At 36.3% G+C, this 139,639-nt stretch overlaps 13 protein-coding genes, 2 long non-coding RNA genes and 1 pseudogene across 23 annotated transcripts; 7 read left to right on the top strand and 9 right to left on the bottom strand.

The window, feature by feature from the left end:
* Window positions 1–1,681: 1,681 nt before the first annotated feature.
* LOC130732664 (transcription repressor OFP12-like) lies at window positions 1,682–3,399 on the bottom strand. Its single transcript, XM_057584671.1, has one exon. It carries the CDS (start codon window positions 3,291–3,293, stop codon window positions 2,526–2,528), a length of 768 nt encoding a protein of 255 aa, XP_057440654.1. The 5' UTR covers window positions 3,294–3,399; the 3' UTR covers window positions 1,682–2,525.
* A 7,362-nt stretch (window positions 3,400–10,761) lies between these two features.
* LOC130730610 (replication protein A 70 kDa DNA-binding subunit D-like) lies at window positions 10,762–18,521 on the top strand. 6 transcript variants are annotated; one of them, XM_057582664.1, is made up of 18 exons: window positions 10,762–10,989; window positions 11,104–11,158; window positions 11,729–11,821; window positions 12,471–12,635; window positions 12,707–12,753; window positions 12,859–12,897; window positions 13,932–13,995; window positions 15,777–15,919; window positions 16,004–16,271; window positions 16,359–16,443; window positions 16,544–16,668; window positions 16,766–16,856; window positions 16,975–17,113; window positions 17,213–17,370; window positions 17,460–17,580; window positions 17,662–17,832; window positions 17,902–17,970; window positions 18,064–18,521. In XM_057582664.1, exons 7-18 carry the CDS (start codon window positions 13,968–13,970, stop codon window positions 18,226–18,228), a joined length of 1,563 nt encoding a protein of 520 aa, XP_057438647.1. In that variant the 5' UTR covers window positions 10,762–10,989; window positions 11,104–11,158; window positions 11,729–11,821; window positions 12,471–12,635; window positions 12,707–12,753; window positions 12,859–12,897; window positions 13,932–13,967; the 3' UTR covers window positions 18,229–18,521. The 6 variants fall into 6 exon arrangements, with proteins under 6 accessions (XP_057438647.1, XP_057438649.1, XP_057438648.1 ...); XM_057582666.1 differs by having other exon boundaries at window positions 12,368–12,635; window positions 12,864–12,897; XM_057582665.1 differs by having other exon boundaries at window positions 12,368–12,635; window positions 12,859–12,894.
* A 953-nt stretch (window positions 18,522–19,474) lies between these two features.
* LOC130730611 (uncharacterized) lies at window positions 19,475–26,702 on the top strand (annotated as a pseudogene).
* Window positions 26,703–31,280: 4,578 nt separating this feature from the next.
* LOC130730609 (uncharacterized) lies at window positions 31,281–33,761 on the top strand. Its single transcript, XR_009016392.1, has 3 exons — window positions 31,281–31,496; window positions 31,637–33,392; window positions 33,481–33,761. It is a non-coding gene; the product is annotated as an uncharacterized LOC130730609 (long non-coding RNA).
* Window positions 33,762–47,386: 13,625 nt separating this feature from the next.
* LOC130730608 (protein MARD1) lies at window positions 47,387–49,693 on the bottom strand. Its single transcript, XM_057582661.1, has 3 exons — window positions 49,147–49,693; window positions 48,123–48,914; window positions 47,387–47,931 (listed from the first exon to the last, which is right to left on the bottom strand). The coding sequence occupies exons 2-3, from the start codon at window positions 48,896–48,898 to the stop codon at window positions 47,835–47,837; spliced, it is 873 nt and encodes a 290-aa protein (XP_057438644.1). The 5' UTR covers window positions 48,899–48,914; window positions 49,147–49,693; the 3' UTR covers window positions 47,387–47,834.
* An 8,698-nt stretch (window positions 49,694–58,391) lies between these two features.
* Window positions 58,392–61,123, bottom strand: LOC130730607 (uncharacterized). Its single transcript, XM_057582660.1, has 10 exons — window positions 60,942–61,123; window positions 60,667–60,852; window positions 60,426–60,591; window positions 60,270–60,326; window positions 60,104–60,174; window positions 59,758–59,836; window positions 59,589–59,648; window positions 59,257–59,360; window positions 59,107–59,167; window positions 58,392–58,892 (listed from the first exon to the last, which is right to left on the bottom strand). The coding sequence occupies exons 1-10, from the start codon at window positions 61,067–61,069 to the stop codon at window positions 58,521–58,523; spliced, it is 1,284 nt and encodes a 427-aa protein (XP_057438643.1). The 5' UTR covers window positions 61,070–61,123; the 3' UTR covers window positions 58,392–58,520.
* A 1,336-nt stretch (window positions 61,124–62,459) lies between these two features.
* On the bottom strand, window positions 62,460–66,300 carry LOC130730606 (F-box/kelch-repeat protein SKIP30). Its single transcript, XM_057582659.1, has 2 exons — window positions 66,049–66,300; window positions 62,460–64,064 (listed from the first exon to the last, which is right to left on the bottom strand). Exon 2 carries the CDS (start codon window positions 63,990–63,992, stop codon window positions 62,955–62,957), a length of 1,038 nt encoding a protein of 345 aa, XP_057438642.1. The 5' UTR covers window positions 63,993–64,064; window positions 66,049–66,300; the 3' UTR covers window positions 62,460–62,954.
* Window positions 66,301–70,308: 4,008 nt separating this feature from the next.
* Window positions 70,309–71,657, bottom strand: LOC130730605 (non-specific lipid transfer protein GPI-anchored 5-like). The gene is made up of 3 exons (XM_057582658.1): window positions 71,143–71,657; window positions 70,973–71,038; window positions 70,309–70,527 (listed from the first exon to the last, which is right to left on the bottom strand). The coding sequence occupies exons 1-3, from the start codon at window positions 71,495–71,497 to the stop codon at window positions 70,376–70,378; spliced, it is 573 nt and encodes a 190-aa protein (XP_057438641.1). The 5' UTR covers window positions 71,498–71,657; the 3' UTR covers window positions 70,309–70,375.
* Window positions 71,658–73,756: 2,099 nt separating this feature from the next.
* On the top strand, window positions 73,757–75,508 carry LOC130732663 (non-specific lipid transfer protein GPI-anchored 16-like). The gene is made up of 4 exons (XM_057584670.1): window positions 73,757–74,151; window positions 74,284–74,310; window positions 74,409–74,480; window positions 75,009–75,508. The coding sequence occupies exons 1-4, from the start codon at window positions 73,803–73,805 to the stop codon at window positions 75,233–75,235; spliced, it is 675 nt and encodes a 224-aa protein (XP_057440653.1). The 5' UTR covers window positions 73,757–73,802; the 3' UTR covers window positions 75,236–75,508.
* A 636-nt stretch (window positions 75,509–76,144) lies between these two features.
* Window positions 76,145–79,847, top strand: LOC130730604 (pentatricopeptide repeat-containing protein At1g03100, mitochondrial). The gene is made up of 3 exons (XM_057582657.1): window positions 76,145–76,298; window positions 76,419–76,496; window positions 77,197–79,847. Exon 3 carries the CDS (start codon window positions 77,251–77,253, stop codon window positions 79,579–79,581), a length of 2,331 nt encoding a protein of 776 aa, XP_057438640.1. The 5' UTR covers window positions 76,145–76,298; window positions 76,419–76,496; window positions 77,197–77,250; the 3' UTR covers window positions 79,582–79,847.
* A 6,094-nt stretch (window positions 79,848–85,941) lies between these two features.
* On the bottom strand, window positions 85,942–91,080 carry LOC130730603 (selenocysteine methyltransferase). The gene is made up of 7 exons (XM_057582656.1): window positions 90,811–91,080; window positions 90,621–90,677; window positions 90,300–90,538; window positions 89,829–89,958; window positions 88,625–88,828; window positions 88,056–88,127; window positions 85,942–86,534 (listed from the first exon to the last, which is right to left on the bottom strand). The coding sequence occupies exons 1-7, from the start codon at window positions 90,967–90,969 to the stop codon at window positions 86,370–86,372; spliced, it is 1,026 nt and encodes a 341-aa protein (XP_057438639.1). The 5' UTR covers window positions 90,970–91,080; the 3' UTR covers window positions 85,942–86,369.
* Window positions 91,081–95,501: 4,421 nt separating this feature from the next.
* LOC130732662 (bifunctional protein FolD 4, chloroplastic-like) lies at window positions 95,502–98,033 on the top strand. Its single transcript, XM_057584668.1, has 5 exons — window positions 95,502–95,938; window positions 96,471–96,799; window positions 96,936–97,178; window positions 97,280–97,447; window positions 97,569–98,033. The coding sequence occupies exons 1-5, from the start codon at window positions 95,827–95,829 to the stop codon at window positions 97,737–97,739; spliced, it is 1,023 nt and encodes a 340-aa protein (XP_057440651.1). The 5' UTR covers window positions 95,502–95,826; the 3' UTR covers window positions 97,740–98,033.
* Window positions 98,034–100,378: 2,345 nt separating this feature from the next.
* On the bottom strand, window positions 100,379–103,322 carry LOC130730602 (uncharacterized). Of its 4 annotated transcripts, XR_009016389.1 has the most exons (6): window positions 103,177–103,322; window positions 102,822–102,975; window positions 102,681–102,748; window positions 101,831–102,052; window positions 101,215–101,328; window positions 100,379–100,672 (listed from the first exon to the last, which is right to left on the bottom strand). It is a non-coding gene; the product is annotated as an uncharacterized LOC130730602 (long non-coding RNA). The 4 variants fall into 4 exon arrangements; XR_009016388.1 differs by lacking the exon at window positions 103,177–103,322 and having other exon boundaries at window positions 100,379–100,675; window positions 102,822–103,147; XR_009016390.1 differs by lacking the exon at window positions 103,177–103,322 and having other exon boundaries at window positions 102,827–103,145.
* Window positions 103,323–115,828: 12,506 nt separating this feature from the next.
* Window positions 115,829–123,094, top strand: LOC130730600 (protein NETWORKED 1D). The gene is made up of 6 exons (XM_057582654.1): window positions 115,829–115,975; window positions 116,100–116,342; window positions 116,546–116,610; window positions 116,733–116,913; window positions 117,053–121,278; window positions 121,625–123,094. Exons 4-6 carry the CDS (start codon window positions 116,811–116,813, stop codon window positions 122,792–122,794), a joined length of 5,499 nt encoding a protein of 1,832 aa, XP_057438637.1. The 5' UTR covers window positions 115,829–115,975; window positions 116,100–116,342; window positions 116,546–116,610; window positions 116,733–116,810; the 3' UTR covers window positions 122,795–123,094.
* A 203-nt stretch (window positions 123,095–123,297) lies between these two features.
* On the bottom strand, window positions 123,298–125,846 carry LOC130730601 (protein ANTAGONIST OF LIKE HETEROCHROMATIN PROTEIN 1). Its single transcript, XM_057582655.1, has 2 exons — window positions 125,592–125,846; window positions 123,298–124,471 (listed from the first exon to the last, which is right to left on the bottom strand). Exons 1-2 carry the CDS (start codon window positions 125,740–125,742, stop codon window positions 123,438–123,440), a joined length of 1,185 nt encoding a protein of 394 aa, XP_057438638.1. The 5' UTR covers window positions 125,743–125,846; the 3' UTR covers window positions 123,298–123,437.
* A 918-nt stretch (window positions 125,847–126,764) lies between these two features.
* LOC130730599 (sulfate transporter 3.1-like) lies at window positions 126,765–134,006 on the bottom strand. The gene is made up of 12 exons (XM_057582652.1): window positions 133,489–134,006; window positions 132,658–132,865; window positions 131,969–132,140; window positions 131,443–131,508; window positions 131,118–131,231; window positions 130,196–130,312; window positions 128,700–128,826; window positions 128,311–128,597; window positions 127,652–127,842; window positions 127,473–127,558; window positions 127,310–127,386; window positions 126,765–127,212 (listed from the first exon to the last, which is right to left on the bottom strand). Exons 1-12 carry the CDS (start codon window positions 133,823–133,825, stop codon window positions 127,024–127,026), a joined length of 1,971 nt encoding a protein of 656 aa, XP_057438635.1. The 5' UTR covers window positions 133,826–134,006; the 3' UTR covers window positions 126,765–127,023.
* Between the last annotated feature and the right edge of the window lie 5,633 nt (window positions 134,007–139,639).

Raw genomic sequence — 139,639 nt, 5'->3', positions numbered from 1 at the left:
TTAATATTTAAAAATTCAAGGCCTATTCACCTACATTTTTTTAATATTAATTACACACTAAATAAAATAAGTTAACATTAGTTATAGAATTCCATGAGACATGGTAAAAACAAATTTATTTGTTGAATATTTTAATTAGTATTAATATTAATCTATAATAATTAAAGGTAGGAGTTTTAACATTAAATTTGATATGAATGCCAAAATAAACATAGGAATAACCTTTCACTTTCACCAAACTTTGTTTGTAAGATCATAGTTAATATTAGTTACACACCAAATAAATATCAATTATAGCTTTACACACGTAATTTTGTTTTTTGGAAGTCCAAATATATTCATATTTAAAAAAGTGTGAAGAGACAAGGCTCGGAAAGACAGAGGGGATAACAAAAAAAAAAAAACTGTAACCATCCACAAGACTACACAATCGCTTAATCACCCTAAAAAAGAAAATAAAAAAAAAAACCACCCTATATGAAAGAAAGAACCCAAGGAAGCAAAGCGGAAGACCTAGAACCAAAACCAAGAGCGACACATACACTCAGGGTGTCACATACACTAAGACACACATAATTAGTTTTAATTTATATTATAATTAATTAAATAAAAATTAATATTAATATTAATCTTAAAAGTTGAAGAGGTGATTTTAATATTAAATATGATATCGTTTCAAAAATAACCTTCTCACTATCACTTTCCATTGAAATTCTATTTGACAGTTTCAATCCTCTTATTAATGGCATGCTATATCCTTCTTCTATTTACTCAAAAATATAAAAAAAAAAAAAAAGTGTTTATCATGATTTGGTTCATATGAGTTAGGAAATTCCATAGGGCACACAAAGTTAGTTTTAGGTTATTGAATTATTAGTTAAATAATAATTAATTTTAATATTAATTCATAAAAGATAAAGATGGTGGTGGGCTTAATATTATATCAAATGCAGAAGATATCCTTCTCATTATCCCTTTTCCCTACAACTATATAAGTAATAAAGTAAATAATTTTTAATTCTATTAAAACTTTAATTATTTACCTCGAATTTTCTGCAAATGAGTTTATTATTTTTTAGCTCATTATTATTTAGTTAATATAATTTAGAGAATTCCATATGACACAATTAATATGTTTTGATCTAGAGAATTATTAATTAGTTATTAATTAATATTAATATTAATACATAAAATTTAAAGGTGGTGGTTTTAATACTAAATATGACATCACTCCAAAAAGTAAATTTTCCACTAGCCATCCCTACAACTATATAAATTATAGTAACACCGCTCATTCAAAATGTGCACGTCATATAGCGTGAGATGACGTATTTGCATTGAATTAAGACTCAAACTCAGCTACATATACACCGGAGATTAGATGTTGATGTTTTAGCTTAGAATGTCTAAATGTGCTATAATTTTCTCTTTAATTTTGTCATGATTTCCTCTTGATTCAATCCTACTTTTTATACTGGACAACTTCCTTGGTCTACAAATTGGTTTTTTATTTCATGTTTTTTTTTGCACGGTAATTTTTTTTTTCAAATTTATGATTTCTTCTATCTGGATTTAATTTTATGATTTTAATTCTTAAAATTTATTTTGATAAAAGTAACAAAAATAACAAATATTTTGAGAAATTATAGGCTATAAAAAGCGAATATTATCTTATGCTAAATATTACAGAAGGGCTCATTCATTTGCAGACATAAGAAAAGTATATGAAGTTACATATGACACATTCAAGAACGTGTGCTATATAATGAGTTTACTAAACGATGATAAATATTACATTGATGAAGTAATAGAAGCTTTGAATTGCAGTACTGCAAACAATCTTAGAAGACTTTTTGCTACTTTACTCTTATCATATCAATTTTTAAGGGCATAATTTGTTTGGAAAGAAACTTGAGAGTATTTAAGTGGTGGTATTTTACATAAACAAAGACTTATTATGCAACGTAGTGGTGAGTACATTTTTAATCAAAGCTCATACAAAAATAAGTAAGTACAAAATCCATAAAAAATAAAATTATATTGCTTCTACAAAATAAAAACAATACATTCATCACTTGAAAAGATACAAATTTATGTTTGATGTCTAAAATTAATTTTATTCTTTTAATTCATAATAAATTTTATTTTAATAAACATAAAAATAACACAAATTTAGAAAGAAAAAAATATACACGATAAACAAAAATGAATAACCCCGTGCATCGCACGGGTAAAAATACTAGTATTCTATATAAGTGCTCATTTTTTTTCCCCTAAACAATTGTCTATATGGCATTTCATAATACGCAACTTTGTCTCGATACTGACAGTTCCTACAAACAAATTAATTAAGACTCACTTTAATTTGTCCAAATTAGTGGGTATAGTAAGAACATATTTTACCATTAGAATTGCATGCCATTTGTTTAATTAATCAACAATTTACTCGTAATTAATGAGACAATTATTAACTAGCAGTCTGGCACCCACATCTACAATTTATCAAGTTGCACATACATACCTATCTAAGATTTCTTACACCCACCGCCACCACCGCTTAGATTGAAATTTGGCGGCGGCGGCGGCGGCGGAGAAGAAGAAGGAGAAGAGAATGACATGACAGTGACGAGAAGATCAGAAAAAGCACGAAGAATGAACTTGTGAGTGCTCTTCTGGTTGAGCGCAAGATAGCAGAGAAGAAGCTCGTGCAACGCTTCCCAGCTGGACTCCTCCTCCGTCAACAACAGCTCCGGACGCGCCTCCACCATCTCCTGCATGGACCTCAGGAAGTCCGCGTAAGGGTCCGGCGAGTAGGTTGGCACCGCCACGCTCCCGTCCAGAATCTGCCTGGATTTGTTGCTGTTACAGCGGCTGGCGGCGGTGGAGTTGGTGTTGGCGCGTTCGATGATGGAGTTGGAGCGGCCGGGGGAGGAGAAGAAGAAGCGTTGGGAGGCGAAGGCGGTGGCGAAGTCGGCTGGTTTGGATTCGGGCTCCGGTTCGATTTGGTTGGAGGAGGAAGAGGAGGAGGTGTGGTGGTGGTGGTGGTAGAAAGTGGTGTTGAAGTTGTTGATCATGATTGATGAGGTTGCATTGGTGGTTGGTGATGGACGGTTGTGATGTTGTTGTTGTTGAGGAAGGGAAGAAGAAGAAGAAGAAGAAGAAGTTATAGGATGAGTTTGGGGTTGTGTGAAAGTTGAGGAGGAGAAACATAGGTTGAGGCGTCTGAGATTATGATAGTTGCTTCTTCTTTTTCTTGTTACATCTGATTCTGATTCCTGCATTGTGGTTGGCATGGTGGTGAAATGAAGGAAGGTAGCTCTTGGGGTTGATTTTGATTGTTGTTGTTGTGTGTGTATATATAATAGTGGAGGTTGTGATTTGCCTACACACTGAAGTGGGAAAGTGTATCTAGCTGATCAAAAAGTTATAGGCTTATTGCACGGAAACTTTTTATTTCATAAAGTTCAATTATCCTTGAAATAACAATAAGACTTTTGTTTTATTAATCATGTTTTCCACTAGACACTTTTAAAGAAATATAAAAAAAAATATATATGTGATAAGATATGTGATCTGATGAGATGAAAACACTGAAAAAAAAAATTATAAGAGACCGTAAAGACTAAAGAGTGAGTATATGATAACAACAGAGGTTAATATAGTCAAACATTTCCGGTTTTAAGCATATACTACTATATGTTGTTTGGGATGAAAGCAAGGTGCACATGGGGAACCGTTACAAGAGCCATCAAACAAAACTACAAAAGCGAAGCAAAAATGTACAAGTCACAAAGTTTTGCAATTAGCCTTCAAGTATATAATTCCTAGCTAGAAAATGTTGGTCAAGTCATAAAAGAAGTGAAGAGGGAAATTAAAGAAACATGAAACACTGTTTAAGTGTCATAGTATAGGTGATTTTTTCAGCACCCATTTATAATGGAAGGTTTAATTTCTGTGTTTTTTTTAATTGAGATGTCATCCATATTTTTTTTATCAGAGATATGCGTTTTTTTTTTATAAGCATCAGAGATATGCGTGTAAGTGAAGCATGAGTAATTATATATTCACATTCCTACCTTATTTTCACTTTCATTTGTCATCTACATATACTCTTTTTTCTAATCATATTATCTATAATATTTTTTTATTGTCTTTCACTTTTTTTCATATACTGTTTTTTTCTTCTTCACTCTATCCAAGCTTTCAAAAGAGTGTGAATGAAGCTTTATATACTCAATGAAACATGGATTCCAAATAGTACAAGTCAATTTGGCTTTAAAGTGTGGTATACTCATTGTTGGTCCACCTCATATTGAAAATCACCACAGGGGAAAGTAATGTATCACACGGCTATATTTTCATCATTCATGCATACAAGTTATAATCATAAGGAGGACATATATGTTCATGCTCCAATTGGGACACCCCTCCCTCCAGGCTCCAACCGGTTCCATTTACGTGTATGTGCATGCTAATTACTAGCTAGGCATAGAAAACTAAATAGAAGGCCTGCCGCATGCATGCATACACACAATCTTTTTTATCTATATATATAATCTGGAGGATGTGATCATACCAATTATCGTTGAGAGAAAGATTGATGTGTGAATTTGATTTGGTACAACGGACTATAGGTTCTGAGTTTAGATTTCATTTCCTCTTAATTTGAGGATTTGAATCTTCATGCCTTAAGTGGAGTGAGTATCTATTATTCACCTCGACATGTCACTAATGTTTTGTTTTGCTCGGTACTATAAAGGTGTTTTTTTCTTGGTAAATTATGTGGTACTCATAATTTTTTTTGGTGTAGTACCCCATGTGATATTTTAAATTATAATTTTGTTGAAAAATGGTGAAAGAATTTATTATTGCAATTTTAAAAAGTTTAATAGTTAACTTAATGAATTAATAACATAGAGTTTTTAAATTTGTTTATGTTATATAATTAACAATTTGAAAATTAGGGTTTTTAACTCAACTTGCAATTTTGAGAGATAATCTAAATTTATTTTATGTCAAGATCTTCTTCCTTCATGCTCCACCCATATTAAACTTCCAAATTTTACTCTAAGTTTAAATTGTATGTTTTCTATTGGTCTATATCATTTTAAATAACACGCCTTGATCTGGTTTAAGGTACCAAGCACTTTTTTTTTTCTTTGTTTACCATGCGTCATTTGTTTAAAACAACTAAACAAATGATTGATGAGGATTGTCACAAATTTGTTATGAAAGATCTTGTCAATGTAATAGGTACCTATGAATCTATGATCATTGATCGTGGCATGGCTTGTCGTTTTAGGCTCTGTATTTTTCAGCAATTTTCGCAACATAGAACACTGACCCCTACTTAAATATTCCATCATCAATTAATGTAGTTTTGGCTCTGCAATGTTTTTCAGCAATTTCCTTCTGGCCCCTACTTCAATATTCCATTATTAATGTACGTGCCACAGTGTTCACTGGATTGGAAACACCTTCACCCACTGAAGGACACGATTGCTTAATCACAAGGAATAGAAAGTGCCAAATAGCTAACTTGTAATGCTTTTTGTTTCTTTCTTTTGGAGGAATGTCGTGGTTTTGTCATCAATTGATATATATAAAAAAATTGATATTCAATAATTAATCACTACAAAAAAAGTATTTTTTAGTGGCGGTCTTTTTTGCTGTTTGTGGCGGTCATAAACCGCCACTAAACGCTTACGTGGCGGTCAACGAGCCCGCCACCTTCTCGGATGCCACAACCGTATTTGTGGCGGTTTCTACCCGACCGCTGGTTTTTCATGCCACAACAATTCCTGGCGGTTTAAGACCGCCACAAAAGTCGCCACAAACTGTTTTAACAAGGCTTTGGTCCCTCACTTATCACGATTTTGCACTTTTTGTCCCCAATAATAAAATTAGCACTTTTAGTCCTCCACATTGCTTAATGTTTTGCAAAAATGATCCTTTTTGGGACTAAAACGGCAAAAGTGTGTAAATGTAAGGATTAGTTTTGCTAATTTTTTTCTGGAGGGACCAAAATTGTGATAAGTGAGGGACCAAAAGAGCTATTAAGCCTTTTAACAAAACGCATACTATGGGCTGAAATTCTTGTTCTTGTTTGCTTCAACAATTAAATTCTCTCTAAATCATATTACGATCAAAGGAATGCAGGGATATGACAATTAAGTTCTCTACTAAATCACAACATTATTAATTTCAGACACTATCTCTTCTATTTCTTTCCTTCAATTCTCTTTCTCTAGGACCAAATTTTCTAAGTACTAGTTGCATACCCATAACAAAGACCCTGTACCACAGCTAAGGCAAATAGGTCCTACTTTCTATATCTCATTTCCTCAATCACTTTCTTTGAGGTATACATCAACAGGAAATTACTATATATCTTACTATACCCCCTCTTTTTAGTCTTTCTTCTGGTTTTCTCAAGTACTTTCCTTTTCATCCTATATTCTCTTTGACTATAACTAGTTATAAACAGTGCATTTATCTTCGAGGCAGCACCTTACACTCTCTCCAACCATAATCTACCCCCAGCAACCAACCAAAAATCTAGTAGTTTTCATACAAACTATGCAAAATAATTGTAATTACAATTTTTCTCAATCAATATCTCAGATAAAACTAGCTGACACACCATTCAAAATATCTTTCTACAATGGGGTATAATGCACTGCAATTTTCTAAAAGCAACCTGCATTACCTGAGAATGGTATCAAACAAATTAGTTGCTTTCTGTTATTCAGCTGCTGCCACTTCTGCTTCATTTAGGTAGCTGCTGAAACTGAGTTAACTGGTTCCCTTGATGGTCAACAGGGTAGCTCCTGTCCAATATAACATCTAATAGAAGTCTTAAATCACTAGAACAACTAGGAAAAAAAAGCAGTTCTGTTAAAAAGGTTAACTAAGAGTATAAACAGAATCTGCATATCATTGAACCAAATAGTACCAAAAGAGGATATCCGGGAGTTTAATTCAGATCTAAGCCACAAATATGAAAACACAATATATAGATATTATAGACACAAACACACACCTATGAATAAGAACTTGAATCAGAGGCAGAGACTACAGAAAAAAAAAAAAAAAAGATAAAATCATAAAATGACAATAGGTATCAGAGTAGTGTTATCTTGGCTAGAGGAAAGGCTTTGAACCTCATTCCACATCCCTTGTAGTTTTATCAATCATCCTTGTTTTAATAAAGATTCATTATACTAACTGGATCACAAACTCAATATTGCTGATGGCTGGCCACAAAGCTTTCACCTTTATAAGAAAGTTATGATCAGTTAATATTGATTAAAATGAAAGGCAAAATCATTGAGTTAAAAACTGAAATAGGAAGAAAAACAGGTTCAAATTACCAGGATTTTCTAGAATGAGGTCAGGACAAGGAGACACCTACACAGGAAAAGCACCTTGAAAGTATCAAACTGTAGAGTACTTTATGTTCCAGTAGGAAGCAATTGCCAATCACTTTCAATTCATCTTTAATTACAAATATAAAATAAAATAAAAATTTTAATTGAACTTGAAATGCTCAAAAAGTCAAAATAAATAACTAAGTTGTCCTCCACACATATTCAGGAAACTTCCAAGATGTTACACTATCACAAACCAGAGTATGCATCATATGGAAAGTATATTGTAAGGCATAGTAGTTATTTAAGCTCACCATGAAATAAAGGAATTGAAAGAGAGATTGTGCAGGTAGTGCTGCACAGGACAAAATAAAGAGACATAAGAGAAGGATAAAGTAGATTCAACTGGCAGAGAAAGATATGAGAATTCATAACTAGTTATTACATAGAAAGATAGAATCAAACAAGCACTATTATGCCAGTCTGTAAAAGCAACTATTGTTGTCTGATGCAGAAGCACATAGGACATGGAAAAAAATGTTGAATGATCCTCACATAGCAATATTGGTTAGAACTTACAGGTAGCATTGCAGACTTGGCACTCACAAGTCACAACAAGTACTCAAAAGTCCCAAAGGATAGAATACAACATTCAATTTGTCCAGAAGTGAAATTAGAGTTCAATGCTTACTTGCACATAACACCACCATCCATACTTGGTATATTTTATTAGCATCTTGTAAATCATAGCTCAGTTCCACAATGGATTTCATGATTATCACATACTTAATTATGGTAGGAATTTCTACTTACCTTTATGACAAGCATGTCAAGCATATTGTTTAATGAAGATTGATCCATGCTGGGTAGAAATTGTTCTTCACTTAGAATAGATAAAATCCTTAAAGCAAGTTCTGAGGTAATCAACTCCCTTCCATGCTGCCCAAAACTCTGAAAGACAAGAAATCATCTATCAAAAACACCAGAATAACCAATTTGAGATAACTATCCACTACAAGCTTAATTATAGTTTTCTCTAAAAGAACACCCCACTGCAAATTTCCTATTATATTATAACAATTTCTTCCCTTGTTGGCATTCAACTCTTGAAGGAGAATCTAGTAGATAATATACAAATATTTGCATTATTAAGGATCTTCTCACATGAAAGTTTGCCACCAAAACCAATTGATATATACTAAACTTACAAGAAGGATCCAGAGCTTTGATCTTCCATCAAATTGTCACTGCAGAATTCCACAAAAACGCTTCAACTAAAATAATCATGTTATACAAAAAGAATTAACCTGCCAAATAGCTTAAAAATCATGGCTTCATCAAGTTCAGTGCTTCATCAACTCACAATTCAAACATTGCATAGACCGTGACAATTGATAAATTCCGTCAGTAGCAGAGGCAAAATAAGGAACAAATCAATTCCTACACAATTCAAGGAAAACTATCGATTAAGAAAGTGTTCTTCAGATTGATTCAACTAAATAGTAACCGAAATTTAACAGTGATATGAAACGTGGTAACATGTTAATCTAGAAACAACAACAAAACCCTAATATGTTAATTAGCATAGCAAACAAAGAAACAGAGAGTGAAGAAACAAAATACGAACGACGATTGAACTAGGGTATCTGATTTTGAGAAAACCCTAACTTCCTCTTCGAACTCCTTGCACCGCCGTCGCCGCCGCCGCCGCCGCCACCGCCTCGCTCGATGGAACTGAGAGGGAAGCCATCGATGGATGAAGGGACCACAGGTGGAGATTCAGAGAAGGAGAAGAATCGCGAATGGTGAAGATGAAAATCGCGTGGTAGCAGCGTTGAAAACATTTCTCATTCAAAAGCCTAATAAATTTAAATTTAAATTATTCAAAAACAATTGGAAATAGTGGCGGTCTAAGTAAGACCGCCACAAACTGCATGCCACTAAAATTAACTTTTTTTGTAGTGAATATTATATTTCATTCACCACACATTTCCAAATGGAAAATAAAAGGAAACTAACCAAACATGATATACTTTGATTCTTTGAAGTTTGTGTTGGAATTTTATCCTACAGTTTGAATCCAAATTTCTCTAATTACTCCAAGAGTTCTTGACTTTAAGGATGGATCACCATTTCTATATTAGAAGATATATACTAATACTTCTATAGGATGGATGGTCCAACTACTTTTACAACTATAAGAGGCTGATGGACGAAATATATATATTTTGCTTGGTTTTGGGTCCAACATCTAACCCCATATATTCATTCTGGTAACCATCAATTCATATCGTGCATGCAGCGAAAACAAATTTCAAGCTGTGAAAACTAGCTATAAGTATAACCACCAGTACATTTAATTTAGCATTTCGTGCAGCAAAAAAGTTCATTTAATTACTAGTATATTTTTATGCAATCATTTGGTTGCATGTTTTAATGCTAAATTAAGAACTCTATTAACTACAAGTTATGAATGAAATTCAATAAAAGAGTCTAGTACGACACCATGCCACCACCTACTAGATAGTACTAGCTCGTAAATGAAACATTGACTAAGACCAAAAAGGAAACACTCAAATGCCCCTTTTCAAAAGATTAATTGTCTAGATCGTATGAGAGCGTATTCAGCAAATTTTTGCTTATTGACCTTGACAATTTGATATTATATATATTGTAGCCAAAATGTATTGAGTTTTCGGTTAAATGAGTTTATTTGCCTATTGAAAGTTAAAGCAGTAGAGTGCTATGACAAATATTTAATCTTGCTATTATTGGCAAATTGAAGACTCAAAACTTTATTTTTTTCAATGAGAGAATTTGGAAGAAACTCAAATGGTGGAAGGAATGAGCTATTTCTCGGGAGAGGCAAGTTTTGGTTAAGTGGTCGTTTAAGCTATCCCAATTAACGTATGTTAATTATGTCATATTTTTTTTCCTTACCGACCGGATGGGGTTGTGTCCTTAGATAAATGAAGCACATAAATAATGTCAGGGCAACTATCTGCAATATGTTTCCTTTGATTTCCCCTATCTGAACACAGGTGAAATAGGGATTCCATTTATGTTAGCAATAAACAAAGAACTATCACTCCTAAATTGAGGCAAATAAAATCTACACAAACTTCCATTAAAACAAATAAAGAGACCACAAGAGTATATTAGAATCAGCACAATGAACTCATGGACAATTTTGTAGCAGAAAGGAAGAGGAGCAAAACATCTTCATGCTTTAATTATCAAATCAATATACTCTAAGAAAAGAAACCCCTCCTGGGTTACGTGACACCTTCTCATTTTTTCTGTTTATTTTAAGTTATTTTTTTCTTTTTAATTCCCACTCTGACTTCCAATCCAGTTTTTTGTTATTTCTAAACCATTTCAGAAACTTGACATGAAAGGAGCCTGCAAAGGTCATATCACCACGTTCTCTAAAAAATCCCGCTTGAAACCATATGCTTCTGTCTTAATTTTAAAATTTTCAATTTGAATTTCAACTTCTCTATTTTCCCTCTTCCTCTCTCTCTGCCTCTCATCACCGTCCTTCTCTCAAATCCTCCTTCTTTGTCAAGCATAACTCTCTCTCACACTCGCCGTCTCCATGTGTTGTTGGTGATTTAAGGTTCAACTATCTTATGCTTTCTTCTACTTCTGTTTGCTCTTTTTCAGTTTATTTTTTCTCTAATCTCAAACTTATTTTCGTTTATTCTTAACTCCTCTTCATCCTTTTTTGTAGATCTGAAATTTGGAGACAACTAACAACTTTTTTGTTAGTGGTGTAGCATCTTTAAGTAAGCCACATGATCTTAGTCGTGCACTTTGTTTCATTTTCTGTTTATATAAGAGATGTAAATTGTATTTTCCCCCTACTACTTCTCCTTCTAATTTTGGTTTTTGCACTGTTGTGGTTATTTTTAGTACTGTGATATGGAAACATTGCACTCCAAGTGCTCGACCAAAGTACTAACCAAAGGTGTTTTAGAGTTTGTGTTAGGTTAACCCATTGCTTAGATTAAGTGCAATTCTGATTTCCTAATCAAAAGTACCATCTGAAGGCTTGAGTTTGAAAGAGCCATGGGTAGTTTAATTAGGAGCCATATCTGAAGATCTTTGACCCTTAGATGGATATATTTGTGTAAGAGGAAAGTAAATAATGAAAGGTGTACCTTATACTACTATAATCCTCTTTTCTCTAAAATATATACTAAAACTCATATATTGCATATTATAATCTTTTAATTTACTGATAATTAAATTTCCTTTGAGAATAGTTATGGGTTTTGCTTCTGAAATCTGGAATGGCATGTTGGTTGTGCTCATCTTTCTAATTCCTCACTTATCTTCTGATCTATGTTGTTCAGGCCTCATGGTGAAAACTAATTGTTTATGCTCAATGCATTTTACAAGGCTAGCTTCACTCCTTCTCCTTTTTATCTTCTCCATAGACTCCATGGGTAAGTCATTTTCTCTGTTGTCTTCTCTCTGTGATGAAACACCTAATTTGGATAATAACTATTTTTCCATGCTATTTTTTTTACCATAAAAACGTTATGATAATAACTGTGAATCCATTTTATTAGTTTCATGCATATACTCTGATGAATGAAAGTATATATTTCTTCTTTATTGTCTCTGTTACCAATGCATCATATGAGAAGGGAGGCCTAACTTTTCTTCTCCCATATGTTTATGTAAAATGGAAGAGATATTTGAAAAAAGTTATGGTTACGTTTCTGCATTATTTATTTACCTGTCATGCACTGTTTGCTTACACTAAATTTTAAATATTGATTCCTTACTAATGTTCAAGATTTTTAACTATCATTGCTGACATAAATAAAATATTTTCTCTAGGCATTTTAAACTATTTACTGTCAAAATGGATTTTAATGGGCTGATTAATTTTCGGAAAAAGTTCTAATAGATTGTGTATTTGGACTTTGGTTCATCTTTATGACGCATGACTAATTTTAAGAACTCTTTAAACTTGCTTCTGCCAGACACAAATACGGGGTTTCTTTCAAAGAGCTAAGCCATATATGGTTATCAAACAAGTATGAGACCAAGACTTGAATTTTTTTATTGTTACCTTTTCTGAGTCAGTGCTTGCGACTCCTCAATGGAATGGTGCTATTTAAGAGACAAGGAAGTTCGATATAGTCGTACTAATTAGCCCTTTTAAGGAGGCAAGCAATGCACATTATAATTCAATAGCTGCAACTGATGCTGGTGGAATTGATCTTCGAATTCCATATCCAGATGAACCAGGTATGCAATATTCAGGTATTTATTTGTCATTAACTTTGTGCACATCAGAACTAATCAAATTTCTCCCACAGATTACAAGGAGAACTACTATTTTAATCCTATTGACAGTATATTCAAGGTCGGTGTTAGGATAACCTTAATTCGTATTGAATTAACTTCCCTTTGTTTTCTGGCTCTTTTTTATTATTGATGGTCATCGTGTAACATGTTTTTTTTTTTGCAGATCAGGTTTGGAAGACTAAATTGGCTTCAATAGTAGGTGGTAAGAATATCCTATGATGATTGTTTACATTTTTTTCTTTTGGCTCATGTCTCAGAGGATAAGTACTCAAATCAATATTTAGAGTGATTGTATCAAGATTTCTATGAACTAAGATGATGATTCTAAAAACTCTTTTCTCACTCTTGACTTTGGCTTTGACAGTGCAACAAAACAAACTTAATAAGTTGTATTTTTCATATACAGTAGATGGATAAGTTTCTATTCTTATTATATCTTCAAGTTTATTCTGAATAGCTTTTAATGCTTCTTTTCTTATTATATCTTTCAAGTTTATTCTGCTTTGTAATTTATTGTGCTGAGCAATTTATTCTACTTTCAGCTAAAATATAGACTAATTTCTCTTTTTTTTTTTTTCTTCTGCTCGCTTTTTCCTCAAAGTTATCTTTGGATTTGTCATTTTCACGATAAGTCATTGTTTCTATCTTCTAATTTGTCAAATGTCAGCTTCAAAAAGAAGTCTCTATTGAGTAGAGTCTTATATAGATGACTATTTTTTGTTTATATTGTTCTTTATCCTTTAAGTTTCTATATAGTAGATAATGAATATAGTGCGACTATGTTCATATTACAATGTTGAAAGTACCTGAGATGCAATATCTCGAAGTTTGTTTGAGGAAAACATGAAATAACAAATGCTACCACATTATGAGAATTGTCCGGGTGCTTTATCTCTGGCATTATGGTCCCACATTTTCTTTCTTGATAGGGAAAGTTGGATTATATTTTCCAACTTTCTTCTTTATTTGCAATAGGTGCTCTTTTAGCTTTTCCTAATAGCATTGCAAACACCATCTTTGAGTATAATAGGTTCATGCGCTTGCATTATGTTATATAGCAAGTGTTGCTGACTAATGTCAACTTTATGATGCTACATTTCTTATTATTTTAGTTATTTTGATTAGTGTTATACTACTCCGTTATAAGGATTCCACCATTTAACATTTTATCATACTGTTGATCTATTTGTGGAGATGATTATGGTTTCACTAGAATGTTTGATTGTGCTATGGCAGGAAAGACAGAGAGCATGTGGAAGAAGACTGTTAGGCATGATGAAGAAGATAATGACCTGCTATGGTAGAGCCATTAATAGGAGTAGATGTTCTTTAAGGAAACTATTTTGAAAACTGTATATATATAATTTCATTGTAATTTTAATTATGTTGGTTAACTAATAAATTATTTAAACAAATTATGTTTTTTAATTTTTCAATAGATAATTTCATTAATCAACGGGGAAAATATTTACGCTAACAAAAATGATATTTTTTAAAAATTTCTTACATAATGAATTTTTCATAGTATATAGTGATTAGTTATATCTTCATTTCTAAGAAGTTAATTTGCATTTACTTTCACTATCATTTAAATTATTTTGGTTAACTAATAAATTATTTTCGATGTTTAAATAAACAATTTCATTCATCTACGTGAATAATATCTATGCTAACAAAAATTATAATTTCAAAAATCCTTACATCCTAAATTATTATATTATATAGAGATTAATTATATCTTCACTTATACAATCTTAATTTGCATTAACTTTTAATGTATAATTATTTGTCCTATGATTATATAAATAATTTCATTATCTTTTAAATTATATTCTTAACTATTAAATTATTTTTTGAATGTTTAAATAAATAATTTAATAAATCAACGGGGAAAATGTCTATGCTTACAAAAAATATTAATTTTTAAAAAAATCCTACATAGTAAATTATTATATTCTATAGAGAGTAATTATGTAAAGAAACTAAAAAAAAAACACGTTATAAGTTTCTGATAAACATAAGCAAACCTGTACAACGCACTACAAAATAACTTCAAATATTATGTTACTTTTAAAATATATATATATATATTTATTGTAATTGCTTTATCTCAAAAAAATTAATTTATCTATAATTTGAAATATTTTTTAATATAAATTGTTTAGTAAAATTGATCGCGGTCCACCAACCGCGACCCGTGCAACAGCACGGGTAACTTACATATACTCTAAGAAAATCCTACCCTAACTGGTGACGTGTCGTGCTCTCATTTTTTTAGATTATTTTAAGTTCTCTTCTCTCCTTCATTCTTTGTTACCTCTCTTATTTTTTGTCTTATTCATGTTGCTTTTCATTTCATAGGTTCTCTAATTTATTTTCAATTCAAACCAATTTGATGTACTCTGACACTTTAGAAAGAGAAATAATAATAAAAATATAGGCAAAATCTTATCTATTCCAGATTTCTCTCTAACTTTTTACTCTGGATTCTGCCATCTTCATCCTATCTCATCACTTTGCCGGTACCGTATTTGTTTTCTTCCTCTCATCACTTTTCTGCAGCACAAGTACGGTATTGCTTTTCTTCCTCTCATCACTTTTCTTCCTCCCATCACTTTACATATTTCACATTTTTCACAATCTATTCATCACTTCTCTCCTGTAAAGAACCGGTGAATGCATTTGTTCTTCTTCTTCCTTAGTCTTCTACAACTCATCAAGGTTTGATTTTTTCCCCCTTTTTTTCACATGTAAATAAAAAAAATTCAAATCTTTTTCTTTGAAGATTTGTTTTTTTTTATCAAGAAAGATGATAGGTTTCCTTCAATATGTTTCCCTCTTTTTCTACTCTCTAAAGATTTGACTTTGCTTTGCTTTACACTTTTGAGGTGTGCACATTGTTCACCGTTTCACCTCTTATATTTAAAAAAAAAAATCCCTTCACAAAACATTGTTCACACTTTTGAGTCAGATTTTGAAGATTGTGAAGATTTGAAGCCAAATATGATTTCCAAAAAATATTATTCTTTTATTTGGTTTTAGATTTAGAAGCCTTATTTGTGTTGCCATTCTCCCTGCAAGGTATGGCACGTAAGACTAGCTTGATTGCTGAAGTTGATGATTCAAAAGAAACATGGAAATTGGGAGTAAGAATAACTAATCTTTGGGTTGTTGAGAAGTCATCGAAAGTGAATGCTATGGAAATGATATTTATGGATCAAAAGGTAGTTTCTTTAACTGAGGCTTCATGTTCATTTTCTAATACTACACTTATTGACTATGAGATTTTTATGTTCCTACTTTTGCAGGGAGGAAAAATTACAGCTATAGTGAAAAAATTCGATATTGACAAGTGGAAGTCAATGCTTAAGGAGGACAACACTTATATTGTTCAAAACTTTGAGGTTAACCACAATGATGGTCAATTTAGGACTTCAAATCATCCTTACAAATTAGTTTTCATGAAAGGGACAATAGTGCAAGCGCGTCAAATTCCTGAAATACCTCATAATATTTATCACTTCACTCCCTTTGATGACATCTTAGCGGGAGGTGCATCTACTGAAGTGTTAGTAGGTAATGTGATATTTGGTGTGACAAAAGTTACTTTTTTAGGATTCTTTTTTAATAGAAGTTATGTTGTAACTTATGTTTTATTTGTAGATGTGATCGGTGAATTGTCAGATGTCGTACAAATTCAAAAAGAGAGTGTGCCAAAAAGGGTGGTATTGGTCTTAAAGGATGAAAGGTTATAAATTTATAGGATTATTAACTCTATTTTTTAGCAACTTATGTAATTGATTAGTACAATTTTAAATTCATTTATTTTTCTCTATTCTCTTGTGAAGGAACAATACTCTTCATTGTACTTTGTGGGAGAACTATGCAGCTAGGATGATAAGTTTTCTGGAAACACATGTAGAAGGTCATGTTGTCATATTGCTTTCTCTTGCAAAGATAAAAGAGACAAATGGTTTGTTCTGTTATTTTATATTTAATTTAAATTCTCTTATGCTTTTTGACTTTGTTGTACTAACTTTTGAAATATGGAAATCACTATTTTTTTGCAGGGAAATATCCAACAACCATCCAAAACTCAATGTATTGTTCGAAATTGTTCATTGATGAACCTCTTGCGGAGATTCAGGAGTATAAAAATAGGTACAATTTTGTCATCTTTTATTAGATTCAGGTTATAGTTTTATCAAGATGATTTTTTTGTTATATTTATATTTTTGAGCCTATTACACATCTCTTTAAATTGCTAATAATTTTATAGGTTGGGCTCAATATGTGTCAATGAATCTTACAGTCAAAAAATGTCTCAATTCTCTTCATGCTCTCAATTTACAAGTGAAGAGAAATTTGTGCAAAATGATATTGTTAAAAGTTTGTCTCAGCTTAATGAGGTTCAGAAGGTATCTGGTTCAAACATAATTTTTTTTGCATTGTTTTTATGTCATCTTCAATTTTTTTAATACACAACTACAAATTTGATCATGAATTGTATTTGATAGGAATGCTATGTAGTAACTGTTGCCAAAATAGATAAAGTGTGTGTTGGAAATGGTTGGAGCTATGAAGCATGCTTTAAGTGCAATAGGAAGGCAGATTGTTCAAGTCTACCATTCACTTGTCCAAAATGTGGGAAAAAAAACACTGAAACAGTTCCAAGGTTATATACTTTAATCACTATCTATGTTTTGATGAATGCGTTTTTGCATATGATATGCTTTACTAATTGTTTAATGTATGTATTTCCAGATTTAGGGTTGAAGTTATGGTATCCTATAACAATAATAGTTCAAAATTTGTGCTGTGGGATCGAGAGTGTATCCAATTAGTGAAGCAAACTGCTATTGATCTTAAGAAGCAACTTCTTGATGTTAGTATATACAATTACACAACTTACACTAAAGTCTTATGCATGTTTCTTTTGGAGATTAATTGTTTCGTCATTATGTAGGAAGGTGAATTTGATGCAATGGCTGTTCCAGAACCAATTGATTGCATTCTTGGAAAACTGTTTGCCTTTAAAGTTAAGGTTCAACCCGGCTACAAACAGTTTTCTGTCACAGGAGTTTCTGATAATGAAAAGACCATTGAAAGCATAAGGGACAAATTGCAAGTTGATGAGGTATCTTTTGATCCATCTTATGAAAAAAGTTTGGATTTATAAACTTTTAACACATGATTTTATCTGTAGGATTCCCTAATGAGCAAGAAAGGGAAATCAATTAGCTCCTTCCTCAAAGAAGATGATGCATATGAGATTGTAAGTGTCTTACTAAGATATAAAGCAAGATTGAAACCTGCTCCAATAATTTGGAAGTGTGCTGATTGGTATTTATTTCTCTTAAATTTTCAGCAATCATTGTCTGCAACAGCTGATTCTGATACTACATCAATAGGACATTGTACTCCTGCTAAGAGATTGTCAAAGGATACACTAGATGATGATTTTGCATGCCAAGATTTGCCTTCTGTTCAACTCTCTTCTTCAAAAGTCACAAAGCACATCAAAACTGAATGATATGCTTCATTTATTATTATTAAGATGAAGCTTATGAGTGAAACTTCTTTTTGCATCTTTTGGCTAGAATAGAAACTAACCATAGTTGTTAGAAACAGTTGAATCAGTAACTGTGGCTTTTTTGTAATTAGATGCTATATAATCTTTTTGTAATTAGATGCTATCTAAACTGTTTAGCCAGTATTGACTTCACTATGTGGAAGATGTTTTCCAGCTCACTTTATTATATGGAGTGAATATATGTCTTGGAACCTTGTATTAATTTTAATTTTAAGTTTGTATTATTTAATCTATTTCTTGAAAACAGTAAGGATCTAGCATTGGTTTGATTGGATATGAAATCATTTGAAAAAATAGAATTGGGCAAATTTTATGTTCAACGTAATAACACAGTGCCAGATTGATTATGCTCTCAATTTTATTTTTTGTATCTTTGGTTGTTTTGTAAATAAACTGTTTTTAAAATAATTTTTAAAATTCTTTGGTCAAATTAAAATAAGTTTTAATCAGTTTTCCGATGCATCAATTTTTTTTTATCTTAAATGAGTTTTGTCCTAGAGAGGTTTCAATATGACACATACTACAGACAAGAGGTGGGGTGTTTTATGTTTCATCAGAGTGTTACTCTCATCAAGTTTATTTATAGTATCAATAAAGTATAATAAAGTATAAAGTATACCTTTTCTTTTCCTGTAAACAATAAAATAAAATAATTCAAATCCAATCAAATATACTTTTTTAAGAAATCATATAATTGACATTACGTTCAAAAAAAAAGTAACTGACAATATATTTTGATATTAACCAAAATAAGCTTATCTTTTTCTTCAAAGAAGAAAAAAAAAAGTATATAATCATGATAGTATATCCGTGAAAAAAAATCATGATATAATAAAATCATTCAAATGCAAGATCACTTTAAAATAGTGACGTGGCCACATACCCACCATATATTGGTGGTTTTTTTTTTGAACTCTTTGTTTTTTTATTCTAATTCTAATTTTATTTTATATTCTACTCATAATCTTATTCCAATTGTAACCTTGCCAGTACCATATTTGTTTTCTTCCTCTCATCACTTTTCTGCAGCACAAGTACGGTATTGCTTTTCTTCCCCCCATCACTTTTGATCAGCACAAGTGACCCACCATGCCAGTTATACTCTTCTCCCACTTTTGCTTTCTTCCTTTCCTATCTCAAACCCTAGATGACTATTGTTCTTTTTGGTTCCCTCTACAAGGATACTCCTGCTGCTGATTGGAGCTCTGTTTGGGTTCGGTGAAGCTCCTTCGACAAACTCCTTTTCCCTCTGCAAGGTTAGTGTTGTTTTGGTTATTTTCCTGGGATGTTGGTGCTCCTGTTTGTATCCTATAAAATCTTGCCTTGATTCCAAGATTTTAAGTCAGACATATTTTTTTAATATGTTGATTTTCTTTCATTTTACTATATTGTGGATGAGTCTTTTCATAACATATTTTCTTTTCTCAGTACTTTTTTGCCTGCCATTAAATTTTTAATCCCCTTTGAAAAAAATCTCACCATTAATAAGTTTCTTCTTCCATTACCAACTTTAACTTTCTTTTGTCACCAACACATTCTTCCATTAATCACAATGTATTTGGGTTTTTGATTTCAGGACCTATTTCCTGCTTTCATCTCTCAAATATGTTTCCTGAACTTTCTTTTTGGGTCTTGATTTAAATTGACAATAGTAAACTACTTTCTTTTGAAGCCATGGACAAAGGACCAAATAACAAAGGTCAACATGAGGAAGCACGTTTGAAAAGGAAGTTAATATTAGAGGAGAAGAGAAGAAAAAGAATGGCATTTAGTCAACGTAATGAACAAATCTTGCTTCGGGCTCATCATGGTATTTTAAACCTTGATTATTTTGATACAGTCGTTGTTGTGATCAGTCTACCTTTTTCACATTTTAATAAGTTTCAAATGTTTTTTTTTTTGTAGATATTGAAAATCATATGTCAATCGAGACTAATTCTATGAAGGCAGATAGAGAATGTTCCCTAAGAGCACTGCATAGTACACCTTTAACAGATATCTCATCCGCGATTCTTAACAAGGCAAATGATAGTGTTGTCACTCCCGATATAACTTCAAGTTCTAAATCCAATAGATGGAGTCAACCAAGCAATCAGGTCAAGCATGTGCAAAGAAATGCAGTTGACATTAATTTGTTGGGTGTCAACCTTTTTACCAAGTTCTCTAAATTCAATGACAACATCAACAATATAGTAGATGCAGAAAATTCTACTATGGAGAGAAAGAAAAGGCCTCAACAAAGAAAAACAACCTCAAGTGTGAAGCAATCATTGATGTCAGATACACATTTAATAAGAGAAACACATGTGTGTGATCAAGAACCACAGATCCCTGAGACTTCTCATTGTCATCCAGTTGATGGTAAAGTCATTCTTTTACAAAGATTTAATGTATCATTAGACTAGATAAGGTGATTTTTGTGCAGTATGACAAATCTTAAGGAGACAAGTTGCACAACTAATTATATCTTAGTTTTTCACTTAATGACAGATGATGATTCAAGTTCTGATGAAGAATACGGTCTTCAAGACGAACTTTGGCACGTTGATGGTAAAGTCATTCTTTTACAGCGATTTAATAAATTTAATGTATTATTAGACTGAATAGTATGCTTTTTGTGCAATATCACAATCTTGAGGAGACAAGTTGCACAAATAACATGCCTCGGTTTTTTCACTTAATGTCAGATGATGATTCAAGTTCTAATGAAGATTTTGTTCTCGAAGAGGATCTTGGGCATGATATGGCGCTATCTAGCACAGGTAATAGTACAAACTTTTAGTGTATTATTATGATTATGATTATGATGAAGTTGATGTTTATGTTTATTACATTCTTTTACAAACTTTTAGTGTATTATTAAACTAATATTATGCTTTTCCTTCCACAACTAACTTTGTCTTCGTTTTTCCTTAATATCAGATGATGATTCAAGTTCTTATGAAGAATATGTTATTGAAGATGATCTTGGGCGAGATATTGGGACATCTAATACAAGTATGTGAGAATACTATTAGTTCAAATTTTGTGTTGGCATATTATGTGCTTATCATTATTTCGTATACTAGGATATGCTGATATTGGAAATCCTGACTTTGAATGTCGGCATTGTGGAGCATATATGTGGTACCAAGAAAGAACTCAAAAAGACAAAAAGACAAAGAACCCCAAATTTAAAAAGTGTTGTGGTGATGGGAAGATTCAACTTCCACTTTTGAAAAGCCCCCCAAATGTGTTGAAGCATCTTATGTTTGATTGTGATTCCCCTGATAGCAAGAATTTTCAACAGCATATACGTGCATATAACATGATGTTTGCTTTCACATCACCTGGAGCAAAACTAGATACGTCAATAAATGATGGCAAAGGGCCACCTACCATTAGAATACAAGGACAAACATGTCATCTGATTGGTAGCCTATTGCCTAAGCCTGGTGATTCTCCAAAATTTGCACAACTTTATATATATGACACTGAGAATGAGGTGCAAAATAGACTATCTACATTCAGGTATGTAGATAATAATTTTTTTTGGAGATTAAATTTATTAAATTAGTCATTTTAGTTATGATAGAAGTACATTTTTGTGTAAATAATAACAATCATTTATATTTGGCATAATAGGAATCAGGATCATCTCAAGCCAGAAATTATGAGGAGGTTGTCTGCTATGCTTGATCACGATAATGCATATGCAAAATCATTTAGAATGGCAAAGGAGAGATTTAAAGCTTCACATATACATGACTGCAAGTTAAAACTCATTTCTGATAGAGCTACCGATGGAAGAATATATAACTTACCGTCTGTTTCTGAAGTTGCTGCTCTTATTGTTGGTGATGTTGACGTGGGGTCAAACAGAGACATAATACTTGAATGGCAAAGTGGAAAATTGAAAAGAATAAATGAGTTATATCCGGGCTATTTAGGTTTGCAATATCCACTTTTATTTCCTTATGGTGAAGATGGATATAGGCATGACGTGCTACATAGAAATAGACCTGGCTCTAAAAAATCCAAACGAAACAAAGTTACTATTAGAGAGTGGATATCTTTCAGACTTCAAATGCGTAGAGATGAAGGGTAAACTTTGTTGAGAGCCAGGAGACTGTTTCAACAGTTTATAGTCGATGCATACACTATGATGGAGTCTGATCGGTTGTCTTATATTAGGAATCATCAAAAAGAGTTGAGAGTTGATAAATATAGCAGTTTGCAAACTTCTCAAGTTGATCATACTCAAAATCAGGGATCAAATAGAGGGAAAAGAATCATATTGCCCTCAACATTTGTAGGAGGTCGTAGGTTCATGGATCAGTTGTATTTTGATGGTATGGCAATCTGTAGTGGGCCGTTGACTTTCCTGATTTGTTCCTTACATTCACATGCAATCCAAATTGGCCAGAAATTAAAAGGTTGCTTAAACCAATGAAGTTAACAGCACAAGATCGTCCTGATATTGTCTCTAGAGTTTTCAAGATTAAATTTGAAGAACTAATGACAGATTTAAAGAAGGGAAAAATATTTGGTCGTGTGCTTGCATGTAAAGAATATACCTTTACGTTTTTTTATCCAATTTTTTTTATCTTACTAAAATATGTTTTGAAAACTTTCTAACTACCTCTTTTTTTTCTATGCAGATATATATACAATTGAGTTTCAAAAGAGAGGGTTGCCACATGCGCACATTCTGGTTTTCTTGCATCCAGATAACAAGTATCCAAATCCAGAGGATATTGACAAAATTATTTCAGCTGAAATACCTAACCAAGAACATGAGAGAGAGTTATATCAAATAGTCAGTTCTCATATGATACATGGTCCTTGTGGTTCAGCTAATAAATCATCACCATGCATGAGAAATGGGAAATGTTCCAAGTACTTTCCTAAGCAATATCAGAGTGGTACTATTGTTGACAAGGATGGTTATCCAATATACAGGAGAAGAAATAATGGCAACACCGTTGAAAAAGGAGGTATCATTCTTGACAACCGTTATGTTGTTCCCTATAATCCAACACTCTTATTGAAGTATCAGACACATATGAATGTTGAATGGTGTAATCAAAGTACTTCTATAAAGTACTTATTCAAATACATCAACAAAGGGTATGATCGAATCACTGCAGCTATTGTCCCTACTAAAGATCAAAATGGAAATCAAGTTGATGTAATTGATGAAATTAAACAATATCTTGATTGTCGATATATCTCATCATGTGAGGCATGTTGGAGAGTTTTGGCATTTCCAATACATGGTAGATCCCCTGCGGTTGAAAGATGTTATTTTCATCTTCCCGGTGAACATTGTGTGTATTTTAATGATGATGATGATATTGGTTCCGTACTCTCTAAAGCAACTGTTAAAGAATCAATGTTTACATCATGGTTGAATGCAAATAAGATCTATCATGAAGGTAGAAATTTGACTTATGCACAGTTTGTGTCAAAGTTTGTTTACAAGGCAAAAAAAAGATGTTGGCAACTTAGGAAGCGGGGTTACACTGTTGGACGACTTAATTGGGTTCCTCCAATTTCTGGTGAACTTTTTTACTTGAGAATGATGTTAGCTGTTGTTAAGGGACCATGTAGCTATGAAGACATCAGAACTGTGGGCGATATTCTACATCCTACCTTTCGCGAGGCATGCTTTGCAATGGGATTCTTGGAAGATGATAGAGAGTATATTGCAGCTATTAAGGAAGCGAAAGATTGGGGACCAGGTCACTATTTAAGAAAGTTATTTTTAAGATTGCTAATCTCCAACAACATTACGAGACCTGAGAAAGTGTGGCAGCAAACATGGCAATGGCTATCAGAAGATGTTCTTTATCAACAAAGAAAGCTATCAAATATCCAAGGTAAACAATTAGTCCTTTTATACTTCATATACCATATTGTAACACAATTATTTGCTTAAAGTTCATTATAAAATCTGATATAATTCATATTTATTTTCTGTTCTTTTTTGTTAGACTTGCAGCTTAGTGATAATGAATTGCAAAATATAACTCTTATGCTGATTGAAGAGTTACTGCAATCAAATAGAAGAAGTCTGAAGGATTTTCCATCAATGCCTTATCCACAAGGATATGTCACAAATCGTTTGGGAAACAAGCTCATATATGCTGAACGTGATTATGATACAACTAAATTGAATGAGGAGTTCCAGAATTACTTCAAGTCTCTCACAGGTTGTGCAATTTTATATCATGTTAAACTATTTATTTTTTATCTTTCATATTTTCGTAACACATATTTTAATTTGTTGTTCATACGTTGCAGATGAGCAAAGGACTATATTTGACACAATCATGAAAGCAGTTTCTGACGAGCAGGGTGGGATGTATTTCTTATATGGTCATGGTGGTACCGGAAAAACATTTATGTGGAAGACACTAGCTTCAGCTTTACGTGCAAAAGGAGATATTGTTTTGACTGTAGCATCCAGTGGGATAGCATCTTTATTGATGCCAGGAGGAAGAACAGCACACTCTAAATTTGCTATCCCAGTGCCTACATCAGAGAACTCAACTTGCAATATTCACCAAGGAAGTGAATTGGCAGGATTACTGAAAGTGGCTAAGCTAATTATATGGGATGAGGCTCCAATGTCACACAAGTTTTGCTTTGAAGCATTAGATAAAAGTCTTAGAGATATCATGAATTGCTATAATAATGTAAATGCTCCTTTTGCAGGAAAAGTGATTGTCTTTGGGGGTGACTTCAGACAAATTCTTCCAGTTATACCAAAAGGTAGTCGTTCTGATATTGTCAATGCAACAATTAATGCTTCATATCTTTGGGACTATTGCCATGTATTGAAACTCACAAAGAATATGCGTTTACAAAATGATCCAAATAATTTGAATGCAAATGAACTTCAAAAATTTTCACAATGGTTATTAGATGTTGGTGATGGAAAACTTGGTGAGCCAAATGATGGTTATGCAACTATAGAGATTCCTGAATCATTCCTCATTGTTAATTTTGATGATCCTATATGTGCTATAGTGCAAAGCACTTATCCATATTTGGCAAGAAATTACTTGAAAGAAGAATATTTAAATTCTACAGCTATTCTTGCATCAACAATTGAGGTTGTGGACAAGCTTAATGATTATGTTCTATCATTAATACCAGGTAATGAAAGAGAATATTTGAGCTCTGATTCAATTGACAAATCAGAAGCACTTCAAAATCCAATACTTCAGACTCTTACACCTGAGTTTCTGAATTCACTTAGAACTTCTGGTCTCCCTAATCACAAGATCAAATTGAAAATTGGTACACCAATCATGTTGATGAGAAATTTAGACCAATGTGAAGGATTATGCAATGGCACAAGAATGATTGTTACACACCTTTCAGATCATGTTATTGGAGCTAAGGAAATCTCTGGAAAGAACAAGGGAGTTGTGACTTACATTACTAGAATGTGCATGTCCCCATCTCAATCACCATGGCCTTTTAAACTTGTAAGGAGACAATTCCCCATTATTGTCTCATATGCTATGACTATCAACAAGTCACAGGGTCAATCACTAGCTAATGTTGGAGTGTATTTGCCTAAGCCAGTGTTTAGTCATGGTCAATTGTATGTGGCCTTTTCTAGAGTTCAAAGTAAACAAGGTTTGAAGATCTTAATACATGATAGTGAAGGAAAACCCTTAAACACAACTACTAATGTTGTGTTCAAGGAGGTCTTTCAAAATTTACAGTAGGTGAGTCTTTTATATATATATATATATATATATATATATAATTTAATTATATATATTATATATCGTTAGGGAACTAACTATTCCATATGAATATTTTTTTTTCAGGTTTTTGATATATATCATAATAAAACTTCATTCCGGTATGAAAGTTGTGCTAATATAACAGCCATATTTGCTTTAGTTTAGAATGGTTAAATATTTACATGTCACAATTATTTACCTGTGCAAATGCATTTTTTTTTTGCAACATTATCTACCAAGTTTGCTACTTTTTTGCACCATTGAAATTTGGAGACAGCTTTATTTGTTATAACTTTCCATAGCAAGTAATATTCATGTTTTCAAAATATATAGGGTTTAGGTGCACTTACATGATTACATGACGCGGAAGAAGTATTTTGTCCTCATTTGGGAGTTCTCAACTTCCTAATCCTGTAAGTTTATCTAAATCCATTATAAGATAACATGTTTTCCATTAAGAGAGTCTTTAAGAAACTTTATTACTAAAATTTTCTCTCATGGAGCTAGACCTCATTAAGTTTGTTTGAACTTTCCAAAGCAACATTATACAAGTTGCACTTTCCCAATTATTAATATTTATATTTGAATATGATATAGGCTTTTTGGTATGTTTACATATTGTGGAAGAAGTTTTTTTTTCATCTGGGAGTTCTCAACTTCCTCATCATGTAAGTGATTCTAAACCCATTATAAACTAGCATATTAATATTGAATGGCAAATTAATAACCACATTTCATATTATTTGCAGGGCCGATGCACCATTTTTGTTGTCCAAATTTACACCTTGCTGAAGTGTTACTTTTTGGAGATTTGGTTTGTATTTTGAACTCATTACAGCAAATGATTTGTAATTTAGACTAATCAGTAAAATATAAAATATTCTTGCTAAAAAGTTTATAAATATGAGCTGACATTAAGTTTAAAGCTACTCCTTCTGACTTAAATAATTTATCTTATGTATTTAGCTTGCAATGGAAATACAAGTTTCAGCTCTTGATTCTACAAAGTCACAACAAATCATGTGAAATTCAAAATATTGTGAGTTATTTACTATTTCACTCATTACTTTATATCACTTCAAATCTTCTACTCTTTCTTTTGATCTTCTTATACTAGAAGTGTACTAAGTACTAACTCATTAAACCATAAAAGCATTTCTTTTGTTATTGCTTAATCAATTCATGGTTGCTAGCATCAATTCTACTTTACAAGTATCACTTGACTTAGGAGATTTATGTTCTAACATTGTTCAATGTTATCCCTTAATTATCACTTGCTTTCTTCATATTGTTTTTACCTTAGTTTAATATTTCTTTGGTTATTGTAGGGGCTGTGGATGCTCCAATCATCTACCAAGGTTCAACCTTTGTGTCGTCACTACTCGATTCAAGAAAGGTTCTTCTCAACGATTCAAGTGGCCACCGTATGCATATGGTGTTTGGATTTATCAAATCTAAATCAAAATTACAATTATTTGTTCTTTCACACATGTTTGCCTGGATTTTTAGTTTACATGGATATAACTATTTGTAAGGTTATAATGTATAATGTATTCTGTCATCAAATTTGGATAACTGACCTCATGGGTGTTGTGATTCAATCACTTTTGTTTCACGCAATATTTATAGTAGTAAGGCTGAATACCATGCTTTTGCTTAGAAGCAATGATTGTTAGTTAAGCTATTCTAATTTATTATGCTCGCTTATATTCAAGAATATCATTAGAAATACATATTTGAACGTAAAATTTACTTATCTTTTACAAATAAATATTTACAAATAAATAAATTTATGTATATTAATAATTATTGTTGGTTAAAATCACAGTGATCGTCGTGCAGACCCGTGCAACGGCACGGGTACCTTACTAGTTACATGTAAAAATTGGACAAATCGAACTTTTTTTTGGTCGAAGACAAGTCGAACTCAAAGAAAAGAAAAAGCAGAAAAGTTTAGGTGCTATTGGGCCTTTGGCTAGCTTTTGTTAATTAAAACAAAAGTTGTTATGTTCGAACTCGGGCGCAGCCCTTCAGTGACAAATTGAGTGTCCTTTTGTTGTTGTAGCCCAACAAGAACAACAAAAAGGCCAGTAATGAATTAGTTAATCAAGATTATAAAAAATACAAAAAATGATGGCAAAAATTCAAAATCCAAATGAATATGCTTTCATTTACTTAAAATTTAATTTCAAAAAAAATTACTTAAAATTTCAAAAAATCATAAATAAGCAAATATATCTAATAAATCCAAAAAAAAACTCTTTCCAATTCTTAAAATCTTTGCAAAAGTTAAGCTTAAAAAATTATTTAGAAATTCTGCCAAAAATTCTCTCCTAAGAGTATAAGTGGACACGAGACCGTTCTTATACAAATGGTTAAGCAAACCATGTCTTTCTTCACGTTCACAATCCTTCAAAGCATGACCAAGTGTTTCCTCTTCCAACTAGCATCGTGGAAAGATCTTAGGGTAAACACTATATTTTGTTCCCCATTATTATTATTAATATTATTATTATTAATTTTTTTTTGACATAAACCTATCTGATTCAGGATAACCTGAATTTGTATAATCGGGTTGGCTTCAAAAGGGACGAATATATATAAACATGCGAGAATCGGATGTCCTCATTTGTAGGTTTGATACTCTATTTCCTTTAAACGTTGTGTCTGGGAATCCAATTGCCTTCCACATGTTTACATCTTGCCCAATTCCTATGGGCTATAATCCATTTTCTTGGTAGTCAAGTTGTTGTTGAGTTCTTTGCTAAGTGTAATTAACTGACTATTAATAAATCAGAATCCAAAAAGTACTTGGCTTTGTGTTGGGATTGACTCATTATCTTATCAGTTATTTGAATTTGATTTAAGGGGATTGTGACATTGGGTTAGAGGGATTCTATCTTATGGGTTTAGATAAGACTCTATCTTATCTTATGGGTTAAGATAAAACTCTATCTTATCTAATGGGTTTAGATAAGATGTTTAGATTATCTTATCTTGTAATACTAGAGTTAGTAGTGTCCTATAAATAGATAAGACCTCTAACAATAAAAGTGTGCCATGCGCTAGTGTGCACCAGGTGTGTGCGGAGTGCGCCGCAATTGGGCGGTGTGCAAGTGCGCCGCAATTCAGCGGTGTGCGAGGGTACACAGCAATTGGGCAGTTGAGAGAAATTGCTATTGCAGATGCGTGAGACAATTAGGCAGTTGAGAGAAATTGCTATTGCAAACACAATTGATTATTGAGAATCAATAAAGGGAGCTATAGCTACTCTATAGCCGCAAAGGTAGGCTCAATTGGCCGAACTGCGTGAACAAAGTTTCTGTGTGGTTTATTCGTGCTTTCTCGCTCTATCATACTGTCTGAATCAAGTTGTGCCTCCTTTTTATTCCTCAACAATTGGTATCAGAGCGCCTGGTTCGCGGGACCGAGGCTGGTGTGCTGAAAGTATCCATTGACGGTGTAGTCAGGTGGAGTGTTCCGTTTCTCACGGTGGAGCGAACGGCGGTGCAAGGTTGGATATCTTCCGCTACGGATAAAGGCCATGAGGATTGCAGAAGTCAGTGAGAGGAGAAACTGAAGCAACAGATCATCACAAGGGAGTTTGGAATTCGCCAAGGTGGAGATTGTTGGGAATTGGCTCATTAGGAAAATCTGGGGCCCACAGATTTTATTTTGAGGCCAAATATCTAGTTTATTAGGATTTGATTTAATGGAGAACACAGTCCCGGAAATCAGGATTCAGAAGCTGAGCATTTGATCTTCACGAGGGTTCGAGAATTCGCCAAGGTGGAGATTGTTGGGATTGGCTCATTATCTTATCAGTTATTTGAATTTGATTTAAGGGGATTGTGATATTGGGTTAGAGGGATTCTATCTTATGGGTTTAGATAAGACTCTATCTTATCTTATGGGTTAAGATAAAACTCTATCTTATCTAATGGGTTTAGATAAGATGTTTAGATTATCTTATCTTGTAATACTAGAGTTAGTAGTGTCCTATAAATAGATAAGACCTCTAACAATAAAAGTGTGCCATGCGCTAGTGTGCACCAGGTGTGTGCGGAGTGCGCCGCAATTGGGCGGTGTGCAAGTGCGCCGCAATTCAGCGGTGTGCGAGGGTACACAGCAATTGGGCAGTTGAGAGATACTGCTATTGCAGATGTGTGAGACAATTAGGCAGTTGAGAGAAATTGCTATTGCAAACACAATTGATTATTGAGAATCAATAAAGGGAGCTATAGCTACTCTATAGCCGCAGAGGTAGGCTCAATTGGCCGAACTGCGTGAACAAAGTTTATGTGTGGTTTATTCGTGCTTTCTCGCTCTATCATACTGTCTGAATCAAGTTGTGCCTTTCTTTCTTACGCCAACACTTTGATTACCTTAGCCATGATAGACTATGATTGATTCTTAATTCTCCAACCATGTTTGATGAAAAGTGCATCATTAAAGGCTTTATGCTTCGGAATCATATTCCTCCTCCTTTCTTTTGTGCTACTAAGAGAATTTTATCTTACCCAATGAAATGAACCCTCTATTTTCATTTTACTTTCCCACTATAACTTGTTAATGATAATATCCAAATGATTACAAAAACATATGGGTACTAAAAAAAACCCCATAATATAAGTCATAATACATTGGACCATTGACTTTATCATAATCTTCCACTCACATGATCATAAAAAGAAACTCCTTTCATACCCTGTATTCAATAATAGTGAAAACATGTTTTTTCATTCCGACAAAATTCTAAATATTTACAATAACTTTTGAGTGTTGTTATCTACAACTTTCTTATAAGGGTGCATTTTCAATCTGTTGGGACATTTCGGCTAACTGAAAGTTGAGGATTTATCCCATATGCCAAATATTTGAGTTATGCATAAGATTTTCAATGAATAAACGTTTAGGTGAATTCGACTCCAATCACTACCACATACTATGACATTACTCAAGAACCCTTACATCAATGAGGAAGTATTTTGTCAATATCAACTAAGCAACATGTGTTGGTAGGACTATGCATAAGATAACCCTCCTTTGTTTTTCCATACCATTTTTACTTTTTATTGAATTAGATTTATTAATGAGTAATCCTACATGAGTTGGTTGAGTAGTAGTAGACCACCAACTCCCAATAAAATGCCATGGCTAGAAAGTCCTTTCCATCCTCTCAATAGGGGCAAAATAGTCAACATTGAACTATCCACCCGTTGCATAGAAGAAAAGAAAAATGTATTAAGGAACACACTCCCCCATATCTCTCTCTCTCTCACCCTCCCTTCAGATCCCTTCCATTTCCAAGTTCCAACCCTCTTCCTCTTCTTCTGCGCCTCCACTTTCCCATTTTCACTTCCAGTTTCCTTCACTCAAAAACACACATCTCACAGAGAAGAAGAAGAAGCAGAAGCAGAAGCAGAAGCAGAAGAAGAAAACAAAAATCTCCTACACTAGTTGGTAATTTTCTCCTCTAAACTCCTCAATTTTTTTTTCCATTTCTGTTGATACCCATTACTGAAAGCATGTTTTTTTCTACTCTTCTACGTTCATACTTTAATACTTTCTCTTTTTTCGTTTGTTTATTTCTGTTTTTCCAGTGTTCGAGAATTTTCCGTATTAGGTTTCATTTCGTTTCTGTGAAGAAGATCTGGGTGATCTGAACCACTGAACAACAATCTGGGTGGTTGATTGAATCAACGAGGTTGTTGTGGGGAATCTACTTGTTCAATTTTGGTTCATTTGTGAGTTGTGATCGATTTCTGATACCTTTGTAGTGGATCATCATCATAGAATTGTGATCTGTTTGTGTTATCTATGGAGATGCTTGTTGTGGCACAGCACAGGTCTAAGTCTCAAGGCCATGGTGGATTTGGGTATCCTTCACCTTCAAGGCATTTCAGAGGGATGAATTGTAGGGCTTTTCAAACTGGATCTGGTATTCTACCAACTCCATTGAAATCTTGCACCACACCTGAACCTAAAAAAACATCCTCAGCTTCATCAAAAACAGTTTTAACTACTCCGAACTCGAACCCGCGGACCAAAACCCGTTGCAAAACTACCCCCGGCAGTGCCCCGGTTGCTATCAAAGTGAAAGGCTGTAAGAAGGAGAGAATTTTCTGTGAGAATGTTTGTGATAGGAGCTTTTTGCTATCTGAACTTTGGGCTGGACCTACTTACTCAAATTCACCGCCACCGAGTTCCTTGCCTATCCCGAAATTCTCTGTTAAACCGAAGAGGACTGTTTCCCTTGATCTGCCTAGTTCCTGCCCTAAGATTGAAATGCACCTAATGGCCAAGTCTGCACCTTGCTCCCCTCGCCGGGAGTATTCTCCTTCTGCCAGTGATTTCCTTGCCAATGCTGATTCTGCGACCAAGACTTTGCGTCGCATTCTCAACCTTGACTTGGATGATGATGAATGAAACTCCGTGAGAAGCCGTTTACTGTAAATAAGCCTCTTTTAAATTAAGTTGGGTTAGTTTTAGATTAGATGTGAATAGAGTGACTAAATAAGAGTTATGGTCTGAGTTGGTTTGAGTTTGTGTAGCTTTCAGTAATGGTGGTGACTGCACCTACAATGGTGAAGTGATAATTTATGGCTGTGGTGGGTCGACAATCTCCATCAAAGCTTAAAGCCTTAAACGGTATGTGGGATGTGAGGCTCTTTTGGAGCAGGTTTTGCTATGTGTGACTCATGTGACATGGATGGAAGCTTCTGCTGGGGAAATGGGTGGGAAGCAGAATGATAGCAATGGATCAGAGTTGCATGGAATGGACATGGTTGTCGGTGTTTTATTTCATTTGGCCTGAAGAAGTTATTAGTATTTTAACTGAATCCTGAATTCATGGTATGTAGTTCACAGCATCATCTCCTCGTAGAATGATTAACCTCTTGCCTCAGTACATACTGTAGATTGTAGAGTCCTGCACTTACAAAAACCCTTTTAGAGCTCAATCCTTTTCTTCTTTAGCCTCCTTCAAATTTTAGTTTCTTATTTATAGTCTTCTAGATGATCTACTCTTTACAAGCCAGCAGTTACTACCTTGCCTACTTATCCTTCTTTTCTCCCTTAACCTATCTTTTGTTTCTCTTCTTTTAATTTCTCTTTTCTTTAGCTTATCCCTTCACATCTTTTCTGTTTTTTTACAAAGAAAAGTTGGAAGGGTTTTAGTTATATAATCTTCTGCAGCTGGCTGCTTTAGTTTTCTAGGGTTAATCAGTGTTATGCAACCTGTTAGTTACTACTAGCCCTTTATGATGTTTTCCATACCTTTGGTTAATGCTTCTTTCCTTAGTCTTCACCTGGCTTACTGTCGATGGAGAGTGTTGACCGTGCTATGCCGAAATTAAGGTAAGATCTTGTTTGATGGTAATGCTTCTTCTATATTATTTTCATGCTATTCATTGCAGTTATTGAGGATTGTTTCAATTTGAATCAGGTGCAAGTGAAACTGTACCGAGGCTGCTTCGTTCAAAGACGTGGTCATGGCATGATCATTCAATTTACTGGTTAGATTGCAAGTCTGTTTGTGTTTGTCTTCATGGAAGTTCCTTGTGGTTTGTAAATTTCCTAGTGTTTATTTCTTTGTGCTTCGGTAACTGGTGGAACTTGTAGGATCTGCTGAAATAAATCGTTGTGTACTATTATCTATTATCTATGGACTGTGTTATATCTGAATTAAGAACTAAGTACTTGATTTATGTTACATTTCTTTGAACACCATTGGCTGCATTTTGATAAATGGGTTTTATCTGTTCCATTTAATGTTTAACATAATTGCTATTTACTCTTAAATTGAACTCTTATAGTCTCAATATTGATTGGATCTTGGGTCCAGTATGAAATATTTTGAGCAATGTTTCTCTTACTATACAACCTTTGGTGCAACATTTGCTCCAATTGGAATTCACCGGGTACATATTGATCAAATGGGTTTAAGTTCTACCATGCAAATAACATCCCTAAGTACTTTCCAAGTGCTTATTTGTTCTCCTGTTCGTTTGCTGCCTCTATTCTCTAAGCTTTTAATGGCTATTTTCCGAGTGATGATGTTTGAACATGTCTAAGTGTCAGTGAAACGCTAAATGACACCAAATTGTTTACATAAAACATGTACCAAGTCTAATGAGGTGTTTGGTTATGTGGTGGAAAAACTCATAAACCATAATCACTTGTGAGAAGTTATAGTGTTAGCTTTTGCCTGGATTTACCGTGCTTTGAATTGTGTCCCGAGGGCCGACCACCAATCTAAGTATAGAAGGTGTTCTTTTGCTTTTCTACATCATACCATGTAGTAGTGCTCTATCAAGGTGAAAGTCTCAGAGACTCTGAGCCATTCGCATTTATACCTCACTTCATTTTCACCTCACTTTTTATTTATTTCTCTTCTTTTTCAATTATATTACATATCATATTTCTTGCTTTCTCTCTTTTTTTTCTATCTCATTTTCTCGTGTGAATGAGAAACTTAGGATAATGATTGTATGACTTTACCGAATCCTTGAGGAGAGGATAAAATACAACTGTGTCACGTTTGGAATGGGATGGGCATGAGTATAGAAGTGATAGTTATCTTTTTTGTATGTGTGGATCCACGTTTGCTAGAGGTGAACGTGGGTTTGAAATTCCAAACCGGTCCACGTTTTTGCTAGTTTAAGTGTTTCCCAAGGAGACGTTTGTTTCAAGATTTGAAAAGAGATTCCCGGGAATATGAAGGTTGGGAATGAACATTCCTGCGTTTGTTACAAGATTGAGAACTATGATTCCTGGGTATCAATCATTCCCGGGAATAAAATAACTTCCACAATTCTCATGATTTCCTTTATATTAATTCCCATGAAAAAGGTTGGGAATCTTACATTCCCATGAGAAAGATGAATGTAACTTCTCACTTCTCCCACAATTTATCATTTTTACCTCTATTTTTAATTTTTTTAAATTTTTAAATTAAGAAAATTTTAAAATGTTCCCGGGAATACAAAATACTTACCAAACACATTTATAAAATTTACCCAGGAATAACATACCTAATAATCATATTTCTGGGAATAACATTCCCGGGAATGTGATCTCAAATCTTAAAACAAACGTCCCCCAAGTTAACAATTGATTCGGAAAGCATTTTAAATTAAAAAAAGTTAAAAAAAAAGATTTACTAGATTATTTTTAAGATTGACTTTTTGAAACTGATTTGATTTTAAGTTTTTTAACTGAGATTGTAGCGGTCCAAAAGTAGGTTTTATTTTTAATCTCTCTCATAGACACCAACAAACACAGAATATATTAGCAAGATTTTTGGTTCAACACACAACATTAACACCCAAATTTAATACTACAACTAACATTAATTTAAGCCATCATATGAACTGCTTGCAGCACACACCTCAAGTAGAATTTATCTTTGAAAGCCCTAAGAAAGCCAATCAGAACTCCCAAAAGAGAGGTTTATGGCAAGGAGATCTACTATGTTATTATCTTTTTATTTTATGTGGTTAGGCTGGGCGGGACCTATAAGAATTGGAACTTGGAGCGACCATGAGAAGGTTGGGCAAGGCCACTACAGGGTTTCAGAAGAGTGATCTTCCACTAAATTTAGCTAGGGTAGGGTGACTTGACCCTCGCAGGGGCTAGGACGTGTCCCATAAGCATTAGACTTAGAACATTCTCTTGTAAAGACTCTTGTGTCAATAATTTATAAGGTCCAAGAGTCTAATTATGTTAGAAGTAGGGATTGGACCATCCCATTATAAAAAGTTATTGTAAAAGGATCTTTTTCCTCATTATTACATTCAGTTTTCTTTTAGGATTCTTTGTGCTAGACAACAACAGTGGTGAGGTCCTATTTGCTATGTGGGCAAAATAAATTCAGACCTTGACTGTTTATGGCTTTAAAATAACACAAAATGTTCCCATTATTTAAAAAAAAAAATTCTTGCAAATGATAGTATTATTTTAAAAAAGAGCCTATGCATTTTTCCCATTCACAAAAAAATAAAAGCCTATGCGGAGGAAGTTAAACATATTTCCAAAATCCTAAATGGCTAAATTCTCATGAGTGTGCATACAAGGGTCAACTTGACAAATTCTATCATTATTTCATCCTAAAGTTTCTCTTTATAGTATTGTATAGATTAGTTCTTGGTTGTTCTTTATCTACTTAACAGGATTGATATTTTATTAACAATGCTAATCATACTGCACGTGATAGCATTACTAAAGAGCAAATAATATCTCTGGGGGTTTGAGCCCGCCTTATAATAATAATAATAATAATAATAATAATAATAATAATAATAATAATAATCACATAACATTATTGGGTATTTGGATTGGTTTGCTATGAGGGAATTCTACGAATCCATGCCAGAGTTTCCACCTCATTTCTTAACCTACAAATTACATCTATGATGATTGCTGAACCAGCTGTTCCTCTATTATTGATAATATTTTCTGTTTTATTTTTTATTTTTTATTCTAGATGTTGATATTGGTGATTGATATTTTATCTTAAATATTACTTTTGATTTTGGTTTACATGTAATTCGAATTACTTACAAGTGGTTTGTAACTTTTATTTTTTTATACTAGTGCGATAACCCGTGCGTTGCACGAAATTTGTTATGTTTAATTTTTTAATAAATAAATAAGTTATTCGTTTATAAGTCATTTGTGTAAAGATATATGAATAGAAAAATGAAATAAATCATTGAAATTGTATTGTATACATCAAACATTTCCAAAAACTTCCTTAAACACTACATTTAGAGTACTGGTCTGTTGTTTGCTCGCCTCATCAAGTATACAAAGTTTAAGACCTTTTCTTGAGCGTACTCTAGAGAGAGCTACATATAACTGACCATGCGTGAAGACGGACCTCGGAAGGAAAAGTCTAACCTGAGATAGTGCTTGTCCTTGACTTTTGTTTATGGTCATTGCAAAGCATACTGACCATCTTGAACTTTTACATCACCTTAAAATGAAAGTCCTCATTTCCATTTATACCTTTCAAAAGAAATCACACTTGCCTATCAAAAAAAAAAAAATCACACTTTCTCCACCGACATCTGATTGAGTGTTGTGCTTCAATGGTGAAGATCAATTTTTTTTGAAAATCTCAGGATGTTATTTCTTCTTAGCCAACTTTATATTGATTTTAGAGTATAATTTATATGACAATCTCTTGAAAATTGAAAAGATAAATTTTTTCGCGTTCACTTCTCCTTTATGACCCTAAATACACGTTTGTTTCGAGCATTGTGACTCGATTTCCATTTAGTTCTAAAATTTAGGGTTTATCCGCTGAGTCCTCATGCACTTGATTCTTTTATTTAGGGTTTATCCGGCTGAGTGTTCATGCGCTTAGTTCTCTTGTTTAGGGTTTATCCCGCCGAGCGTTTTCATACTTAGTTTTCTTATTTAGGGGTTATCTCGCTGAGTGCTTCAACACTTTATTCTCTTATTTAAGATTTATCCCGCTGATGCTCAGGCGCTTAGCACTCTTATTTAGGGTCTACCCCGCTGAGTGTTTAACACATAATTTTCTAATCAAGGGTTTACCCCGCAAAGTGTTTCGTACTTAGTTATCTTATTTAGGGTTTATCCCGCTGAGTGCTCACGCGCGTAGTTCTCTTGTTTAGACTCTACCCTGCTGAGTGTTTCAACACTTAGTTCTCTAATTAAGGGCTCGACCCGCTGAGCGTTTCTAACACTTAGTTCTCTAATTGAGGGTTTACCCTGTTGATTGCTCAGGCACTTAGTTCTCTTATTTAGGGCTCAGCTCGCTGAGTGTTTCAACACTTAGTTCTCTTATTTAGGGTTCATCCTGATAAATATTCGGGAACTTAGTTCCTTGATTAACATTTTGTGTGCATATATACTTTATCTTTATATTTTGACTTTGGTCAAAATTGGCTACTTTTGACTTTATTTTACAGTTCTTTTGCATGAATTAAAATAATTTTTTTTAATTTAAATATGAAGCTTTTTTAAAATAGTTTTATCAAACAACTTTTATCTTAGAAGTAGCTTTTAAGTTATAAAAAGATGAAAATTGACCAACAACTTCTAACTTTTATTAAAAGCTTTTATTTTTATCTTTGTTTTTCTAATATTTTAATGAAACAAAATTATACTTATCTACAAACCAATGAAACAAAATTACACTTATCTACAAATCAATTTTATCTTTTTCAATTTTTTTTTTAATCTTTTTCCAATAAGCTTCTAAAAATTTAAAACCTATGAAACTGTTTAATTTTATAAACATGTTTTTTTAAGTTGTGAAACTATTTAATGTTATCCTAAATTCCTAATGCACCATCTATCCGATATTAAAAATGAAGAAAATTTAACCTTCTATTTTTTCACATATAAGTTAGAAAGTGCATTCAAAAAAATTTCTGCTAGCAATTACATTTTCCCTCTTGATTAATGTATCAATAGGCCATATGAGAAGAATTTCTCGTTTACTAACAGTACAGTGAAAATAGGTGGGTATGTGCAAAGGTCGACAACCACAAGAACACACTCCAGCTGAGAAAATATTTTAATTGACAATCTTCCTCATTTGTATGGTACTTCACTTAGGTTGTGAAAACCATCACTTAATTCTAACAAAAGTAGACTGTGTAGAGAATTATAATTGAGTAATTCTATCAAACCAACACCAACATAGACAATCAATCTTAGGAAAAACTTCTATAAACATAGAAAAAGAGGAAGAATGATCTAGAAATATGAAATTAGTGTAAGAATAGAAAAAATGTAGTATTCATAAATTCAAAAATTAAACTCGATTAAATAATCTCAATCTTTACTGCCATAGTTTTATATGTGGAGACTAATAGGCATACAAAACGAAACGGCAAATGAATATAAAGTAAAGAGTTTCATATATAGAGAAGCATGGATCCTTGCATCTAAATAATGAAGCTTTTAAGACTAAAAAGAATGACCGTAATCATTAAAAAAAGGGAGGAATGCCATTGAAAAATTAAGGAGAATTCTTACCATTGCAATCGACACATGTATGTAATAATGGTAATTTTGATATCAGTTGATAAATTTAAACACAACAAAGTGAAAGTAACTGAGGAAGGTACGCTAAACTAAGAGTAACAACTTGTAAGTAGAAAGAAGTTTTTCTCATTTGGCTCCAAAATATAGCATCCTGTTAAGCTGCATATATCACTAAGAAATTAATAGTTAGTAACGTAACTATCCAATTTGAGAGAACATTAGCAACTACATAAGGACTGTCGTGAGTCATGACAGCTTAAAAAATCAAGTCCTGATTACCAAAATAGCAGTTTCCTTTTGGACCAAAGTAGCACATTAAATCTTAAACTGGTCCAGTAATAATCATAAATAACAGCTAAAAAATACTAATTATTAGGCTTATGAAAAAGATTCAAACCTTAAGTCAATGTGAAAATAAAGTGAACAAACTGAGTCAATAAAGACAGCAAATAGCAAATAGAATGAAATGGAACCTCATTTTTCATCATGCTTTAGCTACAGAAACAAATCCAGGTTTGCTGAACCAGCTGTTCCTCTATTATTGATAATATTTTCTGTTTTATTTTTTATTTTTTATTCTAGATGTTGATATTGGTGATTGATATTTTATCTTAAATATTACTTTTGATTTTGGTTTACATGTAATTCGAATTACTTACAAGTGGTTTGTAACTTTTATTTTTTTATATGAAGTTATGGATATATTCTAGCATTATTTTTATGAATATAAACATAATTTTTTTGACATAAAATATAAACATAATTAAGATCACCATAATTGTTTTTAGATTTCTTCTACCTACCTAATTTATAGCGATAAAAAATCCTCTCATTTGAATGTCTCTAAAAGGATGTCCAATTAGTATGACCATTTTTATAAACACCGATCAAAATAAAATATTGAGAAATTCAACACAATAACAAGGCCCTAACAAGAATAACTCAAACAATTAGCAATATATAGAAGATAGTAATAATTTTTTCTAACTCGTAAGAATGTGTGAGGAACAATAACAAATAATCGCAAAAACTAAGAATCACACAAACGAAGGGACACTGTGAAGAATTCTTCAGAATATAAAAAGTAAAAAACCATAGGCACAATCTAGTCAATTAAACTCCACTTTAATCAAAATAAGGGTATAAGAGAATTTCAGACCAAAACACAAATCGTGCTCAACAATTAGTTAAACATAACCAAAACAATCAGAAAATCCAGTATTTCGCGTTGTTGTTAGAGCAGACTTTTTCTTCTCTTCTTTTACTTTTCTCTTACCTCACTTGCCAAAATGAACTCTCTTACTCTAATCTTACCTCTCGCACAGCTTACGTGAGACAAGTAGGCTTGAATATATTAAGCCTTTCTTCACATACAAGGAAGCCCTAACCCAACACAAACAATCTAAGAAGAAAATCAATAAAGTCGGTGCATCAATTGTTAAAACATGATCCAGCAACTATATACCAAAACTTGACACATCAAAAACATTTGGAACCCCCTGCAGATCGAACCTAAAGTTTATGTCTGATGCTCCCAATCGAGACACAATTTCATGTACGTACATGCATATATGTGTGGAACCTCGATCCTTTGACACTCACAATAGCTGCAACTCACTAAACCTTTGAGGATCCAGTACTATCGTTCCTTTGTTGGCCGCCATATGAGAGTCATCATCAATCCCATAAGCCATGCATAGTTGCCTTTGTTTTCATCACTTCCCAACCAAAATTATCCAAGTAGTAAAAGTGGATTAACTTGAGCCATTTTATTTTCAAACCTTTGTATTTACACATGTCTACTGTATTTAAATCGAATCTCCAAAAGATGAACGCTTTATTCATGAATTTGTAAGTGAATTTGATTTTAGTTTTAGCGTTTAGTGGCGGTAAAAAACTGACAGTAATTGTAAAAATGAAACGTCATTTTTTCCAGAGGGGTTAAAATCAAACTCGCTTATAATCTCAGGGACTAATTTGACTATTAACCATATTATATATATATATATATATATATATATATAGAGGGAGCATATCAGGTGAGAGGAGTGGTTTATAGTGAGAGGTGAGAGCGTGCAATAATAGCCATTAGATTATTTTGAATGGTTTGGATTTAATCTCATTTAATATACTCTCACCTGACCCTCCAACTCTAACTTTCCAACCCCCACGCGCATCCTCCTCTGTGCTTTTGCTATGTTCCCAACGCCCCTGATGCTGTCTTTCTCACTTCCGCCATTGATGTTTTTCTCCCTTCCCCATTTCACACACCACCCATCATGAAATCGAAAAGGGACCAAATCATGGAATCAAGATATATCCAGGTTCCCAGTTTCCACGGCATATATATATTTATATCAAATATTGACAATTAAATAATTTTCTCAATAAAATCCTTAATTTCTTCGCTCATCTCTAAATCTTGTTGCCGTATCAGGGATGGAAATCAAATCAAATATGCCACTAACGTTCTCAACCAAACAGGTCATGGATTAGCAAAGAGGATTCCATGAAACACTAAAAATCTGATGCGTACACTACAGATCTATTAATGTTGAGGATGAATCATTTTTTGTAGGGATATGGAAGGTCAAGGTCTAATGTGTAGAAATTAATTATGAATAAAGTGTGCAGAAATTAATTTTTGGATCATGATGCTTTTCAAATTCATGGGTGGAAGAGAGAAAAGGTTGCAGTTGTGGAGAGAGAGATGAGCGAGAACAAAGATGAGAGGAAATCTTCATTCGCACTGGAGAACAAGGGGGAAAGGGGCGCGTGAGGTTGCGAATTAGCAGGCACGTGCAGACTTAAGTTGCGAATTTATCCTCACCGTTGATGTTGATCTGATAGCTATTATTGCACATTCTCACCTCTCACTATAAACCACTCCTCTCACCTGATATGCTCCATATATATATATATATATATATATATATATTATTAAGTTTACAATATTTACCGTCGACAGAAATGACTAATTCTCTCATTACAAGTGCTCGCATGATCATAAATGATATTTATGATGGGTTTGAATCGAAGAGTCTACATATTTAATACACATGAAGAAAAAGATAAGAGCATTGCTATGTTATACGACTAGGGACCGCACAACTTCGTACGACCAAGTTAAATTCAAAGCAAATCAAATCTTCAAATAGTATAATTAAAACAAAATTAATTACCTGTAAAACTGAAACTAGTGAAAGTTGGTATGTTGTGCGTGTCGTGCAGTAAAAAGTGTCATGGTTGTAAGTATTTTCCAAAAAATAAACACAAAATTTCAACTTGGAGAATTTACTATAGAGAAATTCTCAACCTAATAAAACCAGCACAACACTGAAAAAAGATTCCACCTATACATTAATAAATACCGCTTTCTCACTTTATCTTTCATTCTGTTTAGTTTTTTAAACATTCTAGACTATGTTAAAATTTAGTTCACATATGAATATGTTTTCATGTTCTTTATAATATGTGAAAAATTAATTTGTAGAGAATTTATTTTGAATTATGTTTTTATTTATCCATGGTAGAAAAAACATTTTTTTATACACATCAAATATGGAATAAAACTGTGAATGATATATGATTTTTGTTGTCTTATAGCAATGAATTTCCACCCCGTTTGGTGAAATGGCTGGCTAGCTAGCCTTTGAGTTTATCTTGTTTACATAGATAGTTATCTGAAACATGTCAAACTGGTGTGCATTTCTCATCAATCAGTCAGAACAGAACATTGAATATGAATAATGCCAAAGGAGGGGTCACCATCTTCAACGTCCCCTTTACTTCTGTTTTGTTTTTTTATTATCATTCACTGAGCATCTTAGCCTATAAGCACGAGCCCTTTTTTTGTTCTTCGGGTCCCAATTCACTTTCTTGTGTGCTTCGGTTTTCTTTCAAACGGGCCAGCCAATGAACCCTGCATATCTAGACTGTCTATTTCTCGGATGGGCTTTTGTTCCTAAATGGTATAGTTTATTTTGGAAATTACAGCTTTGGGGTATTTTTTTTTTTATTTATCAAACTAGTATAAATCGCCACTGTCAGTGATGATTCTATTTTTTTTTTTTTTACTTTTTTAAAGAATGGCCAATGCTATTGGCGTTTTTGTTTTTGTTTTTTTTCGTTTATTAAATAAATCGCCAACCATGTTGGCGTTTTCTTTTCTTTTTTTTAATTTTTTTTTCCTTAAAATCGCCAACGCAGTTGGCGTTTTCTTATTTTTTATTTTATTTATTTTTCTTAAAATCGCCAACACAGTTGGCTTTTTCTTCTTTTTTGTTTTTTTAATTTTTTTTTAAAATAGTAATTAGAATGATATTTAATCAATTGATACTCACACACAATTTTATGTTATTACTCACTTTTGGCTACCATTTGCCCTTTCTTGTGTATAACGTGACATCATTTGAAGGTTCCCCTTCACATTCCTCATTTATATTATCCTCTTCTTCACTAAAATCAGACACATTATCCCTAATTAAAGTATTATCAGAAACACCTGAACCACCAATGAAATTATTTGACATCTGCAAATTTTAAAAGACCATATGAATATTTTTATAAATATAAATGAGAATTAGAGTAAAGCTAAGACAACTATGTATAAACAAAAGTCACAATTTTACCTTGAAAATTTAAGAAACAACTCAAGAAATCTTCTAGTAAACAGAAGGAGCTCAAGTGTTCAATCCAAACATTTGTATGTATTTGTTGTGTAACAATATGCTTATGAAGGTGCATATTTATAGGGTCTTAATATATTAAAAAAATATAAAATAAAAAGCCAACATGATTGGCGATTTGAAAAATATTGGAGGAAAAAACAAAAGGTAGAAAACGCCAACTGGGTTGGCGATTTTAAGAAAAAAATAAATAAAAGGAACAATAAGAAAATGCTAACTGTGTTGGCGATTTTAAAGAAAAATAAAAAAAAATTAAAAAAATAAAACGCCAACTATGTTGGCGATTTTAAGAAAAAAAAAATTTAAAAAGAAAAGAAAACGCCAACATGGTTGGCGATTTATTTAGAAAACGAAAAAAAAAAAAAAAACGCCAATAGCATTGGCGATTCTTTAAAAAAGTAAAAAAAAAATAAATAGAATCGCCACTGACAGTGGCGATTTATACTAGTTTGGTAAATAAAAAAAAAAGTACCCCAAAGCTGTAATTTCCAAAATAAACTATACTATTTGGGTACAAAAGCCCTATTTCTCTTCTATTAATGGTTAACCAGGCCAGCAAGCAACAGAGTGACCAATTTAAGGTTGCTAGTTGTTTACATTTGCTTTGACATTGCACGATTTCTCCAAGAAAACCACCTAATCTTGTTTGCCATTTGCTTTATCACCATTTGTATTTCAATTGTCAATACATAGTCATATTTCAGTCAGAAACATCTAATTTTAGTAGGTTTTTTTTGTCAATGTTCTGACCGGTTTAAATTGCTATCTGATTCAACATAGTCCTAGATTTTCCAAAGGACTCAACGAAGCAAATGTCGTTTTGGCTATTCAGAACGCCCGAATCAAGATTTATCTCGTCCAGTAGCTAGTAAAACAAAACCCACACAAACATTAGGTAGTTAAAGGTTGTCCAAGCATGGCCAACTATATTGGAAGTTTCTCCGATCGGCTTCTAATCCACCTGACATGATGACATTAGCCGACCAAAAGGGCATGCATAGAAGCAATCGCCATAAGGCCGAATTCAATGACCCAAGAAGAATCACCATGTTCGCCCAATGTTTGCTCGCTCACCTGAAGACCATGACACAATGAACTGAGACAAATCGACCAAACATCATTTGCTCGCTCAGAAGTCCATCTTATACCATGAGCTCCAAGCCTATAAATACAAGTTGTATCGTTCATTTACATAACATGTTATTCATTCTTAGCATTTACACTTGAGTTTTAACTGAGACTCTAAGATTCTCTCCCAACACTTGCACCGACTTGAGCTTCTACGAGTACCTCCTCACCGTGAATCCTGGAGCTCCGCCTTGACCTCATGCAACAACTGCCTCATTCCGCGGTGATCCACCGTCACGACTAAGGGAGATTATATGCTCTGATTCTCAGGTCTGAACAAAAGTCTTCCACAAAGACTTCACTAAAGCTTCAACGCCTCAATTACTAGTCATATTGTGCTTCATAAATACAAGTTTGATCATTAAATTACATAAATTTTATGCATTTTCTATCTCAATAATTTGAATTTTTCTCTCTTTGCTTGTACGCGAAACTTTCAAGTGCATTAGAAGATATTTACCCCGCTATGTCTAACATTGCTCCACTATGCTAGAAAATTTATTTTGAACCACATACCATCATTGAAGATTGAGAGACTGTTCTAATCATACCCATAACTTATATAGCATAAAATAATGCTTTCCCGACGTTTTTTTCCACTTCAACCTTAGATAAATAGGAAAAAGACAAGTGGTACTAGATGTAATGTGATAGAAATTGTAAAATGTTAATTTGGAACCTTTTTAGCCCTTCATCCCCAAAACTAGGGGTGTACAAGACCCGGCCTTACCCGCCAACCCGTCCCGACCCAAGCTTTTAGGGTCGGGTTCAACCCGGCTCGATCATTAAAAGAGACCGGGTTCGGGTTGATCATTGAGTTACCCGACTTCGGGTAGGGTCGGGTTCGGGTTGACACTCGGGTCACCCGGCCCGTCCCACATATATATTTTATAAAATTTTAATTTGTTATAATGATAAAAATGTGATACATGATGCTCAAATTTATCTTACCATGTAGATGAAATTAAAATGTTTAACATTTACCTTATGAATTAAATAAACGTTGGTCAAACTATGGACACTTTCATGCTCTAACAAGAGAAAATCATGTGTGTATTATGCATATGTGAGACAAGTGAAGAAATGATCAAACAAAATGTAAACCTCTCAAGTGCAATAGATTATGAAAGAATTGGATCATTTCAAGTTATTTCTTCTAAAAAATGGTTTCAACTTATAACTCTTTTAGTATGTTGTTATCTTTAAATCTTACAATTAGTATCAAATAGTCTTAAACTTATTGTCCCTCGGGCCAACCCGGTCCCGTCCTACATAGACCCGTCCCAAATTGGACCCGCATAATGTCGGGTTGCTTCCGGTTTAGGGCCAGGTTAGGGTCTATGAATTGGCCCGATCAATATTTAGGGCCGGGTTAGGGTTAACCAAAACCCGTCCCAACATGTCCCTTGTACACCCCTACCCAAAACTATAGTTACTAGAATTGTGTAAATGATTTATAATCATCTATCATGCCCAGATGGCCAGATGGGATAATCATTTGTTGACACCTCAAAAATGAGGTGGAATGAGGTGGAGGAGGAGAGAGATAGGAAGAAATGAAAAAAGTAAGAGAGAGAAAGTATAAGATGTGATAAGTGATAAGAGGAGAGAGATAGAGATAAAAATATGTGGAAATGAAGTGTTTAAAAAAGGAGGTGTGTATATATCATTGTTGGGCCAGATGTGTGCAAGAGAGAAAGGAAAGGAGCGCACTATAAGGCTTGTCACAATGTAGAGGCACTTTTACAATAACACTTTGGCTTTTTTTCTTTTTGATACATAAATCTTTTGGCTTTTCAAGTCCATTTACTTCTGCTTGTTCCTTTTAATGATGATTCCAGTTATTCTATACCTTTTTGTTACCAACATATGTCTGATCAGAACACGTACCTAGTTTGTTGGCATTACTGTAATGGATAGGGTCGTCATTTGAGTACTTTGCTTTTGACGAACACTAACAACATTTGCAATTTAGCCGTTTTTAACCGCCACAAATTAGTTAGTTTATTCATCAATTATTTTTGTAATGGATTAGGACTAAGTTGTAAGGACGTGGAATAAGAATTTTGGTGATAGAATTAATCACAAATCGCTTTTAACCCAAGGTTTGAAATTTTGAGGATTCTCTATCTCTATTATTATACGTATCAAAGTTTCTAAGCATAACCTGAATATTCAAATAATTGGATAATGGTGTAATGGGTAAGGAAAAGGACCTTTAACAAATGTATATTTTTCTGTCATTATCAGTTTTTAGAGTATTATAATGATTTTGCTGAATTCTTTTCTCAACCGAGCAAGGCCAAGGATAATAATAGAGTACATGATGCAGTGAGGGAATCTTTGATGAGAAATAATTAACCGGTCCCCATCTACACCAATAAGCAACACCATCATTATCATCAACTCAGAGAAGAAAGAAAAAAAGAAAAGCACTCCTTTCAATCACACTCACTTCACCCGAAAACAATGGGGACCAAAACCAGAAGCAATCAAATTTGTAGTCATCACTTGGAATAATGAACTCTACATCCTCTCTTATCTCTATTTGCAGGGAAGAGGAGAAAAAAAAGTTACAAGTTTGGAACAGCCAGAGTCAATTATAGGAAAAAGCTCGCGACAAATGCGACTGCATCAACTCTAATTGCGGTTGCAATGCTAATATGGGGACTCCAAACTCAATTACTTTGCGACTGCAACTGCCGTTGTGGACCGCAATCAAAAACGAAAAACAAGCTGATCCAAACATACTAAAAACAAAATAGACTTCAAAAAGAGAAAAAATACAAAAAAGACCATACTGATTACAACGAAATATTCTACAAAGTCATGATATCATAACCAAGAATGGAAAACTTTGATTTGACTTTCTGCGTTTCTGGTTATTATCCTCATCAAAATGCAAACGTACGTTGCAGCCATGGTGCATGTAAAGCACGCAAGTGAAGGGACACTGACGTCAAAAATAGTCATTAATTTCAAAATCTAAACATTCTACACCATCTAACACCATTTCTCTGTGGCGGCATTCTCTACTGCAGAAAGCTTTCTCTCCTCTGCAAAATAAAGAAATCTCACTAGTTAACAACTTACACATATTGAAAAGAATAAAAAATAGTGTCCAAATTGGGATAGTGATAAACAGAACATGGAGTACTTCAAAGTTTTTTTGTTGTCTTGTGCTTTAGGAAGTCTCAAATATCCACAATGCAAATTGCAAAGGTAGGAACTAGGAAAAGGTACTCACCCATAAATAAAGATGTCTTTTGTCTGCTCAAGATGTTTCTTGCAAGTGTAACAGAAGCTGAGGAAGTTCACAGAAGAAGAAGAAGAGGGAGAGTCTGGGGGCAGAGAATAGTAACTCTCCACAATGGAATTGTTGAATATGTGGGTGGTTCTTGGGGTAGGTCCATGGGATATCACACATGTGTATTCCTCAGAAAGCTCCATCTCACTCAGAGACAGAACACTGGTAACAACTACACTTGGAGAATCCTGAGTTGCAGTGTTTTGTTGTGAGGCCTTGGTTTTGGTTCCAAAATCATGACCACCATGAGTTTGAGATTTGGATGGAGAGAATGATGAAGGATATTCCAGGGGTGGGATTTTCACTCTGAGCTGCTTTCCAAGAAAGACACTTCCTTTGATGGGTTCAGCAGAATTTTTCTCATCAACTAGCTCATCTTTGAAATCACCCACAAGAGCAAGGCCAATGCCTTTTGAGACCATGGAGCTTCTGGTTTCTGAGGTTTTGAGGGGAAAAGTTTGGGTACTTTTGTCATGTGAGAATGGATTTCCAAAACCAAAAGAGGGTATAAAGGATCTGGTGTCAAGAATTGAAGTTGGGCTTCTCAAAGCATCAGTTCCTGCAGAGAGACACTTGTTGGTGAAGTCTCTAAACTTTGGTGAGCCAAATAGAGATGGAATGGTTTTAGCACAATTTTGATTGGGAGAAGGGTTGGAACTGTGATCAGCCATCAAAGGTGGCTTGGTCACTGCCCTTGATCTGTTCCTCAGCAGCATAAGGACCCTCTAGCTTCTGTGATCCCAAAAGAAAAATTAGCAGGTAAACCAAATGAGTAATTAGAGTCTGCTTAGATGCCTACCAAAGAACACATGCTGAAGTTTATTTGGTATTTTTTCTAGTAGATAAATTTCAATAAGTGTTGTTTAATCTGTGTTGAAACTGACTAGGAAAAAATAGTGAATACTACAACTACAAATGATGCAGAAGAATAAACATGATGAGGGAGTAAAAAGTAAAGACTCACCCAAAATAGCTATAGACTAGAAAAGTGGTATTTCAAACAAACCACTCTGGTAGATGCAGGTTGCTATTTTCATAAACACTTTTGTGATTCAGAAGCAAGGTCCTTTTTCCTGATCTAACAGAGAGAATCTCTCTGAAACTTTCAGATAAAATGAATTTGGCACCTGGTCCTTTTTCAATTCTCTTGAATCAGAAAAAGTAAAGAAAGACATGTGATTAGTAGCAGCTTTGCCATTGAAACTTGATCTGCTATGCACTGTTGGCGTTCAAAAAGAGATGTAATCAGTTTTGGTATTCCACTTCAAAATTGAACTACTTTGCTTGGTTTGGTTTTTGTTACCAAGGAAGTGCAACTTCACCCTCTTCCATCCTATCACTAATTTATTCTGTTTTTCGTTTCTGTTCTAAGTTCTAACCTTCCAAAGTATGCAACTGTTTATAGAGGCATTGAGCAATCAAGCAAAGAAGAAAAGGAAAGAAGCTTTGAGTTGTGGGAGAGAGAGAGAAACGTGTTTGGATTCATATGCCAGTTAAGTGTTTAAATGGAGGATAAGCAAAGGAATCGTGTGCATGAAAATCAAACGTTATTACTTTACATGTCAATATATTTTTGTCTCCATATAAGATATTTTTTTTATATTGCTTAATATAAAGAGATTTAATTTGATATCTGTATATGCAATTATTTTATTTTTACTCTCACTGTTTGGTACTGTTATGACATCATCATAAATAAGATAAGATGGGTCCGGATTCATGTACATAGTAACAACAACACCTTTCTATTTTTCTTTATTGAATACCTCTATTTTTCTCTTCATATATATCATATCACATCATATATCGCTTAGGATAAAATTTCACTCACACACTCTTTAAAGTGGAAATAATTGGAAAGAGAAGAGATATAAGAAAAAAATAGATAAAATACAAGATATGATGAGTGATATAATTAAAAAAAAAGAAAATATAAATAGAAAATGAAGAAGTGTGATTAAATCAAGGTGCCCACTAAGGTGGGGAAGTTTCAAAATGGTCCACCCATGGACCAATAATCAAACACCATTAGATCAAATATTCTTAGAATATTCCTTAGATTAATGGTGGAGATGAAATAGAAGTAAAAAGGGCATAAACGTTGTGAAAATTTGAATAGGATGGGTTGAAAGCTCTCATTGTGAAAATTACCTCATCGTTGAAGTTTACTGGGTTCAATTTGTCATGAAGTTTGCAGCTTTTTGGATCTGATCAGAATTTGGGGGTGAAGATGATTATCACCACTTAGACAAACCACACAAAGTCCCCTTTGATTTTCAAAACTCGTATACTATCTATCTTGATTATACTCTGTACCGCTGTTTAGGTTCATACATTTGATACTGTATATGTTAATTTTCAATTTCATCATAATGTAAATTTCTGAGGTTAATTTGTGGATATAGCATAAATGTTGATTGGAAGAAAGCTATGATCCTTTAAATATTTGTTCTGGTTGAATCCATTCTACTTGTTCAATCTCCTTGCACCGTCGATCCAAACATTGCCAATTTTGCAGCATAAGCAACGAGCTTGAAAGGATGGAAGATGACACAGCAGCAAATGCGATTCTAGTAGCTGTTGCCCAATCTGCTTGGGACCATTTCTTCAACTTTCCTACCTCGACAAATGTTTTCGCATGCCATCATCTCTCTTTCCAGTAAGGGTTGGATGGTGGAGTGGTGAATGAAGTGAATCAAAATAAGAGAAGAGAGTTTAGTTTCTGGATTTCTTTGTTTTTGTTGAGATGAAGATGGTGTTGAAGATGATGATGAGGAAGAAGATGATGTTACATTGTTTCTGTCTTTCTGTGCTTGGTGTTAGCTGTTGAACTTGTCCTAGCGGTGGTGCGGCCGTGTTTGAGGTGAGTGGGGACTGAGGAGAGAGGTTTTTTTTTATATTTTTATTTTGTAAATTACTATTATAACCCTTGGTCCACCGGTGGACCATTTTGAAACTTCCCCACCCTAGTGGGCACCTTGAATCAAAGTTCATTATATAACAACTACATAAACTACATAATAGACAAGAGTCAAGTATTTACCTTTTGGTAGATAACAATTATAGAAAACTCTTTATGTGTTCCTACGAGTTCTTAAGAATCTCACTACTGCATTTTCATTGCTATTCATTGACTGAGGAGTTTCCACTGCCATTACTTGTTTAGTTCGCTTGGGATATGTAGAACACGTAGTTTAACTCCTCACCGATCATCACATATATTAAGATATAAATGCGGACTGAGATATGAAGAATTTACGAAATCGAGTTTCAAATTGAAGAAATTAAGATTCGGGGGTGGGCCTCTTCTCCTCTAAGGTTTTCATTCTCTTTAAAATGATTGCGGGCACAAATTGATAGTCAAAATGTTGGTAGGGAGCAGGGGTGTTCATAACCGAACCAATCCAAACAAAATCGACAAATCGATCCAAAAAAACCGAAATCCAATCAAACCGAAAACCGAACGGACTGAAAATTGAAAAAACCAAAATTATTTATTGGATCGGATCGAATTTCGGATTTGATTTCCAAAACCGAACCAATCCAATCCAACTCGAACATTCATAAATATGTATACTTTTAGTTATACATATATCATTCCATTTACACTTACATAGTACATATTTATTGTATATATATTGATTATATCACACATGCATCAAAGTTTACTATATACATGCATCAAAGTAAACAATTATAATCATAATTTTAAAATATGTTGACTATGTTATAATAATTTATGAATGTTATATTAATGTTATAAATTATGTATCATTGTATTTATCATATATTATATATTTTTAAAATTTATACAACACAATTTCAAAGTATAAAAAAGTGAAACAAAAACCGAACAATCCAATCCAATCCAAACCGCTATAGATTGGATCGGATTGGTTCGGATTTGAATTTAGTAAAAAATTCATTGGATGACAAAATCATAAAACCGATTAGATCGGATCGGATCGGATCGGATGATTTTTCTCCTCAAAACCGATCCAATCCAATCCGCGAACACCCCTAGTAGGGAGTGTTAATTAACCCTATAAGCAAGTCAACAGCCAATTCGAAATGTCACCAAAACCCCCGCTCTTCGGGATGCCCTCAGCGCCGAGGAACTTGTACTAGGGTGTATGTGCGACTCGTTCATATCATAAACTAAAAAGAAAAGAAGGGAAATCAAAATTTCCACTATCGGTTCTCAATCCAAACTTCATAACTCTTAGAAGGTAAGCAAAGTGCTACAGGTATAAAAAAAAAATATAACTCTCAAAGTGACACTTAATTAGTCGCACCACCTTCAACATTAACATTTGAGTGGAAGAATGATGAGTGATTGATATCTTCTACAGTTAGAAACCGCAAAAAAATATTTCTTTAATTTATAGACTAATTTACCCGACGAGTCGACGACGACACTCACATTTTCATGAAGAAAATCGAGTATTCACTCAAATTTTTGGTTCATAAATAAGAAAAGATCAATCTTGTTATTACTCTACGCATCATGTGATCTTTTCACCCTCTCCTTTCCCATTACTGTCTTTTCACTCTTCCTATTTACAGTAGAGACTAGAGATGAGCCACATCTTCATTTATCCAAACAATCATTCAAGATTGTGCCATTCTCCATTATCTGAATAGGAATATCTTTCACAATCAAACAAAACAATTATTATTTGAAACGTGTGTGCATGGTGCAGTTGCTCCTTCAGACTTATGGCCATGGGGGTGGTTAGGTTAGCGACAGGGACCCAATTAATAAATCATCATGTTGCCTATGTTATTAATCATTAGCATATGCGAAAATATTAGCCATCATTTTTCTGCATCTTATTCTTATATATTTACATAATAATATTGTTATATATGAACTATTCAATAATTATCGATTTCGTTTCAATATATCAGTCATTTCATATTCTTGATATACTTTAGCATAGAGAATTGTTATTCAGATTCCAACATCCCCCAACATCTATTTGTACCCAAAACAATTGCAGAAATTTAAAAATACTCCTGTCAAACGCACTTTGAAAGTGCGACCCATATCACACCTCACACAGTTTGAAAGTGAGACACATGTCTCAGTGTCTCACTTTGAAAGTGCGTTAGGGTCACACTTTCAAAGTGCGATAAGTAGAGAGAGAGAGAGAGAGAGAGAGAGAGAGAGAGAGAGAGAGAGAGAGAGAGAGAGAGAGAGAGAGAGAGAGAGAGAGAGAGAGAGAGAGAGAGAGAGAGAGAGAGAGAGAGGATGAAGGTTATTGTTGTGGTGGTGATGGTGACAGTGATGGTGACGGTGTTGGTGACAGTGGTGGTGGTGGTGGTGGAGGAAAGAGAAAAGAGGTGAGAGGAGAGAGAATGTGTGGAGGGGTGAGGAATTTTTATAATTTTTTCATTAAGGGCATTTTAGTATTTTTTACACTTTAAGGGGGTTGGAATAAATGTGGGAGGGGTCTAAATAACAATTCCCTTTAGCATATATCTACATCTGCACACTATTATGAATTTCGATCCAATTAACAGCGACCAACACTTTATTTCTATTTATATTTTTTACTTTTATATATTTTTTTGGTGCATTGATCGAGTATGGGAGTCTACTTTTTAAAATATTTAGAGCTAGTAAATTATAAAAAAAATATTTTTTTACAAGAGGAAAATTAACGGCTATAAACCAAAACTAACTAACAATGTCCAAGTTCAAAGATGTATAAATCAAGGAAGAGGGTCGCCTCCAGACTTGTTACTGAGCACCTGCCACACTCATGAGACGTGTCAAACATTTCGTTGTATTATTCTAGAGAACCTCAGCACCATATTTCAAACTCGCTGAAGAACTTCTCTAGCTCAAAAAGTTATGATGTCAGCATTTTCCTCAAGAGCACTAATCACACTGAGACAATCAGAAAAACAAACCACACTATAATAGCCTGAATTAAGATCGTGAATGCAATGTCAAACCCCAAGCTCATTGAAATCCCCAAGACCCATTCACCATCCTTATTGCAGGCCATCGTTGTATATCCCATGTGGCCAAACACCGGGTTCCAGCTACCATCCGCTCGAGGAAGATCATCTAATTAAAGGTGATGACCAATAACATAAAAGAGAAAATATATATCTCATTTTCTCTTTTATTCACATCGTCAATATAATATTATGGCTCGTTTGGTACACCGTATTTGGCATAATAGTATAAGTTTATACAATACATTATGAGCTTATCCATTGTTTGGTGCTCACATTGTATTGTATAAGCTTATACATCAATCTCCTCTTATACATCAAAATGATGGATTATTTAATCTACCCGATAGATGATGGATAAGGCATGCATGATAAGAGTGCAGTGTATAAACTACTTCGATATATTTAATCAACCGCCACCACAATCACCCTCCACCACCACCGCCTCCACCACTACCACCACCACCACCGTCACTGTCGCCAGCACCATCATCACTGTTGCTGCCACCACAACCACCACCGTCGCCACCACCACCACCACCGCCATTGTCGCCACCACCACCACGATCTAGTCATCATTATCGCCACTACCACCACCCTCCATCATCATCGCCGCCACTACTGCCACCACTACCACCACCGTTGCCGCCACGACCACCACTATTGTCGCTGCCACAATCACCCTCCACCATCACAACCACCCTCCACCACCGCCGTCGCCACCACTACCGCCGCCACCGTCGTTGCCACCACCACCACCACCACCGTCGCTGCCACAACCTCCACGTTTTAGTCATTGTTATCACCACTACCACCACCCTCCGCCACTACTGCCACCAACGTTGCTGCCACCACAACCACTGTCGCCGCCACCATTGCCTCCATCGTTGCTACCTTCATACCACCACTTACGCCGCCCCCACCCTCCACCACCGCAGCTACCAACACCACCATATACCACCTCTGTCACTGCCACTACCGCCGCCACCACCAGTGTTGCCATCAAATTATACAGTGTAAGGCCAAACGGTGTATAGTATTAAAAATATATCAGGCCATATCCTATCAGGCCTCATACAATCAGGCCTTATACTATCAGCCATCAGGCCTTATACAATACAGCGTACCAAACGGGCCCTTAATTATATCTTATTAATGAAAATCACACATTTTCCTATATCTCAACCCAAATTCCCATATATTTTTAATGGCAATTTCTTTGTTTACCCCTTTAAAAGTGAAGGATTCCATACTTTTATAGTCATACTTTTTTTTTACAATATTTTTTTTTCTAAATTTAAAATTTAGTGTTTTGTATGGTAACTAAAATGTACTATGCCCTCATATTTTTAATGGGTACTGGAGCAACGCCATTTTTTAAGTACTCCTATACCTTAGAAAAAAAATCCATTTTTCTATATATATCGCATTCATAGGTTTTGTTTTCTTTAGTTTTGCGCAGCTGATTTTGGATGATTCTATCAGCAATTAACAGTTGAATCGGCTGATAATTAGTTGTTAGATGATGGATCAACAGTTAAATAGTTGTTAACTGATGAATTCTATAACCTGTTTTGGACTTTTTTTAATTGGTATGCTGATTTGGGCCTTGAAATGTGGAGGGTTGATAGTCTAACGAATTTTTTAGTTGGTCAGCTGATTTGGGCCTTAAAAAAAGTCAAGAATTGATTAGTCTTCGATCAATAAGCAAATAGCTGAACAATGATTAACAATTGTTCATATGTTGAGAGTTGACTCAACAAGACATAAGCAATCATTTAATTCAAAAAATATAAATCAGGTGATCGAATTCATCAGTTAAACAGTCGATCCATCATCTAACAACTAATCATCAATCAATTCAACTGTTAATCGCTGACAAAGTTATCCAAAATCAGCTATATAATCCAAAAAATTAGTTGTTAAAAGCTAATTAACAACGCAGTTAGCCGAAACTTCTATATTTTTTTTTTTTGGTATATGTTAAAGTGGAATCATATCTAGGATGCATGAGATATTATATCATTTATAGTAACTCATACCTACCTTATATATTTTTATTTTTTATTTATCAGTAAACCGTATATGTAAGTTACGACTCGATATCAAAATATTATATTCACAAGTTGTATATATTTGCTTCTCTTTTTTTCAAACATTGATGTAGAAGTTATAATTATTCAACACAACATAAAATATTTTTCTTTTCTTTTTTTTAAATACAAAGAATTCATACTTTACAATCACAACTCGTATTTGCATTTTTTTAAATTTAGTTAGTTTGGCGATTTGCTTGGAAGTTGGAAAGTAACATAACAACATGAAATGTGAGGCATGTCATCTAAGTTAAGTCTTACGTTCCAAAAAAAAAAATTAAGTCTTTGCTAAACATCAATTTTTATTTAACAAGTGGTATATATTTCATGAATGATGATTAATTTCTTTTTCCCACATCACCATTTATGCAATGGAATAACTTATAATCCAATTCCGCAATTTCTACTTCTTCCATCAAACATAAAATTCTCATCCTATCACATGCAACTTGCTTTAGGTTCTCAAATTAATGAAATATAGGCATTATATTCTTGAAGCATCTATTAATAATATAATATTTCAAGTAATGATCGACTTACCAAACAACTTTTTTAGATTTTTTACTTTTTCCGTTATCTTACATTTTCTTTCTCAATCATTATTGGAGCTTCAAAAGTACAAGGGAGGACAAAACCAGAATCTATTTTTGTTTCTAATTTGTGTGAAAAAAGCTCGCAAACATAGAAAAGAACACCTCACTTTATAACATAACCGTTGATATCATAGAGAGAGAATACGGGTGGAAAGTAAAAGAGAAGAACGGGAAAACAAGGAGAAAGAGAAAAGAAATTGGAGACGATGGAAAAATCGGAGATCAAGAGCATGGACATAGGAAAAGCCAAGATAAAGAGAAAAATGAACAATTTCACATCAGTTTTTTTAACTTCATTTATGTAAATCATCAGAAACATTCTTAATTTTCTTTTGTTACGTCTAGTTTATCAAAAAAATGAAGCACGATTTGTGAAGCTGTCATATCATCTTTTTGATCTCATATTTTAAGTCATGTTTGCAAATTCTAAGCATTTATTAGCTTCTCCTTTCTTGCCTCTCAAACTCTCCTTGTTTCACTTCTTCGTGTTTCATTATTATTAGCAATTTATGATAATAATAACTTCCTCAAGTTATTCTTAACTCTATTTCTTCCCTTTTGCTTTCAATTTTTCTTATAATGAAGTCATATGTATGATTTTTTAGCTCAACACCCTTTCTACATACACACCGTTGAGAGATCGAATCCTCAACTAAATGTTTATAGAGTCCAACTATCTACAAATTGTTATATACCTTGTTGGACCATTGTTTGTTTATTCATACTTTCTAGTTTTTACTTTTGATGATAATGTGAAGTGAAGCATAATTATCATAAACAGGACAGTGGATGAGTAGGTAGGACTTAATGGACAAGGAAGAGGCTGAGATAGCCAGAGTTCAACAGGTTTTGGTGCATGTTTAGAAACTTGTTTGAAAATTATGATAATGCCAAAATCATGGTATAAAAATGCAAAAACGCTTCCAATAATGCTCAAAAGGAGGATTGATCAAAATCTTGAAGAAAGGGAATATGGCGTTTCCAAAGTTGAGACCTCAATAGCGACATAGTAAGGAGGATTAATCCTAAACTTGCAGCACGATTTCAAGGGCCCTTATCAAGGTGAGTGATATTTGACTTATAAGCTCAAGTTACATGCTACTTCCCGATTTCAACAACTTTTCCGTACCTCTTAAATAGTTAATGGGGAGTTACAGCCTTAAATAGAACCTACGGTCAAGGATGAAAGTGAAAGTCTCAGATGTAGGGTCCCCTAAAAAGTTTTGTTGGCTACCTGAATTGCCACAGAAATAGAATAGGCAAAAAATTACCCTAATTGCTAAATTCAATGAGAAGATGTATTTTGAATCCACAACTAATGTCCCAAAACAAGGTTTTAGTGTTGATGGAACTCATACAGAGACAACCTTGGAGGGAACAGGGGATAGAAAGGCCAAAATGAAGACACAACTCACAAGCGGGTACTCTTTTGTATTAGTTTTAGTCGTATACCACATCGAGTTCTGGTTCTCCGCTAGTAAATGTAATTTTACTACACTGCAGTCCAGGAACAATAGTTACCAGATGTTTCAGACTACATAAAAAAAGGCTGGCCGCAAATCTGGTCTTAATATTTTGAGATAGTTTATCAGGAAATAAATAAATGGATCACATGAAGTTAAGGAAGCTAAGTTGCTACATATATCAATAAACAACAACAAAAAATTGGGACAAAATTGCTACCCCTTGTGTTTTCTATCATTTCTGGTCTTCTTCCTATATTCCCTATTCTCTGCAGGGTATTGCTTTTTTACTAATAGGTTGCACATTGCTGTTTTGACAGCTTCAGCTGCGGCCAAAAAAGCATTATCATCAACAGATGCAGTTCCTTGCAATGTTTGTAGTAGCTTTTCACCTCCAGGTATATTATCATCTCCCAGAACAACAGGCTCTTGGTCACCATCAATACCAGAAATTACTCGGACGCGAGCCACAGAGGGGTAATTGGAACCAGGTAAACTAGAAACACCGGTCACCATCCACAATTTCCCTGTAGAAGGGATGTTTCCCAGGCAGGTAGGGACAAAGCCATCTCCCGCAAAAGAAACCACCTGCAGTGTTGATGTCAGTTTAAATGGCAGTCTTTAGAAACCAATATTTTCTTTCCCATGGACTAGCAGTTAGTTTTGCTTCATAATGATAACGCCATAAGTAGAAATATAACTTCAGACATGAGAAATTGATATCTAGAAACCAAAGAATCCTAATTAAATATGAAGGTAATTTGGAAGGTAATTTCGAGCATGTATTATCAAAAGGCATTACCTTAATAACGGAAAGTTTTTGCGAAGAACTATTGCAACTCATCAATACTATTCCTTGCAAGCTACGCAGTATCAAATAAAATTTGTTAGTAAACCAACACTAAATTGTCCTGAAGAGAAATATGGCAGATTGCAATTGCAAGAGACTTACCTCTGAATTGCAGCTGCAACAAGCAAACCATCATGTGTGGTGCATAAATTAGTAACAGCATGGCCAAGCTCCTCCGCATTACCATTAGATTCTAGAAGTCCTGCCTTCGGAAACAGAAGATGAAGGAAAGAAAATTAAAACCAATTAACCAAGTGTTAGTGTGTTACAACATGAAGAGATGAGAATTGTAACTTTAAAGAAATGACCAGAATTTATTTTAATTATGCTAACAAGTCAGAACTATTCCAGCAATAATTTTCAAAATACATTTATAAAGAAGTGAAGAAAAAATGATATAGAACTCTTTGGACCTCTGAGAAGTATAGAAATACCTTATTTGCAACCTCACAAGTATCTAGGAGTGCTCCGGAGGAGATATCCCATAGCCGAACCTGCAGAGAAAGAAAAAAATGTTTTCAGTTAAATGAGAGAATTGTACACGTGGAGGAAATAACCAGGATGCTTGAATAGTAAATCACAAAACATTGAAGGAATCAGGACCGTGGAATCTCCACTGCCAGAAAGAAGTAGGCTTTGAGGGCATTCCTTAGCAGGAACAAAGGCCAGGCAGGAGACAAACCTGCAAACAAATACATGTCAAAATGTAAATTAAGGAAGACAAATTCAACTCAACAGAAAACATGTCAGCTTCACTTATTTGCTTACGAAGAAAGAAAGAACAGGGTAATTAATAAAATCCTTATAAGATGATCTTAACTAAATCATTTGAAATGGTTCACACTGAAATATGAAAAGGGCACATGCACAAGTAACATTCATTGCTATTCACCAAGACATCAAATAAACTCCTAGTAAGCACTATGAGATTAACAGAAGCAATTCTTACTCTGTATGACCAAGACAGAAACTTTGTATCTCGTGAGCTCCATTTAACGGTTTGTCGGGAAAACAAGTAACCTGTCATATGTCAAAAATTACATAATTTTAGATATTAAAAAATAAAAAAGGACCAAAATACATAATGCTCATTGAATGTGGAAATTCTTAGCTACCCGAATTTTGAAATCTCGATCAGCACTTAAAATAAACCGACCATCCGGCGAAAACTCCTGCAGAAAACACACAAATTAACAACTTCACAGAAAATTAAACAGAGAAAACAATGCAGAACGAACAAGAGCAGAAAACAAAAGTAACAGGTGACTCACCAAGCTAGTGATGATACTGCAATAGTGAGATAGAAGCGGTGTTGGTTTCTTATCACCTAATGGTTGTTCAAGATCCACAACCCAAACAACTCCGAATTTATCAGCGAAGCACACGTAACATCCATCATTGCTTATGGCAACCGCAGTGACTCTCTTCTCCGATAACCTATTCAAGAGAAATCAATGAGAAATTGAGAATTGAGAAAGAAACCACATGAGCTAGAGCGAGGTAGTTGCTTACACGGTAGCGATGCAGCGCCAGGATTGCGGCGGAGACCAAATCTTGACGGTTTTATCATCACCGGCGGAGACGAAGAGTTTTCCGTTGGCGGCGAAGCGAATGGCTCTGATGCTGTCCTTGTGGAAGGGTGGTTGTTGTTGGCCGCCGGAGACAGAGTCGTCGACTAGAGAAGCTGCAGAACCGGCACTGTAGCGATATTCAGAGAGGAGTTTGGTGAGTGTGAGTGAATGGATGAATTGATTGTGGAGTTTTGGGGGAAAGGTGAGCGAGCTTACATGAGGTCGAAGACGCGGAGGTCCGGTCCGACGGCGACGGCGACGGAGTGGTGGTCGGGGTGGACGGCGATGAGAGCCGGAGCAACTTCAACGTCTTTGGTGGATTCCGGTTCCCTTTCTTCGTCCATGGCGCACTTTTCAAACTGCTGAATTAGGGTTTAGCGCTTCAGTAAATATTGGGATTTCTTCGTCTCTCTTCATTTACTTCACTGAACAAAATTAAATTTAAAAATATCTGAAAAAATAAATAAAAATCCTAAGAGTTAAATATCTATGTAAAATTGTTTATTGTTTATATATATAATAATCAACTTCATTTTTTTTTTATGAATTTCAATTCAACTACAATATTTTGACGTGAAATATCATGGAGATAAGTGAAAGCTTGAGCTAAAAATGTGAGAATGTGTGTGAGCTGAGCTCTCTTGCTCTAGTCTACTTCAACCATCTTCTTTGTGTGTGTGAATGTGTAATAAAAATCGTTTAGAAGAATTTATTTAAGTTTATATTATAACATTTGAGAGATTTTATATGAATAATTTATTAGTTATGTAAAAAATGTTTTGAGTTTATTTTCATGAACTTCTCATATTAACTTATGAATTAGCACTTCTATGTACCTAGAACATATTTTAACTTTATTTTAAAAAAAATTATCAATTTTGCAAAGAGAGAGAGAGAGGCTTAATGAACAAGGGAAGTGAAAATTTTGAATGTTTATGCATTGTTTTATTAGAGAAGAGAATTTGGTGAGAGAGAAAGAGGCGAGATTTAAAGAGTATAGAGGTTATCCAACCTATTTGGTTGGTGAGAGAAAAGAACAAAGGGGAAAAAAAAATGTGAAGATCATTACTTTTTTTTCACATCTCTACAAATTGGCGAGAGATTTGAATGGTGCAACGTGGTTTTTTTTTTTCAAATTTCCTTTTATACACCCCTATGGTGGTGGTAAAAAAACTACCATAAATGCTATATTTTACCGCCACTAATTAATTGACCGTCATTTGCATGAGTAAAATTATCATTAAATTGAAAATACAACTTTCTCTTTTTTCCTTCTCTATTCAATTAATGTAAAAATAGTCGGTTTTATCGGGTGAAAAACATCAAAACACCAAGATCCACCACTGACCGATTAGTGGCTACGGGCTATTCAAATTCGATTTCTCGAGCTACGGTTTTATCAGATGCATCAGCTTTCGGTCGGTAATGATTTTTTGGACAGCCCTAATTCTACTATACAAATGCGACTTTAGTTTTATATCAAATAAAATCACTAATTTCTGATTAATAATTCAATTCAATAACTTTTCACCAAATCTCAAATTTCTTCAATTAATATTGTACATAATAAGATATTTATAAATTACCACTAAAATAATACTCAACCAATTAACCTGATTTTTTCAATATTGAAAATTCCAATTCGGTGTGTCTAAATTTTATCAATTCAATCAAATCTCCTTTTAAACATCTTTCATAATTCACCTCTACTTCGTTTTCAATTTGCCAGCATACTTGTAACTTGTAAGATCTTTTCTCACCTCAAAAACATTTGAGAATTTATAAGGGAAATACAAGCATAACAAAAGCAGGGTGTACAAACCCTAAGTTTTACAACTTAAATAGTATACTAACCTTCTATCACTAATTAGAGAGATAAATTAGCAGATGAAAGAATGTAAATCCCATCTAATAGCTAATTTAATTTCCATATTAACAAAACTACAAGATCATGAAGTTTTGGAACATAATCCCTCTCAGCTACCTTCAGAAAAGAAAAGAGAAAAAGAACAGAGAATGGTAACAGCTAAAGTGATAGAATGCAAGGTAGAGTAGCACCTATTTGTCCCTGTTTTCTGGTGGACCTTGCCTGTGTTGCTTCAACCAGAACAGATACAGAAACTAACCTCATCACCGCATGTAATAAACACAAATGTCCTTGTCTAGTTGAAGGGATCCAAATCCCTTATGAGCACAAAATACACGAGAGCCTAGATTGAGAGAGGTGGTCTAAATTCTCAGCAGTGTACAACCAAAAATGGTACCGCGACACCGTGTCATTGGGGCTGCCTGGCGCCAAGTTGGTCTCTCATTCCCAAGTGTGAGAACATCAACATCGGATAATGGCTTAAGGTCCCAGTTCAATCTGTCAGGGCCAATGAAGCCTCCAATCACGTATAACTCATTACCTAGGCCAATCATTCCAAACCCAATTCTCCTACGAAACTCGGATGCTGAACCTACAACCTTTCTCACGTCTTTCTCCTGCTTGTGGATAAGTCCATGGCTCATCACATAAAGTGCATCCTGGACAACCGCCATTGGACTTTGGAACCACCCACAATCCTCAACGATCCACCCTGCACCTGCGTTGTCTAAAACTTGAACCGTTGACATATCCTTGTGCAGTACATGCACCTTTCCACCAATCATTACTCCTGAACAGGCTGAGTTATGAGTGCGGTGAAGATCAGGCATTGGGATCCAAACATCCTTCTCAGGGTCATACATTTCTGCTTGAGATATTGATTTTCTACAGCTAGTGAAGCCCCCAGCCACAACAATTTTCCCATTAAGAACACAGCATGCAAACATAGAACGGGGAACAAGCATTGAAGCCCGAAGGGACCACTGCCGGACTACAGGGTCATATGACCATACTTCATCGGTTGCAAAACAACCATATTGGTCACCAGTCCGAGGATCAACAGCATCACTTCCACCACCAATCACAAACAACTTTCCAGCAGTGGAAACAGCACCAAAGTGTGAAAGGTGTCTGATCTTTGAGGGAAGAACAGGAAGTGTAATCCAGAGATCTCTTAGAGGATCATACATCTGCCATAAGTTCTCTGGATCAAAAGCACAGACACACAGCAGCTCCTCAGATGAGCCCACCTCCTTCCGAGCTTTAAATAGTTCAGGGCTACGAATGGCAGCTTGCCAAGATCGAGAGACAAGTTCTAACTTTGGGTGGAGGTAGAACGGAACACGTGCAAGGCACCTAATTGCAACAGCATCAGGAAGTCCTTCAATCAGTCCAGACATTATAAATTTGCAACCACTATTTCATCTGTCTGAGTCTCCACCACTGGCTTCCAGCTGTGAGGGGAGGTGTACCTGCAATCACAACATTTATCCAGCAATATTTAATGATATTGTGATATTATAGAAAATCAAATGAATATATTAGAAGCAATATTATTTTGAAAGGCATGGTGTCATTAGAATGGCAGATAGGCAGTGCAATTGAATATAATTTATGATTGGTACACAGTAACTAATAAGTCTTACATAGCCACATCAGACCCATAGTATTCCAAAGTCCAAACCAGTAGTTCATCCCTCCACCTAATGGTAGGAGACATGTTGACCACATAGACACTTGCACATAATAGTTTCTTTCCTGAGAGTCAACCAATGACATGCTGACTGTTTAATATAAAGCCAAAAAAGTCTTCTAATATATCACACATCTTCACCCTCTTACACCAGCAATTGTCGCATGTTCTCTCAAAGTCTTCAAGTTTCAATAATCAGTTTGCATTTTATCTACCTTCTCCATCACATCCTAGAATTCAGACTGCATATTACTTACAGATAATGTCTCTCTCAACCTCTCTCCCACTGAATAATTAAACAAACAACCATACACATCAACCATCCCAGCGAGAATGTTTAACAGGTCCAAATCTAGACAATTGAAGGATAAAATCTGGTTCATACTTCATTAGGACGGAGCACAAGAGTGCAACCCAGTATCATCTCATATTGATCCCCTTCTACTCACCTAATGCTCTAGTTTTACTTTTAACTTCATATTTCAATATATGCGTGGGGAAACTGTAGGGAGCGATAGATGCTATAATGGTTAACTAATCAGCAGGAACTAATGCCTAAGTAATACCCAAAAACAGGCTTGTCCTTTTTATGTTCTACATTTTTTACTTCTCATATCTTTTGGTTCCCTGGTGGAGAGTTTTCTGTGACATATCCGCATGGTAATACTACAAAACAGTTGCATTCCCATGCCTGACCTGTTATTGACAGTAACATAAACCCTCTCAAAGCTGCATTAACCTTAGCTTTTCACAGCCAATGTTCCATCATCCATGATTCTAAAATATAGCAAATTGCATACTAAAGGGTCAAAGTAAGTTACTCTAATATTCAACTTCCAAAATTAAATGTGCAACTCCAATGACAGAGCAATAACAAGCATAGGAAAAGTTATAAGGAAATAAAATACCAATGTCAGAGACACCTAATTCACATAAATTGTAAAAGGGCATTTGAGAAAACCATGAATGACTCAAGTCAACCCTCGCGATGTAGATGCTTACCAAGCAAAAACAAATGTAAAAAGAATATTGATCCGTAAAAGGACAAATATATTTCATTCTAGCAAAATATGTAAAGAAGCTAGATGTAACCCGACCACACCAACAGAACAGATCGTAGGACAGAGAGAAAGAGAGCAAATATGATCGTCATTTGAACACAAGTTGAGAAAAATGTGAATGGAAAATTGGAAATCAAAGATGGTTCGAAAGAGTTCTGAACGAAACTTTATGAAATTATTTGCACTACTAGTCATGAATGGCTTCTGTTTTGTTAAATTTTATCTATTTTGAAAAATGTATAACAAATGTGAATGGGTCAAAATTCCTTTTGAGTTTTGACCCAAGAACAGCACCAGTTCTGAGTGAAATTTCATGAAAACATCTTCACTATGGAGCAACTCAGTGCTATTCTATGAAGGATAAAGCAATGAACAAGGTCAAATGGTATTTTAGAGATTAAGAAAAAAACAACACAACTTGGATTCATGAACCACTTTCATCATCCACACACAAGCAATACAAAGACACAGCTCTTAGAATTCAAATTGGGATTCAAGCCCTAACATTTTTCAAAACTACAAACAAAATAGAGAGAGCATAACAAACAAAAACAATAGTGATAAAGCAAAACCCAGTTGAAATTCGAGATTAATAAGCAAATGGGTAATCGAAAAACTGCAAATAGGACCAAAATTAGCGCAAATTAAGCATCAACAACCCTCACTGACGACGATTGAGATAGCAGGGAGAAAAGGGTTTACCTGGTAGCGAAGAAGAAATGGAATCGGTAACGAAGATTGTGGAAGAGAGAGAGAAGCGGGTATGAATAGGAATTGATGAGATGAGATGAGATGAGATGCAGAGAGAGGCAAAGGAAACGGCAAGGTGAATTGAAAGACCATGTAACCTTCAACACAAGGACAATGCAAATGTGAATGTGAATATTGTTGGTTTGGTTTGGGTTAGTGTTACTTCCTCTTCCCTTCCCTTCAAGAGATTTTGAAAATATGTAAACCCAATATAGTATATGTCTCAAGATTAGATTAGATAATATTGAATACCAATAAGGTCTAGCAAAAAGTCGGTTCACATTTAATTCAGGATTTAATCTTCGGACAGTTTATATGAAGAATGATTTTTATTGGAAAATGTCTATCTACTCAATGTCGACTCTCGAGAAAGTTTCACGACCGCCAGTTGTGGAATGTGCAGGAAAAAATGAAAACCTAATATGTTGGTTTAGACCGATCAACACAATTGGTAGATAATTGCAGCGCAGGATTCGATTTGATTCGTAAAAAATGTATAAGAAGAATGATTTGTTGAGAGATAACTTACTCATGTGGTCTCGCAGATTCGAGAGGATTAATCTTATGTCAATCAACTCACCTGTGGACGGTGCGAAAATGATTTAGATTAGATGATGATAATAATAAATAGAGGATTAGTGTATAGAAAGGGTTTTAATTATTTTTTCCTATGCGTTTAATAGCTGCGTAACTTGCGTTGCGTACTCATTCATTGATTGTAGCATATTCTTTAATTCCTTTCATTAAACCTTACCCCTACACCTTCTGGAATCTCCAGTATTTTTTTTGTTTTGGACTATTCATTATAGTATACTATTCGCTTTTGTTTTTCTTTCTGCCCAAGCATTGTGTGAAAATGACAATGAATTGGATCTGTATATTCATCTTAATAACAAAAATATTTAAACTCTTTTTTGTATTCATCTCATTTTTTAATTCGGTCAAAGTAAAAATAAATTTCGGTTTCTGTCAAATTCAAAATTTTGACTATTAGTCTTTTATTTTGGACATTAAATTTAGTTTTACTTTAGACAGAATTCCGAGTAAGTAGGACATGTGGTATTTCTAAATTTTGTCAAAGGGACTAAAAATGAAAAAAAAAAAAATTACAAGGGATAAATTAAAAAGTGGATAATCATGTTGCCAGAATCGGCCCATGTCTGAATAACTTAAGACAAGGCAAGGGACAAAAACAGAAGCCACGAGACCGACATCATAAATCCAACATACTGTCTATTATTGAGCAGATTTGTCAAGGTCTCTCTCATGGTCTATCGATCCTTAGGTTGATGAGTAGCACAACTCAAGGAACTCTCATCATAGCAGCAATGCACTCCTCAGTCCTCAGCACATTTCAGTTCAAACCTTGTCTCCAAGACTATATTATGAAACATGACACACCTGCATAGTATATAGTACTTATACTTAATTAACTAGTAAAAAAGTAATATTATGTACTTTGAGCAATATAATCAATTGATCCTTTCAATCCCAAAGTGCTGCTTTGTTTCTCCAATGGATTTTGAGAAAGAAACTCGCTAATCCCTTCAAGGTATAAACTCATGCTCAAGTTACCATTTGGCATGAATTGCATAACAAGGGTCTTCAAGTCTTCTCCCTCGTGATCAAGGATGGAATAAGAAGTGATAACCTTCGCAAGGTTTCGATTCATAATATTTTTCCAAACTTTACATTATCTATTAAAACTTTAAAGGCCATCTAGGAAAGTTAGTAAATCAATTTAGAAAATTTTATCTAATCTTTTTTTTGAACGTAATTTTCTTATCTAATCTTTTTTTGAAATAAATTTTCTTATCTAATCTTAATTTAAGAGAATTAGATAAAAATAGCTTATATATAAAAACATAGAGGGTACTAATATTTTTCTCAAATTTAAACCCAACTCTGTGTTTTATTATTTATTTATTACGACTATTTACGAATTATAAAACACTCCTAGAATCAAACTCACCAAGTTTATAAAAGTGACATTCCAGACCCTATTTAATATGGTTTGAAGTCTGTGAATGATCTATCTATCCCAAAATATAGTGACTTCAACTTGGCTTGGCACATCAAGCATCTAGGCGAGTTCACCACGACGTATCTCAAAGTTTCCTCTGTGTCTGGTATGATTGTTTCTTTATGTCAGGATGAAGTAGAGTAGTTTACTTACTTTTTATCATTCCTATATTTCGGTTTCATCTACTGTGAGTCAGTTTGTAACTGACGCACGGTGCTTCAGTTTATTCTTGGACCAATAGATTTAATATTTTTAATTTGAACGGTTTAGATCAATTACCAATAAAAAAATTCTTTTGTTAAATATATATTGTTTTACTGTTATACCCTTCTCCCTTCCCACGTTTCCCCCACCCCACCACCGTGCCTGATAACCCATGGCGGAGTCCAGCATGTCGGCCATGGAGATTGATGTGATCACGACAAGCCTTGCCGACATCCTTACTGTGAGGAGGTTGAGGGTAAGCTTGAGGCACTGGACACGAGAGAGAAAAGGAAGATGTTGAAGGAGACGACCTTCGTCACGTCGACACTGTCGTCGTAGGCGGAACAAGCACCAAGCCCACCCCACCTCCACCACCACCACCACCACCACCCAACCCCTTCTCCATCTGAGATCTGGAAAGTTTGGATTTGTAAAACAGAGAGCTGGATCTGAAAAGTTTTGATTTAATTTGTCAAAATCATAAGTGAATTTCAGAATCTCCCCCATGGTTCAGCTTTGAATTAACCCGCAGTAGGAGATTCAGATAACAACTGGAAAAAAATGGGGAATGCAAAACACATTATTGAGAAAAGGAAAAAGAAAATTAGATGCTTGTATGAAGAAAGTGTTGATTTTTCTATACACTATTGTTTGATTTTTGTTATTTCTTGGTTTTGACGGTGTGCGACTTTGATTTGAGAAGCCTATGGTGAAAATACAGATCTGGTTTAATCTCTGGTTTAATCTGAGTTCTTTCCCCTTCCCCTTTCTTTGTTCTCCACAGTTGGATTTCTAAACATATATTGCAGATTTTGATGGTGTGTTATGGTGTTAAAACCCAGATTTAGGGGACCAAAGGGACCAAAATCACGTTAGCATTGAAGGTCTCCAAGATGATCATGGAGAAACTTTGTATTGTTGCCTCAACAGCATGTGTGATGAATTGCTGAAATTGCTGGGTTTGTGGAGTGGAAAAGTAGAGAGAGAAAAGAAGAAGAAAGAAAGTTAAAAGACAAAATGGGTATTTTTGTAATTTAAATGGGGAATACTAACTGCAGCACCGTGCGTCAGTTACAAACTGACTCACGGTAGATGCAGCCCAAAAAAGTAAGACTACTAGAATTAATTAGGATGGCCTTACATTCCCCAGTTTCGTCCATCTCGCTAAAATGAATTAGGCATAATACCTAACTTGTTCTAATTAATTAAGCAACCTTTACCTTATGTAACTTGAATACCAAGATTTCTCAAATTTGTTACACGAGCAATAACTTGGCTAATTTTGATGAGTCACGAAACACTCCACTCATCACAAAAAACGCAGATAATCAAGAAATTGGAAACTTTTTTAAAGTGGGTCATATTTATAAAAACAAATCAAGACATAGAGCTGTAAAAACATCCAAACGGACAAAAGCATCAAGATCAGGCGGTACCTCTTCTATCCAAATAGAAAAGATGAGACACTTCAAGCATTAACATTTTGAGTGTTTAAGCAAAACACCAGTTTCCAAATTCTTTGTTTTTATTTGAAATTATGAAATATTTAATGTTTTAAAAGTATTTTGTGCGGATTTTGGCGGGTTAACCGCTAGAAAATGAACTTTTAATAATTCTACATCAAACTATTAATACTTTTTCATGAATTCTCGAAATCATTCAATGTAAATAATGTTGAAGCTTCTTCCATGCCATTACATTTTCGATGATACCGGTAGTATCTTGTAAGTTGTTCGTTATATTAATTTTTTTTATTCTACTATTAATTATTTATAGTTTCACGTATACTTAGGTCATAATTGATTTTGTCTTAGAAATGACATGGAAAAAGCTTTAATTTAAATATTGAGTAAAATCACAATAGTCTTAGATGATCTAATTCCAATAATATTTTGACATTTGAGTCATTTAAACTAGGCTGATCTAAATCTTGGGTGATTTAAATCCTAACTTTGTTAAGAAAAAGGATAAAAGAAAGCAATTAGTGAGCTAGAAGCTATAAATTCAGATAATATAATAAGTTTTTTAATTACATATGTGCAGCGATGAAGCCTAGGTGGTGATCATGAAGTTGAAAATCAAAGTCGTTGCAAAGAGAAACAGAACAAGCAAAGAACATTGTAACTTTGTGGAGCTTGAATTTTCATGATATGATCCCCTGACAATTCCACTGCCTCCTGTCCATGATGAAACAGTACTAGATCCTGTCCCAATACCCAAAAACAAAAATCTTCAAATTAATTTACATGTTCATATATATTACATTTTCTTTCTATTTATTTGCATAGTGGCTAGTCATAATGCTGAAATTGACAGAAACAGATCAAATTGCAAACATTTTTCTCCAATTGAAAAAGGCCAATCCAAATCACATAGGAATTTATGAGATTGAATGCTCAATTTCGTCTTAAAAAGTGTTTGTGTCTTGACAAATTAGTTTTCAGAAAAAGGAAATACACTGCCGCCTCTGATTATATCATATGAGAAGGTTAATTGGTGTTTAATCTGACAATAAAAACTAATTTAACACAATTAGAAACCACGTGAACATGTGATGTTTCTTTCTTATAAGGACTAACTTGCCTAATGCTTACATTTTCACTTTCATGGATGAAATTAAACATTTACTCTTTCTCTTTTGTTTGGTACCTGATGGGGAATTTGGGAAGTTGGAAACAGAAACACCTGTTGGGGATGTTGAAGAAGAAGCTGAGCCTGAAATCACAATGAGGAATCAAAACTTTGTCACATCTCTTAGTCACAGTCACACATTTCATTGTCAAAAAAATAAAAAATTCAGGGAAATTTTTAACTCATACCAGTGCAGGTGGTGGTAATAGGAGGTGTCTGCACGTTACAAGCACTAGGGAGTGTCAAAGCCTGAGTCTGATTGATGTTGAGACTAGCAGCAATAGAAGAGGCACCACCATTAACAACTTCACAAAGACACTGTGGCTGTGACTTCACCACAAAGGAAAGTTGTGAGCAGCAACCAGAAGAAGGGGTGGAGGCACTTCCTGTTATGTAGTCAAGGCAGGGAGAGAGGCTTATGAGCACATCGGTGCAAGCACTTGATTCAGGTGATTGAGATTGAGCCACTGTGGTGGATACACAAAGAGCCACCACCACAAGAAGGAACGTGCTCAGCTGCATTTCAATCCTTCTTGGTGCCATTGCGGTGGTGCTATTTCTATCTGATATTCTGCTTTAAGGTGTATGATCAAATGTCAATATTTAAGTGCTGATCATTGATGGGTTTCTTTGGATCTTTTGCGGGGTGGAAAAGACACTAGAGAATTGCTTATAGCGACAAAAAGAAGTGTGAATTAAAGAGAGGCAGCTGGCTAGCTTTTGCAAGGGAACCACTTTCTTAGTTTTTTTTTGCTTTACATATAATGGATTTTTGTTAAGAATCTAACCGGAACGAATATAAGTATATAACCAATTATCTCAAAAATTAAATGTTTCTATATTATATTTCTAACACGTTATCTCACACATGAGTTTATTAGACTTGAAATGTGGGAAAAAAATACACAAATACATCTTACTTATTTTGTACTGAAATACACTTTATTATCAGATTAATGTATAATAATAAAGATCGAACTCTAGATTATTCAATCATAAAGACTCTAAAAACCATGTCACGAACCAACAATATAAGAAACTCAAGCTATTAGGTGAGGACATGTGTCAACAACATTACTAATTTGATTTAATAAAGTTACCTTATATGTGTCCCTCCTATGGTTCTTAACTTTTCTGCATTGTCCCCAACATAAGAGTATTATAAATACACCATCTTTTCATGATTACTTTACTTAGGACTTAGGAGCGTGATTAGTGATCAAATTAGTGTGCATACGCAATGTTTCATGCTTTTGGTGCAACAATTATGAGGTTTAGTGGAGTGAGCTACTTAAAAGGGAATTAAAAACTGAAATTCTTAAAGACATGGAATAATGACAAGAACAGATGCTTAACGGCGAAGTCATGCCCAATCCAACACAGAATGCTTTATTCCAACAGCTTTTCTGTTTTTCTATCTCAAAGTTTCCACAGATCACGCCAAAGAATAGCAGTAAAAGAATAAAACAGAACAGTGAAAGTGAAAAGTTCTTGTAAGGTAGGGTGGCTATCATGGATCAAATAATATAAAGTTCAATAAAAAATTGTTTCATTGTGTGATGGAAAATCATTTAAATTTAACTCATTCATGATTTGAACTTTGAAGAATAACTTTTCTAAGTAAGTAATTAAGGAAGAAAATGATTAATATTAAGGACATGCTTGACATTTTCACATATCAGAATACATGATAATAATATGAGATCACACTCGCAATAGTGATTGTTAGGTGGTACTATCTTTTTTTTATAATATTAGGTGGTACTATCTTTCTGGATTATAGTCTGTGACAGTTGTATTGAGATACTGTAGAAGCTGATCCATTGCAGAAGTGGTCTATAAGCAAATGTTAGTGGAAGAACTTGGCACAAACAATAACTAATTTTTGTATTTAATAGTTAATTAGAGTCTCTAATACATTGCAAATAACTCAACATTTCATTGTAGAATAAAGCACACATGAGTTCAGGTGGGGTACGAGAGTTGAGAGAGGTCAAGAGAGCAGAGAGTTCGGAGAGATATGAGCGAGGATGGACATAAGTCCAGGTCCTCAAAGAGATTAGGCGAGGTACATTTTGAGCCATAGTTGCTCCCTAAAACATATTCTAGTTTTATGGTCAAGTTTGTCCCGGGTGGTTGCGGAAATGCTCCTCCCTTCAACATTGTCTCTGACGTCGCCATCACCGCCAAGCCACCTCTTTCCACTTGTAACACCCAATTAACCTATCGTGCACCATCGATAGATAAAAAAAACAACATAAATTACCCAAATAACTAAATTTTATATTTATCATTGGTGGAAAAAAGTTTACAACCCATAAGTAAAATTTGGGATCACCGATAGATAATATAAGACCATGATGGTCCAGGTCCATGGTAGATTTAACCGACTTAAATAATGCCACATTTTGTGCAAATGTCAAGTGCACGGGATGGTGCATAAACTTTTGGTGGAATTAATCAAAAGAAATTAGTCCTTTGCCTTGTTTTCACTTATGATTTTCTATCTCAATTGGAATTTCAATTTTGGAGTAACAACATTATCAACTTTAGTAGCAAGTTAATTTGAAGTATCGATCTCTAATTTTCAGGAACGTGAAAAGCCCCATTCTAGCCAAGCCAACCATACCAAACTCGACGTATGTAACTCTAACTTGTGGTAATTACAGGAAGAATTTTCCTCTGGAAATGTTAGTGATGCTAGTCAAGGTAGTTGAACTCCTATATCATATTCAAATCTACCAATTCTCTTCTCTAGAATATTGCTTCACCATCACATTATATAAGCCATTCCATATAATCCAATATAGCACACACATCGACTCTCTAGCATCAAAGAGTGATCCTCATGGAAAAGTTAAGTGCATTTCAAATGAGAGTGATACTAATTATACTAGCAGCCCTAATTGTCTCTTCAGTAAAATTGGTCCATGGGCAGATTAGTACACCCTGCACAACCGCTTTGATGAGCACTTTCACTCCATGCGCAAACATTATTACAGGAAGCACTAACAATGGTTTCGCGCCACCATCTACATGTTGTGATTCATTGAGGTCCTTGATGAACACTAACATGGATTGTGCTTGCTTGGTAATCTCTGCCAATGCTCCTCTTTTCCAACTACCCATTAACCAAGTTCTTGCCCTCTCCCTCTCACGAGCTTGCAACATTAATGGAATTGCTCTACAGTGCAAAGGTGAAAATCACCAAAAGCAATTCATATTGTTGCATCTAACTACTATTCTTGTTTGGACAAACTTTAATTTTCCTACTTTTCCCAATATACCAATTTGACTCATAATAGTAATTTTTTTTTTTTACATTGCAGCTTCTGGTTCTCCTTTGCCAGCTCCAGGTATTGATTAGTTAGATGCTTTTTTATAAACCAAAAGAAAATTTACTTCTTTTATTTACAAAAAATGACTAAATTAAACTGGTTATTTATTGTGGCAGGCCCAGCAATTTTTGGATCAAATAACCCAACTCTCCCTTCATCAAGTGCTGCACCTACCTTTAGTCCACAAGGTAGTTTAATTAATTAATGTTCCTAATAGCTCTTAGAAAAATGGGGCTCAAATTTTTAAAGGGGAACAATTGTGCATTTGGTTAATGTGAGGGTCGTGTTGATGAGTGAGCTGCCAATATCTCTGTAAGCGATCTATGGTCTTAGAGGCATGCACTAACCTGTGGTGAGGATCGAAGCCGAACTCACTCAAACTTTTTTGATATTAAAAAAAGTAGGGTATGTCGTGTAAAAAAAAAACAGAATCATATGATAAAGATAAAGACACATTAAGTTATGAAAGTATCAAATGAAAGAACAAACAAATGCAAAAATTACCTTAAATTTCCTTTGCATGGATCAAACATTAGTGCATTGTTTTCTTTTTTCTCCACGGTCTCTCTACTCTTCGTACATTAATTAATGCAACCAATGCAGCAAGAGATGTAAATCCAGAAATATGAACTAGTACTATTATTAATTGTAGATTATTACTGAATTTCTGTGAGAATCTTACAAAAAGAACTGGAAATTTATGTGAACATGGGCAGGTTCAGAAACCATAGCTGAGGGTAAAGCACACAAATATGAGAATCTGCAAGTGGCACAGACACTGGTGGCACCAGCATCATCACCAGTGGAAGCAGAATCTCCGACCAGAACTCCAGGAATCCGACCAGTTTTGACTACTCCACATCCTTCAGCATCTACCCCATCTTGTGCTTCCTTGTCACCTTTTGCATTCACACTCTTAGCAATCATGGTCTTTGGCATCTAATAAATTGTTAATGTACAACAGCAGACACGAATATACCTCACTTAATACATAACATTGAGGTTGATGCTCTGTTTTTGTATAATCTTGCACGGCCTTCTGATTATTTAATTTATATATTGATACATAACTCCTTTCCTTTTTATGGGGTTTAATTGTGATGTATTGTTACACTAAGATTCAAATCATATTTTGCCAAATAGTATGTAGATTTTTAATTTTAATTAAAACTTATATTTTCGGATGTGATGAAATCAATTGAATGTTTATGTTAAATACATTTACACTGAGAGTGCACGAGCCTTAATTAACTGTATATAATCTTCACATAACATACATTCTAATTAATTCATCATTTGCACGTGTTGGCACTCAAAAATTGGTTATTTTATAACGATTATAAATACAAGTCAAAAATGGATGTTAGCTTATCTGCGAGTAGCTAGCCGTTTGAGGGATGTGAGTAAAAGCTGAGTAAAGAAAGAGTTTTGCACCTACACGGGATTAGTGGACAAATACATAAACCTAGGCCTGTATTGAAGAACAAAAATTATTTATTGAGTAATCGCTTCTTTAAGAAATTATTGGGTTGATTTCTCATCCGACTCACACAGTAATTATTAGATTTATTTTATTTGAATCAACGAAAACAAACCGATTAGGATAAAGAAAATATTGTATAGACACCTAATGAGTGTAAACACCAAGAGTAAGAAATAAAGATAAGAAAGACAAATAGTGAATATGATATATTATCTGATTTAACAATAATCGAGAGATAAAAAGAAAAAGTGGCATCTTCGGTATAATCTCAACCCTCAAGTACACTACAACTACAAGACAAAAATTTATGACTTGCAACTTTAATTATAAGTAAAGTAAAATAATTAACAATTAATCAACATTAGAATAAGAAAACTTAAAAGGACTAACAACTTGCAAACCGGCCACCGTCATCTGAAGGCAACAGTTTTGTTCGCGCCTTCCTTCACTCACACACGAACACAGCTCTCTGCCACCACCAGCACTCAACAAACCCATCTCACCACATGCTTTGTATATCAAGGTCTTCACTTTCTCTGATTTTGTTTACGTTTCTGATTAGTTAGTGGATGCGCACTACCTGTTTGGTAAAATGCCCCAAAGAAAAAGAATGTTTTTTAATGTAATATTTTTATCATTGCAGGTTATTATGATAATGGAACATGTCAAATTCTCTCCCTCTTAAAATCATGTTATTGCTGATGACAAGATTCTTATCCTGGTGAGACACAGATTCTATGTTAATTGGTTTCTGGGATTTTTGTCAACTTCATTCTTTCTATAGTTCCAATGTCAAGTTTCAAACTTCAAATTCAGCTTCTAGTACCCGTGATGAACTTATTTTCATGAAATTTTTTAACCGTCACACGAAATAATAGTTTTCAAGTTGCTTGAAGTAGCTGAATCCAAAACCTAAACTGCCATTAACTTTGGATTAAGGAGTTTCTGTTTTTCTTCCAACTTTTTGACAGCAAACTCTATACTAAATGACCTTGTTAATTTGGGATTTTTTTTGGTATTTGTCTTTTTCTGCCAGATTTGTTTTTAGCTTTATGTTAATAGTTTGTGAAGGGATCTGTAAAAATGATGCCAAAGCATAGTTTTCATGTTTCTGCATCACAAGATAGTAGTGATCACTTTGACCAATATAATTCATTGGCTTTTTTTGGAGATGTTTTATCAAATTATGAATGAGATAATTCAGAATTTTTCTATATTAGATTCAAGTTTATATTTTGTGTCTCATGAATTCACGACAATGCTTGGTGTTTAGTTAAGATATCAAACCTCCTTCTGTGTTTGTTTTCTTCCACACTCTTGTTATAATGTTTATTCCTCATTCTGAGAGTAGTTTTGTACTGTTTTAGTATAGAATTTGTTATTTGTTATGTTGTTTACCAATGAATACTATGCATCTACAGATTTTTATTGACGTCATTCTGGAATTCACCTTCACAAATTGCTGATAGTTCAAGATGCTTGCAATACGGAAGGTCAAAACAGGTCCAGATCTTGCTTTTGTTTTACGTTTCATGGTTGCTACTTGCAATTATGGCAATGCCCGAGTTTCAAATAACAGAAGTCTCCAGTCTGTTGTTAAGTCTGTTAGCCCTTCTTTAGCCAACTCGCGTGCACATGCACTTCTACAAGGACTATATTTCTCAAGTATGGCCGAAAGAATCCTGGTCCAGGCTCAAGACCCAGCCAAAGTTAGTTTGGAAATAGAAAATGCTATCGATGAGAATCAATTAGATTATTCATGGAAGTTATTTGAGCAGCATATGCACATGGATGGATTTCCCAGAAAATCTGTCTTCAACAAGCTTGTAACAAGTTATGTCGAAAGCCTTGATACGCAATGGTTGCGAAAAGCTTATGAGTTGGAAGAACGTGCTATTGAGGAAGGTAAACACGACTTGTTAGAGAAGGAGGTGCTTATCTATCTTAGCCTTGGCCTTGCAAAAGCCGGACTACCTGTTCTAGCATCAACTATTTTAAGAAAGATGATTGGTATGGGCCATTTTCCTCGTGTCACTGCTTGGTCTGCAGTTTTGGCGAACATGTCACAAACAGCTGATGGAAGTTACCTTGCTGCTGAGTTGATCCTTGAAATAGGTTATATGTTCCAAAACAACAGAGTTGATCCGCGTAAAAAGAGCAATGCACCTTTGATAGCTATGAAGCCAAACACGGCTGCTTTTAACATTGCGTTGGCAGGTTGTCTCTTATTTGATACATCTAGAAAGGCAGAGCAACTTCTTGATATGATGCCTCGAATCGGCGTCAAAGCGGATTCAAACTTACTAGTAACAATGGCACGCATATATGAGAGAAATGGGCGAAGAGAAGAGCTTAAGAAGCTGCAAAGGCACATAGAGGACGCTCCAAATCTAACTGATATACAGTTCCGACAGTTCTACAATTGTTTGCTCACATGCCATTTGAAATTTGGGGATCTAGATTCTGCATCGAACATGGTTTTAGAAATGCTTGGGAAAGCAAAGCAAGCAAGAAATTCACTTGCCGCTGCCAAATTTATTAATGGTGCAGCAAAACTTGATCATAACTATTTTCCTGGACCAGCTTCTGTGCATAGTTTGAGCAACAGTGAGGTTATGGGTAGTTTAGAAAATAACCAGCCAATAAGATCTGCTTTTTCATCTTATGAGGAGTTCTTGAAAGATCGAAACTTCTTACAGCTTGAAGCAGAGTCAAATGCTGTGCTTGGTTCTTTATTAGCTAAGCTGCAGAAACATGTTGATTTGATTACAACCAAACATGGTATTCTGCAACCCACTGAAACAATATATGTAAAATTAGTTAAAGCTTTTCTAGAGGCCAACAAGACCAAGGATTTGGCAGTGTTTCTTCTCAAGGCAGAGAGAGAAGATTCCCCATTTTCCAATGACAATTCAGCCTTGGTTCATGTTATTAATTCGTGCATCTCACTTGGATGGTTGGATCAAGCACATGATCTCCTTGACGAGATGCGTCTAGCTGGAGTTAGAACTGGCTCATCTGTATATGCTTCTCTCTTGAAAGCATATTGTCAAGCAAACAGGGCTGCGGATGTCGCATCGCTTTTGAGAGACGCTAGGAAGGCCGGTATCCAGCTTGACTCAAGCTCTTATGAGGCAATGATCCAATCCAGGGTGCTCCAGGAAGATACAAAGGGAGCACTCAAACTATTTCAAGAGATGAAAGAGGCAAAGATTCCGAAAGTTAGTCGACAGAACCCTGGCATGCTAACTAAAAGTGGTGCTGAAACAGATGAAGCCACCCTGATGACAAAGCTATTGCATGAAATCAAGGAAGGACAGAGTGTGGATTGTGGGGTTCATGATTGGAATAACGTGATCCACTTTTTTTGTAAGAAGAGACTAATGCAAGATGCAGAAAAGGCTCTGAAGAAGATGAGAAGCTTAGGCCACTCACCCAATGCACAAACTTTCCATTCGATGGTCACTGGGTATGCTGCCATTGGAGGCAAATATCTGGAGGTAACCGAGCTGTGGGGTGAGATGAAATCTCTTGCTTCTTCGTCATCCTCCATGAAGTTTGATCAGGAACTTCTAGATTCTGTGCTGTATACATTTGTGAGGGGTGGATTCTTCACTCGAGCCAATGAAGTCGTGTCCATGATGGAAAAGGGGAAAATGTTCATTGACAAGTACAAGTACAGAATGCTATTCTTGAAATATCATAAAACACTTTACAAAGGCAAGGCTCCCAAATTTCAGACAGAATCTCAGCTAAACAAAAGGGAAGCAGCCATTGCTTTTAAAAGGTGGATAGGCTTGACTTGAGAAAGTGTCAGCCAAGTATTAGCTCTTTCAACTTTCAACCCCATCATTTTCATGACTTCGTTGAATTTCTACCTTTTCTCATTTAGATTTAGAGCTCTATTTACACAAATGGTGTAATTTGTATTGAAAAATACTAAATCAGTGCATATTTCAAAGAAACTCCTATCACAGTGTAAGTTGTATTTAGATTTTAGAGGATACAACTAACTTTTTTTTTTATAAAAATATGGCTTTTCCATTAATTTTATAACCTTTCAATTTTGTAGCAGCCAAAATAGGCCATGAACTTATATGAAAGTGTTTGAAGTCGCTGTTAACCCTTAACATGAATTCGTCGGTGCAGATTTCTTGATTGTGTGAATTTAGGATTGTCCTGACTGAATCGTTTCCACTACCATATAGTCCTTAGCCTCAATAGTGCCTTGGTTGTCAAGGCTAGTGCATGTGTTTGTCCGAAAATACTCTGCTAGTCTGCTTTGTTAACTTTGTGTCACCTCACATAGGATTAGAGTTTCAGAGAAACATAGAGGGGATAGAAGAAAAGAGAGTTATGACGGCATCTTTGTTTTCATGTTGAAATATTTTAAATCACTTCTCCCTTCACAAGAGCTATTCTCATATAGCATACTTAGATTAGTTTGTATTTCTCTCAAGATCAATTTTCAGGCACAGACGCTACTCATAAGTCATATGAGATTTTCTCATAATTAAACAATACATTCTCAAATATACTATATATCCATAGCTTTTTTCAGAATCACTTATCCTCGCAAAGCAAATGTCTGAATCTGAGAGGTGGACGGTCACGATTGCATGTTTTCTCCATTTTTTTTCTCTGTTCCCCTCATAATAGTGCCATGATGCTTGCAAGAAAGACTAGCATAAGAATTAAAGATGAATGGCCCCAAATCAGGGAATGAATACCTAAAGGGGTAAAGTTAGCCATATTATTTGAATCATCTAAAGTTCTAGTGATAGGTTGGTGCCTAGATACTACATTCTCCAAAAGATTGGGACCTGTCATCCCCAGGAAGGGCACCCAATAATTGGATTCAACAATGAAGAGTATGTTTTGATTACATTTCAAATGAAACTAAAAGAACATTTAGCCAATTCAAGAGCTAAGTTTACTGATGAAAGAGCTAAGTTTCATTCAGTAAAAACATATTTTGTCAATCGAAAATTGTGTTTCTCTGCATTGGAATTAGTGTTTACCGATGAAAACGTTAAAACAAACACACCTAATTGATAGAGAGAAACTTTACCAAGCAAAACCTAAGAGAGAAAATTAAAAGAAAATTAAGATAAGAAAGTTAAATGAGACTTTTGCCAATTTTTTTGTTATCCATTCAACATCAAAAGATACAATTTATAACTAAAACCTAATTCGCTAGATGACGACGTCTTCCTAGTAAAGGGAATATTCTAGAAGTTGGCACTTAATAAGAGTCTGGACATTAAACCTAAATTAATAAAAATTGTAAATAATTAAAAGGTAAACTGCATAAGGCCCAATATCCATTAGCCCGCCAGAATGAACCTTCTACCACTGATATCTTTGATTATTGATCAGATCAGAGATTTTTCTTCTTTCTTTTGTTTCAAAATTTAAAAATATTCATTTTGAAATAATTAATGAAAGAATTAATTTGAGAAACATTGATATTAAAAAGTTAACTTATTATGGTGTGTGCGGAAGTGCTAGTCTGGGACAATCTACCCGGACTCGTTTTTATAGTTTACATACTTCTGTGTTTCTTCGCGAGTGGATCCGCTAGCTTCCTTTCCCTGTCTTGTGGCGTAAAATAAATTAAGAAGAGGCTTTTTTTCTCTGCACACTAAACCAAGCCTTGCTCGGAGGGCTTTGTTACTGACTAGGAAGACTTTGTTTCTCTGTTAGTAGTTGTTTTGCGTGATTGTGATTTAAGTATCTATCTATTGGTGCACTTTTTGTATTGTCTTGTTAGGATTGCAGTTCCCTTTGATGATTGTAATTTGTAAGTGCTGTTTTGCCTATCATCAATCAATTTATTCCTTTGACCAAAACAAAAATGGCAGGGGATATATGTGAATTTTTAGACCATTCTCAACTGTTGAGGTTGGTGCCTGAGTGAGGGAAGAAAACCTCAGCTTTGCCAAAATCACGTTAAATTACATAAATGATTCGCAATTTGTAGGAAAACAATACCCGTGAAGAAAAAAAACTGAGTCAGTTTACTTTGTAAGGCTAGTATTAATGTGAGGTTTTTACTTTGGGGTAGCAAATGAGATGGTTTTTAACCCAAAAAACTCAGGTAATGGTTAAGTGACAAGTCTCTTTCCTCATTTTCATTTTCTGAGCCTTTCTGATAGGAACCCAGATATTAGTAGTCCTAGTATTGCTAAGGTATTTATTAGGAAGGGTAGAAAGGGAAATAAAATTGATTCCCACTAGTGATAACTGCCAAGCTGATGTGGCAGTATCTTCAGGGTGCTAGGAGTGTGAAAGAGAGAGAATGCTGAGGTGAGAATGGCTATATAAGCGTGTATTGTGAGAGAGAGGTTAGGCTTGATTTGGGATTAGGCTTGGGAGAGTAGAGGCACTCTCGAATTGCCTCAGTTTCTTATCTTTAATTTTCTACTGTTATTTGTAATTCCCTAAAACACTGCTTCTGGGTATTTTCCAGAGGATTCAGTGTTCATCTATCCTATTTTCACTCTCAGTCATTGTGCTATTTTCTGGTTCCTAACATTGGTATCAGAGCACCGATCTAGGTGCTGTGGTAGCCTTTGATTTGCTAAGATGTTTCCAGAATTTGATGGAAGAGTGGCTTATGGATGGATCATCACCGTAGAGCAGTACTGTGAGGCCAAGGGAATATCAGAGGAGAAGAAATTCTCAGTGGCGGAGAAGGCATTGACGCGTGATGCGCTCCTTTGGTGGAACGACTGGAAAAGAAGAAATCAGAGGGCAACATGGATGGATTTTGTGATAGCTCTACTCAGAAAATTCGAACCAGATTCTGATTTGTTTCTGCCAGATCCAGTTCAAGATACTGGGGAGGAAGAAAAACAGACGGATGAAACCAGAAAAGCCAAAGCCACAAACCTGGAACTGAGAAGAAATTGGTGTGAAGAATGGGTCAAGTTTCGTTGCACTGGTGATGAACGGTTCGAAGGTGACCGGATTTCAAAGAATGAGGAAACTGAAGAGGATCTGACAGAGAACATCATCGTTGCAAGGGAAGAGATGACCATTGCTGCGAAACTCCAGATCTGCTACACTCTTCAGGAATCAAGAGGTGAGGCGGCGGGAGTGATGATAAGTGTCAAGCAACCACCACCACCGGAGATGATAAATCAGGAAGAGAAGAAGATCGAACAAGTACCACCAGACCAATCATATCGTGGGGCAGCGCTAACATCGGCGACGCCCATGTTCATAACGAGGACAAGGTCAGTTTACGACCAACGGTTGTATACTCTGCAGGCAACGGAAAGCGGATTGGCCAATTTGCCACCACCACAACCACCAGATAAGTCGTGTCATGCGGTGGTTGAAGAGACGCTCAAAGGAGCAAAATGGAAGCAAACTCAAAAACATCCACCACCAAAACCACCGGAGTACTTGGACTGTGGATGTAATCCAGCGGCGTACGCCACAACGCCGGCGCCGGCGAGGTCGGAGGACAAGGCTACACCGGCGACGAGAATGAGAGAGAAGATAGCAGAAGTTTCTAGACGTCTGAAGGCAAGTGCATGGGCAAAGTGGGTGAAACAGGAATTGGACCCTTCTCTCAGCATAATGGGCCTGGCCCAACGTGATAGTAGCTGTGTTGCAACAGGTAATTTGCTTCTTAAACTTCTGATTGCTTTTGGCAAAATAGAGAGAAAATTACAAAATTTGGGCCCATTATATGAATCAATAGATTGTGGCCCAATAACTGAAAATAGAAATAAGCCTTCTCAAAAAGGGAATCAGATATGTGGAGTTCTTCGTACTTGTGTTATAGTTCATCTATGGTTGAATCCCAAGATGTTTATGGATGCTAAACATGGTTCAATTGTTCAAATATCCTTCTTTGAGGCTAGCAACCTACAAGTTCTCAAAGATTCATCTCTTATTCATTCTAATGCAAACTTGGGAGTTCATGGACAAAGCTTTTTGAACTTGTCTGAACTTGGAAATTTGATTGAAGCCCAACATCTAATTTTATCATTACTTACCAATAGCAAGGTTGGGTCTGGACCTGTTCTAAGAGGTCCTTTAGAGGTTTCTGGAGAAGATAACATGATGGTAGCACAACTCTACTGGGAAATTGAAAATGGCATGGTGGAATTGCCTCATCCTCCTGAAAAGTGTAATAAGAATTCTTCATGGATTCTCACACATCAGATATGTCGGGTTGAAATTGCTATTGTTGAAGTAGCCACAACTGGTTCGGGTTTGCGTTTTCCCTGGATTAGAAGGCTCTCAGTAGAAGTGAGTATAGATGTGGATTTTCCAACAATAATACAGCTCCAGGTACAATCTAAAATACCATTCTGCAGTACTTTAAAAGCTCTTACTCCTAATGAGATGATCAAGCAAGGGGTACAAGCTGTTTCCTTTCACAACACAGATGGAATTTGGTATGTGAAGTGGCAGAAAGATTCTAAGTCATGCTTACTAGACTCTTGTGTAATTTACATGATATTGAGAGTTGTTAAAGCAGTTGCTAAAAACACAAATAACATTCCAATGGAGAAGCACATGGACCCCTCCTATGTCATTTGCTCGTTGGAATACGGAAGGTTGACCCAGGAAATTCAGAAGCTCATTGAGGGGGAAGGTGACATAGTTACAGTAAGAGTAAGAATGAAGAACACAGCTGTCTGCATTATTACCACAATGACTTGTAGTACACTTGATGTCAAGAGGGCCAATGAAGAGACTGAACAACAACCGGTGATCTCTAGCCATATGTTCATCTCTAGAAGGGTGAGGACACCTGACCTTGTTGCCCAGGCTGTCTGCTATGCTTGCACACAAGCTGATTTTGCTAAGGAAATTTTTAGCAAGTCCTGGACACATATGATAGCAGCTAAGACTCTATTGCTTGGGTTGCTTGTTGCGATTGAATGCAAGATGAATACATGGGACCCTGGAGGTTGTTCTTATTTTTCAGCAACGACTTGGTCTACATCCTGTTTCAAACAATGGGATTCAGGAGGCGTATTACTGAGTCAACCTCTTCCGTCTTGCTTAAATGAAGAGGGGGAACTGCAACCTGAACTTGAACAACTACTGATTTCAAGATCTGGACAGCAGGGAGATAGGGAAGTGCCTATGAAGTGGAAGACCCTACCTGATTCTGACAGCTCATGGGAGTCCTTGGCAGCCATGAAGGAATGTTTCCAACTTCCATCCTTGAGGACAAGGATGTTTTTGAGGAAGGGAGAGATGATAGGAACCCAGATATTAGTAGTCCTAGTATTGCTAAGGTATTTGTTAGGAAGGGTAGAAAGGGAAATAAAATTGATTCCCACTAGTGATAACTGCCAAGCTGATGTGGCAGTATCTTCAGGGTGCTAGGAGTGTGAAAGAGAGAGAATGCTGAGGTGAGAATGGCTATATAAGCGTGTATTGTGAGAGAGAGGTTAGGCTTGATTTGGGATTAGGCTTGGGAGAGTAGAGGCACTCTCGAATTGCCTCAGTTTCTTATCTTTAATTTTCTACTGTTATTTGTAATTCCCTAAAACACTGCTTCTGGGTATTTTCCAGAGGATTCAGTGTTCATCTATCCTATTTTCACTCTCAGTCATTGTGCTATTTTCTGGTTCCTAACACTTTCTTGCATGTTGGACCGTCACTGGTAGTTGAAGTTACCATACTCTGTAGAAAGATCACGTGATTGTTTCCTCTTATCAGATAATTTCAATTTTCAAGGACATTTTGTATCCTTCAAGGAAGTTAGAATGATACATTGCCGAGGAATCACACATGGTCCAATTACAAGGTATGAGACTTAAGTCCCACATTGAAGTATGAGATTTAAATGTGAGGTTTATAAGGTCTTGGGTTCTCCAAAATGAACAGCTAGCTTTTGTGATATGGTTCTCCCAAATAGGGGCTAGTGCACCAAATAGGGGCTAGTGCACAGCCAGCCTGGATGAGCGCTGGGGCTGTGGAGCGTGGTTGGATGGGTTCACCAACTACAAGAGTGAAATTTCTTTGGTAACACATTACACATGGTCGCTTAAAATGATCTTAATCCATACTCCATAAATACAGGCTTAATATCGGCTCAATTAGTACAACTCAATTCGCATATAAATTAGTGAATTAGTACAACTTAAAAGGTGCCATTTGTTTTTTCCAAACTTCAGAAGAAGAAAAAAGAAAAGAAAAACGCAAGCATCTTTTCCTTGTTCTTTAATGTAATGTGACCAAAACAACAATTCTCAGGATACTAGCTCCAAGGGCAAAGTATATTGAAAGTTACTTTGACCAATAATTATAACGGACACCTCACTAATTAGCCAAAGAGAAAGGTTAACAACACTCTTTATCCCACACCAATTATTTGGTGAATTTCATGTGGGTCTAACTACAAAATTTAGACTCTTTCTGTTTTTAGCAGAATTCAAATGAAATTCACCAATGGAGTGTGTTGAAGAGAAATGTCTAACCGGCATTGTTATCAGACAAATCATATTCATCTTCCCATCTTAGCCCAAAGTAGCAACAACCCGGTGAAGCTGCCAGCATTCTTGACATGTAAATTAGATTGGTTTGCACTTTGGCCTCCTTTCTGTTGACAGGGAAGTCACTCTGTGGAAAGAGTAGCAGATTGACTATTAGCGAGCGTCTTGTATATCCCTCTAATAGTAGCTGGGGTCGTCCTGCAACATCCACCTATAAGGGAAGCCCCTAACTCGCACCATTTATCTACATACGATACAAAATCTTCATCTGTAACACCTGTATTTTGCTGCAACAAAAACAACCTAATATCAGTATTACATCATTCAAAAAAATATCCCAAAATACTCTCTTTAAAATGATTAGAGCCTGTATGTTTCATATTGTTTCCAGTTAGACACTCTTTCCCAGGTAACCCACATCTCTTGCTCACTTAAATTAACTTGGGTTTAGAGGGCAGTTAAGTGGAAAACAAACGGACTCTTAAATCTCTGATAAATTATCTTCATTCTGTATCTGGTCTCTCGAAACATTAGAACGCATGGTTTGAAGGACTTATCAATTTCATAAAATTAAGTCTATAAACTTGTGAAATATAATAAACTAGGTAAACATAGACAGTTACCTAAAAAGATTGAATTGCAGTTAATAAGAACAGTTATTTACTTAACTAAAGGTTAAATTGCACACAAACTCACTGTTAAGCATTCATATAAATTTCTTACGTGAGATCAAACATTTGCAAATGCAATGTAAAGCTGCATATAATAGACCCACAATGGGTGTCCAACCAAAGCCTATAGACCATGCCATGGCGGAATTTTCATAGTATCGGGTTGTCCTTATTTACCGATGTTATACATATGCACTCTTCTCAGTACTCTTCCAAGGCGAGAAATATACAAATTTGCATTGGCTGAATATGACTAAATAATAGCTAATTCTATCACCTATGTTCAACGTGATTTAAATGTTTAAAATGGCACCTCACTAGTAAAAGAAAAAGGTTTAGAAATAAGATTAGCACAAACCTTTTGAACATGAATCAACATTTCAAGCTCTCTATGCAACTATAAACTAGCCATCTAAGGTGAATGAGAAATCAGCCAAAATCTAGAATAAGATCCACCAAGTCAAACAGAAAGGAGGCTACTGCTCTAGGTATCAGATTATTTCTTTTCCTTAAAACCTCAGCATGTACTATTATACAAGATCAACTGAGGCATGAATACAGTATCTATATAAGCACAACCAATTAAAAAAGCTCAGGATATTTTAAAATAATAATAAAAAGACATCAAAGCTGATATTCAACTTATTTTCCTACAAAGATCAGCACGAAGCTATATTTCTCAATTTACTATTTCAATGCATTCTTAACTATTGATTGGTTATGCCTATTAAGTTATGAGCATTATGCTCATAATAAGAGTTGCTCTGTAATCTGTCATCCAATACCTACTGTATACAACTATTAATAAAAGATGAGAAACCTGTCATTCGAATACCTACTAGTAACCGGGCCAAATTTGAATGAGTTTTAAAGTTTAAATAAAAATGAATAAAATGATTTGATCAAAAGGAAAAAGATAAGGGAATGGCACATATTTCACTCCTTAATTAAATTTGACTTAAGAACTCTTTCTTTTATTTAACAGCATAAGAATTTCCCAAAGCATATTGTTTCATTTTTATATGACGATCAAGCTACCGCAACCTTATTGATCTTAGTTCAATTTTTAAGAGAAAACTGACTGCCTATCCTTGACAATATAAAATGTAACAGTACTACTAGATCAAAGGGACTTACCACCCACTCCTTTATCTCACCATCATAAGTTTCCCCGCTGTTTGGATATATAACAATTGGTTTTGTAGTCACCTGAAGAAATCGCACGTGAATCATGTCAAGTCTTCAGATAAGTTCCATAAGACCGTAACTATAATAATTGATTCACACTAGCATATTTTCTTAATGAAAGAAACACATAAAAACAAGGAAAAAAAGCCATTATCAGTATTTCAAAGTCAAATAGGTGACCATGAAAATGATAAGTGTGCTAGGGTATAGGTTAAGTACTATAGTTGAAAAAGTTCACATTTATATAAGCCACACCTCCATTAAAAAAAACAAAAAGAAGTTACAATATCATGCAACTCTTGACCTATACAAATAACATCCAGGAGTATTTATTATCCACCCACAGTCTGTGATATACTGACTCTTATTAAGAATTGAAAATGTATTAATTGATAAAGACCCAGGAGAATAGGAGAGGTTAATTGAAACAAATATGGTGATAAGCGAAGAAAAAGAAGTTCAACAATTAACCTTGAAATATCATATTCAGTGGGAAAATAGAGAACCTAAGGTTGTACCTTCTTAATCACAACTATCAGACCATGAATGAATCTAGGTGGGGTACAGTTGATTCCAACAGCAACGACTTTGTTGCATGATTCAGCAATGGAGCTGCATTCTACTACAGAATCACCACTAACAACATTAATTCCATCCTTAGAGTTAAAACAAAACCACGCTGGAATTTTTATGTCCTCTTCTTCCAGAAGCTCTGCATATGCCTGCTTAGTCAAGATCAAAATGAACGTTATAAACTGAGACTTCAAACTTATAAATGTCCATCCTATAGATAATTGTTTCTTGTGGACTTAATCTGGGACTTCAACTGATTGTATGTAAGTGATTTACTCAATACAAAGTTACTTGACCCAGCAATTTTGTCTTTTTACACAATGGAACTCCCAAATAGAAAATTAATGAGTTTTTGTTGAAAGAATATTTTAGAAACAGAAAGACTGTATGGTTTGAACAGATTGACAAAAAGGAAATAAAGCTTTTGACATATCATGGGGAAGGAGCAGTTTTTTGCTCATTTCCTTTTAGACATATCTAAGTCTTCAAGCTGCAGTAGGCAAGAATGCCATGAACAGCGATAACATACAAAGAATAAGTAAATTCTTACAAATAAAATAAAAAACTATTTCACAATGAGGCTTTATTTTTTACAACTCAGAAGGTAAACCTTGGACAGTAATCTACTGACCTTCCAGCATGTGGTAGTGGTACACTGGTACTAATGTAAATATCTGTAAGTAGAATCAACATGTTCACATGTTTAATTTGAGGATTTTTCCTATGTGTAGGACTGCTCCTAGTTCAGATTGCTTTTATTGAAAAATTATGCACTTGAAGTATTCATCAAAAGTTTAGATAATTCAAGGCAACATGCAACAAAACACATCAACCAAAATACAGGAAACTAATATAACAGAGAAATTCTTCAATTATAAAGAATGCAATTACTCCTCTTCTTTATCTAACTTTCAAGGTTATGGCCGAAAAATTAAGCAAGTCAAATAGTCACAAACTCACAATTACAAGCAAACAAAGTTCATTTGACTGAATTACGCTTAATTAAAACACTCAAAATATTTTATCTTTTTAATTTTTATTGATCTTCTCTATCATTAATACTAAGGGTAAACCTAGGGGGCAAACAGTTTTTTTAATGAACAGAGGGAGTACATTTTAGCATTTGGTTGTCCAAAGGTTCTAGGATACCTGAGCTTCAAGCTTATTTGGTATTGTTTCAAATGCAAGCAGGTCAGCACCTGCATCAGCTAAAACTTGAACTCTTCTCCGATGAAAATCTTTAAGAGTTTCCAACTTGACAGCATCACCATAATTCCCACTGTTAGGAACAAAATACCAAGAAACATGACAATCCAAATTAAAAAAACATGATTTCTGTAAAGTGCAGAGAATATCAGCTAACCGCAACTTTTCTTAAATGTTCATGATTCAATAATATATTGAAAAAGCTCAAAAACATACAAACATGCAAGATGGGCCTAGGAAGATATTTCAGAGAATCTCTGAGGTTGTTTCTTTTTGAAAGAGAATTATTTATGTCACCACAACAGATACCAAAGGTCAAGGTGTAACATAACATGAATAACAATTTGATGCATAAGAAATCTTCTCGACGCCACAAGTAAACAAAAATCACAACTGATGCTAAATCCTAGATACCTGTACTCTGATCCATCAGCCAAATAAGCTCCATAGCTCCCGACCGACGCAGCAACAAGGATAGGGCGTTGTTTGAGGATTCTACCATCATCAGCAGCAGCAGCATCCCCAGAGGAGGAAGCAGCACATCTTTCATAGTACACATCGCGAGCCTCGCGAGCGATTTCAACACTTTTTCTAAGCAAGGCTTCACCTTCTTCGTCCGAAAACCCCTTGGCTTTAAAACCCTGAATGGTAGCCTATAAAACACAGAACAAAACAACTACCTCAGGTTCATCTCTATTCTAGTATGAAACAAAAAAACTAGGAAACCGAACTCACTTGATACGATGCAGTGATTATAATGTCCGCACCGTTTTCCAGATAATCAACGTGAACCTGTTCCATTGTTTTCAGCAATTTCAATTTGTAAATTGGAAAATGAAACATAAATCATTCAATTCAAGATCACCATTTGGAAAATGCAAGGGAAAAGGAAAATCGAAGGAGATGAGAGGAGCAGAAACTGTACCTGGCGAATGAGGTGAGGGGAGGAGAGGAGGCATTTGGCGCTCCAAAGGGGATCGTTGAGGTCGGCGCCGTGGTGTTCGAGCTCCGTGGCGAGACCGCCGTCGATGATGGCTCTGCCGCCACCTTGACGGAGGAAATCGGCTAGCAATGACGACGACATTTGGACGCCGGAGATGGAAATGTAGGTTTCAGAGAGTGGAGGCTCTGAACGAACAGCGAAGATAATTAGTAGGAGTAAGCAGCGTGTTGCAGTTCTGAAAACAATTTCTGAGCTAACTCATCTATTTATGGACTTTTTCGAACCTACCTCAATAAACTTTAGGTTATAATAAATTGAGATAAGTGCTTATATCATAAAATAGACCCCCATAAACTAAACTTATTTAAATGATGTTTCAAAAAAACTTTTTTAAATGAAAATTTGTTATATATTGTGTGCTTGTGTGAATCTCTTAATTAAATGTTCATGACAATTTAAGTACTTATCATATAAGGCTTTTGTTTCGTAGTTAATTTGAGAAAATTTATTGAATGAATACTCAAAATAGCTTATAAACATGTGTATGGTTTTATTTATAAGATAATCTAAACAATTTATGTAGGTATGTTATTAAATGTCTTAGAAAACCTACCTTAATACATGTAAAAATGTTTATATGATAAAATAAGTTTAAATAAACTCTTTTGAACATAGTTTTATTTCTAGATTCAAATTAGGGTCACCGGTGTTTGGAGATTTTTTTTTTTTGGCTACAGAGAGGGGATTAACCCAATAGAAACTAACTCAAACTAGAAATAGAACTAGCACCAAAGCCAACATCTCGATTAAGAAGAGAGTGGCATTCCCCAAACAGACTGTCGAAACTGTGCACTCCATATTGGAGACCCATGCCTACTTTAGCCAGATAATCTGCCAACGAGTTGGAGCTCCGTGGCGTGTGCTGGAAGAGAAGCGAACCATGGTCAGCCTGAAGCTGGAGGACGTTAGTGGCGAATTGCTCATAACGGTGGGCACTGACATTCTGTGAGCACAGAAGGTTCACCACGTCCAACGAATCTGTCTCCACTATCACCTGCGTTAAATCCAGGTTCATCACGAATTCCACCGATGTAGCCACTGCATTAGCTCGGTAAGGAATACATTCGATCTTATAAATAGTTTCTAATAATTTCCTAAAGTACATTCTAAAAAACACTTTTAATTAATTAAGTCTCATTTCATTTTATCTTCCATTTTATTTCCACTATGTATAAATAGATTTTCCGCTTAAAAAAGTGATTTCAAAATTAAATAGAAAGTTGGTTCTATTTTAAAATATTTTTTAAAATAAAAATTAAACTAAGAAGTATTAGAAGCTTAAATTCATTTATGGCTTAAATGTTTTTGGTCCTTATGATACACCTTATTTTCGTTTTTAGTCCTTTTAAAAAAAATTGTTTTTCCTCCTCAACATATCAAACGTTCTGTTTTTAATCTTAATGTCAAGTTTTTCAACCAATACTAACAGAAACAGTTTCGAGAACATCTTCCAACTATGAGATTGTGTGGCATATCCTCCTTCTTAAACGCCTCAAACCTTGGTTTAGCAGAATCATCATAGTTTTCATGACATGCATCACTAAGACTATGTTTGGATTTCAGTTCATTTGCTTCAAATCAGCTTTGCACACATTCCAAAGCAAAAAAAATAGAAGTGGAAATTTATTCATTGGGTTGAAAGTGCTTTCATCTTGAAAGTAACACAAAAACAAACACACACTAAGAAATTATTCAGTTTGATAACCACCATCAATCTCATACACAAGATTATATGTTGCATGCTTATCCGTATAATTTTGCTGAGAATGGTTGCAGTTCCAATTTTGCTGCTTCCTAATTTACTAATTAAATTGTGTATCATGTTCTTAAAATTTTATAGCGCACGGACCTTGAACAATTGGAATTCTCTTCGATCTGCTGCCATTGTTCAATTCTTTTCACTTAATTATTTATTTATCTGAAAATTTTAAAATATACATATGTTCCATTTGTAAATTGTCTTATATCGAAATGAGTGATGTTCCATTTGTGCAAATTAAAATGCACAAATTATATCATCATGCCAGTGCTAAGTCGCTCTTGACATACCTCCTTCATTCCAATTTGGTAAACCAATTCTATTCTATATGTCTATTACAGATGGACACAACAAAATAAAACTCATACAAATCATCATTCAAAATCTTTTAAGCAAAATAGAACTCAAAAGTTGAATGACTTATAAAAAAGAACAATAAATCATATCATCATAATAGTTGCTCCAACATAAGGTAGTGGACGTGGTGGTGACGCTGCAATGGGGACAATGGAACAGTGGGGTGGGTGGCGGAAGGAGGCAGACCTGGTGGCCGATGGGGAGAGAGAGGCTAAAGGACAGGTCGAGGGTGGCAGAGGAGAAGGGAAAGGGCGGATCAGGTGGTGTCGTCGAAGGGAGGGTGTGGGTGGATCATAGCGTTGGTGGAGGGAGAGTTAGGGCCACCGGAACAGGGTAGGGGGAGAGAGAGAGAGAGAGAGAGAGAGAGAGAGAGAGAGAGAGAGAGAGAGAGAGAGAGAGAGAGAGAGAGAGAGAGAGGAGAGAGAGAGAGAGAGAGAGAGAGAGAGAGGAGAGAGAGAGAGAGAGAGAGAACAACCGGGAACGTGCGATCAACAACAACGGGTGCCCCAAATATGAGAAGTCTCCACAACAAACAACAAATGGATCTAGGATAGACTCTGATACCATATTAGAAATTAGGAGGTCTATACTCAACCACAAAAGCTAGCTCAGGAGTTGAGGTTTGCACTACCCTTATAAAGGCTATCTATGCTTTATCTCTAGCCAATGTGGGACTTCTAACAGAGAGAGAGAGAGAAGGCTTGAGGGAACAAGGAAGAGAAATGGCTTATTAAGAAGATGAGGAGGACAAGTCAACAATGATTAGCGTCGATTAGGCCGACGCTAACTTTCCCACGAAATGGGCCTCAATTAACATTAGTGTCGGTCATCCATTGCTAGGTTGGCCAGTAAATTTATGGTCGACCCCCAACTGCCGTTACTAATTGATAGTGGGCATACGCTATGTTGACTGGTGATTTTGACGTCTGTGGGAACTGACGCTAGTCATCCGCAAGATGGCCGACACTAAAATTAAGTGAGTTTTTTTACGCATTGAATCAGCTTAAGAGGCAAAATTAACGTCAGGATCGAGCCTCATTGCTATTTTTTGAGTTTAGGACAAGTGTTTCTTATAGTGTCATGTAAAGAGCATTTAAATGTCAATCGTACTAATTGAAATGAAGAATGATACTAATTTTTTTTTTAGTTTAGATAATAAGATAAGCAGACCAAGAAGTAAGGCAGATTGTAATTAGAATTCAGAATCATGCTATGATTTGAGAGCTAATGAAAGCCAAGAAATTAAATTTGACTAACCTATACCGCAGTCAACAGAAGAAACAAAAAAACATGATTTCCGCAGTCATGAAGCTAGTTGCTTCTATGTATCATGCTTGTGCATCGTTATCTTCTTCGATCACATCTCAGAATCATTCTTAGAGTGCTCAGCATTTGGTTTACTAGTGATCATGATTCCCTTATGGAATTCGATGTGACGCGCGAGCAAGTGTATATGCAACAGCCGGATTTTCCCACGTAAGCAAAGATGACGCTTAATTAATGGCCAACAAGGACACCCATCTATTGTTTTCTTAGTGGCGCTACTTCTGTTTGGTAAGCATCTAGCTGCATGGCATCGTAATCATGCCATCAACCTCAACTGAGTCTGAAAGCCTTATCCCTATGGAAAGATGAGAATGAAATCCATCACTCACGGGTGGGCTCAAGCAGCTAATTAATTAATGGGTCAAGCGGTTTGAACCCTAACGATTCACCCTGCAAATCCCTTCATTTTTTCTGAGCTTACTAAGTGAGCTACCCCTCCCCCAAACAGGTAATTTTTTTTTTATAATAATGGTTTATTCCGGTTGAATCGGGTTCAGCTACCCATCTATTGTTGAAAGAGTGGGATGAAAAATAAAATTGTGGTATGAAATTTAAATTAATATAGTATCTCATTTCCTCATGTTTGTATAGCTTAGCACATTGTCTTGTCCTTGATCAATGATAAAGATATTGACCCTTAACTAGGGTCTATCATGAGTGACCCACCTCCCACCTTGTAATTTAATCTTAGTGCTCTCATTCATATTGCAAAAATCTAGCGTCACAGCTCCTCTAGTTTACTCAACTCTCTCACTCTTAGATGAAAAATGTCATCAAATCCTCACCACCAAAATTTCATAGAGTAGCTATCACAATAATTCGTTCTCACCCCATCGCCATCTAGGGGTGTGGCAAAGTGGGCCGACAACCCGCTTTCAACCCACCTTGAGTAGGTTAGGCATGTTGGCCCACATGTGAATGTGGGTTAAGATAGTCAATCTGCATCGGCTTAGTTGCGGGTTTGGCACACCAAAAAGTTAAAATATTTAAAAAACATTAATATGGTGTAAGAATAATTTTAGAGCTTTGCCCAACAAAACTCATTCAAAACACTTAAAATTTATTGAAATTTTGCATTTGTTTTTTAAAGACAAGATGGACCATTTAACTTTAATGGGGGTATATTTTGGGTTTTTGAAGATTCACATTTACATAAAAGAAAGACCACACACAAAAATACCCACATTAACATATTGGGCCGAAGGGCCCATCACACACACTTGCAGCCGCGGCGAGGCCAAGGCGGTGGAGTTCGTGGTGGTGGCCCCATGGCTGCTGCTGGTGCGTTTTGCGGCGGCGAGGGAGGTAGGTCGACCCAGAACGGCGCGGCTTCGGGGAGCAGGACCAAGGTGAAGAAGTCACGCGGTGGAATGGATGGCGACGTCAGCTAAGGTGGCTGATATGGCGGTTCGGAATGGGATAAACGGCATTGGTGGCTGGAAGCTTTGGCAGGGACTGAGATTGGTTCACCAGAACAGAAGAGTTGCATACTCTCAATGTCGAGTTCAATTATCCAGTTTCATTCTTCTCCTCTCACTGACACCGTCCGCCTCAGCCGCCACTCTCCCTGCTTTTTAGGCCTTCGCTCCTCTCCATCATCCCATGTTGGTATAAAGCTTCATCTTTCTTCTCCTATGCAGTCTTCTTGGTATTTGTTGTTGATAGTTTGTGAATGAAAAAAAATGTCTTTTTCTTAATGTATGATATTTTGCATGAAGGGGTTTTGTTTACTAGAAGCTACAAAACAAGTGCTGATTCACTTGTCTTCCTATCTTGTCCCACTTTACTCGTATGTTAGAAGTGCATGGGCCATGGCTAATGGCTAGAAAGGCTTGATCTGTTTACTGTTTAGTTTTAAATTATATAGCACTTATAGTTTGGATATGACAACCTGGCCTGCAGCTAGTTTGTTTTTTACTAAAATATGGCTATTTATATGAATAAACTATGTGACTATGGGGTGATTTTGGGATATTCCATTTGTGTTAGTTTGGCTAAGGTTGTTGTCAGCTTATAGGATTTACTATGATTGAAAAATTTGGGACATTCTTAATTAGTTCATGTTTGAAAATTCTTCTACAATTGATTTCTCTAACATGTATGTGTTAATCATGTGTCTCATCATGACTTTTGTGTACAGCTGCTATGGCTACTAAGGCTTGTGCTAAGGTGATCGATGTAAAAGCAGTGGCAATGCAAATCAGACAAGATATTAAAGCTGAAATCTACAGGATGAAAGAAGCCGTTGGCGTGACTCCAGGGCTAGCTGTAATCCTTGTCGGAGATAGGAATCCGATTGAAAATTATATAGTGCGTGACAAGAAGAGGGCTTGTGAAACTGTTGGAATCAATTTTTTGGAAGTACGTTTGCCTGAGGATTCCACAGAAAATGAAATTTTGAAGCATATTTCGTTACTGAATGATGACCCTTCAGTTCATGGCAATGTTTTTCAGATACCTTTATCTCGGGTATATTGATCTCTAACTTATTTTTCTTATGGAATTAAGTTATAATATATAAGCTTTTCAGTTATGAATGATGCATTAATAAGTTTATAACTCATGGAAGTTAAATTAGTTAATTTGTTGGCCTTGTAACAAACAGCATATGAAGAAGGAAAACTTGTGGAAGGGTGTTAGAATTGATAAGGATGTAGAGGGTTTTCATCCATTCAATATTGCTAGACTTGGCACTCCAATTGGAGAAGAACCCAGGTTTGTTCCCTGTACACCGTTGGGATGCATAGAGCTACTGCATATCTACAATGTTCCTATTAGTGGGAAGAGGGCTGTTGTGATTGGTCGGAGGAACGATTTTGTAGGATTGCCAGCTGCTCACTTGCTGCAAGTAAGATCGATGATCTCATTTATTTACACTCTTGTTGCATGATCAAATTATATGGATATGTTTCTTAATTTCAACTAATTTGGGTAATTTGACTTGACCAGAGGGAAGGTGCTAGGGTCAGTGTGGTGGATTCCAAAACCAGCAACCCTGAAGAGCTTACAAGACAGGCAGATATTGTGATCAGCTTTGCTGGGAGGCCAAACTTGGTTAGGAGAAGCTGGATAAAAGATGGCGCTGTAATTATTGATGCTGGAGCCAGCCTTGCTAAGGTGAGTCAACTTATTTCAAGGACTAATGTTTTTTAGGAATAAATTATTTCACATTCATTGCTCAAGTTTCAACATCAAGGTTATTGAATGAACCAAACCAATGCATGTTTGTAATTAACAGGATCCAAATCGCCCTGGAGGTTTTAGATGGGTTGGAGATGTTTGTTATGAAGAAGCCATAAAACTTGCCTCTGCTATGACACCGATTCATGGAGGAGTAGGCCCTATGGCAATGGCAATGCTTCTCCAAAATACGCTCCTCTCTGCAAAGAGGATGCACAACTTCGAATAACATTTTTGTCTAGGGAGTCTTGGATTTTGCCTACTAATATTTCATGACAATTGGCAATGCATTTATTCCATGAGAGACATTTTAAACTGATTATGACTATGACTGTAAATGATTTATTTCTAGGTGCAACTGCAAGTACTGTAGTACTTGTTAATTTATAAAGATAAACTCAAGTATTTGCTTAACTCTTGAGGTATTTGCATTTGCTAGAGTGTGCAAAATGACTGTTTATTTATAGCTGGTGAATACCATGTTATAAGAGAAACTGTATTTATCTGGTGAAGACCAAGATATAAGGCATAGTCTCGTTATGGCTATGTGCTGTTGTGGGCTGAGATCCCCATTGTGGGTTGAGGTCCTTGTTTGTTGGGTTGAAGTAGACAGGCTGCTGGACCGTGCTTTTGGGCCCAAGAGGCTGGTCTAGAACAGTTTTCATTTTAACAGTCAACCTTTACTGCATTTACTAATTTGATGTTGGGTAGTCAAGAGAAATAATTGAATTTTGATGAAGTCTAACACCTTATGCTTCCAATTGTAAGTCTTCCATATCATAAGTGCTGGGCCTAGCCCAACTTGAACTCATTTGTTATAAGTACTGTGCATCTGAGTCTATGCAAAGCAGCACAAACAATATAATTATATAAGTAAGAAGCATATTAAGAGAGTAATGTAATGATAAATAAAACCAGAGTATACAATATGTGAAAGGAGATATGACGCAATGAATGCCGTGGGTATTTGATACAAATTTTGTTCAAAATTAAAACTAAAATTAACTAGGCTAAGCTGGATTAAAAAGTGGTTGAATGAGTGTGTACTGCACATGGGATGAAAAAGATGATAGGATTGTCCTTAATTCTCATAATTTAACGTGACAACATGATGACAGATGCAGGAGCTTTCCCTTTTGGCATCTTCAAGATCGAGAGACAGTGACATCATAATTTCCATGGAGTACCACCTACGTACACTGGGATGGGTAAAACACTCCACACTCCACTGTCCACATGATCAAATAGATTAAATTAAATTAAATTTTATTTTTTCATTTCCTCCCTCTTTTCTAAGTACTAATTTGAGAGTTGACACCAAACGAAACATTTTTAATGTTCTATTTACATTAATTTAATTTTAAAAAAATATTTACATTAATTTAATTTAACTTTAAGAGTAAAGCGTCAAAGAAAAAAACTTGGGAGAAAGGTGGGATCTGGGATGAGTACATGTATTAAATATACCAGCTGATTTTGGGTACTCATATAGTAGTACTAGTACCAAGTAGCAAAAAAAAAAATAGTAGTACTACTACTAGTACCTATTTTCTCATGTACTAACTACTTTTGAAGTTTCGGATATAATTAATATCACATTTAAATTAATGATTAATATAAGCACCTGATGGCTAATACTCATATTTCACGTCCAATCCATTATAATTGATGAGCCATTGACCTTTCCACATTAAAGTTACTTTACCGTCATTAACGCCTTCATCATCACTGCAAACTTATTTGGTGTACATTAATATTTAACTTGTTTCTTTTATATTTAATTAATTATATTTTGAAATTGTCCTTTTATTTAAAAAACTAGTGTTTTTTTACACGCGCGTTGCACGGAGAATATGTCTGTCGTATTTGATTCGTTAATCAGTACTTATTTTTTAAAATATATTAAACAACAGATGTAATATAAGAGTCTGAAATTCGAAGCAAAGTGAAGAAAAATACTTCTCTTCTAAGCTTGATCCAGATCAACAGGAATTGGTTTGACATTCGTCATGAACATGATGACAATAGAACAAATCATAAATATAAGGAATTACCAACATATTAAACAACAGATGAAATAGAAGAGTCTGAAATGCTAAACAAAGTGGTAAAAAAGTCTTAAATTGAAACCCTTGTTGCATAGATTGTGATTTGCGCATTTGAATTACTAATAAAAAGATTGGTTAACGAAATCTCAAATACTGCAAAACATATAAGAGAATGGTTTAATGGTGGCTAATAAACAATAGCTTGAGTTAATCTACCATGACACGATTATGCACGTTCATTTCCGCTCATGTGTTCCCAACAATTTCTTGGTAGACAACATTGCGCGTGGAGCTTTGACAGCATATAAAATTAATTATATTAAATTTATTTTTTATTAATTTTAACATTAATTTATTTTCATATAAAATATCTCTTCTTGTTGAAAATGTTTACTCGGTAATGTCATATTTTATCTATCAAATTAAACTATCACATTATACATATTAACTCTTAAAGTTATTCATAAAATTGTGAAAAGTACTATGCAAAAGTACTGTAAACTATTTGAATTTAATTTTCTATTAGTTTTTAAATAAAATTCTCATGTAAAATAATACCTCCCATGAAATCTATTTATCATGTGATTTAAACATTTAGAACATTTGTATCTAAATAAATATTTTACTAATAAATTTATAGTTGTTTAGGAAAAATAATGAAAAATAATAGCTGTAACTTGGTTCCAATTTAGTCCTTGATTAGTTTAGGTTTAGGATGATTTGCTTCATGATCTTAGACATTAATGAAGAACTAAACTCTAAATAACTGGATAAAGAACACAAAACAACTGGATTATGAATTAACATAGAAGACACTAAATAAGCTAAACAGTAGAGCCAACCTTAAACCAAGTCAGAGCTTTAGTATTCATTTAGAACACAATAGAACAATAGAACACAATAGAACAATGTCAATAACCAAGCCAGAGCTTTAGTATTCCTTTAGCTAGTTTTTTTTTATAGATATTCATTTCATGCTTTTTATTTCTATCCCTTCTTATATATGTCATTTCTCTATGAAGTATCAGTCCATTAGTTGTTGTCGCTTGCCTTCCCTCACCCTCTTTTGGACCTTCTCAATGATAAAATGGTCATCTCTCTACTCATTGATAACCTGCTGCAACATTGTAAATTGAGTTAAAAAAATGATAAGTGACAAAAATAAGGCCTCTAAGTCTCTTGCTTTATGGTTGTACTAATAAAAAAAACAGTCACCAACACAATAAATTATAATCTTATGTTATAATCTTAAGCTATCCAAAGAAAAGTCACCAATCAATCTCAATTATGTGAGCATGACCCTTGCTTGTGCTATTAACATGCTCTATAACATATTTCCCATTCCTCAGATCCTCTAGTCTCTTTCAATAACCACTTCTTCAGAACTTGGATGAGGAGTTGCCTTAGAATCAACACTTACAGTTTTGTCATGTATAATTTCCAAACACTAAACCAAGAATTACAAAGAAAATGGAAAAAGAAAATGACCGAAAAAGTAAGGTCAATGATGAATTTGCAGCAATCCATATCGTACCAGATGTGATACAGGTTTGGACATGTATCATAAATGTTCATAATATTCATTATTATGCAGTCATATCATTTCTCTTCCATTCCAATTTTATGATCTAATGTCAAAAAGCAAGCATATCAAACCTGCATATCCAAGAAAAGGTGCTGGGAAGAGCTCAATGGGGTTGATCTTAAAAACTCTGAACTTTGGTTATCCAGGGACCTTCTCCTACCACACTCTTTTAATAAGAGCAGAACCTGTAAATAAAAAGAAGAAATTCACATGAAAAAAAAGAATATCAACACCAACAGCTATTATATCTCTCATTTTTCTTTACCTATCTTTTTCATTGGGATGTAGATAAAATAACTGTGAACATACTAACTCATTCATGTGAAGGATGCAAAAATTGTAGCAAGGCACATAATGGAAATAGACTAATAGAAATTGATGTAATTTAAAAATAGAAATTTACAGAATTAGGAAAAGAAAGGGAATGGAAGATTGATTTAGCAGAGGTGTATAAAACAGATAAGGTTGCAATATTTAAAGTGAGGATCATCAGGTTATTCATGTTGGTGGATTTAACATTCTAAGACAACTGAAAACATGATACCTTAATTTTCAAGAGTTAATGCTTTCATTTCTCCTCAAATTAATGGTTCAAAATCTACTTACAGTATGTGCCCTTTCCTACATACAAAATCTTTGAACCTATCTACAACAAATAAGACAAACCAAATGGAATAAAAATGTTACCTTTGGGGCTGTGAGCCAGTATGCAGATTTCCCTATCTCAATAGGGAAAGCGATGCTTCATCCCCTCTCCGGTGTTGGTACCTGCTAGTGAATCAAGGAGAGAGTAAGGCAGCCTCAACCCAATGCTTCCGAAAGACTTGCTTCTCTCCTCGACGATTAAATCGTAAGCAGTAGTGAAGACCAAGCCATCTGGTCTCACTCTCGCAGTAGTCACAATAGCACCTGCACAATTCAGCCCCCTCTATAAATATGTAGTGGGCATAGTCGAAATGGAAGAAACTATCGCCGATCATTCGATAAGAATCTATCCAGTTGGTGTTTAAGTGACACAAAAGAAAATGAAAATAAAGGGGAAAATACTTTATTTTTATAAACAAACTCAGATAGATAAGTTAAGATCTATAATGTGCAATGTCAAAATTCATTCACAGACTATGTGAGAAGAACTATTTTTTTATCTAACTATGGAACCTTGATTAGTTTGAAACCCTTTTGAAGAAGATTTGCAGAAAAATCATGATAGTTTTACAATATCCACAAATTAAACACCATCACTATTAGTCCATTTGAAAATGGTATTAGCCCATTTGAAACAGCAAATCGCTATTAGTCTATTACACAGCTTCAACACCTTAAACATTATAAGAATGTTGGTGTTAAAGTATTGGTAGTTACTTCTCTTCATGTTGATAGTAATTAGAGGAACATGAGACATTTTGGCTGTAGAACACACCATCAAGTATATAAAAAGAGATTTTGTATCCTCTACATGCTCACAAAATGAAAACCAGACTATGAACATTCAAAACAAAAAAGGTAAAAAATTTGCTAGCAAAAATAAAGATTATACCTCAAAATAATCATTTTACTTAGTGAAAGCAATACTCCAAATATACATGATTCAAATAGCAAAATCCCCTGAAAACAGATAGAAAGAGAACTTTAGATAAGCCCGTCTAGAACAACGAATACTTTGAATTTTAACTACAACCTTACATGACACGCATTATCCACAGCAGAAGTGAAGTGCTTCTCAAATTTATTTTCTTAGAGCCATAGCTTCTTTCTTAACAGATAAAGCGCATCTCTGATCTGTCCCTTCAATTCCTTGCACTTGCGTCAGAGCAAGCACTGCCATGAAAAACCTGAAACCATCATAGACAAAGAAACAGTCAACAAAAGAAGACCAAATAGAAATGACAGAAAAACTCAAATCGATGGCCACCATCGGATCCTGTCCTCCTATCTCGGCCAAAATCTATAGTAGACCTCATCGCTCTCCATTAACAAACACCTTGCAATCAATATATATTAGAAAAACTAATTTTAAAAAGTGGTTAACGTACCAGGATAGTACTTGCCGGTGACACAAAGGAATTGTAAGCGATCGAGACCGAAGAAGTCTTCGTTTGAGCAATTTCATATAAAAAAAGCCAAATCAGCTCATTCCGTTAGTTTTTTAACGTGTCCGAGTGACGGAGGGGTAGACGGTGCACTGTTTGAAAACATGAGGGGTAGAAACGTCGACAAAAATAGAACAGGGGCATAATTTGCACAAACTTGAAACATAAGGGGCCAAAAGTGCTTTTTAGCCTAACTTTTATATGGATTGTAATGAATTACTATTGTTATAATTATGCAGTTTATGGCAGCTTTTGGTGCAACGGTTCTATTTCCATCGATGTGGGAGTGAAAAAGTAAAAAAATAATGTCCCTTTCTCTCTGTGTATGTGTGTTTTTTATTTGGCGTGCAATTTGCTATTGTTGCTGTTATAAAAGAACCAGGAATGCCAATGGTTGGATCTACTCGATCACATTCAAACTATGCCTTATAAAAAAAAATACAAACACATGCACATCCGCTTAATTATAATGACCCATGATAAAGTTTGGGTTAAATAAACCATCATCCAATCACATTTGAGATAATTTCCAACTCATTTATCTCAAATGTGATTGGATGATGGGTTATTTAACCCAAACTTTATCATGAGTCATTTAAACAACCCTTATAATGACCAGTTTGTTTAGCCCTGTTTAGCAAGTTCAATTGCCTTATACAAGTGTGGATTTTGAGGGGGGGGGGTTAATAGTGAAACAAACAAAAGTAATTAATGTGGCATGTGCATGCAGGTTGTAAATTTCTCATATTAGAAATTGAGTACAATAGTTGCTACAATCTACAAGCCACGGCAAGGTATAAACATGAATTGAAATGAAGTTAGAAGAGGACATGATAATTATTATAGTCTTCGCGTGCCATATATTGAACTCACATGCACCGCACGTACATTTATATTTATATATATGCAGTCGACGGAAGGCTTCATAACAAATATTGCATATGAAGTTGAGTACTTAGCTTGATGAAATGGATGGAGACTTGTTGCTTCTAATTTAGTTCTAATAAATAACAGCCAAATTAGCTTATGCTATGCTATATATCACGTTTATCGCACGGTAAATATAATAAAGTAAGACCATGTCTATTAAAACAGGTTTGGTTCTTCCTCTCTTAACGGCTAATATCTAAATCTCTCACTTTAAACTCACTTTATATGAGCTGAATCTTGGCACATAGGAATTAGGAAGTGCTCATGTGTGGACGCATGATGACATGAGTGACATTGCATAATTTATTTTCATAATATACAAAATATTTTAGAAGATATAAGGTGGCAAAAGCAAATTAAATCAGGAATTTACGTATAATTTTTTTGGTGAATTAAATAATTACGTATATGGTGGAGCGTTGCCTTTTCACTTTTGAATGTTCACCCAAGAAAGAAGCTCCATTCAGCAACGGCAACTAGTGTTGTTATTATTACATTGGAATAAATCGACCCGTAAAAGGCTGTGCTGTTTTCTATGATGTTGGTAATGGTAACTGGACTGGGCGAGCCCCTAGAGGGGCAACGCCCAGCATGTATCCCGCCCTGAGGCGGGGCCCTGGCCTTCAGATGGGCCTTGATCTCGGAGGCCCAATTGGCCCAATAGGTAGTACCCAAGCTCTATAAATAGGAGGTAGTTATCAATTGTAAGGGACTTTTGGGCTCATTTGATGAAGTAACACATAAAATTCAGCATTCTCTCTCTTACTCTCTCTCTCTAGCACAATCTCTCTACCCTTAGGTACTATACCTTTCCTCAATGTTCATTCCCAGAACATTTGGCGCCGTCTGTGGGGACTGTAAACTTTCTACTCCCATTCACGTGGATTGATTGTGCATGAAGTTACCTCTGATTGTGATTAGGCAACTCTCTGGTTTTCCGATTTTGATTCTGTGACTAGTGTTGGTTTTCCGATCGAGTTTGCATCGTTTCTGGTTTAGATGGAGACTCGACGCAGGAGGCAACATCATTCACCAATGCGACAGCGGATTTCGCCGCCTCGGCGGCCTCATCGTGTGGACCTGGATTCTCCGGTGCGAACGGCAGGAGTACAGTCGCCCTCTCCTCCTCCATCACCACCACCTCCTCCATCACCACCACCTCCTCCATCGCCTTCACAGGTGGGATCTCGGGAGCACTCACCAGGGAATTCACCTGCTCCGGAACAACAACCGGCGGTGACGCAGGAGCAATGGCGCCATTTGATGCGCAGCATTGGCAACATCCAGCAGCGGAATGAGCATCTACAGGCTCAGTTAGATTTCTACCGTCGCGAGCAGCGAGATGATGGAAGCAGAGAAGCAGATTCCGTGGCTGAGTTCCGTCCGTTCTCGGAAGATGTCGAGAGTGTGGCGATTCCGGATAACATGAAAACGTTAGTTCTGGATTCTTACAGCGGAGATTCCGATCCGAAAGATCATCTACTGTACTTTAATACGAAAATGGTGATAATTGCGGCGTCAGATGCGGTGAAGTGCAGGATGTTTCCATCGACGTTCAAATCGACGGCAATGGCGTGGTTCACAACTTTGCCGCGTGGATCGATTTCAAATTTCAGAGACTTCTCATCCAAGTTTCTAGTGCAATTCTCGGCAAATAAGAATCAGCCGGTGACGATCAATGACCTATACAATATTCGTCAGCAGGAAGGGGAGTCACTGAAAGAGTACATGGCAAGGTATAGCGCGGCGTCGGTAAAGGTAGAGGACGAGGAGCCTCGAGCTTGTGCTTTAGCATTTAAAAACGGTTTGCTGCCGGGAGGGTTGAACAGCAAATTGACACGTAAGCCGGCGCGCTCGATGGGAGAGATGCGTGCTCGTGCCAGCACTTATATTCTCGACGAGGAGGACGACGCTTTCAAAAGAAAGCGCGCGAAGTTGGAAAAGGGCGACACGTCGCCCAAGCGCGTGAAAAAAGATAGGAGCGGCGAAGATAAGGGGGATGGCAAACAGCAGAGGCCAGGTAAGGGGAAGTCGGTATTCAAACCGACCAAGGAACAGTTGTATCCACGGCGCGATGATTATGAACAACGTCGGCCTTGGCAATCTAAGTCTCATCGCCAGCGGGAGGAAACTGATATGGTGATGAACACAGATGCATCGGATATGCTCCGAGGGGCAAGCGACGCAAATCTAGTGGATGAGCCGCAGGCCCCAAAGTATCAGCCACGGGACGCCAATCCCAAGAAGTGGTGCGAGTTCCACCGGTCCGCCGGGCATAATACGGATGACTGTTGGACTTTGCAGCGGGAGATTGATAAGTTGATTCGGGCGGGATATCAAGGAAATCGTCAAGGCCAGTGGCGCAATGGTGGCGATCAAAACAAAGCGCACAAGCGGGAGGAGGAGCGAGCGGACACTAAGGGCAAGAAAAAGCAAGAATCAGCGGCTATCGCCACAAAAGGGGCTGATGACACGTTCGCTCAACACTCAGGACCGCCCGTCGGGACCATCAACACCATCGCCGGGGGATTTGGCGGCGGTGGCGACACTCATGCGGCGCGTAAGCGCCATGTTCGTGCCGTTAATTCCGTTCATGAGGTCGCTTTTGGATTCGTACACCCTGACATAACAATCTCGATGGCGGACTTTGAGGGGATAAAGCCTCATAAGGACGACCCGATTGTGGTGCAGTTAAGGATGAACAGTTTCAACGTTAGAAGGGTACTCCTGGATCAGGGTAGTTCGGCTGATATTATCTATGGTGATGCATTTGACAAGTTGGGACTAACTGACAATGATCTAACTCCATACACGGGAACCTTGGTAGGTTTCGCGGGGGAGCAAGTAATGGTGCGGGGATACATTGATCTAGACACAATATTTGGGGAAGACGAGTGTGCTAGGGTTTTGAAGGTAAGGTATCTGGTTCTCCAGGTGGTAGCATCCTACAATGTCATCATTGGGCGAAATACATTGAATCGCCTTTGTGCTGTAATTTCGACAGCCCACTTAGCGGTCAAGTATCCGCTAAGCAGTGGAAAGGTGGGAAAGCTGAAGGTGGACCAGAAGATGGCGAGGGAGTGTTACAATAATTGCCTTAACTTGTACGGCAAGAAGAGTGCGTTGGTTGGTCATAGATGTTATGAAATCGAAGCTTCGGATGAAAATCTTGATCCCCGGGGCGAGGGGCGAGTAAATAGGCCCACGCCAATTGAGGAAACGAAGGCGCTAAAGTTTGGCGATCGCACTTTGAAGATTGGGACCAGACTGACGGAAGAGCAGGAGACGCGCCTGACAAAACTGCTTGGGGAGAACTTAGACTTGTTTGCTTGGAGCTGCAAAGACATGCCTGGAATTGATCCAAACTTCATATGCCATCGATTAGCATTGAATCCAAGTGTCAAGCCAGTTTCACAACTTAGGAGGCGCTTGGGTGGCGACAAAGGGAAGGCGGTGCAACAGGAGGTCGACAAGTTGCTGGCGGCAGAGTTCATCAGGGAAGTGAAGTATCCGACGTGGTTGGCGAACGTCGTAATGGTGAAGAAGGCGAACGGGAAATGGCGAATGTGTGTAGATTACACAGACTTAAACAAAGCATGTCCAAAAGATTCGTATCCCCTTCCCAGCATCGATAGCCTTGTTGATGGTGCCTCGGGCAACGAACTGCTTAGCTTGATGGATGCTTACTCTGGCTATCATCAAATCCGCATGCACCCGGCAGACGAGGACAAAACGGCTTTTATGACTGCCAGAGTCAATTATTGCTATCGCACCATGCCGTTTGGACTAAAGAACGCTGGGGCTACCTACCAAAGATTGATGGATAGGGTTTTTGCTGGGCAGGTGGGAAGAAACATGGAGGTTTACGTTGATGACATGATTGTTAAATCAGTACGAGGTTTAGACCATCATCAAGATCTGGAGGAAGCATTTGGCGAAATAAGGAAGCACAGTATGCGCCTCAATCCGGAGAAGTGCTCTTTTGGTGTTCAGGGGGGCAAGTTTTTGGGATTCATGATCACATCCAGAGGAATCGAGATAAACCCAGAAAAATGCAAGGCGATTCAGCAGATGAAAAGCCCTTCCAATGTGAAAGAGGTCCAACGTTTGACGGGGCGAATAGCAGCTTTATCTCGGTTTCTTCCCAAGTCCGGTGACAGATCTTTTCCTTTTTTCAAGTGTCTTCGTAAGAATGTCGCATTCGAGTGGACGGCGGAGTGTGAGGAAGCTTTTGTTCGCCTCAAGGAACTCCTATCGTCACCGCCAATCTTGTCAAAACCAATGTAGGGACACCCGCTGCATTTGTATTTTGCTGTGAGCGATAGTGCTCTGAGTTCTGTGATGTTGCAGGAGATAGATGGCGAGCATCGAATTGTTTATTTTGTTAGTCACACACTCCAGGGCGCGGAGGTCAGATATCAGAAAATTGAGAAGGCGGCGCTGGCGGTCCTCGTCACCGCCCGGCGGTTGAGACCTTATTTTCAGAGTTTTCCCGTAAAGGTGCGGACGGATTTGCCCTTGAGACAAGTATTACAAAAACCGGATTTATCAGGTAGATTGGTCGCCTGGTCGGTTGAATTGTCAGAGTATGGTTTGCAATACGATAAGCGGGGCACGGTTGGTGCGCAGTCACTAGCTGACTTTGTGGTCGAGTTGACTCCAGATCGGTTTGAAAGAGTGGACACTCAGTGGACTCTCTTCGTGGATGGATCCTCCAATAGTAGTGGCAGCGGCGCGGGAGTAACGTTAGAAGGGCCAGGGGAACTAGTGTTGGAGCAGTCTCTGAAATTTGAGTTCAAAGCAACGAACAACCAAGCAGAATATGAAGCTCTCATCGCCGGATTGAAGTTGGCGCGGGAAGTAAAGATCAGGAGTTTGTTGATAAGAACGGACTCACAATTGGTGGAAAATCAAGTGAAGGGAACTTTCCAGGTCAAAGATCCTAATCTGATCAAGTACCTTGAGCGGGTACGGTATTTGATGACACTCTTTCAAGAGGTCGTGGTGGAGTACGTTCCTCGGGCAGAAAATCAGCGGGCGGACGCGCTAGCCAAACTGGCAAGCACGCGGAAGCCCGGCAATAACAAAAGTGTGATTCAGGAAACGCTGGCGTACCCAAGCATCGAAGGCGAGCTCATGGCCTGCGTGAACAGAGGGAGAACATGGATGGATCCCATAATATCTATCTTGGCGGGGGACTCGGCAGAAGTGGAGCAATGCACGAAGGAGCAGCAGCGGGAGGCGAGTCACTATACTCTCATTGACGGACACTTGTATCGCCGTGGTTTCTCGACGCCATTGTTGAAATGTGTACCGCCAGAGAAGTACGAAGCGATAATGTCTGAAGTACATGAAGGAGTGTGCGCGAGCCACATCGGGGGAAGGTCTTTGGCTTGCAAAGTGTTGAGGGCGGGTTTTTACTGGCCCACCCTCAGGAAAGATTGTATGGACTTCGTGAAGCAGTGCAAGGAGTGTCAAGTGTTCGCGGATTTGTCTAAGGCACCGCCAAAAGAGTTGGTAACGATGAGCGCCCCGTGGCCTTTCGCCATGTGGGGTGTGGACTTAGTAGGACCTTTCCCGACCGCCAGGGCACAAATGAAGTTTATATTGGTGGCGGTGGACTACTTCACTAAATGGATTGAGGCGGAACCCTTGGCCAAGATTACTTCTGCAAAGATAGTCAATTTCTATTGGAAGCGTATTGTTTGCAGGTTCGGGATCCCAAGGGCGATCGTATCTGACAATGGGACCCAGTTTTCAAGTTGTCAAACAAGGGAGTTCTGCAAGGAAATGGGCATACAGATGAGGTTCGCCTCTGTTGAGCATCCGCAGACGAACGGGCAGGTAGAATCTGCAAACAGGGTAATCCTACGAGGACTAAGACGACGACTCGCGGAGGCTAAGGGAGCTTGGTTGGATGAACTTCCGGCGGTGCTGTGGTCGTACAACACCACCGAGCAATCTACTACAAGGGAAACCCCCTTTAGAATGACCTACGGGGTAGATGCAATGTTGCCGGTGGAGATTGACAACTTTACATGGCGGACTCGACCAGGTTTTGAAGAGGAAAATCAGGCCAACATGGCGGTGGAGCTAGACCTTTTGTCGGAAACGCGCGACGAGGCGCACATTCGGGAAACAGCAATGAAGCAGCGCGTGGCGGCAAAGTTCAACAGCAGGGTTCGCGTCCGAGATATGCAGGTTGGCGACCTGGTCCTCAAGTGGCGATCGGGAGCCCCGGGGAACAAGCTTACTCCCAACTGGGAAGGGCCCTACCGCATTATTAAAGTTCTTGGTAATGGGGCCTATCACTTAGAGGAGCTTGATGGGAGGCGGTTACCTCGATCGTTCAATGGTTTGAGCTTGCGCTACTTTTATAGTTGATCGCAGGCGAGAAAGTGAACAAGGCGGAATCGCCGGAGCCAGATATCTTTAGGATTTTCCGAAGTGTTCTCAAATTCTCCAATGTACTGCAACGACAAATCAATAAAATAAAACGAAAATTCACGAAATTCGTGTCCAAAAAATTCCAGGGATTCCCTGACGATCGGAATTGCCGATCGACATAAAGAATTACGGCGATCACTAAGTGGGACAAGCTTGATCCCCAAAGGGGCTTGTTGGAACCCTGAAGGTTGTGGCGATTCCACAAATGGCCTTTGACGCCTGGGAATCACCCTCCGGAAAGTCTGACGTGATCGCCGGTCCCGTAAACGATGTGCTGGGTAAGTCTCGCCAGAATACGACGAGCGCCGTTAACTAGGCAAAAGTTCACGAAATTCGTGTCCAAAAAATTCCAGGGATTCCCTGACGATCGGAATTGCCGATCGACATAAAGAATTACGGCGATCACTAAGTGGGACAAGCTTGATCCCCAAAGGGGCTTGCTGGAACCCTGAAGGTTGTGGCGATTCCACAAATGGCCTTTGACGCCTGGGAATCACCCTCCGGAAAGTCTGACGTGATCGCCGGTCCCGTAAACGATGTGCTGGGTAAGTCTCGCCAGAATACGACGAGCGCCGTTAACTAGGCAAAAGTCTTGGGACCCCCAAATGGCCATTGGGATCCAAGCATTGTAAGCCCCGAGCGGGCAAAGCCCCGGGCGAAGTCCTCGAGAATGGAGGCCGTTTCTTCCTATTAGGGAAAAAACGTCTAAAGTCTTGGTGGTGGAATACCAAGCAACAAGTCCTAGTTAAAATTAAGGCACGAAATCGTTAGGCGTAATTCAATCATATGACGCGTGAAAAATAGCGCAAGATATAAGGTCGGCGAATGAATAGGAGGGAAGGCGAGTAGTGTACGGCGAAAGCGTTCCAATATGACTTACAAAATATCCAACGGCGATATAAAAAGCTATGGCGAAGGGTTCCTTAAACATAGGCGAATGGCGGAAAAGTACACTACAAGGTGACAGTAAAAGATAAAGGTAATGTTAAAAATTACATTATTCATTGTTTTCTTTCTCCTGTTCTTCTTCTTCCTCTTCTTCTTCAGTCGCTGTCCAGAGGTTTTGGTCAATCAGGGGAGGATCGTCGGGACCAACCAGTCCTGCGGCGGTTATCTCTTTCATTACTCCCATGGCGCTAAAGTCAAAGTTCGGGTACAAATGTTGGGCCTGATCTTTGGCGAGGTAGAAACCGCGCTCGCGGTTGTCAAGGGCGATGTCAGCGGCTTGTTCCCTCGCCTCAATGGCTTTGGCCTTCTCCGTCGCCAGCTCGTCCTCTAGACTTTTGATCTTTGCTAGTTGGGAAGCAATCTCAGCATCTTTCGTGGCGAGGGCCTCGGCATGAGTTTCGGTCGCTTTCTTGATCTCCTCGGACGTAGCCTGCATCACCGCCTCCATGTCAGATTTCGCCAAGGCCAAGGACTCCGCAGACTTTTTCTCTTGCTCCGCCAACGCCTTTTTCACTAACTCCAGCTCAGCGCACAATATGGCAAGCTCTGACTCCTTAGCAATCAGCGCCTCGCCTCGGGCGATCAAGTCCTTCTCAGCTTGCTCTTTTTCCTTCTTGCAAGCTTGAAGGCTTGCATCAAGCTCATCTGCTTCTTCCTTCATCAGCGCCAGCTGATCCTCCAGCTCGCCGATTTTAATCCCCGTCGTGCCAATCATCTTGTCGGCATAGACTTTGTCTTTTCCTGCCTGCGTCGCCAGTTTGTCGAAACGCTTTTCCCAAGCAGCGGCGGCTTCTTGATGCTTAGCACTTTCGGCCTTCAACCGCTCAGCTTCAACGTTGGCGGCATTGAACTTCTCAAACGTGTGAGCAAAGATGCACCCAGCGCGTAGGAGGCAAGCAAGAGTCTCCTCCTTGGTGTCATTCAGGCCCCGACTCAAAACTTCTTTTTCTATAACGTCACGGTTGAGACCAGCAAGAAAGAATTCTGAGGGTTCAATGGCGTTGGGGAGCATATTATAATAGCTTGAGGAACCGACCTCGGGAGCAGGGGCTTGTTCAATTCGAGCTGCTTCAGAGGTAGTGGCAGCGCCAGGACAGGATTTTTCCCCTTGATGAGGCGGGGAAGGCATGGAGCCTGCATCATGTGTTGAGGGCGGGCTAGGAGGCGCATCTTGGCGAGGGGGAGACTTTGGGGTTTCATTTTCTTTTTCCTTATCTCCAATAGGAGTGTCGGAAGACGCAGCAGCTTTTGTGGCGTTAGCGCCGGCGGAGGCGGCTGTTGCGCCAATAGAGGACTCAGCGGCAACAGCAGCGGTCGCACCGGCGGAGGCAGGAGAAGAAGCTGGTACGGCGGTTGGCTCGGTAGCTGCGGCGACAGAGGCTTCAGCGACATTTTTGCCTTTAGGCGCAGCAGCAGTAGTGGGCTGAGCGCCAGGGTTGGATGTGCCGGCGTCGGAGGAGGCTTTGGTCAATCTTCTCCTCTTGGGAGCTTTGGTGCTCTCGGCTTGGTTCTCAGCACCGCCCCGTTTTTTCGCGTCGCCCTCAGTGTTGAATTTTGGGGAAAAGCGAGCCATTCTCCTCTCGCGGGCCTTCAGGAGCTCGGCGTTCGTGAAATTCATATCTTCTGTAACAATAAAAAAAAACGATCAGTGATAACATAGGAGTCGAGAAAGGAAATGTCAATAATAAAAGTGAGCTATGGGCAACCTAAGTATTTGGGAGTTCTTGAGAGGTCAGCGCCCTCAAGGACTGTTGTGCAGTCAAGGATGGGAAGTGGGGCAAGGAGATTAAGAAAAGCTTTATCGTTGGTGGACAAGGAATCCTCTGAAGGATCGGTGATCCCGTTGGGCTTCTCTGTCCAGTAAAGAGGAAAGAGGGCGGTCCCGTCTCTGAGGGTGAATGCCTCTGGGTAGGCGGGATGAACCGCCACACGGAAGTACTTTCGTGCGAAGGAGGACTTCGCGTTACTTTTGTGGGGATGCAAACACTTCCGGCCGGCTCGGGCCTTCAAGGAAATCCATCCTTTGTTTTTGATGGACTTGGGGTCGACGTCGTAAAGGTAGAAGAAACTGGTGGGGGATGGGGCGATGCCGACAGCGGCGCTTAGGATTTCAAAACATCGAATGAAGGCCCAGGCGTTAGGGTGGAGTTGACAGGGAGCTGCGTTGATGTCGCGGAGGATGGTTTGGACAAAGGGCGAGAAAGGAAGCCTGATTCCAAGCTCGCTAAACATGTATTCGTACGCAAAGAAAAAATGGGATCTCTTTACGTCGCCGTATGGCTTGTGAAGCCAGGGGCGATCCCCGGGACTGCAAACCCAGATCCTGAGTTTGGCGTTAAACTCATCGTCATTGGACAAGCCACCCAGGGAGTTCACGAATTGCACAATGGGATCGCTATCTTGGAAGATGGAAGGTTGATCTATAGCCTCGTGTTTGGGGGCTACTTGGACTGGAAGGGGCAGAGTGGCGTAGGTTTTTAGTCGGTGAGCTGGGATCTCCGGAACCTCTAAACGGAGGCCGCCGGCAGCGGTGGAGTCAGGGTCGCTTTCGGAGGAGGAAGAAGAGTGATTAGGGGAGGTAGGGTTTGAAGCCATTTTTAGAAGACAGTGAAGTGAAAGAAAGGAAAAGATCAGTATGTGTGCGATGTAAAGATAAGGACAGTGGGACTCACCGGAGTAGGATGTGAAGAGTGGGTAGCGGAAAGGGTGATAAGCGACGGCTCCGGAGCGGAAGTGGGCAGAAGGAGTTTGGTAAGCGATTAGGGAAGTGAAGAGGGGTCTCGGAAAGGGATGACAGTGGGGAAGAAGGGTTTTTATAGGAGAAGGGGAGAAGCTGGAAGGGTGACGCGTGTTGGACGCGTGTGGAAGGTTGGAAGTCATGATGGTTTTGGGGAGGTGGGTCGCGTGCAAAGGGGAGTTACTGCGCACGATGGGACGGTTATGAAAGGTGAAGTGACGGTTCCGAAGAAAGAGGGAAATTGATGTAACCAACACATCACGTGGGGCAGCCACGTGAGGCAGATAGAAATTTGTGAGGCAGATAGAAATTTGAAAGGGTTTTAAAATAAGGGAAAGCGCGAAAAGCCTCGCCACTACAAGGATCAAACACCATCGCCTGACGATTGACAACAACAACGAAGTTCAGTCGCTCGCCGGGGTCACCGCCAGTCAATGATTGAATGATCGGCACATGACCCATACCTGCCACCTTTCCCGCCGGCGAGCGATCATACACCTGCTCCAACTTATCACCAATACAAAGTAGTCGTTCTCGCCGCTTGCAGACTTGTGGACTTGCCAGCTTGGTTTGCTCGTCAAGTCGGTGGACTGGGTAACTGAAAATGCTAGTTTCCTTTTGCTCACGCCATGTTGGCGATATAGTTAACTTCTCTTTTCTCAAGCCATGTTGGCAGTGTAGATTCCGGTGTACAATAAGACATGTAACAGCATTTAAAAGACACCCTTAGCTCTCGTACCTCGAGCTCGGTGTCTTGTGGACTAGTGGACTGGGCGAGCCCCTAGAGGGGCAACGCCCAGCATGTATCCCGCCCTGAGGCGGGGCCCTGGCCTTCAAATGGGCCTTGATCTCGGAGGCCCAATTGGCCCAATAGGTAGTACCCAAGCTCTATAAATAGGAGGTAGTTATCAATTGTAAGGGACTTTTGGGCTCATTTGATGAAGTAACACATAAAATTCAGCATTCTCTCTCTTACTCTCTCTCTCTAGCACAATCTCTCTACCCTTAGGTACTATACCTTTCCTCAATGTTCATTCCCAGAACAGTAACACTTTTCCAAACTAGGTACCTCTCCTCGTAAAATACACGCAACTATGCTTAGTATGTAGATTTCTCTAGTTATGCTAATTTTTCATATTAACATTTATTATTATGTAAAATATAATATTTGTTTACTTCATAAATATTTTGAAAACAACTAATATATCAATACAACTGGTAGATAGTTGAACTCGTTAAGCATTTAGTTCAGACTTCGATTTCTAGGCGGTTCATATGGAGAAACATTTGTTGAGACTCGAATGATTAGTCTCATGGTTGCCGGTTGTAGGATACCTTAGAGATACTTACCCGCTTAAAGTAATCTCAAAGCCTCTAGGTCACCCTAGGTATACGCTAGCGCTCTTAACAAGCTCTCTAGGTCCAACACTCATGAAAACCCGAGTCGGTGGATCCTCCATTCATCTGACCGGAGGTGTGGATAACAAAGCCCCGGTAGTACTATATGGGATACCTTAAATATCATGAGAATCATGAGAATCATGAGAATAATGAAATAAACATAATTTTGACTTGAGAATCCAAATGCTATCCCACTTGTATTTCTTTCCATTACAGTTACAGACAGCACAATCTTCCGTTTCCAATTTCAGTGCTCCAATCCAAATTAAGTTAAGGAATGTGAGTATTTCATTCTAAATTATTTACTAATTTGATTTAATTTGATTATTTCTTTATGGTCTTCTTCCCTTTTTTTCCTCTGCCAACTTGTTTTGTTTTTTGTAATCATCTTTGTACTTTAAAGTTCTGAGATGCGAGGGACAGTACTACCAAACTACCCTGCATAAAAAGCAAAGCAAAGCATGAGAGAGAAACACAAACAGAAACTGCATTGTCCAAACAACACAGAGAAAGAGAGAGATCTAACCAGCATGGGGTGACTCAGAAAATGGAATAAAGAAAAGGGAGGAAAACAAAAGCAACATAACTTGTTCATCGCCACTGATGGTGGAACCAAATTGTTCAACTTGATTTTTTTTTCTTTCTGGTAAGTAACTTGTTACCTGAATTATGTGTTTTTTGTTGTAGTTTTTGTTCTTTGATCACTTGTTTCTCATGTTTTTTTTTATGATGATCACTTATGAGTTATGAGCATGAAAGTTTATGTTGTTTTTCAGTGGCAAAATTCTGAAAACTTTTTGTTTTGTTGAGTTTTTCATTGTTTTAATGGGACTTTTTGTGTTTGATCAGTGCTAATTCTGGTGTATTAGCTGTTTGTTCAGTCACTCTTGGAACTTGTGAATTCTACTGACCAGGTATTTTTTCTTTTTCTGGTTTTGGTGTTATTTCTGATAATTTACTTTTGCTTTGTTAAGAAAAATGGCAATTCTATGATTTATCTGAAACTGAACCATTTTTGCTCCTTCTGAAACTGTAGTTGTGATAAGTGGTTCTGGTTTGGGATCAAGTTCCTTCAACATCAGAAGACAAAGTGCTGGTGTTCTAGGCCGGAGCGATGGCGGCTCTGTCCCATTCTGACTCTAAGAGAATGTACTCATGGTGGTGGGACAGCCACATAAGCCCCAAAAACTCAAAATGGCTCCAAGAAAATCTCACAGGTAATGCTTACTTCCTTTCTGGCTTTGGTGCCAATTTTGTTTAATATTGTTGTGGCAATAATTCTAGTAAATTGAAAATTTTCTGTTAACATTCATCTGGTGCTCACTAATTTATCTGATGGTGTCTAATCATGAACAGATATGGATTCCAAAGTGAAGCAAATGATCAAGCTCATTGAAGAAGATGCAGATTCCTTTGCCAGGAGGGCAGAAATGTACTACAAGAAGCGCCCTGAGCTCATGAAATTGGTTGAAGAGTTTTACCGGGCGTATCGGGCGTTGGCTGAGAGATACGATCACGCAACCGGAGTGATACGCCAGGCCCATCATACCATGGCTGAAGCATTTCCTAATCAAGTCCCTCTGATGGTAGCAGATGATTTACCTGCAGTTTCTTCCATGGAGACTGAACCGCATACGCCGCATATACCCCACAATTCACATGCATTTCTTGACTCAGATGATCTGCAAAAGGGTGCTTCTACTCATTTCCATGCTATCAAAAGAAATGGACCTTATACTGATGAACCTGATTCTACTGCATACAGAAAGGGCTTGAAACAGCTCAATGATCTCTTCATGTTAAGAGAACAATTAAGTCATGCAAAGTTCGCAGAAGGACGCGCTAGAAGGGGACTCAATTTTCATGACACAGAGGAGAATAATGGGGTAAACAATGGAAGCCATGATACTGAACCTCAAATCTTATCTGAGTCTGAACGGATGACTAATGCTGAGACAGAAATCTTGGCCTTGAAGAAAGCCCTTGCTAGATTAGAAAGTGAAAAGGAAGCTGGCTTGTTTCAATATCAAGAGAGTTTGGAGAGGTTGTGTAACCTGGAATCAGAAATGTCTCGCGCCAGAGAGAATTCTCAAGGACTTGATGAACGAGCAAGCAAAGCTGAAGCTGAAGTTCAAACCTTGAAGGAAGCCCTTACTGAATTACAGGCTGAAAGAGAAGCTAGTCTTCTTCGGTACCAGCAATGCTTGGAGAAAACATGTGATCTGGAGAAAAATATTTCTTCTGCTCAAAAGGATATAGGAGAACTCAATGAGCGAGCTAGTAAAGCTGAAACTGAAGCTGAATCCTTAAAGCAAAACCTTGCTAGGGTGGAAACTCAAAAGGAAGCTGCTCTTTTTCAGTATAACCAGTCCTTGGAGATATTATCAAAACTGGAGGAGAGATTAGTACAAGCTGAGGAGAACGCGATGAGAATTAACGCTGAAGCTAATATAGCTAAAAATGAAATTGAGGACATGAAGTTAGAAATCAGTAAACTTACTGAAGAGAAGGAAGACGCAGCTCTTCGATATCAGCAATGCTTGGAGATAATTTCCAGTTTGGAGCATAAACTCTCTTGTGCTGAAGAGGAGGTGAATAGGCTAAATTGCAAGATAAATGATGGGGTTGAAAAGTTGAATAGTTCTGAACAAAAGTGTCATCTCTTTGAAACATCAAATCAGACCCTCCAATCTGAATTGCAGGCTTTAACACAGAAGATGGGATCTCAAAGTGAAGAGCTCTGTGAGAAGCAGAAGGAATTGGGTAGACTTTGGACTTGCATACAGGAGGAGAGATTGCGATTTGTTGAGGCCGAAACTGCTTTCCAAACTCTTCAGAATCTGCATTCCCAATCTCAGGAAGAGCTTAGATCTCTTGCTGCTGAGCTTCATAATAAGGCTGAAATTCTGGAGAATATGGAATCCCATAAGAAGGCTTTAGAGGATGAAGTACACAAGGCCAAGGAGGAAAACAAAATTCTAAATGAGATCAAATTGTCTTCTTCTTTGTCTATAAAAAGTTTGCAGGATGAGATATTGAATCTAAGGGAGACAATAGAGAAACTTGAACTGGAGGTTGGAGTGCGAGCAGATGAACGAAATGCTCTTCAACAAGAAATTTACTGTCTTAAAGAGGAGCTTAATGATGTGAAAAAGAGACATGAATCCATGATGGAGGAGGTCGGATCAACCGGCTTAGACGCACAGTGCTTTGCCTTATCTGTGAAGAAATTACAAGATGAGAACTCAAAGCTGAAGGAAATATGCGAGGCTGACAAAGGTGAGAAAGCAGAACTGCAGGAAAAACTGGAGATCATGGAGAAACTTTTGGAGAAAAATGCTGTTTTGGAGAGTTCCCTTTCAGGTTTGAATTCCGAGCTGGAGTGTGTTAGAGAAAAGGTAAAGTTACTGGAAGAAATTTGTGAATCTTTGCTTGTGGAGAAATCTACTCTCGCTGCTGAGAAGGCCGCCTTGTTTCTTCAGTTGCAAACCTCAGCTGAAAATCTGGAGAAGCTCTCAGAAAAAAACCACCTTTTAGAAAAATCACTTTTTGATGTGAATGCAGAGCTCGAAGGATTAAGGACAAAGTCAAAGATTTTAGAAGACTCATGCCTGTTGCTTGACCGTGAGAAGTCCAGTCTCACTTCTGAGAAACAAACCTTAGATTCACAATTGGACATCACTCGCCAAACACTGAAAGACCTTGAGAAACAACATAGTGAATTGGAACTAAAGCATTCAGAACTAAAAGCAGAAAGGAAGTCTGCACTTCAAAAGGTGGAAGAGCTACTTGTTTCCTTGTATGCTGAGAGGGAAGCGCATTCTAGAATTGTGGAGTTGAATGAAGTTCACTTGGTTGAGAAGGAATTGCAAATTCATATTCTGCAAGAAGATGTAAATTACCAGGAAAAGGAATATGAGGAGGAACTCGACAGAGCTGTACATGCTCAAATGGAAATTTTCATCTTGCAGAAGTCTATCTGGGATTCGGAGCAAAAGAACTTCTCCCTTCTTGTTGAGTGTCAGAGACTCTTGGAGGCATCCAAAATGTCTGATAGATTGATATCGAAATTGGAGAACGACAATGTTCAAAAGCAAGTTGATGCAAATTTCTTGTCTGAGAAAGTGAGAATTCTAAGGATTGGACTTCTTCAGGTGTTAAATACTCTTGACATTGACAGAAAGCACTGGAGTGAAGATATTATTGAAGAAGACCAGGAACTTCTAAACCATATACATGGCAAACTTCAGGAGACACAGAATTCTTTTGTCACTATTTTCAATGAAAGCCAGCAAGTGGCTATTGAGAATTCAGTTCTGGTTACATTCCTTGGGCAGTTGAAACTAGAGGCTGAAAGTATTGTAACAGAAAGAAATGCCCTTGATGAGGAGTTTGGCACCCAGTCGAAGCAGTTCTTGTCATTGCAAGCAGAGGTGCAAAAGATACGGCAGAAGAATCAGGAATTGAAGTTGACAATAAGAAAGAGAGATGAGAAAATGGAAATAATGACAACAGAAATAGAGAATCTCTGCAAACAGTTTTCAGACTTGGATGAGGCTTACAGGATCATACAGGAAGAAAGTTACAAAACTTCTGAAGAGAAAAAGTCCTTGATGAGAAGATATAAAGACCTGGCTGAAGAGAAAGGTAACTTGGAAGAAGAAATGTGCAGCATGATTCATGAGACAATAGCTCCGTGTAATAGTTCTCTGATCTACCAGAACATTGTCTTTGAAAAACTTCTGGCACTTAAAGAGCTAGGCAAAGATCTGGACAAACTGTTATCAGTAAATACAGGCCTTGAGGAGAGGTTACAAATAGTGACAGGGAAATTAGAGGATGTTCAAATGGATAATTCTTATCTTAAGGAATCAGTTGCAGAGTTGAATACTGATCTGAAATTAGTTCAGTCTGTCAATGATGAATTAAATTGTCAGATTAAGAATGGAAAGGAATTGTTATCTCGAAAGGAAAATGAGATTATGAAAGCAGCGGAGATGTTTAGTGCTTTATATGGTGAGAAAACAGAATTTCAAAGGTTGGTTGAAGATCTGAAGAAAAAGTATGATGAGGCTAGAGTGATAATTGAAGACCAAGCTAGTCAAATTTTAAAATTATACTCAGACAAGGATCGTCAAAATGAAGAGCTTGGAAGCCTTTGTGAAGTGAATCAGAAGTTAGAGGCTGAAATGAAACACCTGCATCAAGAACTTGGAGAAACTAAACTGATTGTAGAGAAGCTAAGTTATGAATCACTCAAGGGAACAAATGAGATTGAACGGTGGGAATCTCAGGCTGCCACACTCTATACTGGACTGCAGATTTCTGCTGTCAATGAGACGTTATTTGAAGGAAAGGTCCGTGAGCTCGCTGATGTATGTGAGGATGTTGAACGCAGAAGCAGCTTTCAAGGTATGGAAACTGAAAATCTGAAAGAAAGAGTTAACAAGTTGGAAGGTGAGAATGGGAGACTACGTGGTCAGTTTGCTGCTTATGTCCCATCTGTCTGTGCTTTGAATGATTGTATAACATCCTTGGAGATGCAGATATATGCAAAACCTCATCACTACCAAGAATCAAAGGTATTGACATATTATCTAAGTGTTATGCCACTATATTCCTTTTCTTAGGGAGTGGGATGGAAATAAATGAGTTTCAAATCTATTTGGCTAAAATTAACTTAATTGTGCTTTTTTAACCATAATTTAGTTATTTCATATAAGAAGGTAATTTTTAACATTTCAATTTTCAATGCTTGAAAACTTTGTAGAAATTAAGATCGCTACTCTCTACTTACTTGTATGCTTGTGTCAGGTCATTTGTGAGAAAGTGAAATTTAATTTCCTCTTCTTCTTCAACTGGGAGCCAGCTACTCTTTCAATTTTCATGTAGATATGTAATCTGGTTTGCTTGAATTTCTCTTACCAGGTTAAGAATTTAGCCAATCACAAATATGCTGAAGGTGATCCACCAGCAGGTGAAGATCAATATGATACTGCAACAGATGCACTTCCAGACTTCCAAGACATGCAGAGAAGGATCAATGCCATCGGAATGGCTGTTAAGCAGATGAATGGAAGTTTCAAACCGAGGGACGAGATGAGAGAGATTCAAGTGTTAAAATCTGGAATCAGCTGGGGTCAAGGAAATACTCAAGCAAGTAAGAATCTTACTCAAATGGAGGCAGCAAAGGAGCATCAAGGTGGGGGTGCTGACAAACAGAAGAGAGGAAAATCAGTGACAGATATTCCTGTAGCAGAAATTGAAGTTTTGCCAAAAGACATCATGCTTGATCAAACCTCTGAATATTCATCATATGGAATAAGTAGGAGAAGGCTTCTGAAGTCTGATGATCAGATGCTTGAACTGTGGGAAACTGCTGATAAGGATGACAATATTGACCTGACAGTAGGCAAGGCATGCCATCAAAGGAGAGCAACCAAGGAAGCCAAAAACAAAAATTCTTCAGTAGGGTCCTTGATTGAAATGGAGTTGAGTGTGGACAAATTAGAGATCTCAAGAAGATTGACACAGCCACCGTCACATGAAGAAGGCAATAAGAGGAAGATTTTGGAAAGACTTGATTCTGATGCCCAGAAGTTGACAAACCTTGAAATAACTGTGCAAGATCTGATGACCAAGATGGACATTATTGAGAAGAGCACAAAGGGAAAAGGTATAGAGTATGATACAGTGCAAGGGCAGCTTGAAGCTGCTCAGGAGGCCATTACAAAGTTGTTTGATGCCAACCGTAAGTTGATGAAGAATGTAGAAGAGGGTACCTCGTCCTCTGCCGGCAAGTCTATCACAGAGTCAGGTGAGAGTGGAAGCTCCAGCAGAAGGAGAGTTTCAGAACAGGCCCGGAGAGGTTCTGAAAAAATAGGGCGGCTGCAGTTGGAGGTACAAAGACTGCAATTTTTACTACTAAAGTTGAATGGCGGTGATAAAGAAGGCAAAGGAAAAGCAACAGTCGATGATCAAAATCCAAGAGTCCTTTTGCGAGATTATCTCTACGGAGGGAGGAGAAAAGACTACCACAAGAAGAAGAAGAAAACATCCTTTTGTGCATGCATGGAGCCTCCCACTAAGGGACATTGAATCAGCAGGATTTTTAGCATAGTTGAAGCACATGAGACAATTGACACATAGCTTTCTTGTTTGTAAATTTCTGTTTTATTATAGTATAGAGATGGTTCAAGACCCTGCATGTTTTTCTATGGTAAGGATCTCACGTTCGTATAGCATAGACATCATGCTCACATGCTGTATATGTAGTGTAATGCTCACTCAAAAGAGGCTAGGATGGAATGTTCACCATTTCATTTTCTGAATAGTACCCTTCATCTTAATTTATTCTTGATTAGATGGGAGGTCGTAGTTTAGCTATTAATTTGTTTACCTTCGTGGTGCCATGCCATTATCTTCCTCTTTACTTTGTTTTGCTTGTGTCTAAAGAATTGTTTCTTCAGCATAAAATGCAACAACACTAAAAGACATCAGGATTCATTTTGGTTCGATATAATGGCTCATAGAGTTGTTCTAGAAGTACTTTCAGCAACATTGGATATAGTGATTAACAATTAACATTCACAAAAAACAAGGGTATAAAATAAGCTTTACTTATTCACAACTTGCAACAAGAAAAAGAAATCTCGGTTTCCAAGTTCAACAACATAAAGCTGGAGGCCAGAAGTCAAATTCTAAATTAGATGAATAGAGGTAACAAAAGTACCATGAACATCTAATTGCCATGTCGTAAATGTCTGGCCAAATTTTCTCGCATAGTCCTTCCTGAAGGATCAACTTGCTTGCAATACTGTTCTTGATATCCTGAATCATGATGAGCAGACAAGGCAACATCTGGATGTAATGTGTCTCCGCAGTCGATGACTATATTATGAAGCAAACAACATGTCAAGATAATGCTGGGCAATTTCCTCTTATCAGGTCTCCACATAACCTTACTCAGGATTCTCCAACTTCCCTTTAACAGTGAGAAAGCCCTCACAGCAAGTAGCCTTGCAGCTCCATGTTTGTAGTTAAAAGTGGATTGCGAATCTGATATGCCATTTGTTTCATAAGGTGTCATAAGCCATGGAAGAAGAGGATAACTGTACCCACCAACTACATATTCTCTGATCACATCTCCTCCTAAAGTTCTTACATTCCCATTTAAACGCTCCCCGTTCTGCGAAAGTCTGTAGAATCCTGAACACTTCAAAAATCTGGAAAATGTCATGCCGCCAGGCAAACCTGTCATGATATCAATGAATCTCATTTCATGATCAACAATTCCCTGAAACAACATGCTGTAATTCTTCTCTTGATCACACCAATCATAAGAGGTTTCGACGGCTGGAAGGGTCATCATGATGTGTGTGGCATCAAGGGCTCCACAGCAATTAGGCAACCCATAAGATGCTTCAAAACCAAACTTGATTTCTTGCATTCTATTGCAATCAGGCCAGTTGAGATGATGTGTGGCACGTTCCTCAAGCGCTTCAATGAATCTCCAAGTCACCTGAGAAACTGTTGACTGCCCAACCCCAAAGGAAGCTCCAACTGAGACTTGAGATTCACCAGATGCCAACCTTCTAAGGGCAATGGCAACCTGCTTCTCAACACTAAGAAGCCTTCCCTCTATGTTGATGAGCCCCGACGGAGGCCTGGATATAAGGTCCTGCCTCACAAGAGAACATATGTATTCAAAAGTCGTCTTTGACACCCTAAAGAAATACTTAAACCCTTCTTCCTCATCACCAGATACAGAATATCCTGCAGGTTTACAGCATTCATATCCATAAATAATACCCTGAAAACACACCCTAAAAAATAATCTATCCTTTATAACATGTAAAAAATGCTCGTGATATTAACATTTCAGCAACTCAATCTGTACCTCCCGAGTTTGGAATTCCAACTAAAGGAGGAGTTAGACTTCAAGTCTATTAAGGTAAACGATTAGGATTCGAAGGGCTGAGTACCTCCCTAGTTTGGAACCCCAAAACCCGGACTAAAGGAGGGGTTGAACTTCACTCACCCCCCTTAGCAGAAGACCACGACCAAGGCATACAAAAGGTTACATGCCAAATTGTAATCCCCAATTAATAAGGTCGGCCGTAACCTCATCAAACAAACTTAATGAAATCCCAAATTAATTAGATAACCATGACACCTTTAATAGCTTATTAGTCCTGTAATAAAACACCAAAATCCTTAGTAACCCAAGGGACAAAAGCCAACCTTTATAAGGGAGCTTGGCCCAGCACGATAAGGGATCTTCACTCATACGGATTTTGGGACCTAAAGCTGAGCATTTTTCCTATAATTGGACTAGTTCCCAGAATCTAGAGAGATCACAATCAACATACATGTTTCCATTATTATGTATCAGCATCTTACCCCACCTATATGTTTCAATTCAATCTGTTACTTAGTCCAACCTTCCATTTTCTTCCTCTTGTCTATTAAGTTTCACAAACTATGGTGCTTCAATTACTCAATTTGATGAATGTTTGTGTTTTGGTTCTTCACAAGTGACTCAATAATCTAAGAACCAATGATTAAACAAGCAACACACATACTTATTTATTTTCACTAAAATATTTATCAATGAGAGAAATTTTGCATGCTAAATTGAGTTATTGGTTTCATAGTCATTCATTTTTTTCCCTTAAAAACATTATAAGCGCCCAAGCAGGTTGATAACATCACTGCCCTTAAAGGAATAACCTGTGGGAAGAAAATCACTATGTTGAACCCCACTGTAGTGTTCTCCATCACAGTGGTTAAATCCCTCTTTTTTTCTCTACCAACCCCCGAACAATATCATGGTGAAATCACAAAAAGATTGAAACTTTGAAGTCAAATGGAGTGATGAGAAAGGAAAATGTACCTGGGGCAGTGGAATTCTTGTGCCAGAAAGATTCCCACCAATCGGTCTCACTGGTTCTGGGCTCAACAGAAACAGGGTTCACCTCTTTGCATTTCTTCAACTTCTTGTTCTTCCTTTTGGCCTTCTTCGATTTCTTCTGGATGGGTGCCATTGAAGCTTGCAGGACTTGTTGGGTGTTCACAGTGAAGTGAACTTGAGTTGAATTGAATGTTACTGTGTCTGAACTCTTGTATCTTTGTCTTGTTCCCTTTTTGTTTGTTGTCTAGTTTGAGGATTTTAAATTTGCCCATAATTTGCAATTTTGCATTGTTGGGCTGCACTGCCCATTAGTGCTTTGAAAGTTCCTTAGTTGCTAATTGCTATAGTCCAGAAGAGAAAGAAAAAAATACTTAAAATGATTGAACTATATTATACCAATAAAATTTGAGGGATTTAACTTTTTTTTATAAAAAATATTGAAGGACAAATTACACATTAGTTCTCCTAAAGAAATTGAAAGAAGGGTAGTAAAGTCTTTTTCTTTTAATTTTGTTTGGATTAAGAAAACTCTGTCGGGGCTTGATCCTTTTGTCCTCAATGGTGTATTAGTTTTGGGGCATCTTTCTTCTTCTTGATTAATGTCATTTTCCTTAAAAAAATGTATCCAAATGACCTTAGTGCGCTATAATGCTACTAGTTTATGTGTTTTTTATCACTAAGCAATCATATTGTTTTTCTTACCATTGGAGTAAGTCTAGGTGATACTCCAAAGAGCTTATAAAAATTTAGTGTTTCTCCAAGCAACCATACCTTATGATTAAAACAATATTATTTCTTACTCTTGCATTAATAATAAATTGTCTCCCCTAAATTAAGTGAAAATGCAAAATATATAAATATATGGGTTGGTTATGAAGAAAAATGAAAAATCACAATTGGAGTAAAATCACATGAGTATCTTATGAATTGTTCAAATATTATGTGGTATTTTGCACCTATAATCAATAGTGTTAAGCACTATCATTGTGGATAGTTATATCATTCCCTATTGATTTTTTATTCCTTGATAAAAGGGAAAAGCAACTTCTCCCCACCAGATGATCAAATTCACATTTCACCTACTAAGTTCAAGACCTTGAAAAATTTGATCAGTTCTTGGACATTCCCAAAGATTATTGAAGGAACACATGTCTATTCTATTGAAGCTAATTTTCCATTTGAATATATAGATCATCAAGCAAGATACATAGAAGATTCAACAGCCTATGTTGGAAGCTTTCTTCCAACTCAAGATACAAGCTTTGAGAAATTAAAATAGCCGCCTCGCACCATTCACTTTCCTATCCCTCTAAATCTTCTGTAGCATGATTCACAAATTCCCCCGCTACATGCTTTAATGGTTGCTTAGCTTGGATGAAACTTCAATAATCAACAATATGCTTCATTGTATAGCTCACACACTGTTCCAACCTTCAGATTTTTCATCTTTCATGGGTTTTGATTTGTGAGCATCAAGCATCAAATTGCATGCTTCAACAGCTTCTTCAACTGTCAGGTATATCCATGTATGGCCTATTTCATCAAGGAACTTTGATTTGTTTAGCTTCTTCATCACCTCACCCCCAGGGTTGACCAGAACAAGCTAAACACATAGGAAAGGGAAGAGTACAAAAAAAATCAATTTTAGTGTTCTAAGTAAACATGTTACCATATAATTCAAATGGGAGAGAAAAAATTACTTGTAGCCCTCTTCTGTCAACACTTTTCTTGAACTCATCAAGCATGCTTATTCCACTTGTATCAATGTTACCAACAGCTGCCAATTAAAATTATACAGCAATTTAGACTAGAAATTAATCAAATTGTTAACAACTTACTTCATATCTTATATCAGTAACTTACCAGTCATGTCCATTATAACATACTGCAAATTGGTCTTCCCTGTAGCTTTAATTCTTTCTTCTTCTTCATCAATCCACCTTGTGATCCTATGAACAAAGTTTTCTCGTAAGTTTTCAATTAGTACTTTTTCCATGCAATTAAGAGCAAAACTGCCAATGTGCTAACTGCTAATTGCTTACCTCTCTCTTAGGTAGCTTGCATTGGCAAAGTAAATTGGTGCATCAATTTCAAGAATTAGGATTCCAGGAACATGGTGTGCATTTGGATATTGTTCCACATTTCTATATACTGCAGAATTTGGAATGTTTCCTTGAACAAATGTCCTTGGCCTTGCAACAAATAAGAGTACTCGAAGCAGAGATATTGCTACCTGCATGTTCACAGAAAGCACATTAATTCCACTAACTTTTATATCAAGACACTAATAAAGTGGCTAATAGCATGTTTAGATTAGACTATTTTTCTCAGAATATACTCTGTCACCTAGAGGATGATTCTTATAGTAGCTTTTTCTCATAATTAATTTCAGGAGTGAATGGTCAATTCATCCCTGAAAGTATCTAGAAGAAGGAAATGTTCTCGTGATCCTTGATCAAATGTTGGTCAAATTAATGCTTATAGACTGACACTTTATCTGATCATAAGGACTAATTTGACCGACATTTGACACAATGAGAGATCGTGGGTGGTACATGTATTTCCTTCTTCTAGGGACTAAGTTGTCCGAAGCTTACACTTACCATGACAAAATTGAGTATTTTACTATAATTTTGGCGCTAAAATCAACTGCAGAAATATTTCCAAATATGCATGCTAAAGTCTGCAGAGTGATACATACTGCTATTACTAAACCCATTTCAACACTGCCAAAGACTACTCCAATATATGCACTGATGCACACCAAGAAATCAAATTTGTCAATTTTCCACAAATGAATGGCTGCTTGATAATCTATGAGTCCAAGCATTGCAGATACAATAATGGCTGATAGCACCACCAAAGGGGTATAATGGAACAAGGGTGTGAGGAATAACAATGTCAACATCACTGCAATTGACATTATGATGTTTGATGCTGCACTTTTGCACCCAGCATTGTAGTTCACAGCAGAACGAGAAAATGGTCCTGAAATAACATTCATGTTTTGTGCTAAATTGTTAGCAATTAAGCTAAATTTGTTAATGAATTTGATGATAATAGAGAATAATGAAATTAAATAATCATCACCTGTTGTGAGGTAGCAAGAGGTGAAGGAACCAAAAATGTTCATGGTCCCAAAGGCTATCATCTCTTTATTGCCATCTATATGGTAATGCTTGAACATTGCAAAGCTTCTTCCAACTGCTATTCCTTCCTGCACATCATCACCAAATTACTAGTCCTTAAGTAATTTTTTTTTTTGTTGCTTCAGAAAACTTTAAGTAATATATTAAAAAGATAAAGGATATATAATAAAATTAAACAAGAAATTTAAGAAAAGCGAGGTTATTATTATACTTTTTAGTATATGTCTTTTAAATTTCTACCTTTGAAAAATACTAAAAAGAGAAAGGAGGGAATAATGATTTCATTTTTCAATTAAAAAAATGTGAACACCTGATTTCAATCCATTATTTTTCCAAAGACCAAACATGACATCACCGAATTATACTTTTTTTTTCATTTTTCTTTTGCAATTTAATTATAATCTCTTATTTTTACTTTATTTCAATTGTTTAAGATTTGTGTAGAAAATAATATATAAAAAAAATTCTTCACTTTTTACATGAAAAATAACTTGTCCATTTGAAGGAAAAAATGGTAGATTTTTGAATTGGTGAAAAAAACCAGCCAAACCGAATCAAGCCAATGACGAGCCTAGTTCAAAAGGCTTACTTACATGAATTATTATTTTTAATATTTTTATTTTTCATTTATTTTCTTATAGAATATAAAATATGAAGATTTTGAGTCAATTTTTAAATTTAGTTTTTTATTTGATTTCTTAACCTTTATGTTAATGAACTATTTTTGTACAAAAAAAATGTTAATGAACTATTTACTATAGTATAATATTAAAAAAAATTCTTTAATTATTACTGATTCAATAATAATTAAACTATTGAACTGTTAGTTTGTTCCTGTATTTAGACGCTAGCTTTTAGTTTGTTATTGTTTTTTAATTTTCCTCCTGTAACAAAAAAAAAACTATTCAACCGTGACCCAACACCTCTTGAATTCAATGACTAGTCCAGTTTTTAGCCAAAAGAAAGACTATTGTAGAACTTTGAATTAAATATAATTTAAAAGGGTTAAGGTCCTAAATATTTACTTTATTATTATATAAATTTTTCTATTTTTTGTTATTTTTATTATTAAATTATTATTCTAATTATTTTCCTATTATAAGAAATATTAGTAATTCTTATTTTTTAGGGCTCTTTTTGTATTTGCTTACTTTTACTCCCTTTGGAGGATGGTGTATATCCTGTCAATTTCCTCGTCAATATATTTTTGCTTTCAAAAAAAAAAAGAAATATTAATAATTAAATTATTTAATTTATAAAATTTAGATTTCATTTATCCGATTTTATTAAAATTTAAATTTGATCCATCAATTAATTTTAATTTTAATTTAATCCATCAATTAATTTTTTTTATTGATTTTCCATCAATTTGAATTTTTCCTTTGTAAAAAAACTTATAAATTAATTTTTTTTTCAATTATATGGTACTCTACTTACCGCCAGCGCTATAATGCCGGTGACAAATCCAGTTTTGATTGCCGTGCCCATGTAAGGCGACACAAACACCAAATCCGTGGCTGAAGGTGGATTGAGCCCTTTCTTCAAATCTCCTATCTGAAACAAAAACATTTTAAAAAGGAGTAAATAATACTACTAGTACTAATAGCATCAATTGACATCACAAAAGATTCTGAAATATTAATTAATTAATTAAAAAAGCCATTGATTAAAGTGATAGTGCCATGGGAACTCCACTCATGGGTCCCAAAGAATGGTGGTGTCTTTGTTAGGGAGGATGTGGAAGATAACCCAAAAGGGCCTAAAATACATGTGAGCCTTCCTTGGTGTCTGTCCTATTCTTCTTATTTCTTACATGATAATGGCTCAAATATGTTTTTAGTTACAAATATTAGTTTTAGTCCTTAGAAAGGATTTTTAATTTTCAATCCTAAAGAATATACATTATTATATTATTTGTTTTAATCATTATTATTAAATTTTGCTTACATGGCTCAAAAAATATGACTCACCTTCATACTTGATATTTTTTTTATTTGACTTAGAGGTTCACCTATTTTTACAACTCAGCCTAAACTTTGTATATATATATATAAGAAGCACATGTGAGTTAGGTCATAGGTGAACAAAACTTTGAATTTGGTAAATGAGTGAATCCCACAATGTGAGAAATCAAGTAAAAAACATAAAATATAAATGACGAGTCATTATTTTGTGGATAGTATTACTGTATTAGTGACTAAACTAACATTTATTATATTATTTCCATGTACATTTTAAAGGCTATGATAATAATGCAACTATATTGAATAACAATAATGCAGCGAGGTAGAATAGAAAGCACTCAAAGCAGCACTCCTTTTTAGTCATGTTTGGCTGTGATAGGTAGATAGATACTGACCACTTGTACGCCGTGCTTCTCGGCATGAGTGACATAAACAAGGACACTTCCCAATACAACTGACGTTAACGGGGCCATTGCTGACACCCAAAAGAACTTGGGTCGTTGTTTGCTCTGCCATATATCCATCACAAGTCACAACACAAACCTCTTTTCAAGTTAGAATAATATTTCTTCACACTAATTAGTAATTACTTACAACTTTTAATTAAACAAATCATTTTTAGCATAAATAAATATGAAACGTGGAACTAATGTGCCATATATATATGTAGAATAATCAATTAAAGTATTATATATGGGTTAGGTATAATTGATCACTTACAAAGTATCTTGTGACGAGGAGGAAGAAAATAAAGCAACAACCCAACACAGCGCTTTCCCACCTCCACTGCATATTATCATAAACAAACTAATTAAATTAGTGTGGAAATTGGAAAACGTTAATAAGCACAAAGTTAAGTTTTTTTTCTTCATAAATTGGTATTTATTTAATTTAATTTATTTCTAAGAATTTATAAACTTTAGCTAGAGCTATGTAATGTAGTATAAAACTATTGGCGATGATAGTGCGTGGTGTCTGCAGGTGCCCCATTAATGTAATGTCTTGTACTGTAGTGCAAGAACAACATACAGTACAGTAGGTCAGTGTAATTAGAAGAGGACAAGACACAAACACAAGTAGCAGCTCGCTGTTAGTTAGATCGAGTTGTGTACGTTAATTTGTTTGGATTTATTTATTATATTTTTCAACGTTGTGTAATGTGCATGTTTCATCTAACTTATAAAGTGTATTACACTAGAAGTAGAATTTACTCACACTTAGGCTTGATGTCAGAACAAATTCATACCTGATGTGTTTGGCTAAAAACAGAGCGCATCACTGACACAAGATCGGCCTCATGGGTGAAATGTTCAAGGCCTAGAATTGATTTCAGCTGCTGCAAGCAAACCACGGTGGCTGCACCTCCCATGAACCCTACAATGGCCGCATGTGACAGAAAATCCACAATGAACCCTAACCTGCACTCCACATGCCACAGGGTTCCACATGCTTAATCATCAAACAGAACAAGAAATCATCATATTTTATTTAAAAGTGTGACTAATGATACTAAGAAAATTTTAGACATATGTTGAAGTCAATAATTCACGCCATTTAATTAAAATTAATTTTGGAGATATGTAAACTATATAGTGCTCTACATGATCCATGTATGAATTAACTGAGAGCAATAGGCCAATCAATCGCACTGCACTAGATGATTCCAGAATTTAATTGAATTTTATACATGTGTAAGCAGAGGAGAGGGTGAACCAGTGAATCTCATAATTGCTAAATACAAAATAGTTTGGACTAGCTAGACAAATTATGGCTAAAGACAAACCAACTCCAGCCCATACATAGCAAAATGCACAAAACATTGTCTGTTTATTTTCTTTTCAAATAATACAATTTATCTACATATAAATTAAGCTTGAAAAAATGTATAAATTATATATTAATATAGCTAGAAGTGTAATGAAATTATGTATAAACCTGAAGAGACCCAATGATGCTTGCAAAACTCCAGCAAAGAATGTAGCTGTAAAAGCAAGGTGCAGAAAAAGCTTTGGGTTGTCATTAGGATTAACCTCACGACCCAGCATAGAAGCCATCAGAAGTGATCCAACCGCCACTGTTCCCACCGCCAAATCCCTCGAGCTACCCATCATGGCGTAAACCAATGGCGGTATAAAGCTTGAATCTGCATTAATTCATTCACCCGATTTCCACTTTATATTAGTAATATAAAAATACGAAATTAATTAAAAATAAAAATTAAAGAGCAAATCTTCATGCATGCTCCTCGTCCAAATGAGTAATGTTTCATCCACACCTCTATTTTAAGGTGGAGAGGTGGAATGGTGAGAGAGATAGAAAGAAAAGAAAAAGTAAGAGAGAGAAAGTATGAGATGTGATAGATGATAAGATGAGAGAGATAGAAATAAAAAGAGGTGGAAATTGAGTGTTTAAACAATGAGGTGTGTATATATCATTACTCAAATTCACCAATTAACCATATTTTTACTATGAACAATTTACTACTTGTTATTACTATGAACATGTTATTAATATGAACATTTACTACATGTTATTACTATGAACATTTACTACCTGAGTACTAAATAGTTAGCTAATTAATAAGTTGATAAGGATGAGTAGTAAGTAGCTAGGCAAGCATATACTTAAAAATAATTTAAAAAATTGATTCTGAAATTAAAATCAAATCAGAGAAGAAATTAATTTTTATGAATAACTTCAGAGAATGTCATAATTAATTTTGAAAAAGAAAAACTGATTTAAACATGCTATTAATTAATTACTTACAGAGGCCGAGAATCGGAGGGAGGTTGGCAAGTTTGGCATAGCTGATTCCCTGAGGTATAGCCAAACTAGCAATGGTGATCCCAGCTATGAGGTCTGATTTCAAGAACTGGACGTTGTATCTCGGTGCCCACTCCAAGATGGGAAAGAAGTGCTGAAGACCAAGCACCACCCTCTTAGAAGCTGGTTGGTTCTTGAACTTCTTCAAGGGGTCATCTGGGAAGAAGGTTTCCTTCATAGAGTTCTTCAGAGACTTGAAGAACGGTACAGGCGGAGGCACCGCCACCCGGTGCGCCACGCCCTCAACGTTCATGGTTGAAGCACAGTCCGCGTTACCCATGTGTCTTAGGCTAAGACAACACAAGATATATGCTTGAAGGGGAATGTTTAATTCGGTGCTTGCTAGGACTATATATTATACATCATCTTGCCAAGTGGCGGTGGTGTTGTGGAAACTGGAAAGTGATTTTTAAGATGAAGAGAGAATAAGGATAGGATGGGTTGGTGTTAGAATTGAGGAGAGAACGTTATGAATTTATATAAATGGATTGCATAAGTTTGTGTATGTCGGTGGATGATTTGGATTCATTACAATACAGTGGCTTTTTGACGCAGTTACCACATTTATGTAATGAATAATGTTATCTTCACCTCTTCCAATTTCACTTTTATTTTAAGTTCAGTAAGAAAAGAGGACAGGAAAATAAGTGATATAATTTGTGATGTAACGAAAATTTGATAAAGAAATAAATAGAAAAAATTAATAAAGAAATAAATAGAAAATTATATGAAAATAAGATGGAATAGAAAATAAAGTGTGAATGAATCATTACTTTTATTACTTTTTATATGTAATACTAATATCAAACATTTGATTTAAAAAAAAAACAGATGGTATAGTATAATATTTAATCGCAATGATATAGATAAACATAAAACATTCATGCTAAACATATGAGCTGCCAATCATAATTGAACAGTTTGAGCCTATAAGTTAGTTTTAATTTTTAACTTTCAGGAGGAACTGCATTCTTGAGTGAACATTTAATTTTTATTATATCTGAACGAAAATTCTGAGAGCAATTGAATTTAAAAAAAGAGCAAAATGATTAGTACCATGAGAAAAGTGTAAGATTTTAAATGCAAAAGAAGTTTTATACTATCTACTATTTCCGAAACTAAAAAGTGACAATTCTGATAAGTGTTACTCTTTTATTGTATGTTTTTTTATAAGTTTTCTCTCTTATATTTTTTGAATTTTTAATAATATAAATATTAAATAATTTCATATTTTTAAAAATAATTTATGTATTAGTATTGCATTTAATAGTTATTAATGACATTAGAATAATTAACAAAAATAATAGTTATTAATGACATTAGAATAATTAACAAAAGTCAATTGTGACATTTTGTTTGGAAATAACTACTGTATTAATTTGACATTAAGATGATGTAAGTTGACAGTGTCTTTTTTTTTAATGATTGTAGTTATTTTTTATATTACAAAATAAATAAAACGGTTGAATGTAATATCTTACGTTCAAAATAATATCAAATATGTTATTAAAAATTGATATAAAACAGTTTTAAATCATTGATTCGAAAAATAACTCAAATTTTTTGTATTTTATGTTTTCGTATATATATCTGGAAGATTAAAATAGTTAAGGTTATGCACATTGTTTAAGAACTCATTAATTGATAAATTTTTATAATTTGCCTAGTTCATTTTGTGTAAATTGGTTGGAGTACTCATAGTACTCCCTTTTATATCATTTTGGCTTATCTAAAAAAAATTGAAGATTAAAATGGTCTTGGTATATTGATTCAAAGCAAAACAAATTAGAAACATAAAAAAAAGGAATTTGAATGTAACTAGGATTATTAAAAAAAACTTAAATATGTGATATACGTATTTATAAAATAAAAATGAGAGAGAAAATATGAAAAAGTCTAATGTATGCCGACAAAATACTCTTATTTTATTTGTGTATGACGCATGATTAATACTAGTATTTTCTTATTTACTACTCTCTGTGTTCCAAAATGTAGGTTGTTTAAGGTTATGCACGTTGTTTAAAATTTGGCTTTTCAAAAAAAAAAACTCATATTTAAAGTTGCGTTATATTAAGGAGAGAAATGTTATTTTTGGTTAATTGCATAATGAGAGTTGTGATATGTGAAAATTGAATGTGGTAATTAAGAGATGTAATATTAAATGATGGTATATAAGGAAAAAAGAGAAAAAAAATACTTTGATTTGCAAAACAACTTATATTTTGAAAAATAACACAAATCATAAAACAATTTATATTTAGGAACGGAGGGATTAGTAGTTTTGTGTTGGGATTGACTCATTATCTTATCAGTTATTTGAATTTGATTTAAGGGAATTCTGATATGGGGTTAGAGGGATTCTATCTTATCTTATAGGTTTAGATAAGACTCTATCTTATCTTATAGGTTTAAATGAGACTCTATCTTATTTAATAGGTTTAGATAAGATAGAATCTTATCTAGATAAGATTCTATCTTATCTTATGGGTTTAGATAAGATGTTTAGATTATCTTATCTTGAATACTAGAGTTAGTAGTGTCCTATAAATAGATAAAGTCCATAACCCTAATGTAAGTACTTCATAACACATTGAATGAAAGGAGCTATAGCTACTCTATAGTTGCAGAGGTAGGCTCAATTGACCGAACTGCGTTAACAAACGTTCTTGTCTCTTAATCGTTCTTGTTGTCTATTACTTCGTTGTGGTCTATTGTAACTCTGAGCAATTCCACGGGGTGCATACGCTAACAATTGGTATCAGAAGACTACAATGGCGTCGGGAGTCACCAAATTCGATGTTGATAAATTCAACGGGAAGGGCAACTACGAATTGTGGAAACTTCGCGTCGAGGATTTGTTGGCGGCACAGGGATTGCAGAAGGCATTCCGCGATGAGATACCGAGGGGAATGGAAGAGATCGATTGGAAGGAGATGAAGGAAAAGGCTGCGGGAGTGATTCATTTGTGTGTTACAGACGAGATCCTGGTCCAAATCCAGGATCTCAAAACTCCGCAGGAGGTTTGGACTAAATTGGAGGCCAAATATCAGTCCAAGACCATGATGAGAAAATTGTTTGCTCATCAAAAGCTGTACAATCTGAAGATGCAGGAGGGAGCTAATTTGGAGAACCATCTCAACCAATTCAGTGGCATAATTGCTGATTGTGCCAGGTTGGGGGTGGAGATCACCGATGAGGCGCAAGCAGTTATCTTGTTGTGTTCGTTACCGCATTCCTATGATCACTTGGTGACTACTCTTACTTACGGGAAGGACTCTATCAGCCTTGAATCCATCGTTACTACATTGCAGTCTCACTCGGAGAGATCCAACAATGTAGGGGAAGGAAGTTCAGGTGATGGATTGTTTGCTAAGGGAGGTCAAGATCGCGGAAGGAAGAAAAGTAAGTCTGTTGAAAGGAACGCCGAAAAGAAGAAGCGTAGCAAATCAAAGCAGAGGAAGAGCACGGAGTGTTTTAACTGCAAGCAGGTGGGCCATTGGAAGAATGAGTGCCCTAATTCCGCTAACGTCGTTCGGACTGATGATTCCGGCAGTGAAGCAGATTTGCTTTCAGTATCGACTGCGAAGGGCACAGAGACTTGGATTCTTGATTCTGGGTGTTCTTATCACATGACTCCGCACCGAGAGTGGTTCAGTTCGTTTCAGACGTGCAATTTTGAACTTTGTATTTGGGTGATGACAAACCTTGTGACATCAAAGGCATCAGACAAATCAAAATTGCTATGGATCATGGTGGCTCGCGGGTGCTGAATAACGTGAGATATGTTCCAAAACTGAGTAAGAATCTGATTTCCTTGGGGACTCTTCACGCGAATGGGTATTCATTCCGGTGTGAAGGAGGGAAGGACATCTTAAAAGTCACTAAAGGTGCAATGACAGTGATGATTGGAAAGCGAACTGTAGGGAATATTTACCGCTTGTTGGGGAGCACCGTTGTAGGTGATGTTGCATCAGTTGAGACTAACAATGATGCAACAAGGCTTTGGCATATGCGTCTGGGTCATCCTAGTGAGAAAGGGATGATGGCACTTCATGAGAGGAATCTTTTGAAGGGTGTTCACAGTTGCAAATTGGACTTCTGCGAGTTTTGCGTGTTAGGCAAACAGTGTCGTGTTCGTTTCAAGACCAGGAAGCATGTTACGAAGGGGATCCTTGATTATGTTCATTCACATGTGTGGGGGCCTAGTAAAGAGGTCTCTATTGGTGGATCCCGGTATTTTGTAACTTTTATTGATGATTTTTCTCGGAAAGTCGGGGTGTATTTCATGAAGCATAAATCTGAAGTCTTTAAGAAGTTCAGATTGTGGAAGGCTGAGGTGGAAAATCAGACAGGGAGGAAAATCAAGTATCTGCGGCCAGACAACGGAACAGAATACACAAATGCAAAGTTCAAGAGGTTTTGTGAAGAACATGGTGTTCAGAGGCATTATTCAGTCAAGAAAACACCACAGAAGAATGGTGTTGCTGAGAGGATGAATCGATCTCTCACGGAGAAGGCAAGGTGCCTTCGATTGCACGCAGGAATTTCTAAAGGTTTTTGGGCTGAGGCAATGAGCATGACTTGCTATTTATTCAACAGGTCTCCAAGAGCTTCATTGGATAAAAAGGTTGCTGAGGAGGTGTGGACAGGTGAACCCATTAATTTAGAAAATTTGAGAATTTTTAGGTGTCCAGCTTATTTTTAGGTGTCCAGCTTATATGCATGTTTCCGGTGATGAGCGATCCAAATTGGATCCCAAATCCAAAAAGTGTATTTTTCTTAGCTACACCAAGGGGGTGAATGGGTTCAGATTGTGGGATCCAGCTTTAAAGAAGGCAGGTCATAGCAGAGATGTTGTATTTGATGAGCAATCTATGTTGAAGAAGGTGGATTCAGAAAAAGGAGTCTACTTCAGAGGCTGAAACTTCCACTGCTGGGAAGATTCAGGTTGCAGTTAAGCCATTAACAGAGAGTCCAGTGCAGGTAGTACATGAGGAGCAATCCAGTTCAGGTTCTGATACTGAAACTGAAGGAGAACTAGTTGATTCAGGTGGAGCACATGAGTATAGTCTTGTGCGTGATAGAGAACCCCGTCAGATAAAACCTCCAGCCAGATATGAGTTTGAAGAGATGGCAGCTTATGCACTTCTTACTAGTTATAGAGATCCGTCTACTTTCCGTAAGGCTATGTCTACCCCGGCGAAGGAGAAGTGGATGGGTGCTATGGTGGAGGAGATGAAGTCCTTGAAGAAGAATCAGACTTGGGATCTAGTTCAGCTTCCTAAAGGGAAGAAAGCCATTTGATGCAAGTGGGTGTACAGGAGGAAATCACCAGTACAAGAAAATGAAGGGGAAAAGTTCAAGGCTCGTTTGGTTGCAAAAGGGTATTCACAGCGGAAGGTGATGGATTATGATGAGATTTTCAGTCCAGTTGCCAGACACACTTCAATCAGGGCAGTTTTGGTCTTGGTAGCACTCCGGGACATGCATTTAGAACAAATGGATGTGAAAACGACGTTTCTCCATGGTAATCTAGACGAACAACTCTATATGCAACAACCTGAAGGTTTTGTTATTTCCGATTAGGAGCGCTTGGTGTGTAGATTAAAGAGGTCTTTGTATGGTGTGAAACAGTCACCAAGGCAGTGGTACAAGCGTTTTGATTCATATATGCTGAGGATTGGCTACATGAGGTGTGAGTATTATTGTTGTGTCTACGTGAAGAGCCTTGATGATGGTTCTATTATTTTCTTGTTACTGTATGTGGGTGATATGCTAATTGCTGCTAGTCATTTACGTGATGTGAATGATTTGAAGACCAAGTTGGGTAGGGAGTTTGACATGAAAGACTTAGGAGCTGCTAAGAAGATTCTTGGGATGAAAATTCACAAAGATAGAGGAGCTAGAAAATTGTGGCTTTCTCAGAGAAGCTATGTTGAAGGGGTGTTAGCCAGATTCGTCATGAGCAAGGCAAAGGCTGTGAGTACTCCATTGGCGAATCACTTTAGGCTCTAGGAGGAACAATGTCCAAAGACAGTTGAGGAAGTTGAAGAGATGTTGAAGGTTCCCTATGCCAGTGCAGTTGGTTGCCTGA

Source organism: Lotus japonicus, chromosome 1 (assembly GCF_012489685.1).
Source record: "Lotus japonicus ecotype B-129 chromosome 1, LjGifu_v1.2".
In the NCBI taxonomy this organism is placed as follows: domain Eukaryota; kingdom Viridiplantae; phylum Streptophyta; class Magnoliopsida; order Fabales; family Fabaceae; genus Lotus; species Lotus japonicus.
The sequence above is the reverse complement of the archived record's forward strand: the minus strand, read 5'-3'. Positions and strand labels throughout refer to the sequence as shown.

Excerpts from the sequence above, each read along its gene's own strand:
- LOC130732664 (XM_057584671.1), bottom strand. The coding sequence starts at position 3,293 with ATGCCAACCACAATGCAGGAATCAGAATCAGATGTAACAAGAAAAAGA.
- LOC130730610 (XM_057582662.1), top strand. The coding sequence starts at position 13,890 with ATGATTATGGTTTCACTAGAATGTTTGATTGTGCTATGGCAGGAAAGA. Across the intron at positions 16,444-16,543 it reads TTGGTCTTAAAGGATGAAAG|GAACAATACTCTTCATTGTA; the intron begins GTTATAAATTTA and ends TCTCTTGTGAAG. Across the intron at positions 17,581-17,661 it reads TTAAGAAGCAACTTCTTGAT|GAAGGTGAATTTGATGCAAT; the intron begins GTTAGTATATAC and ends GTCATTATGTAG.
- LOC130730608 (XM_057582661.1), bottom strand. The coding sequence starts at position 48,898 with ATGCTGCTGAGGAACAGATCAAGGGCAGTGACCAAGCCACCTTTGATG. Across the intron at positions 47,932-48,122 it reads AAAGACATCTTTATTTATGG|AGGAGAGAAAGCTTTCTGCA; the intron begins GTGAGTACCTTT and ends TTTATTTTGCAG.
- LOC130730607 (XM_057582660.1), bottom strand. The coding sequence starts at position 61,069 with ATGGACGAAGAAAGGGAACCGGAATCCACCAAAGACGTTGAAGTTGCT. Across the intron at positions 60,853-60,941 it reads CTCCGCGTCTTCGACCTCAT|TGCCGGTTCTGCAGCTTCTC; the intron begins GTAAGCTCGCTC and ends ATATCGCTACAG. Across the intron at positions 59,837-60,103 it reads TTCTGTCTTGGTCATACAGA|GTTTGTCTCCTGCCTGGCCT; the intron begins GTAAGAATTGCT and ends ATTTGTTTGCAG.
- LOC130730606 (XM_057582659.1), bottom strand. The coding sequence starts at position 63,992 with ATGTCTGGACTGATTGAAGGACTTCCTGATGCTGTTGCAATTAGGTGC.
- LOC130730605 (XM_057582658.1), bottom strand. The coding sequence starts at position 71,497 with ATGGCACCAAGAAGGATTGAAATGCAGCTGAGCACGTTCCTTCTTGTG. Across the intron at positions 71,039-71,142 it reads TATTACCACCACCTGCACTG|GCTCAGCTTCTTCTTCAACA; the intron begins GTATGAGTTAAA and ends TTGTGATTTCAG. Across the intron at positions 70,528-70,972 it reads CTTCCCAAATTCCCCATCAG|GATCTAGTACTGTTTCATCA; the intron begins GTACCAAACAAA and ends GTATTGGGACAG.
- LOC130732663 (XM_057584670.1), top strand. The coding sequence starts at position 73,803 with ATGGAAAAGTTAAGTGCATTTCAAATGAGAGTGATACTAATTATACTA. Across the intron at positions 74,152-74,283 it reads AATTGCTCTACAGTGCAAAG|CTTCTGGTTCTCCTTTGCCA; the intron begins GTGAAAATCACC and ends TTTACATTGCAG. Across the intron at positions 74,311-74,408 it reads TTCTCCTTTGCCAGCTCCAG|GCCCAGCAATTTTTGGATCA; the intron begins GTATTGATTAGT and ends TTATTGTGGCAG.
- LOC130730604 (XM_057582657.1), top strand. The coding sequence starts at position 77,251 with ATGCTTGCAATACGGAAGGTCAAAACAGGTCCAGATCTTGCTTTTGTT.
- LOC130730603 (XM_057582656.1), bottom strand. The coding sequence starts at position 90,969 with ATGTCGTCGTCATTGCTAGCCGATTTCCTCCGTCAAGGTGGCGGCAGA. Across the intron at positions 90,678-90,810 it reads CCCCTCACCTCATTCGCCAG|GTTCACGTTGATTATCTGGA; the intron begins GTACAGTTTCTG and ends ACAATGGAACAG. Across the intron at positions 90,539-90,620 it reads TAATCACTGCATCGTATCAA|GCTACCATTCAGGGTTTTAA; the intron begins GTGAGTTCGGTT and ends TGTGTTTTATAG.
- LOC130732662 (XM_057584668.1), top strand. The coding sequence starts at position 95,827 with ATGTCGAGTTCAATTATCCAGTTTCATTCTTCTCCTCTCACTGACACC. Across the intron at positions 96,800-96,935 it reads TTCAGATACCTTTATCTCGG|CATATGAAGAAGGAAAACTT; the intron begins GTATATTGATCT and ends TGTAACAAACAG. Across the intron at positions 97,179-97,279 it reads CAGCTGCTCACTTGCTGCAA|AGGGAAGGTGCTAGGGTCAG; the intron begins GTAAGATCGATG and ends TGACTTGACCAG.
- LOC130730600 (XM_057582654.1), top strand. The coding sequence starts at position 116,811 with ATGGCGGCTCTGTCCCATTCTGACTCTAAGAGAATGTACTCATGGTGG. Across the intron at positions 116,914-117,052 it reads GCTCCAAGAAAATCTCACAG|ATATGGATTCCAAAGTGAAG; the intron begins GTAATGCTTACT and ends AATCATGAACAG. Across the intron at positions 121,279-121,624 it reads ATCACTACCAAGAATCAAAG|GTTAAGAATTTAGCCAATCA; the intron begins GTATTGACATAT and ends TTCTCTTACCAG.
- LOC130730601 (XM_057582655.1), bottom strand. The coding sequence starts at position 125,742 with ATGGCACCCATCCAGAAGAAATCGAAGAAGGCCAAAAGGAAGAACAAG. Across the intron at positions 124,472-125,591 it reads CAAGAATTCCACTGCCCCAG|GATATTCTGTATCTGGTGAT; the intron begins GTACATTTTCCT and ends GTAAACCTGCAG.
- LOC130730599 (XM_057582652.1), bottom strand. The coding sequence starts at position 133,825 with ATGGGTAACGCGGACTGTGCTTCAACCATGAACGTTGAGGGCGTGGCG. Across the intron at positions 128,598-128,699 it reads CTCTTGCTACCTCACAACAG|GACCATTTTCTCGTTCTGCT; the intron begins GTGATGATTATT and ends ATGTTATTTCAG. Across the intron at positions 127,843-128,310 it reads AAATGGGTTTAGTAATAGCA|GTAGCAATATCTCTGCTTCG; the intron begins GTATGTATCACT and ends GTGAACATGCAG.